Here is a 121,946-nt window from a genome sequence, read left to right on the forward strand (position 1 = left end):
TGGTTATCCGTTGCAACAGAGCACAGCATGGGATCCAGGGCCCACTTCCTTGGATGGCGACTCTTCTTTGTTTAAGGTACGCCTCGAATCTGGGCTAGTCCCCGAATCGAGAGGTATCTCACTTTACATCGCCGCTCATGCTGTGAGGGGCACTCTTTCGAGAGTTCCTTGGTGGGGCTCTCCTTCACGTGGACGATCTAGAGAGACTCGCGCGGGGGCCCGTCCTCCACGCCCGTCCCGGATCGGGGTCCACAGTTACTGAAGCCTGCTTTGATCTTTTACATTTGTTTCATTAAGATTATATAATAAGGTTTGGGATCACTAAGGCAATCCGAATTCCACACGAAAGAGACTGACAGAGTCGCCACCTAGATGTGGGATCTAGGACCCATAATTAACCAGAAATCTAGACTCGCTACCTGGTTACGAGAATGGAAGGTATGGGGAGTTATCCACCACATGCACCATTCTTGTCCGATAATCGGTCTTCGATTCCAAAAGCTAACTCTTTTAAATTTATTTTAAATGGCTCATTCAACTCTATGTTAATGTGCGAACTAAGTGACATGCATCCTAGAATCTAATTTCAATGTGAATCCTAAATGTGTATCTTGATTTCTTAATTTGTCTGGATTCAATCTAGGTGAAAGTTCTCCTAAAATTCTAATTTCATGAAAAATCCTAAGTGATTTGATTAAGCATTTACAAGAAAATTAATATACAAAACACCACAATTTGTTGTGGTGCCGACTCGCGGGTGGTATGCCATCAGACATCCAAGCTGCCTACGTACCCAAGCCTCACTGGGATCAGAGTCGACGTAGTTCGGTGCACCTAAGCTAAGCTACATATGCCTAACTCAACTAGGACACCGACTTAGACGGATTTGACTGTTTCAACAGTTTTAAGAGGAATTATTTAATTCAAGTTGAGGATTTTATTATCTTAGGATTTCATCTAAGATGCTATATGATTCTTATCTGAATGCAAGTTGTCCCTTAGACTAATGCAGGTTTTGCCTACATCCTAGTTTACTAGGCTTGTCCTAGGGAAAGACCGGGTGACTAGTGTAACTAGACCTATGGTACGGTTGCTATTCATAGCAAGCGTCCGTGATGAGGCTGGACTCCTAACTCTAGGACTCCCTAAAACCTAGGACACGGCACGACACCAGTGTTCCTAAATTGGGCTCTAATGGTTCTTATATTGGAAACCATAATCCAATGGTTCCGAAAGACACAAGATAAATCGATTTAAGTTCTCGAGGTTAATGAGTTTCAGATTTCGAAGATTTTCAGTTTCTAGACATTTAAGGATTACCAATGGTTCTAGGGTTCACCAATTTCGGCCTTGAATGGCATCCAAAGGAGGGAATCGTGCGCTCTTTCCTTGTGCAATTTAATACTTAGGTTATAGCATCTTATTGCCTGGCAGAATCTCAGGATTTCCGTGGACAATAACCTCGGAGCCAACAACATGCTATAACTTAAATATTCAAATTGTCAAAGATCAAGTTGCAATTGGGATACGATTATGGATGCACTGGCCATTTTTCCAGGAAAATCTAAAGATCCTAAAATTTCTGTTTTAATGGATTAAGGAGTGAACATGTGACAGAATTTTAAAGTTCTTTAGGAATTTTTATATGATTTTCAATTAATTTCGAATTTTCCATGGATTTTATCAATTTTAAGCATACGAGCGGTTTTACAAGTGAAATTGTTGCAAATAAATTCGAAATGATTTGAAATTTCTACAGCAGCAAGATGAAAATGTATGTAGCTTACAGGATGAGTTTTGCATATTTTTACATTAAATTCACATTTAATCTTGATTAATCCATTAAATGTCCAGATTGCACAATTAACACATAAACTAGTAGAAATACAACTCTAAATTCTATGAAATTTCTACAGAAATACTATATGAATCAAACTAGCATGCAGTGAGATTTGCATGAATTTTAGAAATTATTTACTACCAATTTCGGATTTTACAATTTCCAGACCAGATTATAAATTAACACTACATCCCATATTAAAACAGATCCAAATAACACGAAAATTTTACAGTAACAAGTAATATGGAAGATAAGACTACTGTAAAAATTTTATGAATTTTAATGATGATCTGATGTTAGTAAAAATTCTCCTAAAATCTGATAAGTTTCAAAGAAAATATTAAATAATATACCAAATAAACTCCAAAAATCTTTATAAATTCATGGTAAAATGAATCAGTAACATATTATTTTCCCACGAAATTTCATTAATTTTAGAATCTGTTTGGTATATAATTTAATTTTTCTTCGTCAAAAGATGTTTTTTGAAGAGTTTTCCATTTTTAAAACACAATTTGCGGAAAAAATCAGAAAAATTCGGAAAAATACAGAAATATTTTGAGAACAATGCACCTACCTGTGGTGAAGATCTCCGCCCAATCCAAAAAAATATAAAAAATCTTGCCGCCGCCGATCCGCTCCGCCGTCTTTCGCTTTCTCTGGAGTGTTTAGAGGGAGTGATTGAGGGAGTGAAGAGATAATGGAAGAAGAATATTAGGGAGAGGGATGGAAGAACATATTGAGGAAAGGGATTGGAGGGAGTGATTAGAAGAGATAATGGAAGAGAAAGAGATAATGGAAGATAAATTTCTCTCCTTTTTTTATGGATGGGAAGGAAGATATATATAGGGAGAGAAAGAGAGAGAGAGAGATATGTTGGTGGAGAGCTCATCATGTTGTCCCTCTTAGTGGAGAATCCATCATTATTGTTCTTAGTGGAGGGCCCATCATGTTTCTTAGTGGAGAATCCATCATTATTGTTCTTAGTGGAGGGCCCATCATGTTTCTTAGTGGAGAATCCATCATTATTGTTCTTAGTGGAGGGCCCATCATGTTTCTTAGTGGAGAATCCATCATTATTGTTCTTAGTGGAGGGCCCATCATGTTGTCTTAGTGGAGAGCTACCATCATTGCTCTTCATAAGAGGCCTCACAAGAGGCCCCATTGAGGCCCCACAACGCGGGCCCCACAACGCGGGCCCCACAACGTGGGCCCCACAACGCGGGCCCCACAACGTGGGCCCCACACTGTGGGCCCCCGGTTGATTCAATTTTAAACAAATGTTCAATGCGGGCCCACCAAACGGGTACAAATTCTCCCTTGCTCGGATTCTCACGAATAACCCTTCTCCGCACTTTAGCGGAAAAAATCAGAACAATGCAGAAATGACCAGAAAGATTTGAGAAAGCGTAAGGGACGAACACCGGAATAGAAAACATTGAAAAATTGATAGCGAAACCCTAATTTCTTTTTTAATCAAAGCAGAGCAAAATGGGGTGTCTACAGATGCCCCTCTTTGGTAGAGATGACGTAGTCATCGAATACCAAAGTCAAAATGACAGAACCATTTTGCGTAGCTTTAATCGACAAAAGACTTTACGGAACCTAGACGCAAGCATTTACTACCTAATGTAAAACCCAAAACGAAGTCCTAGAATTGGAATGTAGTAAAAAAATCCCGCTGCGGTGCCGCTCGACATCACATTTATATGATGTTCAAAGAGAAAAGACCATTTTTGAATGGACTCAGAATGAAATACCATATTTTTACGGCTTCCAAGGAAATGAGACATCACATTTGTATGATGCTCAAAGAGAGTAAGAGACCATAGTTGTATGGACCTGAAGAGAATGGAACACCGTATTTTTACGGAGTTCCAAGGAAATGAGGTATCATATTTGTATGATGCTCAAAGAGAATAAGAGAACATTTTTGAATGGACTCAGAAGAGAATGGAATACCGTATTTTTACGGAGTTCCAAAGAAATGAGGTATCATATTTGTATGATGCTCAAAGAGAATAAGAGAACATTTTTGAATGGACTCAGAAGAGAATGGAATACCGTATTTTTTACGGAGTTCCAAGGAAATGAGGTATCATATTTGTATGATGCTCAAAGAGAATAAGAGAACATTTTTGAATGGACTTAGAAGAGAATGGAATACCGTATTTTTACGGAGTTCCAAGGAAATGAGGTATCATATTTGTATGATGCTCAAAGGGAATAAGAGAACATTTTTGAATGGACTCAGAATGAAATACCGTATTTTTACGGCTTCAATCTTCGGTTGAGATTAATGAATTTGGAGGTTTTTTTATGAATTTGAATTTGACGTAGAATTGGATTTGATGAATTTGGGGAATTTGAATTTGACGTAGGATTGGAGTTGATGAATTTTGGGATTTTGAATTTTGACGTAGAATTGGACTTGATGAATTTTGGGAATTTGATTTTAACGTAGAATTGGATTTGATGAATTACGGAATTCCAAGGAAATGAGGTATCATATTTGTATGATGCTCAAAGAGAATAAGAGAACATTTTTGAATGGACTTAGAAGAAAATGGAATACCGTATTTTTACGGAGTTCCAAGGAAATGAGATATCATATTTGTATGATGTTCAAAGAAAGAAGACCACTTTCAAATGGACTCAGAGAGTATATGATAACAGAGATTATCAGGAAAGGGGGAACTGGAATCTCCAATTAACAATTTTGGAAGCAAATGATTCAATACCACCATGCAGCAAAGGTCTTTCAAGGCTTGAATATGAGATGCCACTTTATTAGCAACCTGCCCCAGTTTAAGGCCTTCTAACCTTCTTCTATTCATTGACCAGAGATCATTCTTGCAACGATTTTTCACCATTCGTGACAGTCGCACCTTTTCCAAGTTTCTCGGAATCCGTTAATGAACCTGCCTTCAGAGTGATTGCACCCTACAACAATTCTTTAAAATAGCATTTGTAAATTTTTCTAAAAATAGAACCACAGACATTGGTAATAAAAAGACAAAATAAGAAAGATTACTCAAGTGATCTCGTGATGCTTCTGACTTATCAGTATTTTCTTTTGGGTTAGGTTAGCCTCTTTTAAAGAATGTTTCTCCACTGATAAACATCTTCACTTATTTTTTAAGACAGTGATACTTCATATATCCTTCTATCAACTTTCGGATTGTTTTGAAATTAATGCCCTTAGTTTCGGGAATCATTGTTATTTTTGCCTGACCTACTGAGAGTTCAGAGGTCGATGTAATTCTTCTGGCGTGAACCCCATCTTACCACGACCAAGTATTCCTTTTTAGATTTTCAACTTGGCGGACCGTTCAACCTTAACTTTTGCCTGAATCGCCTTTTAGGTTTTCAACTCAGCAGGCTACCCCCTTAACTTTTGCCTAAGCTGCCTTTTCAGGTTTTCAACTTAGCAGAGGAATGATCCTGAATTTTGCCTAGATCGCCTTTTCAGGTTTTCAATCTAGCGGATTTTCAAGCTCCATTTTTTTTTTTTTTTTTTTTTTTTTTTTTTTTTTGAACACCAAAAGGACTTTACAGGTGAGGTAGAGCTTTTCAAAGAATGGCTTAAGGTTTTGCAAGAGTTTCGACCGAACCTGTGAACAGGTTGCCTACGTATCCCAGTGTAGGAATCAGGTCATGCGTAGTTCAGGGGAATGCCCCTAGTACATTGGGTTTTGAAGGAAAATTTTATGTAGGCTCGAAAGGGTTTGCAAAAGGTTATATATTTTTTGATTTTGGGTTATGAATTTGGGTTTTATTCGGCCAAAAGACGGCCTTCTGGTGTTCAAGCATAGAACCTCTTGAGTTGATCAAGATTTGTTGGTTCCGGCAATATTTCTCCATTTAAATTACGGAGCTTGACGGCTTTTCCGGGTAAGATTTGGTCCACGATGTATGGCCCTGACCAATTAGGCTTGAATTTGCCTCTTGGGTCAAGCACTGGTGCTCGATTTTCTTTTAGAACAAGATTGCCTTCTTCGAGATCTCTGATTTTAACCTTTTTATTAAAAGCCCGGGCTATTCTGCGCTGATAACCCTGCACATGGTAAAGTGCTTTTAACCTCTTTTCATCTAGCATGTTCAGCTCTTTATATCTGGCGTCTGCCCATTCATTTTCTGGCAACTTGACTTCAGTCAATACTCGGAGCGAAGGTACACGGATCTCCACAGGTAGCACTGCTTCCATACCATAAACAAGAGAGTAAGGGGTTGCCCCAGTTGAAGCTCTAATTGATGTTCTGTAAGCCCACAATGCGTACGGCAACTTATTCGACCAATCCTTATAAGTTTCTGACATCTTGCTAATGATAGTCTTGACATTTTTGTTTGCAGCTTCCACCGCTCCATTTGTCTGCGGCCGATAAGGTGAAGATTTATGATGCTTAATCTTGAACTCTTCGCAAAGAGTGATAACTTCTTTCTTGAAATGAGATCCGTTATCTGAGATAAGTTCATGGGGAATTCCATATCTGCATATGATGTTGGTTCGTATGAATTTAGCAACTGATGCGGATGTAAGCTTTGCATAAGAAGCGGCCTCAACCCACTTAGTGAAGTAGTCAATTGCAACGAGTATGTACTCGTGACCACTAGATGACTTAGGGGAAATTTTGCCAATAATGTCAATTCCCCAAACCGAAAACGGCCAAGGAGAAGTAAGAGAATGCAATTCGGTAGGTGGTACATGGATGAGATTCGCATGTATCTGACATTTATAGCATTTCTTCACAAATGTGTGACAATCTGCTTCCAATGTTGGCCAATAGTACCCCAGACGTAGGATCTTCTTTGACAACATCTTCCCATTCATATGAGGTCCACACACCCCTTCATGAACATCTGTGAGAATTTCTTCTGCCTGATCTTCAGTGACACATAAGAGTTGAATTCCGTCGAAGGACCGTCGATACAGCTCTCCTCCACAAATGACAAAGTTAGCCGCCAATCTCTGCAAAGTCCTTATCTCCTTATTCGACGCCTCATTGGGATGCCCCTGGCCCGAGATGTAGTTCTTTATGTCCGTATACCATGGTTTACCATCGGGACATCTTGCAGCTATCTCTATAGCATCAACATATGCAGGAGCCCATTGCTCTTGAACCGTGATGGGCCTCATTTTCATATTGTGAGGTATGTCAATCATAGAAGCTAACGTCGCTAAGGCATCGGCGAATCTATTCTTCAACCTTGGCAAATAACTGAAAGTGATGTGCTGGAATTGCTTAGCGAGAATATCCAAGTATTCATGATATGGCAGCAACTTTTCTTCTTTGGTTCTCCATTCTCCTTGGGTTTGGCAAATGATTAACATTGAATCTCCATATACGTCAAGATTCTCTATGCCTAAGGCCAATGCTGCCTCAAGCCCAACAATGCATGCTTCATACTCTGCCATATTGTTGGTGCAATTGAATTGTAACTTAACTGCAAGGGGAACATGCTCATTTCGGGGTGACACAAGCAATGCCCCTACTCCTTGCCCTGTTTGGTTTGCTGCTCCATCAAAATAGAGGGTCCAACCAGTTTCTGGATATTCATCTTCTACCATCATGATCTCTTCATCTGGGAACATCGTCTTGAAAGGCTGATTTTCTTCTCGGGGTGCTTCTGCCAATTGTTCAGCAATGACTCGGCCCTTTACTGATTTTTGGGTTACATGGGTGATGTCAAACTCAGACAACAACAATAACCATCTGGCAGTCCTGCCTGTCAAGGCTGGTTTTTCAAAGAGATATTTCAGAGGATCCATCCTTGACAGGAGCAAGACCTTATGTGATAAAATGTAATGCCTGAGTCGCTGAGTAGCCCAAACCAAGGCTAAGCAGGTTTTTTCTAGGACAGTATACTTCTGTTCATACTCCAACATCTTCTTGCTAAGATAATACACAGCCTTTTCATGCTTGGTTTCTGGATCTTGCTGCGCTAACATACAACCCATTGTGGTTTCTGTTACTGACAAATAAAGCAGCAATGGATGTCCCGGTATCACTGGTGCTACTATCGGTGGTTCAGACAAACTTTGCTTTATCTTTTCAAAGGCCTGCTGACATTCCTCTGTCCATTCTTTGGAAGAGTTCTTCTTTAAGAGCTTAAAGATAGGTTCACAAGTTGATGTCAGATGAGCGATGAATCGCCTTAGGAACTGTATCCTTCCTAGGAATCCCCGAATTTCCTTCTCGGTTCTAGGCGGCGGCATCTCCTGGATAGCCTTAATCTTCTGAGGATCTACCTCTATACCCCTTTGACTCACCATGAATCCTAACAACTTACCAGAGGTAACCCCGAATACACACTTGCTAGGATTCAGGCGAAGCTGGTATTTGAGTATTCTTTCAAAGAACTTCTTGAGGTTCGGGATGTGATCCCTCCTTTCCCTAGCTTTTACAATCATATCATCGACATAAACTTCGACTTCTCTATGTATCATGTCATGGAGTAAGGCTGTAGCTGCTCTTTGATACGTCGCACCAGCATTCTTAAGACCAAATGGCATTACCCGATAGCAATATGTCCCCCATTGTGTAATGAACGAGGTCTTAGCCATGTCCTCGGGTGCCATCTTAATTTGATTGTAGCCCGAGAAACCATCCATGAAAGATAGTAATTCATGCCCGGCCGTATTGTCCACCAAGATATCGATATGTGGTAGAGGGAAATCATCTTTTGGACTTGCCTTGTTCAAATCCCTAAAATCTACACACATTCTCACCTTTCCATCTTTCTTTGGTACAGGTACTATATTTGCGAGCCATTCTGGATATTCCACCACTTGCAGAAATCCAGCATTCAACTGCTTAGTAACCTCTTCTTCTACTTTCAGGACCCACTCAGGCTTCATTCTCCTTAGCTTCTGCTTTTTAGGTTTAATCCCAGGCAACAAAGGTAGCTTGTGTTGAACAATGTCTTCGCTCAACCCGGGCATATCTTTGTAGGACCAGGCAAAAACTTCTTTATATTCCTTAAGTAGGTTTATTAATTCATCGCGCTCTTCAGATGATAGAGTATTTCCAATTCGTATTTCCTGTATTAAATCTTCTGTTCCGATGTTTATAATTTCGATTTCATCTTTAAGAGGCTGGGCTCGGCGCTCCTCCTCTTGTTTGAGCATATGCTGTAATTCAAAGGGAGTTTCGTCGATCCCCTCTTCCTCGTCTGAGGAGGGAGTGTTATCATTATTATTAAAGTCAGAAGCAAACACAGAGACATACTGAGAATCAGATTTCATTGAATTGAAAGAAGTTACATCATTATCATTGGACTCATCCTGAACAGGCTCAGGATTCACATAGTAAATAAACTCAGAAAATGACTCGCCTGGACTAGGCACTGACACCGATTCACTCGACTTGACTAGACTTGACTTAGCAATATAATAAGGTGGAAAAACATCAGAACTCCAGTTTGAAAGATTTTCTGTTGCAGGTGCAATCTGACTCTGAGGTTCAGTAAAGGTATCATTACTCTGAATAACTGCCACCAGCACATCTTCACAGTCAGTCTCTTCTTGCTTTTTAGAATGATCTAAAACGGGCAACTCCTGACAAACAACATCAGGCACATCTTCTTCGAACAAAGACCCCAACATATCTGGCTCAAGGCAGACTATCCAATCCTCAACAGTTTTTTCAACACAATATACCGGCGGTTCTGTTTCTGGGAGAGCAAGGCCACTGAATATTTCAAAACCTGGTATCATGATCCCTGTTACTGAGTCATACCATGGTTCAGAAAACCCATAGTATGGAGAAGTCTCACCTTCTTTGATAAAGTGACCATTCATTGATAAGGAATATGGAGTCATCGGGAGTATCCTTCCAGTGCGGCGGATTTCTTCCTTCAATTTCAACAATTCTTTCATGGATTCCTCCTCCTCCTCAGTAGGTATATACCCAAGACCGAAAGCTCCAGAGTTTGCTTTGATTGGGCGCCAGTGAGACGCTTTGCTTGGATCACGGCCTAAATTCATACCCGGAAAGTAGTTCATTTTTCTCATCATCTTGGCAACCACAGGACTGATGGCAAAAGGCAAATACAACTCCTCCCGAGAGGCATCTTCATAGGAAATAGCAGTAACATCGAATGCGAAACCATTCAAGTTGTAATCATCTGCTTTTGTAACTGGAAGAATCCGAGTTTCTCCTGTTATCTGCCCTATTTCTGGCTCTTCGTCGCCTCTGACAGTGATCAATTTTCCTTCTTTAATGAACTTCAGTTTTTGATGAAGGGTTGAGGCAACAACACCTTCCTTATGCAACCAGGGTCGTCCCAGAAGTATATTGAACGAGGCCTTGATATCAATAACTTGAAATTCCACCTCAAATTCTTGACCGCCTATAACGATCCTGGTGGTAAGGACTCCGACCACATTTCTGCGGGTATTGTCATATGCGAGGATACCAAGGGTTGATTCGGCAAAATCAGTGGGACCGAAACCCAAGGTAATGGCAGTTCTTAATGGACATACATTCAACGCGGATCCATTATCTACCAGCACAGACGGTACTTTCTTGCCTTCGCAAACAACAGTGACATGAAGAGCTCTAGCATGATTCCGACCTTGAGGAGGCAGCTCCTGGTCTGAGAAACTAATGGCCCTGGTGGCATGTGTCAGAGCGACAACTTCAGCTAGTTGCTCTGGAGATATTTCTGAGGACACCTGTGTGGTATTCAGTTCTTTCAACACAGCCTCTCTGTGTTTCTTCGATGCTATCAACAACCCCCAAACAGATATGACAGCCTGAGTTTTCTTCAACTGCTGAACAACTTCATCATCTGGGTCCTTCACGTATTGCGGCTCCTCTCCTCGAGCCAATGCCCCTGGATTTTCGACTCTTAATTCAGCAGGTTTGAAAATTCTTCCACCCCTTGTCACATGTCTGACTTCATCCAATTCTGGCTCACCATAGGTGATAATTTGAGGGACTTGTGGCTCATAGGTGATTACCAAGGGAGGTACAGACTCCCTCAGGTATGATTCATCACAGAAGATGATTTCGGGTTCAGAAATGGGTTCTAAAGCACATATGAGGGTGAGAGGGTCAAACTCAGGATCTCCTATGGTTATGGCATTAACGGCAGCGGGAGGATTAGCATGACCAGGTAGCGGGTTTTGGGTAACATTGGGTCTTGGTTGGAATGCAATGACTTTCTCATCAATAAGTTTCTGGATTCTGAATTTCAAGGCGATGCAATTGTCTGTAAGATGACCAGGACCCCTGTGATACTCACAGTGTAGGTCGGCTCGCCAATTGGCAGGTAAAGGATTGGGGGGAGGCCGGGTGGCAGGTAGGGTTATGCGACCTGAAGCCAGACACTGCTTAAGCACCTCCGAAGATGGAATGGGAAGAGGAGTAAATTCTACCCGGGCTTGTTGCCGAGGTGCGGTCGCAGGTTGAGCATAGTCCATTACTAGAGGTTCCTGGGATTTAGAGGATTGAGCATTGGAATGGGAGATACTACTGACTTGGGCTGGTGGGGATTTTTTGAAATCTCTAGGATTTGGGTTGCTACGGTTGAATACACCTTGAGCCATAGCCTCCTCTATCTGGGTGCCAGCCACAATGAAGTGTTTGAAGTCTGGATAGTATTGCAATGACATGTGATACTGGAGCTGGGGGGAAATATTTTTCATGATTATCTGGACTTGCTCCTCCTCAGACGGGCGCTCCATCATCTGAGCTGCTATTCTCCTCCATCTTTTCACAAAAATCAGAAAGGATTCTCTCGAGTCTTGTTTTGTTCTCTCTAAATCCTTTCTGGTGATTTCTGTCCCATCATCATATTTGAACTGCCTGATGAATTGCTCGCCGATATCCTTCCATGTCCTGTAACGAGTCTTGTCCAAGACCATGAACCATCTCCTAGCAACCTTGGTTAGGGAAACTGGGAACAATTGAGCCATTTGCTCAGGAGATAAGCCTTGAGGCTGACACATGATGGTGAACATTTGTAAATGTGTGATTGGACAACCCACACCATCATATTTGTCGAAATCGGGCATTTGAAAATTAGCAGGAAGGCGGATTTCGGGAAATAGAGTAAGATCACTGGGATTGAAACTACCCTGGTCTTGAAACTGAATGTCTTGAACTTTTCTGGTAAGACTTTCTAATTTTTCCATAACAGACTTATCAACCATGGACTGAGAAGGGTTACTGTGGTCCTGACTGTACTGCTCTTTTTCCAGATCTTCTTCAATTTTATCAGTAATGGGGATAAACGCCGGCTGGGCAGGTGCGACTGAAGTAGCTGTATGGTGCATGGGCCTTTTATCTTTGGACAACGATTGTCCGAACTTCTCAGAAAGTTGAGCCTTGATAACTTGGTTCTCTTCCTTGAGTTCTTGAAGCTGCCGGAGAATCAAGGTAAGAGTATCGGTGATAGCAGCGAGTGGAGGACTGTCCTGGTTTTCTGCCATTGGTGAGGATGAGGACGGGAAAGAATGAGATGCTGGGGTTCTCAGAGAAGGTGGCGGGGATACAGATTTCCTCTGTAATCGAGAAGAGACCCGAACCCAAGGAGTATTAGGGTTAGCTATGGTGTCTACGGCCCTGTAATATTTGAAAGACATATTTAAAATCAGAAAGAAGTAGACACTGATGTATGCATAGACGAAGATACTGAAAGAAAAAGGTGAACTTTTATTGATAGATCATTAAAGCTTGAGTACATGGTTCGATCTTTCAAAGATAGACTGATAAGAGAAAACATGACATTAAGCACTCTTTCTAGACTTCTTCTTTGGACGACTATCTTCCTCAACTGACTCCTTGAAAGATTTGATGACTCGAACATCCCAAGCAGATGAAACGGCTTTGACAATCTTGGGCTTGAGATCCTCAGGCGGATAGAAATGACGAAGGGGAGGCACAATGGATTGCTCCCTTCCATACTGACGCTGAATCCTGGCAGGAATATAAAAGGAAGTCTTTTTGAGGCCAAGAAGGCGAACGTAGTTAGCTTCTCCAGTATTGAAGACAGCTTCTTGGATTCCAGGGATTTGCCAATAAATCTGATCTTCATGGCGAGAACTCAACCACTCAGCCCAATCGCCTTTATGATTGAAAGAAACATCATGACGCCATTCACTGAAGGTGTATAACGTATGATCAAAATGCACAGGAGCTGCAATTTTTAGCTTGTGGCATAACCACACGTGAAGTAATGCAGGACATCCTGAGAAGGACCCAACAAAAGATCGAACATAAGAGCCTGGACCTGAGCTGGCACGAAGACGAGCCATCTCATCCAATCCATTGAAGGTTTCTGCAAGCATAGTAGGAATTGGATTGGCGCCACGATCCATCTGATCAACGAGGTCCAAGAGAACAGCTGACGCACAGCGAGAAGGCTGGACAGTGAGGAACCTAGCAAAGGAGCAGAATCTCAGAGCGCGACCTCGGGCTTTTTGAATATCAACAGCACCAATATGCCCAACAGGAGGGTAAATGTCAATCAGTTGTTGCATGGACACTTCCTGGTCTTTGATGAAAGAGTTCATGGATTCATCTGGATTATTCATCAAGCGAAGGAACAAAGGACGATAATCCGACACGTAAGATGGCTTCACCAGAGGGCCATCTACAGGATATTCCAATAAGGCACACCATTCTTCAAAGGTGGGACACATTTCTTGGTTGCCAAAACGGAAGACATGATGATCGGGATCCCAACACTCTGATGCAGCATAGAGTAATCCCCAATCGAGCTTGATGGTGGCCACGTAACCGAAGAGATTTTTCTCTTGCTCACTTATGGCATAGATATGGGATTCTCTTAATGTACCACGGATCCAATCAAGAATTGTACGAGTAGACATGGTGTCTGTAAGCCAGGAGAAAGGATACAGGGATAATCAGGATTACATGAACATGAGATTAGGATGAGTTCCTACCAATATAAAGGAAGTATGGATACTCGATCGAATCAGATAATATAAGATTAAAAATCGTACGATCGAGATGAGATGAGATAGCATAAGATTGCTTTCAACGGATGGATCATGAATGACTAATCCTATGAGATCTTTGGAAATGAATGGGATTTAAATCCTAACCCCAAAGGGAAAGTTTTTTAATCTTTGCACATTTTATCAGTGTTACCTGAAGGCATCAACCCTAATCCTAATCTAGCGGAGTGGAGAGAGGATCTCGACTCATGACTTTGTTTGTGTACCTATGACCGATCGTAGCCATTAGAAGATGGTCTACGGCCTAATCTAGACACAAATAGGTAGGATATCCTAAACTAGGCTCACACACGTGATGCACATGTGTTCGTATACTACATGCATGTGTGGGTTAATCTAGGGGTAAGGCCAAGAGTTCCCTTAGCGCGAATCCCTGTTCGATATACTGTACCAGTGTCCGGCGTATCAGTACGTGAACAAGAGATCCGTTTACGTACCATAAAGGTACTAGGCTAAGGGTGGAATGCTTCTCTAGCACAGAGGCACCAGGTGATGAAATCCCAGTCAACCATGCTAGATAACACTCCGGGTTCCTAAAATAGGACGTGTGTGCATGTGAGATGCAGGGGTTTAGATGAAAGTGATGTAAGTGTGTGCAATAAGTTCGCGCAATCTATGATGCCTTCAGGTTTTGTTAGATTAAGTTTGAGTATATGTGATGAGAAAATAAAGCATACAAACTAATCTAACAAGCATAAAAGAGATAGAGTTTTCATGAGCCAGTTAAAATAGATTCAAATGAGTTATCCTTTGGAATTGTAATGAAGTTAGGTGGTCCCCAGCAGAGTCGCCAGACTGTGGGACATGATCCCGCGAGAGGGGCGTGGGGCGCGAGCCGCCGCGCACTCTCTTGGTCTCTCGTACCCACGCGATTGGCGTGTGCTTTTTATTTGTTGATTTGAATTCGTCTTTCCTGTGAACTTGGGATCACTAAGGCAATCCGAATTCCACACGAAAGAGACTGACAGAGTCGCCACCTAGATGTGGGATCTAGGACCCATAATTAACCAGAAATCTAGACTCGCTACCTGGTTACGAGAATGGAAGGTATGGGGAGTTATCCACCACATGCACCATTCTTGTCCGATAATCGGTCTTCGATTCCAAAAGCTAACTCTTTTAAATTTATTTTAAATGGCTCATTCAACTCTATGTTAATGTGCGAACTAAGTGACATGCATCCTAGAATCTAATTTCAATGTGAATCCTAAATGTGTATCTTGATTTCTTAATTTGTCTGGATTCAATCTAGGTGAAAGTTCTCCTAAAATTCTAATTTCATGAAAAATCCTAAGTGATTTGATTAAGCATTTACAAGAAAATTAATATACAAAACACCACAATTTGTTGTGGTGCCGACTCGCGGGTGGTATGCCATCAGACATCCAAGCTGCCTACGTACCCAAGCCTCACTGGGATCAGAGTCGACGTAGTTCGGTGCACCTAAGCTAAGCTACATATGCCTAACTCAACTAGGACACCGACTTAGACGGATTTGACTGTTTCAACAGTTTTAAGAGGAATTATTTAATTCAAGTTGAGGATTTTATTATCTTAGGATTTCATCTAAGATGCTATATGATTCTTATCTGAATGCAAGTTGTCCCTTAGACTAATGCAGGTTTTGCCTACATCCTAGTTTACTAGGCTTGTCCTAGGGAAAGACCGGGTGACTAGTGTAACTAGACCTATGGTACGGTTGCTATTCATAGCAAGCGTCCGTGATGAGGCTGGACTCCTAACTCTAGGACTCCCTAAAACCTAGGACACGGCACGACACCAGTGTTCCTAAATTGGGCTCTAATGGTTCTTATATTGGAAACCATAATCCAATGGTTCCGAAAGACACAAGATAAATCGATTTAAGTTCTCGAGGTTAATGAGTTTCAGATTTCGAAGATTTTCAGTTTCTAGACATTTAAGGATTACCAATGGTTCTAGGGTTCACCAATTTCGGCCTTGAATGGCATCCAAAGGAGGGAATCGTGCGCTCTTTCCTTGTGCAATTTAATACTTAGGTTATAGCATCTTATTGCCTGGCAGAATCTCAGGATTTCCGTGGACAATAACCTCGGAGCCAACAACATGCTATAACTTAAATATTCAAATTGTCAAAGATCAAGTTGCAATTGGGATACGATTATGGATGCACTGGCCATTTTTCCAGGAAAATCTAAAGATCCTAAAATTTCTGTTTTAATGGATTAAGGAGTGAACATGTGACAGAATTTTAAAGTTCTTTAGGAATTTTTATATGATTTTCAATTAATTTCGAATTTTCCATGGATTTTATCAATTTTAAGCATACGAGCGGTTTTACAAGTGAAATTGTTGCAAATAAATTCGAAATGATTTGAAATTTCTACAGCAGCAAGATGAAAATGTATGTAGCTTGCAGGATGAGTTTTGCATATTTTTACATTAAATTCACATTTAATCTTGATTAATCCATTAAATGTCCAGATTGCACAATTAACACATAAACTAGTAGAAATACAACTCTAAATTCTATGAAATTTCTACAGAAATACTATATGAATCAAACTAGCATGCAGTGAGATTTTCATGAATTTTAGAAATTATTTACTACCAATTTCGGATTTTACAATTTCCAGACCAGATTATAAATTAACACTACATCCCATATTAAAACAGATCCAAATAACACGAAAATTTTACAGTAACAAGTAATATGGAAGATAAGACTACTGTAAAAATTTTATGAATTTTAATGATGATCTGATGTTAGTAAAAATTCTCCTAAAATCTGATAAGTTTCAAAGAAAATATTAAATAATATACCAAATAAACTCCAAAAATCTTTATAAATTCATGGTAAAATGAATCAGTAACATATTATTTTCCCACGAAATTTCATTAATTTTAGAATCTGTTTGGTATATAATTTAATTTTTCTTCGTCAAAAGATGTTTTTTGAAGAGTTTTCCATTTTTAAAACACAATTTGCGGAAAAAATCAGAAAAATTCGGAAAAATACAGAAATATTTTGAGAACAATGCACCTACCTGTGGTGAAGATCTCCGCCCAATCCAAAAAAATATAAAAAATCTTGCCGCCGCCGATCCGCTCCGCCGTCTTTCGCTTTCTCTGGAGTGTTTAGAGGGAGTGATTGAGGGAGTGAAGAGATAATGGAAGAAGAATATTAGGGAGAGGGATGGAAGAACATATTGAGGAAAGGGATTGGAGGGAGTGATTAGAAGAGATAATGGAAGAGAAAGAGATAATGGAAGATAAATTTCTCTCCTTTTTTTATGGATGGGAAGGAAGATATATATAGGGAGAGAAAGAGAGAGAGAGAGATATGTTGGTGGAGAGCTCATCATGTTGTCCCTCTTAGTGGAGAATCCATCATTATTGTTCTTAGTGGAGAGCCCATCATGTTTCTTAGTGGAGAATCCATCATTATTGTTCTTAGTGGAGGGCCCATCATGTTTCTTAGTGGAGAATCCATCATTATTGTTCTTAGTGGAGGGCCCATCATGTTTCTTAGTGGAGAATCCATCATTATTGTTCTTAGTGGAGGGCCCATCATGTTGTCTTAGTGGAGAGCTACCATCATTGCTCTTCATAAGAGGCCTCACAAGAGGCCCCATTGAGGCCCCACAACGCGGGCCCCACAACGCGGGCCCCACAACGTGGGCCCCACAACGCGGGCCCCACAACGTGGGCCCCACACTGTGGGCCCCCGGTTGATTCAATTTTAAACAAATGTTCAATGCGGGCCCACCAAACGGGTACAAATTCTCCCTTGCTCGGATTCTCACGAATAACCCTTCTCCGCACTTTAGCGGAAAAAATCAGAACAATGCAGAAATGACCAGAAAGATTTGAGAAAGCGTAAGGGACGAACACCGGAATAGAAAACATTGAAAAATTGATAGCGAAACCCTAATTTCTTTTTTAATCAAAGCAGAGCAAAATGGGGTGTCTACAATCCCAAGTCCAGCCAAACTTTTTTATAAATAAACGTTTTAAACCTTCTTCAAAAACCTTTAAAATCTTGTTTTCAAAAGATCTTCCTCTAGAGTTAGGAGTTTCTCCTAGATAGAGTTTTAGAGTTAGGGTTTTTGTTTTGATAGGTTGTTTGATTGTTTGTTTGCTGTGTGCTTGTTTTAGAGTTAGGGGTCTGTCCTAGAGTTATAGGAGCGCCTCCGTCCGGTCAGTCGGCGATCCACATCGCCGAGTGATGAGTAGAGTAGGATACGCTAGTCCACCTTTGGTTTTCCTTAGGAAATACAGCCTAGTTACACATAGGTTGTAGGAACCACCTGCATTAGCCTAGGGCTAATCTGCATTTAGTTAGGGCATATAGGGTGTCCTAAAATCCACAATTCACTGGAATTTAAATAATCATATAATAAACTTTAATAACTAGTCCGGTCTTTTAGATCGAGTCTAGGATAGAGGTCTAGGTGTCTTAGGCATCATAGCTTAGAATAGGCGCGAAGAACTACGTTGCCTTGATTCTCGTGGAGGCGGGGATACGTAGGCTTCTTTGGATGAATACCAGACCATCCGAGGACTCAGGCTAATAATTTAGAGTCTTAGGATTTGTTGTGTAGTTATTGTATGATTTGATATGTTTTCTCATTTTTTGTACTGATCTCATACATTTAGCTATAGCTTGCATGTGTTTGCACATCAGAACTTAGACACCCATTAGGCTTGTCACTCATAACCTAGCTATGCTTAGGTGGCACATCTTTCATTTTATTTTATATGTGTTTATTATTTTTATCCTCAGGAAATGCATGCTTAGGTAGACGAGTCCTGAGGATTGTTCCCATTTCACATGATTTTTATTCAAACTTCTTTGGAGTTACTAAAAATGGCATAAGAGACCAAGTGCTTGCACTCGGACGAATTGGGGGTGCTCTCAGACCTTCCCCATTCGTAACCAGGCACGAACCCATATATATTTCTGGTTATCCATTGCACAGAGGATTTGATTTTAGGGTTCCATGGCATATCCATGGATGGCGACTCTGAGTTTATTTCAGGTATGTCTTGGTTTCGAGCCTTGGCTCCGGATCGAGACATATCTCTTTCTTTTTATATCGCCACTCGTGCTATGCTATGAGGGTGGCATCCGTTTTGAGAGTTCCTTGGTAGAGCTCTCCTTCACACGTGGATGATCCAGAGGATGGTGTTAGGGACCCGTTCCCTCGCCGCCTATCTCGGATCGGGGTCCACAGAAAAGAACCCTAAACTAGGGATTTGATGTGAAAAGAGAGATGATTGTGGCCTTATGTTTAATCTATTGTAAATTCTGTATTAGATCTTAGTTTTCTTGGGATTCGTTTCGTGTTGAATCCCCAAAGAACTCAAGACCAATTGTTTGTACCCATAGAAACCTTGGATGTCACCTAGAATTGGGTTTAAAACCTTAATAAGTAATCATGGTGATCCATAGTGTGAAATTGAATCCGTTGGATTCCTCTGGATTATACGATCTCAACGGTTTTGACCTCATGTAATTCGGAGTTCGAATGGAAAAGATATGGATCAATAAAGTTATGAGAAAATCGGAAAGAAGGTAAGTTTCTCCAGGGGCAGCCGATTGGCACGACCAGTAGACTGGCTCGCCCGGGGTTTGGCTTCTGTTTTAAAATAGTTGTTTCGGGACAGTCGACTGGCCCCGACCAGTCGACTGGTTTACCCCAAAATTTGGTACTGTTTTAAGACTGTAGTAATGGGGAGTCGACTGGAGATGGATCCGCCGAAAAAAATTATCGTTGCGGACTAGCCGATTGGGGACACCAGTCGGCTGGCTCACCAAAGAGAGCTTTTTCTAGAGGAACATAAGCCTTTGGCCAGTCAACTGGGGTACCTCAGTCGACTGCCAATGACCTGGAAATCGTAATTCATTTTTGGAAATTCCCAATTTAGTTTGTGCGTACTTTGCTTTAACTTAGGCCCTTATGTGAAGTGAATGAACCATTTGAAATATGTATTTGACCTCTAAGGAAAGGGATAAAGAAAGTGATTCGTTATTGAGGTACATAATTTCCTACTACTTTAGTGTTGTGATTTACCTTTTTGAATAGTATATCGTTATTGGATTGTGAACCCTAAACTCTTTGACTTGTGAAGCCATTAATAAATTTTGATCTCTGTTTGGATCTTGCATGCTCAACTCCTTTTTGCTGTTCTTGAACATACAAATCTTCGGAATACTGATTTATTGCTATTGTGAAACTATTTTGAAACCAAGTTAAAATACTTACTCTGAACTCTATACGCCTTCTTGTGACTTTTGAACACCTATTGAGAGGCTTAGATTATGTGAACTCAGAAAAAGACCCCGTCAGAGGGGCACAGGCTTTGGCTTATATATGAACATAAGAACTGTGATCCCGCCATTGGGGGATAAACGTTGGCCCTGTCGACAGGTATGTGAACCTAGTAACTAGTTTCGATACCATGGGCGATCGGTGTAAGCAATAACATGCTTTTTGGACCCGTTAGCAGTCAGGGTGAAAATAACTTGCTTTTTGGACTAAGCCGATGATCTCAAGGTGGTTACGAACCCATATTGATCTCCTCCAGTGATCCCTTGAACATTGTGACCTTTGATGTGACATTTGACCTATGCTCCTTTGACCTTTGTTGTTCCTTATTGAACTTGTGATAATTGCTTCATTTGTGACTGATACCTTTCACCCTATTGTGAACTTTTCCATTGTAGCATGTAATGATCCCACTCGTGTAGTACGTTATTATATACTGAGCTTTTCAGTTGACTGTGGTTATATTAACATTTTCAGAGTTTGATCCTCGTGGAACCAGCGAGGAGGCGCAAGAGTGACCCTGATTTCTGATTATTCTTCTCTTTCCGTACTTTTCATTCTTTATACAGTGAGTATTGTTTAGGACTATTGAGACTATGTTATTTGATTAAGTACTAGATTTATTATAGGATTATGGGTTAGCTGAACGGATTTGAGATTTAATAATATATTGATGTAAGACATTTGAATTTAGTTCTTTAGATTATTGTATATGGTTTTGATTATTGCTTTGCTAGCCTTGTATGCTTGTGAAGCTTGCTTTGCAGGTGTACGGCACTGTCGCACCCCTAAGCCTTGTGTTGTGAATATGTATATGAATGTGTGTGTGGCTTGGGGGCATGACAAAGACAAACCCCAAGAAATCGAAGATCACCAATTGGCCAAACACAAAATATGAACAAAGGACATCTTTTCCATCGATCAAGTCATCTTTTTAGGGTTATAAGAATTAAGAAATAATCTTAGGACGGAGATCTTACCTTGAATCATGATCTCCAGCCTCTAAGGTTGTCTTTTCTCCTGCCTCCACATAAAATTGGCTTCCTTGGGCCGTTTACATGTTTAGGTTTAGGTTTAGGTTTAGGTTAGAGTATGAAGAAATCTCTCAAAAGTGATATTTATACTTGTGCTAAAAAGCCCTAATCCAAATTTCAACAAGGGGACAAAAAAGCCCTCCTAAATTAAAGGGAGGTACGAACTCTGTGGGGGTATTTGGGGTATTTCATCTACACCTTTTTAGGTCTGGAAAATACTTAATTTCCCTTCTAATTGTGTATACACAAATAGTTTCTTTAGATTGTTTTGAACAAAGGCATTTTATCTGTGTTTCAAGTAATATGGGCCAAGAGATGGTAGATTTAACTGGAGTTTTCTTGACTATAATAGCTATGAAATTTTTCGTAGGAATTCTCTAAAAATAAGGAAGTTGAAAGTTACAGTTAATTCGCCTCAATCATCTCTGGCGAGCTCTTCTTACCGCCAATCAATCTCTAGCAAAGGTACCTCTCGCTCCCTCCTCTCTCTCTCTCTCTCTCTCTCTCTCTCTCTCTCTCTCTCTCTCTCCCTCTCTTGCAAATAGGGTTTTCTCACTGTTGTTTTTCCATCTCAATTGGTTGCTTTTCATATGCACATAACGTTGTCTTGCTGAAATTAACTCGTTGAAACATGCATCTGCCTAGGAAGTTGGCATTGCAGCTTGACAACCAACTTTAGTAAGAGCGTTGTGAGGACTGGCATGAAGATAGCAAAGAAGACCACCACACTCATGTGGATGGCAAAGCTACAAGATGGAGTTGCCCATGGTTTTTTATATTAGCGATTATTATTGTGGTTATTGATATGTTTATTATATTTTTAACTCATGATTAACAAACTTAATTTGAGCCCACTTGTGAGCCACAACTTATATTTGTATCTAGCGCTGCAAATGAACCGAGCCGGATCACGAACATGTTTGGGTTTGGCTTATTAAAAGCTCGGCTCGGGCTCGTTTGTTTACTAAACGAGCCGAACCCGAGCCCAAAAATCAGGCTCGTCAAATAAACGAGCCTAACTCGAGCTTTGTACAGTTCGGCTTGGACAAGCTCCTGAACTTTTTAGGCTCGGTTCATAAAGTCGAACCGAACTTTAAAGCTCGGATTATGTTCGTTATATATATATGAGAAAAGGTTTCCTACACACTTGTGTAGATAAGTTACCTACACACTAGTTTAAAATACAGTGGGGGCCCACATTGTTTGGGTGATCCAAACCATTCATTTGAAAGATCCTCACATAGATAGGGTGTCCACAAAAAATCAGATCCATAGGATCATCCCAACCCTACGATTTGTAAAGGTAAAATGGACGTGTATAAACCTTCACAAATTAGTCCATTTTTTGCCTCCATAGTTTGAATGGTTAGGATGATCCTATGGATCTGATTTTTTGTGGACACCCTATCTATGTGAGGATCTTTCAAATGAATGGTTTGGATCACCCATACAATGTGGGCCCCCACTGTATTTTAAGCTAGTGTGTAGGTAACTTATCTACACAAGTGTGTAGGAAACCTTCTCTCTCTCTCTCTCTCTCTCTCTCTCTCTCTCTCTCTCTATATATATATATATATATATATATATATATATTAATGGGATTTATTTGATGTGTTTACTAAACGAGCTAAGCTTGAACCCAACCAAGGTCGAGCCTGGCTCGGCTTGGCTCATTAAAAGCTTGGCTCGGGCTCGTTCATTTACTAAACGAGCCGAGCCGAGCCGAGCTCGAGCTTTGTTGAATTTTGGCGAGCCGAACACGAGCCCAAAGTATAAAGCTCGTCACAAACATGAGCCGAACACGAGCCGACCCTCAAACTAAGCGAGCCGAGCACGACCACCCCAATGTTCAGCTCGGCTTGGCTTGTTTGTAGCCCTATTTGTATCCCTTAGACAAATCTGGTTCAGGATGTGGATATGTATCTGTGGGTTTCTTTGCAACTAAACAGCTTAGTTTCCTTTTTCCTACTTAATTTCTTTGGGTTTCTGGGCAACTAAACGACCACTGGACAGGTTTTTCATCACAATTTTTTTGTCTTTTCCATTTTTCAACGCCAGATTCTTTTCCTTTCTTTTCTTTTCTTTCGTGGGAAAACAAGTGAACAGACCCTAAAAGAAGATGAGTTAGTAGACTCCCTAAACTTCCTGCTAGTCTATCATCCAAGGCGATTCTGAAATCCATTAAAGGCCTGTTTGGATGCCGAGAAGATTTTGATTTGAATTTCTCACATTTGCAGCCCTTTTTGCATTGTAATTTGGTTCAGATCAAATTCATGGATTTCTAATTTAGCAGCTGACAATGAAAAAAAATCAGATTTCTAAATTTGCTGTTGAAATAAGAAATTAAAAATCCATATATCTAGCAGTTTCCTTCACCCTCTTTGCTCCTCAACCTCACCCCTCCACTAGAAGGTACCCCCTTCTCTCTCTCTCTCTCTCTCTCTCTCTCTCTCTCTCTCTCTCAACATGAGCTGGCAGATCTATTAATTTTGTACTAAAAACTCAATTCCAAATCCAAATACAAAATCTGAGGTATCCAAACAGGCCCTAAGTGCCTTGTGGGGTCAATGTAGTTATTTGAAAAAAGGAGAACTAAGTCATTTAACAATGTCCAACCCTTAGTATTTTCATCATTTTAAAAATTAAGTCATTTCTGGTACAAGGCAATCAAAAGGAGATGGAAATAGATCTATTTTTTGGAAAAGAAAAACAAAAAGGGCTGGAAATGATGAAAATGTGTGGAAATATCTTTTACCATAGTCAAATTCCCATACACTTTGAAAGAACAGAACCTATTCCTATTAGTTTAGGTGACTGAAGTTGATTGATTAGATTATCAAAGTTCAGTTGAGTTTTAAAAAGGAGAAGAGACGGGTTCAAGGTTACTTGAACTTTAAACAATAGACAAAATAGATAAGGCATTGAGGATTTGAACGTTATACAAACAAAAGAGGCGGATAAGTATAAAGAAGAGAAGCCAAAGAGAGGCAGAAAATAGATAAGCCATTGAGGATTTCAACTACTACAACTGCCAGTTTTTTACTTTTTTTTTTGTCACTCTCGTCCTAACTTCTCAAGTATACGACAAACATGCAAGCAAAAAACAAAGAGAAAAAGACATAATTCTCTTAAATATAGGGAACTTTTATCCGTTCCCTTATTTTGATAATGGCACTCTTCACTTAAAATACTTGTTGATGAAAAATGTTAAAATAACCTACTGCTAGACTTATTCATAAGAATACAAAAATCTCCTGAGGGCTGTTTGGATACTATGATTTTATAGTCCAGGTTTTTATTTACAAGCAAAAGCTGGATTTTAAGAGCTAAAATATGGATTTTATAAGCTAAAACCTAATGTTTCTGCTATTGTAACTCTTCCCATGTTCAAACAAGGTATGGACGGAGATAATTAAAAAATGGTTTCTCTAATTTGGTTCTTTGAGTCTGATTTCAATGCTTTACATCAGGATCCGGTTATAAATCCAACAATCTTTGGAAACAATTGCATAATCCAACTACTCGAAAAATCACTGGATTTTTCTTGCAAATCCTCAAACACTCTTAAGGCTATAAATCACACTTTAAGGCTATAAATCTTAGATTAGAAGTGAACTTCCAGATGATGAATCCAAAGATACAGCTTCTCGGATGAGTATGTAAACTTGAGCAATACATTTTGAACAAAAGCACACAAAATTCAACAAGTTATGTAGATTAACTCCAGAAATCTAAAGGTTCTCTGGAAAAACAAACTAAAAGAAATACAAACTACCAATCAGTTGCAATCAAGCCTATCAAGCTTGATCTGGAAAGAACTTGAAATCTCCTTAGCACGCTGCTAAGGAAATTCAAAGAGAGTGAACTTACTATCCAACCCACAATCAAGGGAGACATTATCGCATGTGTAGTTCATTAACTTACACACGGGATATTCAATTGGTCAGTGACCAATTCCTTATGGGTTGCCTCATGATGTAGTACAAGATCAACAGCCTTGATTACACACACGTATTCTTATGTTGGATCAAAAAATTGCATGTTGGTATTGATCAAGACAATGACGGCCTGCCTATTTGTTCTATTTGTTAAAAAATGCTAAAAAAATAGGCATATAGCCTATCTTACATGAGGGGTGGAGGTATCATTTATTATCTCACATAAAAACCATATGCCGTTGTCCCTAGTTTATGTTTATATCTTACACGAGGGATATCTTTCTTTTTGGCCACATACATTTACAAGACCAACAATTTCAATTACACGCACATACATGTACCCATGTGGGATCCAAAAATTGATCGTTATGGTGAGTCTCTATCTAGTCGTTCTCATAATAAATAGGGAAAATAATAATCTCTCTCCCTTGCCCACCATTTTCACCCCTAGTGCTACTCTTTTTAGGGAAATGACTTCATTTTCATCAAAGGACAAACAATAGAGATGAAAATACAGTCATTTCTTGGTAAAATCAAACAAAGGTGCAAATACTGGAAACATTGGCTGAGATATCACTTCCTATGATCAAATAAAGAAATGATACCTCCACCCCATTTCCTCTGCATTACTACCCCTTTTGTTAGTTTTCACGAAAAATGACTTCATTTTCATGAAGGCTCCATTTCTTTCAATGTGAAATGGATGCAAAATAAAATTTTACCCAGTTGAACACCCATTTTGCATTGAAAGAAACATAGCCTAAAAGACACATAAAATGCTGTCGTTGATAGGAAAAGAGAAGCAAAGAGATGGAAAGGAAAAAATATTTCTAAAAGCTCCTACTTTTTTCACACACAAAAAATGATAACTTGGACCAACCCTTTTGAATATATAATTAGAGGGACCTTCAATTTATGAAATGGTAGTGATAAATCTCCTTCGCCACGTTTACTCGGGACAGCCCCCTCTAGTATATTTATGACTCCTCTTGTACACTAGAGGGGGCTGTCCCAACTAAAAAAGGGCTAATATATCAATTCCCTTTACATAAATATATCCTTCTAAATTAACTACAACAATAACATTTCCCACTAAATAATGGAAAGAAGAAAAAATTCAAGAAAATAATTTCTGTCAGAAATAGTTTTCATATAGTCCAAACAGCAGGGATATAATCAACCAAATAAACAAATTCAGCAAAAGGTGGCGAGAAAAGGAGGTTACGGTCTCCTTCTCGAATACGAAGTTGTCATATTATAAAGACTATGGCCCTCTCATTTTCCAAGAAAGGTCAGATCCTTCTCATTCCATTAAATGCTCTCTCTCTCTTCTCCCTTCTCTCTCTCAAGTTTCTTACACCTTTATTTTTTCAAAAAGGTCTTTTATCAGATGAGACATCTGCCATTGGAACCCTGCCATAGCTGCTCAGGAGCATTCTAATAAGGGAAACTAACCTTCTAACATCTTAAAAGCATCATAAATTCAAACCTTCTTATTCACACCCCATGCAACCGGTTAAAAAAACCCTAAAATCCGGTAACCGTGACATTCACTTCTTTTCTTGTTAAAATATATGGCATCTCCATTCACTATTATTGCACCACATGTCATTGGCATTCAATGCCTTAAATGAACCTTCATGCCAAATCCATGAAACAAAACAAAAAAAATTTAATAAGGGAGTTACATTTCTTCCATGGATGCTTGGCTAGGTAGTTCAAAACAAAGAAACATTGATTGGGGAGTTACATTTCTTCCATGGCTGGATGGTTAGCTAGTTCAAAACGCTCAGCCCATTGAGTACCCTTACTTTTTACCCCTCTTATTTTCTTTTTCTTTTTCTTTTTTTTTGGCAGAATCAGTAACCATTTACATCAAAAGAATTTGATTGAGTTTCTGTTTTTTGTGCACAACTGTGGGTGATTTAGAATACCCTTTTCTGGGATAGTGGTTAAGTACTCATTTACATAAAAAAAAAAAAAAAACAATTGAATTTACAATATCTATAGTTTTCCATGGCTAAGTAAGACATGAAGCTGAAGAATTTGACTGCCCTTTTCCTTTCATTCCTTTTGGAGCAGTAGGAGTGTGCCTTTACATCAAAATATCTCAAAATATAAAAAATTAATGGGTAAGTAAGAAGATTTATATGGACAAGAAATTAGTGAATTACGCTCCATATAACATTAAAAATGGCATATGGGCTTCTCATGATATTTTCTTTGGCAAAATAAAATGAAGAGGTTCTTTTTTTTTTGTATTGAATGAGTATCGATTTACATCAAAAGAAACTAATTCAGTTTCCATTCACTCTACATTTCCATTTATAGCAAGGACAAGAATCTGAGGAAGTTGAGTAGCCCTGTCTTTTCTTTCACTTTGGAGCTGAAGAAATCACCCATTTACCTCAGAAAATAGATCAAGATATCAAAGAAATGATGGTTAAGTAAGAAAATTTACAAGGATAAGAGGTTACTTACAAGAAGTTGAGCAAGTTGAGTGCCCTTGTCTTTTCTCTTTTTTTTTTGAAATAGTTGTCTTTTCTCTTTTTGGAGCTGAAGGAGCCCCCCATTTACATTAAAATAGATCAAGAAATCAAAAACATATATGATGGGTAAGTAGCAAAATTTACAAGGATATGAGGTTACTTAAATATAATTAGATAAATGGGTTTCTCCTGAAATAGTCATACATCAAGGTTTCCATTTACATATTCACAAAAAACAGATGAAGAAGTAAATAAAATCATGGTAACTAAGCAAACTTGCAAAGGCTGAAAAGATTACCGAAGTAACTTACTACATTTAGATAAATGTGATTCTAATGAAAGAAAACACCCTTAAAAGTTTGTCTGTAAATTGCATTTCTCTCCTACACCCATTACTAGAAAGATTAGTAGGTTAGCTTTCTTAATATTTATGTTTTTGAGTGAAATAAGTCAGGCAGAAAAAAGTTTATTCTAACCTGGGTCTGAAAAAGCTGATGCCAAACAGCCTAGAAAGATAGGGTTGTTCCTTGAGGATACAGATGCCCAGACCTAACCAAATATGAACTGGGTCCTCTTTGTAAACAAGAAAAACCAAACCAACAACATTCAAAAATGCAAATATCTAACATTAGCAAAACAAATCAACATATCCTTTCAAATTGTAAGAGAAATATGTAGGTTCTTGGAAAGAAGAAAAGCATAGACAAAAAAGATCTACTCTGAAAGATGTATGTCAATAAAAAGTCAATGACCACTAATATAGCCAAAAGAAAGAGGAATAGGAAGAGAAGATTATCTTTACCATTAATTTATGGGGATTTTTTCCTTCAATTACCTGTGTAGAGAGAAAAGGAGATATATAAAAGAAGAGGAAGAAGTATTAGTGGTGAACTTTGGTTGAGGGGAATGAAGCCTGGTCCGAGGTCATTTAGGGTTTGAATCCATGGCTCCAAAACTCATCAGAACTCAAGGTTACAAATCTTCTACATGACCTCGAGCCAGACAACATTCCCCACAACCTAACCTTCACAAAACAAAACAACCCACATAACCACATAGAGAGAGAGAGAGAGAGAGAGAGAGAGAGAGAGAGAGAGAGAGAGATTTGAGGGGAATGAAGCCTGGTCCGATGCCTTCACCTAATTATCAATAGAAAGAAGGCCTCGAGCCAGCCAACATTCCCCTCAAAATACCATTCCCATGTCAACAAAAGAGAGACAGACAGAAAGGAAATGAAAGAAAGAGAAGGACTTAGGCCTGTTTTGAAGCCTCCCCCATCACTCTAATTACCCTTTTATTAACTTTCCCCACTCCTTTTTCCTATCCAAAACTCCCAAAACTAAACCAACTTTTCCCCACCCAAAAAAATAGTAAAACAAAGAGAGACAGGGCTATAAAACCCTAAGGGTGGTGATATTTGCACTACCATGTTTTTATAATTGCACTAGCACATCTTGTCTTTTATTATTTAAAGAGCTGTCAACAGTTTTACATTTCCCAAAAAGATCACAGAACCCAATTAAGAAAGAAAAAGACAAGTTAAGTTCGTGCAACTATAAAAACATGGCACTGCCACTAGCCCACTATCAGTAGCCAACCCTAATTATCTCCACCCGTAACCCCCACTCACCTGAATGTCCTTTTCTTTCATTTCCCAGGTCATCTTCCACCGGCTATATCCGGTCAACAAGTCAACCCCACTACAAGACAAACTTTCTTTTTTAATTTCAATCCCATTCTTCATCATTACCCTATTATTTTCCCTACCCTCTTTACTACCCTTTTGTACGGACCACCTCTCCTCTCTTTTTCATTTGGATGGGTATTCCGAAAAACACGTCCAGAAAAATCCGGATGAATGGGGTAAGAAGCAATCTTGACCGTTGGATGAGAAAGTACGGACGGTCGGATGATGGATTACCGGAGACCGGCTATGTCGGTGTCAGCGGAAGCGGGGGATCGGGAAACGAGGAAGCCCGAGTAACGAGGGATAAAAAAGAAAAGCGTATATATTCACCCCCCTTTTTATCCACGGGACAGCCCACTGTAGTGCATTTATGACTACTTTTTTAAACTAAAAGGGGCGAATATAAAATTTCCCTAATTAAATCGATGACGTGGACGCTTCGAACACTTGTCACTGCCACTGAATTTATGACAGCTGACTCTGTGTCTTGAGTCAACCCAGCATTGGACTGGGTGTCAACTAGATCGACGGTCAAGATTCTCCCACATCGTACGATTCAGGCTCAGCCACGTGCTCGAATTTAATGCTTAGTGTACGGTCAGAACCGACCTCTTGAAGGGAGCCCTTTCGAGGAGGTCACGTGTGGGCCCCCTTTTGGGAAGAAGGAGACAGGCCCACGTGGATTGAGGTGTACTGGACGGAGTGGTACACGTGGCGTTAGTGGAGTGGTTGGAGGGGTTTAGGTGGGTCCCACAAAAATGCAATTATATGTTAATGATGATGAAGATGATGATGGTGGATTAGGACCGCGAGATTTTGACCGGTTTATCGGATACGCGATATATCGTAGGTTATTTTAACGATAGTCAGTTTCTCGTTTCTTGTGTGTTTTTTTACAGGAAACGAGGAAGGACGAGAATAATAAAACCATAAAAACATGGCTACTGATATTTCCATTACTGTGTTTAATAACGACACTAACACACCTTGTCTTTTAATATTTGATTAGCTGTAAAGGTTATCACAGTTCCGAAAAAGCTCTTACAAGCTATTTTAAAAGAAAACGATGTGAATTAGTGCAATTATAAAAACATGGTAGTGCGGATATCAATATCCTAAAACAATTAAAAAGGGCTACTTATTAGAAGCCTATTAAAAAGAGAGAAAGAAGAAAAAAAGACAAGCTGAGTTTGTGCAATTATTAAAACTTGGCAGTGTTTGCCAATATCAGGATCCTTAAAAAAGTTACTGATATTTACACTTCCATGTTTTCATAATGAGAATAAATCTCCCTCTCCTTTATTATCTAATGACTAATGAGTTGTCAAAAGCTATTATAATGAGATTGGGCTGTAGCTCAATTGTTGAGGCTTTGTTTCTCAACCTTGAGGTCTTGGGTTCGATCTCAGCTTACCTACAAAAAAAATGTGCTATTATAGTCACCAAAAAGCTTTCATTAGCCAACATTTTAAAAAGAAAAACAAGGTGACTTTGTCGCAATATCAAAACACTATCTCCAAAATATCATTAGCCTTAGAAAGGGAAATGATATCAGCACAACCATGTTTTAATAATTGCGGAGGCCCACTTGTCTTTTCTTTTTTAAATGCTTTTTGAGAGCTTTTTGGGAACTGAGATAACCTTTTGACAACTCTTTAAATACTAAAAGACAAGATGTTTAAGTGAAAATATCAAAACATGATTTTGCTGATATCATTTCCCCTTAAAAAAGAGATGCTTTTTTTTTTCTTGGTAACTGATATCAGCAATACCATATTGTGATAATGGCACTATTCACTTAATTTTACACTTTTTTTATTAGCTTTTTCCGTAGTATCTCATTTCTTGGATGTTATACAGGAGAATGAGTGAATGACAAAACTATAAAACAATTTAAAAATAGAAAAGCTTTTTGTGTTTTCCTTTGGCAACTAATGTCCATGCTACCAAATTTTGATAATGGCACTAGTCAGTCGATTTTAGACTTTTTTTAATTTACTTTTTCACGGCTGTTACAATCATCCCAAGATGCTATCGACTTTCAATAAGAAAGTGTAAGACAAAGTGAGCAGTGCCATTAATTATCAAAGTCTAATAGTGCGAATATCATTCCCTTTTCCTAGTTCTTTTCTTTTGGACAATGATAAATTCACACCCCCTGTGGGATAATTTGCACCACTTTAAAGGAGGGTATGTGACAGACTCTTAACGCTTGTGCAAATTATCCTACTGGGGGTGCGAATTTATAATCACCCTTTCATTTTTCTATCTTTTAAAACAGGGTTGTAAACTTGTAGGGAGTATACATAAATGCTTACGCACATTTATTCAGATACAGTTTAATGTGCTCATGGGTAGGGCTGCAAATGAACCGAGCCGGATCACGAACATGTTTGGGTTCGGCTCATTAAAAGCTCGGCTCGAGCTCATTTGTTTACTAAACGAGCCGAATCCGAACCCAAAAATTAGGCTCTTCAAATAAACGAGCCGAACTCGAGCTTTGTATAGTTCGGCTTGGACAAGGTCGTGAACTTTTTAGGCTCGGTTCATAAAGCCGAGCCGAGCTTTAAAGCTCGGATTATGTTCGTTATATATAGATATTTATTATATATAGAGAAAAGTGTTTCTGCGCACGTGCGCAGGGAAGGGTGCTCCCTGTGCACGTGCACAGAAACACCTTTCTCATTATATATATGAGGAAATGGTTTGTGTGCAGCTGCACAGATAAGTTATCTGTGCATGGCTCACAAACCATAGGGGGGGCACATTTTTTGGGGGATCCAAAGCATTCATTTGGAAGGCCCTTCCATGGATAGGGTGTGTACCAAAAATCAACCCAATAGGATCATCCTGACCCAATCAAAGGTGGAGGGGAAAATGGACAGACACTGTTTCTGCCCATTTTTTCCCTCCACAAATGGCAGGATTAGGATGATCTTATAGGGCTGATTTTTGGTACACACCCTATCCATAGAAGGGCCTTCCAAATGAATGCTTTGGATCCCCCAAAAAATGTGGCCCCCCCTATGGTTTTTGAGCCGTGCACAGATAAGATTATCTGTGCAGCTGCACACAAACCATTTCCTATATATATATATATATATCTATATATATATATATATATATATATATATATATATATATACACATATGAGGAAACTGTTAAGCTCACCAAACTTATGGTGAGCTAGCTTTCCCAATCACATGGGTCCCACATTTTGGGGAGTGATCCAAACCATTCATTTGCAAGGCCTTATCATAGATAGGGGGTGTACCAAAAATCAGCTCCATAGGATCATCCTAACCCCTCCATTTGTGGAGGACAAAAATGGGGCAGATTTGTGTCTGTCCATTTTTGTCCTCCACAAATGGAGGGGTTAGGATGATCCTATGGAGCTGATTTTTAGTACACCCCCATCTATGTAAGGGACTTTCAAATGAATGCTTTGGATCATCCTAACAAAGTGGGCCCCCATGTGATTGGGCAAGCTAGCTCACCATAAGTTTGGTGAGCTTAAGCTCACCAACAGTTTCCTCTATATATATATATATATATATATATATATATATATATATATATATATATATATATATATATATATATATTACTTAATGGTATTTATTTGATGTGTTTATTAAACGAGCTGAACCTGAACCCAACCAAGCTCGAGCCTGGTTCGACTCGGCTTATTAAAAGCTTGGCTCGGGCTCATTCGTTTACTAAACGAGCCGAGCCGAACCGAGCTCGAGCTTTGCTGAATTTTGACGAGCCGAGCACGAACACGGCTCGTTTGCAGCCCTACTCATTGGTGGATTCATATAGGTGGGCCCTACTAACTGATTGACACAAATTGTATTGCTGTTTCTTTGAACCTAAAATGAAATTTTAGGTATTTTGGTAAAAAAAAATTATTTTAAGTTTGATTTTTTTATTATAAAAATCACTTAACTTTTACAGAAAAATTAGGCATAAGTTTTGTCAATGTAAAATTATAGTTGTGGGCATCCCATTTTTTTTTAACATCAACTAACTAACGTTAATCAAACCAATTTTCTAAAATGCCTATGTATTTGACTTAAAATGATTTCTTAAAATACTATTTGTAAAAAAAAATTCCAAATCTTTTCACTCTAGAATATTTTTGATGCGTTTTACGAGTTTCACTAGAAAATATTAAAAAAATAATAATAATTTGAAAATTTATTATAGGGAAAATTATTGAAAAAATGTGAACATTTGCTGAAATTATGAATCAAGGGCAAAGTTCTCAAATCATGAGAAAGGGGTGTCAAGTACTCTCAGAGGTGTTTTAGGACAAGAACACCCTTCTCTTTCTTTTCCCTCCACCTTTTAGGAATGGATCCCAATGCACTTCACCAACCCTTTTCACCTTTTCATCTTCTTCTTCCCCAAGCCAGTGTCATTTCCGAACGGTAAAACTCCATTGCCATTGGCATTGCCATTAGAAAAAAAACTCCATTAGTTCTCTCTATTTTGCTTTGGGTAATAAACCTATGCTCTGGTAGGTCCATTGTCCTCCATTTGCTTAGGTTTTACATGTTCTTTGCATGTTTTCTGTTTACAATGATATGGTTTATTTTCATCCTCTTTATAGTGCTCTCTTTATTTGCTTACATGTTTGTTTTGACCTCTCTCGCTATGTCGCTCGCTCCAGAGGAAAACCCGAATGGAACTCCTATCTATACAATCAGAACCACTACTTAAAAGGGCTCACAACCAATTTTTAATCTCGGAACCACTATTTATACCCCAGCACCACTATTTATTCCTCGAAACCAATCAATAGTGGTTCCTAGAGTATACATAGTTGTTCTCAGTGTGTAAATACACTCATGACCTTATCTAATCATTAAGAGGCACTATTTAAACACTCAAAACATCTATTTATACACTTGAAACCATTATTTAGACCTCTGAACCACTAAATTATGGTTCCAAGAGTGTAAATAGTGGTTCATACATTATAATAGTATTTCAAGGGTTCTAAACATTATCAAAAAATCAGATGCACTATTTAAACACTCAGAACATCCATGTATACACTTGGAACCTTTATTTAGACCTCGGAACCACTAAATATTTAGTGGTTCCGATAGATTAAATAGTGGTTCATCCATTCTAATAGTATTTCATTGGTTCTAAAAGTGATCATGAGTGTATCAACAATGGTTTAAATACTCATATCACTATTTGAACACTTGGAACCACTATTTATACGCCGGACCACTAAATAGTGGTTCCAAGAGTGTAATAGTGGTTTATAGCTTATTAATAGTGGTTCTAACATTCTAAAGTGTGCCTATTTTGTCCTTGGATCCACTATTTTGGTATTGGAACCACTAATTTAAACCTAGGAACCACTATTTAATGGGATGTGGATTTTGACTTTCGGACGTCCGAAGAAGTTCTTCGGACTTCTAATAGGATTCCAGTAGTTTTGTTAAAAACTCCTACACATTCAGGAGTCTGAAGGAAACAGTCGGACGTCCGAACGTCCCCTTCGGAAGTCCGATAGGATTCCAGTATTTTTATTACAAACTCCTTCACATTCGGGGCGTGCTTTCCGACAAGAGAGACGTGCTTTCCGGCGAGGGACGTTACTTTCCGACGCGAGACGTTACTTTCCTGTGCAAGGGAAGAAGAAGATAAAAAGGTAAAAAGGGTTGGTAGTGGAGAGAGACGTGCTTTCTAAGGGTTTATTACCCAAAGCAAAATAAAGATAACCAATGGAGTTTTTTTTCTAATGGCAATGGCAATGGCAGGGAGTTTTACAGTGTGGAAATGACAATGGCTTGGGGAAGAAGAAGATAAAAATGTGAAAAGCGTTGGTGAAGTGCATTGGGATCTGTGCCTAAAAAGGTGGAGGGAAAAGAAAGAGATGGGTATTCTTGTCCTAAAACAGCTCCTGACGTACCTGATACCCCTCTCTCATAGTTTTGAGAACTTTGCTCTTGATTCAAAATTTTAGCAAATGTTCACATTTTTTTAATAATTTTCCCTTTATTATAAGAATTTGGTCTAGATACCCTCAACTCCTCAAGTCCGATAGGACACTTTTATATCCTACCGGACATTCCCAGTTCCCACAAATTTTTTTTAAAATAGGGATAATTACATTTACACCCCCTCTAGTTTCCCATCAAATGAACGCTTTGGATCATCCAAATAATGTGGGCCCATACCCGAAGTTACGAACCTTCAGCTGAGGGGGCAAACCTTATACAAAACAAAACTAGAGGGGATGTCTTTGTCACTTTTTAAACTATAGGGGTTGAAGTGGATGTGTCAGAAACTAGAGGCGATGTAAATGTAATTATCCCTTAAAAATAATACTATGTATTTAATGCAGTTTGACTTTCAGCCACCACAAATGCACAGCTGCTCCTTGCAGCCAATGGAGGAGCGCTTTCACACCATTTCTACACGGGCGCCCTTCGGTTTAGAATAACTCTACTAGTATTTATACAGGTTACATAATTTTTTGGATTTTTTTTAATAATGGGTTTAGTCCCACATCAATTTAGAACGAGTTTTTCCTGATTTTTAGCTCACATGTATCAGGTTCAATCCAAAGGGAGAGGATATACAAAATTCTCCTAAAACACTTAAAGAGACAACTTTAGAAATTTTTAAATTTTAAAAATTTGATCTTGAACTCCAAGTGAAAAAAATTTAAATCTTTTTATTCTAGGAAGTGATATATCCACCCTTTTTTTTACTTGGGACAGCCATCTTTGGTGTATCTATTGTTAAAAGGGTTTTCACCCGGGGGAAAGATTGCTATGCGCAGCAGAACTAGAAATTGTATAGAACAAAACTTTTTGATCAATCTTGCCCATTAACCCAGGATCCTATGGTCTAAATGATCTGATGGTGATATAAATAACATAGGAAAGAAAACAATACCTTACTTACAGCTATAATTTAAATTGTCTTCTTGATATACTCCCCAAACGATGTGAACTTGCAAGTCGAATTGATGGATTCCTTCCGATTGCTCAAAGGGAAATAAAATAACTCTTGTTCTAATATAGGTACTGACCTATATCAAAACCTTAAAAGGGAGAATTCGAAAACTCTAATGGTGCTTTGTTATTTTTGTAGGGACTAGAAACTAGAAATAGAAAAACACAAGAGAAAGAGAGAGATGGTGGTGGACAATTTTTTCTCAATGGGTAGGAGAAGAAATTTTCAAGTTAAAGTCCTAGAAAAATCATCCCATGTGGTATATTGTGTAGTGTTCTAGCTTTTCAAAATTCCTACAATCCCTCACTTAATTCTTTATCACTTTTGAAAACTAGTTTCAAAAAAAGACTAGATACATTGAATCTTCTAGATGGAATGTGTTGGACGAAAATCCCATGTAGGGTCCTGGTGCTACTCAGCTTAGTATGCTTAAATTCTGAGATGCAATGCATGTGTTATAAATTAATATCCCTTCTCAGGTGAGGACTCTAGACGGCATGTAGATATCTCTAGAACTATGTAGAGAATTCTAGAATCTTCTAACACCTCTAGAATTATGTAGAGTATTCTAGAACTAAGGTCTATAATTATGTAGAGAATTCTAGACCTAAGCATGCTTAAATTCAAAGTTTTGATGGGATCCAATGCACTTGTGACCCTATATTAAGCATTATAGGGTGATTAATCTCTAACCTGCTTTTTACATGGATTAAAATATGGGTTATATCAACAAATCAAGTCCTGTAGAGTGCACTTTGTTACAGGGAGAAGTCTTGAAGCATGATTTATAGAGAATTCTAAAATCTTCCAGACACCTAGAATTATGTCGAGAATTTGTCTACTTACTTCTAGACTTCTTCCCGTGATCAGGAGATTGCAAATGGATGCAATATTATTTGAAAATATGACAAGTGACAACTCGACTTTTGTGAAGACAAAGCATTACAAAACTATCAGTTGAGTACAAATGTCAATAACACAGCAAACATTTGTGAACCCCGCCCATTACAATACTACAATAATTATGAATGTCAAAAAGACAGTAAAAATAAAAAATCTGCTATTAGAAAATGGGGCTGCAAAACTTATATGCTCAACAATCACAGAGACCTCTCCTACAACAAACAACACTCAAAATACAGTCAGCACCTGCCTGAAAGAACCAATTTTTCTACATCTACAACATGCTATTCAACCAGCAATAACATAAATAGAAAACACATCTTCCCAAATCCGCGCCAATCCAAGCAACCCAACAGCACCAAAGCATCTTGACAAGTCAGCATTTGGGTTCTTCGCATAAAGATTTAGTAATGGCCTTCCAGGAGAGAGACATGCATTGTGGTAGCAATAATATATGATTCACAAATGTCACTTTTGGATCTTGATTCTTACACTGCCAGCTGATGCTTCTCGAGAGATTGTTCGCCATGGAGAAAATATCCAGAGAAACATTCTGACTGATTGTTCTTCAGTACCCTGCTATTCTAATTTAGAACAAAGCACTCCAAACAGCTCCATCTCCTTCACCACACCTTGCATGAACATCCTTGATCTTCTCTACAGATTTGCAGATCCCACTACAACTCCAATCAAATGATGCAATGCACACATTCCCTGCCTGTGCCTTCCACTCGCAATCTGGAGAATGAGATGGAATGAACAATTTTAAGTTGGGGATTAAAATATTTTAGGAAGGTCATGTGCATCAGTATGGGTACGTGTCGGAATCCGACACGGGTATCGAGTGTCGGATTCGGCAAACTCAAAAAGAAAGATTGGTGGATTCGCCAAAATATTTTAATTAATTATGAAATTTTAATTATAATAATAAATTTTAATTATAATAAATAATATATTAAATTTTTAAGTAAGTTGAGAAAATATAATGTTTTATTTTCATATAAAAATATAAAAAAATTATTATTAAGATGGATAAAACTTAAAACGTGCAGTAATTGTGAGGTTGAAGTAGCAGTATTCAGAAAAAAAAAAGAAAAAAAAAGAGACCTAGAAGTGTCTGAGAATCCTGAAGTATTGGAATCCAAGACAAGTTCGACACGGATTCTTCGCCAAATCAGAAGAATATATGTAACATAGAGGGTTATTCCTCTTACCTGGTGGGGTCCCACAGCACATGTTACGCTCATCTATGTGCTCAACTTCAAGCCCAATAAACCAAGCACCAAGTGTGACATCTTCATTGGCATATTTGTGCAATATACGCCTGCACCCAGCATCAGCACCCCATTGTTTCAGCTTGTTTTTCAGAAGAAAATATTGTTTAGTTCATTAAAGAGAAAGCCGTGACTATTTTCTTACTGGTTGATTGAAATGTAGGTGGCCAGATCCTTTGAGATAGCATAAATCTGCCCAGTTGCATGCCGGAAGTATTTGTTCCCTTCCTCTCCAAATTTCCAGTATTCAGGCTCATGATACTTCACATTCCTACCAAAAAAAACGTCAATATGTATATCAGAACCCGTGCATGGAAGAGAACTTTTTTCATGCAAAAAAAAAAGCTACAAGGGGGTTTACTTTTGTGCCAGAACTGGTCCAGATTTCATACACCCTATGTAGATTCTTGGTTTTGATCTATGACGGGCAAGAGTTGCCGCTAGCATACCTGAATATGCAAAAGATGTCAATGGAATCTACTAATCATGAATACCAGAAGAGGCCAAATCATGAAAAGAACTAAATATCCAATGCCATATACCTAAATTGACATGAACATCATCATCGACCTTGACATAGAACTCTGCATCCCATTTGGCAACTGCAGTAGAAAAGAAGGTCTTGGTTTTTGCAGATAATTCATGATACCCTTCAACATGCTCCTACAACATAGACAATAAAGGAATTATAAGTAAAATTTAGAACATGACTTTGATAAGCAGTCTCACATTTTGAATCAAGACATGAAATGACATTAGCTTTACCAGCCTAAGAAAGTCATTATGCTGTCCATCTTCTGAATCAATAGCTCGATCTAAAATGCTGTTGGATGTAGCACTGCGTCAAAAAATGCAATTATCATTCAGTTGCAAACTATCATTTAGGAGAGAAACATATGTAAATGAGATGTATGTAATTACTCATTAGAAAATAAACCATAAATAGAAGGATACCACAAATTACACATAATGTCGAGAAAAAATAATTATCCAGAAAGAATAGTTTTTGAGGCCTGGCTTCATAAAACTGGCAACCCTAACAAAAAACAAAAATTAAAACTAGGAGCATTTTGAGTCATCTGTTGTTGGATAATCAGCCAACAATTTTAAAACAATAGTCTGGGGTCTAGTTAGGATGCGTTCCGCAACCCTTCACGGAAGGGATTCTAATTCGATAGATTATCCAGGGTGGGGAATGAAAAGAACAAAAGAATTAGAGGAATTGCACATTCGGAAAACCCGACCAGCAACACCCGATTCTGAAGTTCTGCGGATGAAGAATGGGATTTTCTGAAGTTCTGCGGAGTCACTTCTTTGAGATTCTCATTCTCCCATTTCGGTCCAATTCTTCGGTGGAAAATGATAATGGTTTCTGAACATACCCTTAGCCTCCCACGACCCATGAGTTTGATAGTCTCCCTCCTATTTTTTGTCTCTTTTCGGTTTAAAAAAAATCTTGACTACATGCTTCTTTATGTTTTATTTTTCATCTTCAATAGGTAACACAGATCCAAGACAAATTATGAACTAAATAAAAATCAAAACACTTAGCAGTCACAAAATATAGCAAATCACCTTCTCCCAACTGTGGTGCCAGTTATATTCGGATCAGCGCAGGACAATTTTAGATGGGTGTGTTTGAATGTTTATGGCCAAAAACGATCCAAATCTGTGGTTAAATTTTTGGGTGGAAATTGAGGACACGAGGTGAGGAGATTGTTCATGTTGTATAGGAGGAAACTTTAATAGAATCCGATTTGCAGAGGAAAATTTGGGGCTAGATCAAATATTACTACGAGCATGAGGAGTCTTAACATGTTGAGTAATAATTAGTGCCTTCTAGATTTGACTATTGACGAATTAAAGTTCACATGGGCGAGTAAAAAACAAAGATTGGTTTTGGCTAGGCCAGACCATTTCTTTTTTATCTTCAGAATTGGAGGATTATTGGACAAATCGGTTTCAGAAGACAGACTGGTTTTGGCTCGGCCAGACCAATTCTTTTTATCTTCAAAATTGGAAGATTATTGGACAAATATGTTTCAGAAGACTCCCTACACCAATTTCCAACCATTCCCCGACTTGGTCGGGGAAAACCCTAGAGAGGGGTCTCTTGTCCTACCAGTTAAAATGAGGAGGACCTTTGTCCCTTTCCGATTTTGACAACATTTGGCTATGGGTTCTAGGATTTAGTAATCTAACTATCCAGTTGTGGAAAGAGAAACAGATGGAGGGATGGAAAGGATTTAGAATTTGTAAGCAGTTGTAGTACGTCAAAGGACAGATTACCTTTCCATTGAATAGGTTAAGAAGAAGTAGAGGAGGAACTTGGTGCTGGCCTATGGCGATGAATGAGCAAGTTGAAAGGAATCAAAGTGATGATGAGTTCAATAGTAACATATCAACATTAAGCTTGGACTATGAGATAAATTTTCTTTAAGAGGAGACCGGATGGAGACAATGGTCAAAAGTCAAAACCATTGTGGCAATAAGGGGAGAGGAATAGTTCTTTCCAAAAAATGGCATCCGCAAGACATCGCAAAAACTCCATCAATGGCATCATGGTGGATGGTCGTTTGGTCGAAGATAAGTAGTTAACTGAGAGTGCAATTATTATTTATTACAGTAAACTTTATCATAGCGAGAGGATGGTGGCCCAAATTGGACGGCATATTTTTTCGTTGCATATCTTGGGTAGTTCACACATGGTAAGAAAGGAGCTATGATGAAGAGGTGATAAGAAAGGTAGTTTTCTCAATGAATCATGATAAGGCTACAGGTCCAAATGGGTTTCTGACGATGCTATTCCAGGATGGGATTGTATCGAGAACTTTTTTTGTTGGGTGTGTATCAAGAACGTGATGAAGGTCAAGAATGAATTCCATAGGAGGGAAAGGATAAATAGGAATGTCGAGGAGAATTTCATTGCTTTCATCTAAAATGAGGGATCAGACGAATAAACCCTAACCCTAGCTCCAAATCATCTCCTCCTAACCATATCCACGGAGTTCAAGTTCCGAGCAAGAGATCCTCGAGCTTCTACTTATCCCCATCCCCCCTCTGCAACAACATGCGATGACTTTTTTTGCTACACAGGCATTGTGAGCGGCTTATAACGGCAGCAACTTTCCACAGAGCGAGTTCAAGAAAGAAAAGATCAAAGAGGGGATCACTGTAAGGGAGGGAGCTTGACGAGGAAGTCAGAAGGGAATTCGAATTGGAGCAAGAAATCTTCCTCCAGAGTCGGAATCTTCAGCGTCGCTGTCATCGAAACATATGGTGGGAGAACAATTATCTATTCTGTCTAATTGCCCGGGAATTGGTGCTTTTGAGAGATTGTTTGTGGAGCACTGTTTAGAGCAGAGGCTCATGTTGCATGGGCCAGGGGAAGGTAGGTCAGGGGAAAGGTTTTCTTTTCCCACTCGTCCAGTCGAAGTCTATGTGTTTAAGAGATTACCTGTGGAGCCTTTTTTGGAGCCCATGGAGAGCAAACTTAAGCCCCTTCCAGAAGTTAGCAAGGGGAAATTTGCGTTCTTGACTATGTCCACAATGCGACCTAATCTTATTGTGATTAATAGAAAAGCAAGGGCAAAAGAAGCAAGCAGCGTATTTGGACAGTTAGCTAGTGCAGAAAAATCCGAAAATGAGTGATTTTGTGATCTCTGTCAGGTGAAGGCAACCTGCAAGGATGATATAAGCAAACACCTTCAGGGGAAGAAGCACAAGGCCAAGGAGGAGGAACTGAAAGCATATATGCTCCAATTGCAATGTCAAAGCAGCCCCAACACGCTACATCTTCCACACACCAGCTCTGTTGGCTGGGATGGCTCCAACTCGTTGCATCTTCCACACACCAGCTCTGTTTGCTGGACAGTCCCAGCACCTTCTTTCAGTTCATACACCTTGGCCATTTACTTCTTCACTTGACAGTGGTCAGCCATCACAATCTCGATGAATCACCTTATGTTACAATGTTAACACCATATATCACGTGCTTTCTTCATTTTGTCTCCTGTCTTCTGCATCATGTCAGGCTCACCAGTGGTTTCATCTGTGCTGCAAGCGTGGGTTTATCTGCTTGCATTGGCATTAGAGCAGATGTACCTAGGTTTATACCTCCAGTTTCATCTGCTTTCAATTCCTCCTCTTTGGCCTTGTGCTTCTTCCCCTATTGCTTGCTCATATCTTCCTTGCAGGTCGTCTTCACCTGACAGAGATCACAAAACCAGTCATTTTAGAATTTCTCTGCACTAGCTAACTGCGCAAATACGTTGCTTGCTTCTTATGTCCTTGCTTTCTTATTCATCCAGTAAGATTACGTCGCATTGTGGACTTAGTTATGAACACAAATTGCCCCTTGCTAACCTCTGGAAGAGGCTTAAATTCGCTCTCCATCTGCTCCGAAGAAGGCTCCATGGGTTATATCTTAAACATATCAACTTCGGCAGCACGGGTGGGAAAATAAAACCCTTCCCCAGACCTACCTTCCACTAGCCCATGCAACATGAGCCTCCGCCCAGAACAGTGCTCCACAGGCAATCTATCAAAAGCACCAATTCTCAGGCAATTAGTTAAAATAGACAATTGTTCTCCCAAACTGTTTGGATGACATCAACGCCGAAGATTCCGACTCCTGTGGGAGATTTCCCGCTCAAAGCCATTTCACGGCTGACTTTTGCATGTGAGAACAGCCACACAGGTTGACTTTTTAGCAAATTTTGTCTTGTTCATTTGGCAGATTTTATCTTATTCATTTAATACATCTGACTTACCTTCGTCATGAATTTTTTCTAAAGGATTCATTTAGCCGACCCCAACTAGTTTGGGAAAAAAGGCTTTGTTGAGTTGTTGAGAATTTAATACATCTGACGTGGCTGTTCTCACATACAAAAGCCAGCCACGAAATGGCTTTCCATGAAATTGCCTTGCAAATCCCATTATAATAATATATACTCTACTTTTTGCATGCAATTGATATAAATATAATTTTGCATACTGGTATAGTATACCATTAATGCACATAACGGTTTTGGTTTTGATGTGTTGGGGTTCGGTATGTATTTCGGTGGGGATGAAATGAAAACATATCGGTTGTTTCTGGTCGGTTTTGATGGAAAGTTAAAACCATGAAATGTGGCTACTTGGGTGACAACTAGGAAAGAGTTTTGAAGCTATTCTATAGATCAAATTGGAAGACAATCATGATTGGAAGATGGCAAGCTCCTCCATTAAACTCGTTTAAGTTGAATATCGATCGTTGCTTTCTTGGTAACCTCGATTCAGCTGGTATAGGTGGATTTTTCGTGATATTGGTAACCTTCGTCATTCGTTCTTGGACCCGATTGGTCCTGCAGATTCATCGGAGATGGATATCAGAACTATGCTCGTAGTTCACATTTACATCACCCAAATGGAAGGAAGATTGGTGGTTGACTGTGATTCATCATTCATCCAATATCGTTCGTCATGCAAAAGGGCCTTTACGTTTTGCGAAATATATTGAAGATATTCATGACAAACAAGGGTAGTGAGATCTCTTTTTTGCGCATCCCAAGGAGTATGAATGCTTTAGCTGATAGGTTAGCTTAGGTTGGAGTATGCAGACCTTCTTCGTATTCTAAGCATTTTTGCACGTTGATGTGCAAATATAATCTCTTTCTATAAAAAAAAATTATCTTCCTCAAAAAAGATCCAATAAAGATTATGAACTAAATAAAAGTCAAACATTTGCAGCGTAGATGCTGTCACAAAATGTTGCAACCTTTCCAAAACAATAAATAAGGCCACCAAGGATTCCCCTTTGATCCCAGATAGTTGGAATGCATGTACTTCAAGAACCTTTCCCAAGCTTGGAGAAAAATGAGGTTCAAACATAAGGACCACTGGAATTTCTCTACCTATGCAAGGATTAGAAAAAACATAAACCATGTGTTTCCTTCATTCACTCTCACATAGGATAGCGGTCCAATTCCCATCAATCAACCACCATATAACTGTTTAAGATCTAATGACAGCCATACAATTTTGTAGCATGATGTACCAACTAGGCCACTATTTCAGGGTTTTACCAAACCACTAGCAAAGAATCATTTTCGCCATTTTTTTCCATTTTATGCATTAGGGTTTCAACATTTAAAGCAACAATAGTTAATCAAAAACATATGACAGCTAAGAATTTTTGCCATTTGAAAATTATAAAATATTTTTCAAGAGAAGAAGCACTTGATCAAGTGACAAGAAAAAGAAGTTATCGAATCACTTGGTCATGCAGTTTCCGAAGCAAACTTTTAACAAGAGAATAAAGAGAATTTCTGGCCACTTGGTTATGTTGGAAAGTTCTCTATCTTGACGTCCTATTCATGACAATGGTAGAACTACCTGTACCCAACAACTGACAACATGACCTCCATAATCAAGAATAGCGTATAATATATTCTGCACTCTTTAGTGGTACATAATATATAAATATGAATTTACAAAATTGTAAACATATATAGCTTAGAATAAACAAAATATATAAAATATATAATTTTACTAAATGCAGCAACAGTCTGTTCTATATTATTCACTAGTACTAAATATTATGGATGCTAATTTGCTACATCATTTATATTGATGTCAAATGCAGGATACTGCAAAAAATGCTTATTTTTATATTTTATTCTTCATTTGCCCCAACGTTTCAAAGAGTATTCCCGTATGTGGTATCAAATGCTTCTGGATGCTTCTTGTCTGCATGCAACCCCAATTTTACAGTATACTTCAAACACCAATACACGAACATATGTCCAGAAAAGATTAGACATAAGGAACTTCAGAATTTCCCTAGTTTGCCTGTCATTTAGGCATGGACTTACCATGTGTAAGCCACACCAAATAACTATTTCCATGCCCATGGAACAAAGACTAGAACAAATATATTAAAATGAATGAAAAGAGAATTTAAACCAATCAGGGTTATAACACAAGAAGGATTATTTTCCTTAGGAAGAATGATGCCACATAACAACATTTACTCCAGCAAACAGGAAAAAAATCTAGTTCAAATTTTACCAGATTATAACTTGATTACAAAATGATGTCCATTCACAAGTGAAATTGAAATCCTGATAATTAAAGGGTAATTATTCTATTTCCTTCTTATATTTTCAGTGTATCTGTAGTTTTTACTTACAGATGCCATGGTAGAAGTTCAAAAATGGAATCTGTTATATTTCTAAGTTGGATAGTGCACATGTTTCGAATTATTGATTTTGTGGTGAAACAAATATAAAAATTCCTTGCAGCAAATTTGAGTCAGAGTGTATAAACTAAATCAAAGACATAGCAGAAAATTTTATGGCTTAAAAATGCAAATATTTGTTTGGATTGGGGGAAAAAAAAGAATTTACAAATACCAATACACAGTCATTAAAATGCAGAATATAATATTGAGCAGGCCGCTTATGAACCATTCAAAAAAAAAAAAGCAGGCCGCTTATGATGCAAATCAGATAAAAAGGGACAAAGACCACATGCCGATATAGGATAGGTTTATAAGATGCACTCGCAAACAATGTGTATCCATGCACCACAAAAAGAAAAAAAATATGAAAGAATATAGATAATTCAACACATGTAATGACTTGAAGTCTCAAACATGGCCTTAATTTATGATACCTGTGACCAATCATGAATCTGATGACAATTCCCTTCTCTCGCTCTAGTTGTTGGAGTTTTTCTCCTAATAGAACACAGTAAGAAGAGACTCCAAATGTTACTATGATGAATTAAATGCTCTTAAAAAAGAATATGAAATTGCAAGCCTTCTAATTTCTATGCAGAAAATTTGAAATAATTAGTGTCATAAGACAATAGTATCTTCTCACTAAAGTCAGGGGAGTAACAAAAATCTCTATTTAAAACCACCTCGAGTCAATCACTGACTAGCCTGAGTTGACTCGGTTTTGACCCCCGAATCAATCAACACATCTTTAACTTTCCCAAGTCAAATAAAAACTCACTGACTCATTATTGGCTTGCCCTTTTTATCTCTATTACGTGTATGCCATTGCCTGCTTTCTATGTATGAGAAGCTGTGTCCAAAATCCTAATATCTAATATCAATACTGTGCCATTTCCATATATATATATATATATATATATATAGGGAAATGATATCACCACAACCATGTTTGGGTAGTTTCAGTAACGCATCTTGTCTAGTAGTATTAAAGAGCTCTCAAAAGGTTATTACAGTTCCCAAAAAGCTCTCAAAAGGCAATTAAAAAAGAAAAGACAAGCTGAGTCGGTGCAATTATTAAAACATGGTTGTGCAGATATCATTTCCCTTATGACTTGGAACTCATTAGTATAATATTGAATAGAACTCAGGTTAGACTCTCATCCAAAATTGCATTCTCTCCTCTTACCTATCTTTTCATATTCACCATATCTTGCTAGCTTTTACAGTGGTATCATATTACATATCCCTATACATGGTGGATGGGAGATTTAAACGTAAGCTTGATGGTATCGTGCTTGATGTCTTTTCCACGGGGATCCAAGAAGAACTTGAGGCAGAGTTCACAATGAAGGAGATTGAAAATTCAATATTTTCTATGGAAGCAGGTAGGGCTTTGGGAGAAAATGGTTTTTGACAGGGGATAGGACTTCTTGGACTATATGCTTGGAATAGGAGATTGGTTCCGGTGTGAAGTGGGAGATGTGGATGAAAGCATATAATACTCATCCTCATTATTGGTTCTTATTGTTTTTTATGAACAAGTGACTCATTGTAAGGGAAAAAAAAGGTAGCTAAGCATAAACATATATAAGAAAAACAAAAAGTAAAGGGAAACAAGTATACAAGCCCTGGTTTTCGATTCTCTTTAATGGGGCACCAAAAAGCTTTTCCACAAGCTCTAGTGCGTTAACACGGTGTGATTTCTTTATTTCCTTTCATAGCTACCAGGATGATAGGGTTGAGTATAAGGAAGGCTATAAGTTGGATGGCTGATCCCTCTAACAAAGAAACAGGGTTTAGACAGTATCAGATTTTGAGATGGATAGATGATGGTTGATTCCTGATTCAAAAAGAGGCATGAGGTGCAACCTGTACACCGTCACTCCGCAATAAGTTCTTTACAACGAACACTTGCCTCCGTAGCAAGGTTAATTCCAATGCTAGAGAACACTTATTTGATGAAAAAAGAATCAAGGCAGCAGGCTGTGGAACTGGTGAGCTAAGGGTGTTTCTCAGTCATCTCTCTACTTGAGCTTAGTAAGAGAGTGAGGCAACAACTCCATGCTATAGTCCTTTCCGGGGCTACTTGCTTAGAAAAATTGTGATAGTGGGCCACTTAATTGATCATAAGTGGAGTATCCCCAACCAATATGTTATGTGATATTGGAGGCTTGGGTCTATTCTACTAGGCCGATGAGAAGTAGAACGCTATGAATGCTGAATTTTATGGCTATGCTCAATAAGGAAAGAAGTGAAATTTTTAATTTAGTTACTAAATTATTTAACGGGTTAGATGATACGGAGGAATTCATAGGTAAATAACCGCATTGCATATATTAGTGCGAAGGTGAGGAGAATAACCTTGAGGCATCCAAGTCTCTCTGATGGAGTCCCTTCTCTTCCTGCTGCTAAAAGCAGTATTTATTCCAATGACTACAAAGGCCTTTTTCCTCTGCAGAACCTCACGAGAAGACTTTGATATCATGGGCGAAGCATCGAGGCTTGTCATCTCCTGAACACTCCGAGTGGCAGCTAGCTCCATCTGAAGAGTGGAAATTGTCTTATCCAAGGATCTGAAGTCCAGTGCCAAACCAGATTATTTTCAAAATTAAATATCAAATACCAATTAAATCCTAATAAATTGCTCAAATATTGTACTTACTGAATAGCTTCATGGGTCTTGTAAACCTCCCCCATTATATCCTTATCTTGAGCAAGCTTCTGATGGACATAAAATAAAAGGAAAACAAACTATAATTATATAATTTCAATACGGCTACGTTTCTTTTACCATAAAACGGCATTAAAACGAATATTACGCCCAAATTTACACTCCATTTTACATTGAAAGAAATGGAACCTAGGTGAAAATAATTACTGATGAAAAGTCGAAATTAGATCTTTTCTAACCCGATTTGTTCCGCAATCCTCAGACACAACTTGTAGCTCTTGTTCATGCCGTTGCCGCGAAATGATCTGATGATTTGATTCAGGAGCAACCCACAATCTGCAATATCATTGAATGGAATTCAAAAATAATTGGAAAAAGCTCAATTTTTGGTATCCAATAATTAAAAATAAATAAACAAAAAGGGGAAATACAAAAAACCCTAAAAGAAAATGAGCTTAGGGAAAAAACCTCAACCCCAACCCTGAATTCTCTGTGTGAGTAATTGCAAAAAGCTTGATTCGTTGGTATGATCAGAAAATGAGATTAGGGAAACCCTAACCCTAATTTTGGCAGGAAATGGAATAAAAGCTAGAAACGTGTGAGTAATCGAAAAAAGCTGGATTCTTTGGTGTGATCAAAAAACATATATAAAAGGGGGAAGAGAAAAAAAAAAAACCCAAAATAAAATTGAGATTAGTGAAACCCTAACCCTAATTTTGGCAGGAAAAAGAGGAGTTTTAAGACTGGAATAAAAGCTAGAAACGTGAATCTCGTGTTGAATTTAAAAATTAAGCATAAAAAACACAAAATAGAGACTGGAGAGATAAATCTAATAAAAAGTAAAGATTGAAATAGACAGAGAAAGAACAAGAAAACAAAAAATTACATAGAAGAAAAAATTCAAAAAAAAATGAAGAAAAATTAAGGAAAAAAAATACCGATTTGTGAAAAGCATTCCAAGGACGAAGCTGGAGATACAGAGGATGAGAATCCATTTTGTAGAAACCCTTTCGTTATTTCGCCCTTTCATCTCTCTCTCTCTCTCTCTCTCTCTCTCTTTCTCTCTCTCTGTGATTTATTACAGGCAAGGAGATGGTCTGAATAGGTTTTGAAAGGAAGGAAATCTTTTGGGAGCTTATTTTTTCGCCCCTGCTCTAGGATAATACGCCCCCTTGTAAAGTGAATTGTTATTAGCACAATCGCACCCTTATAACGTGATTGGATGTCAAAAAGTGTTAAAAGCCCGCCACAAAGGACCACAATTCATGTTAAAATGGTGCGAATCATCCTACAGGCGGGTGCGAATTTATCATCTCCAAGACTTTATTTGACGTCAAATCACACTACCTGAGGGGCGCATTATCCTACGGGGGGCGAAAAAATCATCTTATGCTCGCGTTGAGCCGTCAAAGTTGACGATGATAACGGGAAAACCAACGGCTTGAAGCTAACGCCGTTAGTCAAGCTACCCGTTACCTCTCTTGCCACGTGTACGGTGATCTATTATTCAATCAATCTTGTCACCCATCAGAAGACTTTCTCTTACAGGACATTCATTCCTTTGTCGGCTTCATTTTGAAAAAAAATCATGTGGATGGAATATTCCTATGTGAAATCAAGACCGTTGATCTTGTAAAGCCATCATTAGGGGACCCACATGGTTTATCTCCCATCTGACCCTACATCATTAAAAAAATCAACGGTTTAACTTTTCTTACGGGAACAATGAACAAAGTTCTATCAAAATAATTTAGAACTTTTATTTATGGTTTCCGTTCAAATCAATGGGTTAAAAAACTGGTGAAGTGGGGCCTAACAAGTGTCTTTTAGGAAGAAACTAAAAATGGCTTTCACATTCCAAAAAGATACTTATTAAGCCCACCTCTACCCATGGTTTTAAATTTCTGCCGACTATGAATTTCGGTTCAAGAAATTGATTTTTTTTTTTAGAAAATATATAATTATTCTGAAATTTCGGTAAATTTGGTGCATAATTAAATAATAAATTTTTTAATTACCCGATTTCGGCCGAAATTTCGGTTTCGGTCAAGACCGAAATTATAACCGAAACCGAAATTTAAAACCATGCTTCTACCTCGTTATTAGATCGATTGATCTGAACTGGCCGAAATTTCGATTTCGGTCATGTCCGAAATTATAACCGAAACTGAAATTTAAAACCATGCTTTTACTACGTTATTAGATCGATTGATCTGAACGGGTGAAATTACACGGTGTTCTCGCGAAGGTAAATGGGTAGGGCATAGGTGCCGCACTTGATATTTGATCCAACGACTGCCTCTTATAAAGACAGCTACATTTGGTTCAAATATCAATTGTTCTAACCACTAAAAAAATATCAATTGTTCAAAAATCAATTTCATTTATTCGTTAGGCCCAGCATAAATAGGACTTGGGTGCTCTAAAAATTATCTACATAGGATAATCTCAACCGCATGATGTGTAAAATCAAAAAAAAAAAAACTTCCAGAGACCTTGGATATTGAGGGCGTGTTCTGTAACCACTCTCAGGAAGGCTTCTCTTAGGCCTGTTTGGATTGCATGAAATTTTTTTGGAAAAGTTTGGAAAGAAAATTATTTCTAATAATTTTGACTTTTATAACACTGGGAAATTTTGTTCCTCAACCAACCTTGTTCAATTGCTACTTCTAGGGACCTTAAGTTTATGATGATATTCTTCTAGGAAATGACATCAGCTGTTTTAATAATTGCAGTAACTCAGCTTGTCTTTTCTTTTGTAATAAGGCTTGTGAGAGCTTCTCGGGAACTGAATAATCTTTGACAGCTCTTTAAACAATAAAAGACAAGATGAGTTAGTGCAATTATTAAAACATGGTTGTGCTGATATCCCTATTTATATCATTTCCTCCTCAATCATGGAAAGAAAAAAATTTCCAAAGAAGACATTTCCGTCCCAAATGTTTTCCTTGCAATCTACAGAGGGTCTTAGTCGTGTGACACGGGACCGGAGACTCCCTGTCTCTATTTGTTGGACTTGGGAGAAGACAAGGTGTAGAACTTTGACTAGAAAATTATTTTTCTACCAAATATGCCCAACTTACATTGAAATTAAGAAGAATGAGCCAAAATCTAATCTAATCTAATCTAATCTAATCTAACTGCTATATATATATATATATAAAGGCAAAATGATGGGTTAATGGCTTCCACCCTTTGCCAAAAATTCCATCTATATCTCAGTTGTATTATGACTATGCTCTTCAATAAAACGTTATGATATTGCCTACTTTCTTTATGGTAAAATGGTAATCTACATCTACATATATCAATGCAAAATCTTGTGATTACCTACTTTCTTTAGGGTATAATAGTAATCTATATATGAAAGTACCGACACAGGGTACCTGTCTATGACAATTACGGAAAAAAGTACCAAGAAGAGGTAAAGACATGACAATGACGAAAGAACTACTTGATATTATTCATGCAGGACACTAGCAAAATATTGACGGATTCCGGGCACCTTAAGAGGAACAACAATTATGGAAACCTCTATCGATTGGAGGGCTAGGATCAGCCTATATCGATTGGAGGGCTAGGATCAACCTATGGAAATGATTTTATGGGCACAACCGATTGATGTTGTATTTCATCACATGGACGGTCTGGATCAACCTATAATCCTCTATAGATTGGAGGGTTCGGATCAACCGATGAAAATTATTTTTCTGGCACCACCTATGTAGGCAGTGGCCCATCTAATGGACGGTTTGGATCATCCTATGGTACGGGCCATACCGTACATTTTCATAAAGTGAGGAGTGCGATCATCAAAATACGGTGAGTAGTGCCATTACAAAATATGGTAGTGAGGACATTAGCACTATATATAATTTGAAATCATCGTTGTTACTTGGATGTTCCCATGCGGGTCGGGTTCAACCCGAACCTAACGGGTTCAACATTGAAATAGTCTCCACAGTCCACAATAGACGGTTTGGATAATCCTATGGTGCGGGCCATATCGTGCTTTAATAAAGTGAGGAGTGTGATCATCAAGATATAGTAGTGTGGATAACATTTCCCTTTGTTAATTGTTAGTCCCTGTTTGGTTTGGATTTTGAGAACCGATTGTGAGTTACAAACTGATTATTGGTGACTCACTATTGCTTCTCAAAATCCAAAACAACCCGGCTTGAGTTGAGGTGGTCAACAATTGGTACCATATCTCACATACATTCATTGACATAGATGCAGTCCAGTCTCTGCCAAAGAGGATAAAAAATCGGTCAATGCATTGGCAATAAATGATTGTGAAACTCTACTTTCTGGCAAAACTAAGAAGGTATATTTTATAGTTTATTTTATAGTTTACATTTACTTTCTTCTTAATTTGTCATCTTCATATTAACACATCATTTAGTTATTTAGTGACTTGCCAATGTATGTCTCTCATACCTCTTCATTTTTTCTTTTGAAAATTTTACTTTTATTTATTTATACGCCAATACTTACATTTTCTCTTCGATTTATTTCTTTTTCTTTTATTTATATGCATCCATCTAAGAAATAAGCACTCAACTTTGTTGTAGGTTAATTAATATAAATTTCGTTTGTGAAGTCTTCTTAATCACATTGTCTTAGGGTTTACTTATGCTAAATGTTTGTACCAATTCACATGCCAAATGGTCTTTATCATAAAAAATTTCATTTGTGCTTACGCCTATCTAAATGCATAGAGTTCACTTTGTAGGTTTTACGGCTATTTTAAGTAGGGCTGCAACTCGGGTCGGGCGGGTCGGGTTTTGGAGAACCCAACCCTACCCGAGAAATATCTCGGGTCGGGTCGGGTCGAGTTTTTTTTTCGGAAAACCCACGATTCCCAAACCCGGCCCTACCCATGATAAATCTCGGGTCGGTTCGGGTCGGGTCGGGTTTTTTCACGTTGACGCAATTTTTTAAGGAAATTTCTTGTTTGGCAAGGCAACTCAACTCGTAGAAGCAGAAATTACACTCACATTACACTTGAATCAAACAATGATGTAATTACACTCACATTACACTTGAATCAAACAATGCTGTAATCAAACAATGTTGTAATTACAATCAAACAATGCTGAATCAAACACTTGAATCAATTCAACTCATAGAAGCAGAAATTACACTCACATACAGTAACAGTGGATGCATGGGTTTTCACTTTTAACTTTTAACCAACAATAGAAAAAAATGTACATACTATAACTTATGTAACTCGGGTCGGGTCGGGTCGGGCCCCTTCAAACCCGGCTCGACCCAAGATTCATGCGGGCTTTTGAATGCTAAACCCGGCTCGACCCGAAACCCATGAAACCTGAACCCAACCCAGGGTATTTTCGGGTCGGGTCGATGCGGGTCGGGTAAAACCCGGCTCGAGTTGCAGCCCTAATTTTAAGGCCATTACTTAATTTGTGGTTATTCTTACGCGAAATTTATTGCACCTGCATTTTTACTAGTATATATAAACGAGGGAAAAGAAACTGAGATTAGGGAAACCCTAACCCTAATTTTGGCAGGAACAGGAAATGAAGTAAAAGCTAGAAACGTGAGTAATCGAAAAAAGATTGCTTCTTTGGTGCAATCGAAAAAAACTGGATTCTTTGGTGTGAATTTTTACTAGTATATATTCTTTGAGAAACTGAATTCGGTTGCCGTTAATGACTTTAAAAATGACGTGGATCTATTCAGGGGCCCTTCTTTAGCCTTGCATAAAGAGGGCCCTTGCATCTATCATTCCTCTATATATAAAGGGGGGAAGAGAAAAATAACCCAAAACAAAAATGAGATTAGTGAAACCCTAACCCTAATTTTGGAAGGAAAAAAGGGGGAGTTTTATGTCTGGAATAAAAGCTAGAAACGCGAATCTCGTGTTGAATTTAAAAATTAAGCACAAAAATCACAAAATAGAGATAGGAGAGAAAAATCTAATAAAAAAGATAGATTGAAATAAACAGAGAAAGAACAATAAAACAATAATTACATAGAAGAAAAAATTCAAAAAAAATGAAGAAAGATTAAGGAAAAAAAAATACCGATTTATGAAAAGCATTCCAAGTACGAAGCTTGAGATGCAGAGAATGGGAATCCATTTTGCAGAAACCCTTTTGTTATTTCGCCCTCTCATCTCTCTCTCTCTCTCTCTCTCTCTCTCTCTCTCTCTCTCTCTCTCTCTCTCTCTGTTGGACAAGTGTATTATTCTTCTACCAAATATGCCCAATTTATATTGAAATTCAGAAGAATGACTGAATGAGCAAAGAAGAGTCCACGGGGACAAAATTGCCTAATTTTTGTTGACTAGTTGAGGACTTCTGTGTTGCATGAACTACACGTTTCTAGGTAGCATATTAGGCCTTCTTTGGCTTAGGCCATGTTTGGTTGCAAAAACACGTTTCTAGGTATCATTTCCCAAAAATATTTCTAAAAGCCCTAACTTTTTCTACACCCACAAAAAGAAACTATAACTTGAACCAACCCTATTCAATTTTTATCAGGGACTTCATTTCATTATATTATCCCACTAACTTGTGAGAAGACATTTTTTCCTTAGAAATAATTTTCTATCATAAATGTTTTTCTTGCAATCCAAAGCCAGAATAATTTTCTATCATAAATGTTTTTCTTGCAATCCAAAGCCAGCCTTATTGAATGATATTGGCCGGCATAAACAGTTGTATACAATTAAGGGCCTTATTTGGGTCATGTCCAAATTGAATCCCACAGTTCAGGATTTTAATTGTTTGATTTATACATGAAAAAAGGATACAAATATCATTGAATTTACTTGAATTGTCCCAGATTAAGACGTGCGGTTTTTGACACTTTAGCGGTCTTAATCTGGGTCAGGTCCAAATTGAATGATATTTTCCTTAGAAATTTTTTTTCTTTTGTATCCATTATTTAGATGGAAATGATTTGGTTATTGATAATTTAGAAAAGGATACTCAACTCAACTCAACAAAGCATTTGTCCCAAACTAGTTTAGGTCGGCTAAATGAATCCTTTAGAAAAAAATTCATAAAGAAGGTAAAAGGAATCTACCCGGCTCTAATCCCGGTTCAAGTTGAGTTCTTCTACGTGGATCATTTTCTGTCATTCTATCAAATCCAGGGTCATGCTCTCTGTTATGTTCCTAGCTATCAAGTCTTTCCTCATTGTTTCTACCCAAGTTGTTTTTGGTCTCCCCCTACCTCTTTTTACTCCATCAATTTTGTACGAGTCACCTCTTCTCACCGGAGCATCCAAAGGCCAATATTGGATATGTCCAAACCATCTTAAGCCGTGCTCTCTCATCTTCTCCTCAATTGGTATTTGGTGACACCCCCACCTTTTTATGAATGTCTTCATTTTTAATTCTATATAATCTTGTGTGGCCGCACATCCATCTAATCATTCGCATCTCCTCTATACCCATCTACAGAAATTGAAGGATATCATTTATGATGATATCATGTAGATAATCCCTGGTAATCAATCAATAGAGGTTTCCATGATGTGCAGTTCCTCTACAGATAAGAAGGCTAGGATCATCCCAAGGAAATGACTTTTGGGTACAGTCTATTTATGCCATGGCCCAACAAATAGACTGTTTTGATCATCCTATAGAGTGGTCGTACTGTAATTATTGAAAAAAAAAAAAAAAAAAAAAAAAAAAAAAAAAAAAAAAAAAACCTGGACTGCATACTAAACAAAACCCAATTTGAGGACATTTTTGGCTACCATGAAACATACTCCATAGAATATTGGTGGGGCCAATCGCTAGAGATTGGTAGAGCTAGACATGGAGGGTGGGAGATGAAAAGCTCCTGAAAAATAGGGTGAGAAACTACATTTGCAGAATTGCAGTAGCGTATTTTGTCACTGTTTTAAAGGGATTTCTTATGCATTAATTCACTGTTTTAAAGGGACCTCTTATGCTCTCTAAACTCGTGCCATCTAAAATCTGTCCCCATCCGTCTATCTCGGCTCATCTTACATAATTTGGACCCACAAATATTCCATCAAATAGTTTTTCATGGCTTGCCAAAGATATCCTAAGCATGGTTTTAAATTTCGACCGAAATCGGAAATTTCGGACCGAAATCAAAATTTGACCCAAAAAATCTGTTTTTTTTAAATTAAATTAAAATTTCACCGAAATTTCGGTAATTTCAATAGAAATTTAATATTGAATAAAATATTGTTTCGGTTTTTGTACCAGATTTCGACCGAAATTTCAAAATTTCGATCGAAATTTCAAAATTTCATGGGTCCGAAACCGGTTTAGAGACCGAAATTTTAGACCTTGGATCCTAAGTACTCATTTTTTTTAGCTTTATTTGGAATTTCTCATTCTCCCCTCTCCAACCCTCTGAAATCTCTCATCTACCCCCTCGGCCCATCTCTCACAGTTACCTCTCTTGCCACGTGTACGGTGATCCATATGTCAATCAATCTTGTCACCCATCACAAGACTTTTTTTTTTTTTTTTTACTTGTGCTCTTACAGGACATTCATTCTTTGTGGGCTTCATTTGAAAAATAAATAACTAATATTCCTTGGAGAAAAATCTGAGGCAGAATTTTTTTTGCTCTGTTATGTGAAATCAAGACCGTTGATCTTGTAAAGCATCATCAGGGGACCCACATGGTTTATCTCGCATCTGACCCTACATCCTTATGAGTAAGATAAAGAACTACAAAAATCAACGGTTTAACTTTTTCTTACTGGAACAATGAACAAGGTTCTATCAAAATAATTTAGAACTTTTATTTATGGTTTCCGTTCAAATCAATGGGTCAAAAAAACTGCTGAAGTGAGGCCTAACAAGTGTCTTTTAGGAAGAAACTAAAAAGAACAAGTTAATGATGGTAAAAATGTAAGTAGATTTTGCTTGGAAATATTATAGTTCCTCATCAGCTTCATTACTGCTAAGACTTTATTTTTACATTGTATTTATACAATGTGTGAGGTTGGTTTTGGTAGCATTGTTTCCTGTGCTTGTGAATTTGCATGGGCATGTATTTCTTATACTAAATTACTTTTAATTTTGATTTTTATCTCTTTTTGGATATGATAATTGAATTTTATATTGAGATTTATGTTGCAGGTTAATGGAGAATGGGGATTGTTCCTTCTTGAGTGATGAGAATGGGGAGTGTCGTCGTGAACCTATGCGCGAATCACCTTCGAAACCCCATGATTTCACTGGAGACATTGGGAATATAATTGGAGAACCACAAATTGGGATGGAATTTTGTTCCGACGAGAGTGCATTCAAATTCTATACTAATTATGGTGGGAAAATTGGTTTCAATGTTAGAAAACGCCATGTGCATAAATCAAAAAATGGATTTGTGAAGAGAAGATGTTTTGTTTGTTCAAAAGAAGGCCATCGACAAGAGGAAAAAAGGCGTGAAAAGGTTTTGTATCGTCAGCCGGTTTCAAGAGTTGGTTGTAAGGCACACATGACTTGCCTACTTCAACAAAATGGTAAATATCGAATCGTATCATTTGAGTCAAAGCATAATCATGAATTGGTTAGAACACCAATGAAATATATGCTTGAAATCAACCGGAGTATAACTGGGGCTCAAAAAGCACATGCAAATGATGCAGATAAGTCAGGGATCCCAATTAAAGCAACTGTAGAAATGATGAGCAGAGAAATTGGTGGGCGTGAACACCTTGGGTTTTCATATGTGGATTACCAAAATTACATACATAGGAAACGATAGGTAATAATGGAAAAAGGAGATGGTGGAGCTATATTACAATATTTTCAAAAAATGCAATTAGAGAACGCATCTTACTTTTATTCAATACAACTTGATGAAGATGATATGATTACGAACATTTTTTGGGCTGGTGCACAATCAATGACTGACTATGGTCTTTTTGGAGATGTTGTATGTTTTGATACAACCTACCGAACAAATGATTATGGTCGGCCGTTTGCACCATTTATCGGTGTTAATCATCATAAGCAAACAATGATATTTGGTGCAGCTTTACTTTATGATGAAACCATAGATTCATTTAAGTGGTTGTTTGAAACTTTCCTGCGTGCGATTTCTGGAAAGCATTCAAAGACGATTCTTACAGATCAGTCTGTTGCAATGGCTAGAGCAATATCTGAGGTGTTCCCCCAAACATGTCATCGACTATGTGTGTGGTACATTTACCATAATGCCAAAGAAATTAAGCCATGTGTTTAATAGATCAAACCAATTTGTGCGTGATCTAAGTAATTGCATATATGATCATGAGGATGAAGATGAGTGGCTTTCAGCATGGAATAATATGCTTGAGAAGTACAATCTTACAGATAATAAGTGGTTAAAAGCATTGTTTGAAGAGAGGAAAAAAATGGGCTAGGGTGTATGGGCGACATACTTTTACCGCAGATATGAAAAGCACACAAAGAAGTGAAAGTATGAACAATGTGTTAAAGAAATACCTTAAGCCTAAGCATGGAATTGAGATACATGATAATCCTAAAGAGTCTATCGGAAAGCGTTATGGCCATTTGTGTCGCAATTTTCGTGAGATTGCATCCTTTGCAGCAGATCATGAAAATTTATCTACTCATGCACATAAACGTTCGGCTGAGTTGTTAAAGGAACTACAGGATATGAAGCAAAGTACTTGTCCCAATTCACAAGGTGAAACCTTATTTTCTGACAGTGAACATGTTGAAAAAGTGGCTCACACTGATGATCCTTTGACAACTACAATACGTGGGGTTAAAAGAAAAGCCACAATCGGACGTGCGCGTGGTCGGTTGAAAGATCCACTTGAGCGACAAAGGCATAAATCCACAAGAACTCCAAGGCGCCAACTATGCTGTTACATTTTGAAAAATCTTATATAAATATTAAACAAGTGTTACACTTATGTTTTTTTTTCTTGAAAGGTAAAGCATTAAGCTTATGTTAACATAATGATCTCTCTCTCTCTCTCTATAGGAGATCTCCCTCACTGATTGCAATACTCAAAATGAGCATTTCACTCAGGTAAGACACGCTTACCTAGTTTATAGGAGTTATCCTTCAATAAAAACACATATTTACATACACATATTGTAGGAATCTTTCATCGTTGGTTGCAATTCACAGTAAGATAGGGGTGTAAACGAGCCGAGCCGAGCCGAGCTGAGCTTGGCCAGGCTCGGCTCGGCTCGTTAAGCTCAAAAGCTCGGCTCGGTCAGGCTCGGCTCGGTCAGGCTCGCGAGCCCTACCAAGCTCGGGTTATATTATGTTCACACCCCTCATCTTCCCTGGACAGCCCTACTAGTGTAATTTGACTACTTTTTTTACACTATGGGGGGTGGTCCTAGTAGCAAATGGGGTTCCAAAAATGAAGTGACATATTCTCCCCCCCCCCCCCCCCTTTCACTCCCTGGACAACCCTTTTAATGTATAAATTAATATATAATATATATATTTAAATATATTAAATTCTTAACGAGCCTTAACGAGCCGAGCCGAGCGAGCCTGGCCTAAATTAGGCTCGGCTAGTTAAGCTTAACGAGCCTGGTGAGCCGGCTCGGCTCGGCTCGTTAAGGATTCGAGCCGAGCTTTTTTCGAGCCGAGCTCGAGCGAGCCTCCGAGCCCGAGCCAAAATTGACACCCTTCCGGTAAGAGCAACATGTTGCTAATGAAGGAGTTCAGTACATTAATGTTTCGAGCCTCATTGATTCCAATACCCAGAATAATCAATTCGCTCAGGTAAGACACTATTACCTAGTTGTCGGTTTTCATCGTATGCTACTAATGAATTATATTGTGCTTCTTCTGCCATTGCAATGTCATTTTAGCATGAGAATTTTGCTAGTGTAAAAAGTTGGCCGGGCAATATGTCTTTCAATCAATTTCAAAGGATTTTGAAGTATATAATTTATACCTATGAAGGTGGATGCTAGCTAAAAGAATTTGGCATCCATCATTTGCAATTATGAATGTCAATTTTAACGTTTCTTACCTTGTAATTTGGAAAAAAAATTGTTCTTATATCTTGAATGGAAATGCAAATGGAAATATGGTGGTAATTCTAGTATGGCTTACCTAACGTTTCTTACCTTGTGCAACATGGCTCAGGATTGAACCCAAAAGCCCACGATAGAAGGCAATACACTAAAATCTAGTGTGGCTAGCATAATTGTTTGATGAGCATAGAAAGATATGGGCAAAGGCAAGGCATGTGGTCATGTTTGATAGACAGACTAATGGAAAGGGTAGGCATCTTGCTTGTGAATATCCTAAAAGTGGGTTCTCTGTACATAGTTTATAACAAGTAGAAATTCACAAGGGTAAATTTTGGGTTCTGCAAAAAAGTTACCATTTAGTTAACAGCAGAGGATGTTTACATTCTTTCATAATGCAACCCTATTCTCTTGTCCTTATTTATTTTGAGTGTCAGGAAGAACAAGGTGAAACACTGACAATAGAACAATGTGTCCGTTGAGAAAAGACAAGATGGGTTAGTGCAATTATTAAAACAATAAAAGACAGCTTTTTAAAGTTTAAACAATAAAAGACAAGATGGGTTAGTGCAATTATTAAAACATGATTGTGCTGATATCATTTCCTCCTTAAATCATGCAAAGAAAAAAATTTCCAAAATAGACATTTCCGTCCCAAATGTTTTTCTTGCAATCTAAAGAGGGTCTTAGTCGTGTTGTGACAAGGGACCGTACTCTCTCTCTCTCTCTCTCTCTCTCTCTCACAGTTGGACTTGGGAGAAGACAAGGTGTGGAACTTTGACAAGTAAATTCTTCTTCTACCAAGTATGCCCAACTTACATTGAAATTGAGAAGAAAGAGCCAAGAAGAGAGTCCATGGGGACAAAATTGCCTAATTTTTGTTGACTAAGTAAATATGCACGTGCAATCCATTTAAAATTTAAATGAATAAGAGGGTAGTTGTTGCTAGGGTAGGAATTTCATCAATTTTCATATAATGTAGGAGAATAGTATCATAAAAGATTAATTCATTAGATGCCTTTGCAGACTCTCCACAATTGGCATATTTTAGTGAGCCCTGTATAAATCTCATTTTGGTCGGTAGAAGTCCATGTCCAGAATCATAGCAATGTAAAGAAGGGCTGTTTTTTTGGGTCGTTGTTTCAAGACCCTCCAATTCCTTGATATTAAAAATCCTCATGTACAACCAACCCAAAAAAGATGGGCCACATGAGAGGGGGAGTGTTGAAGTATAAATGATTAAATAACTGACTCTAAGAGCTTAAAGTTTTGGAGTAATTGGTTGTTTCTCAGGATTGAACCTCTGACCTCAGGGGTGAAGAACAAAGGAGGGGTTATTTGAGGCTCCACTTAGCAACATCACCCGAAAATCCATGATTACCTCTCTCTTTCTTTTTTTCCTTCTTCTTCTTAGCAGAGTTGTTAGATGGGTAATAGCAGAATGAAGAAGAGAAGGAGAGGGTAAGGGAAAGAAAAAGAATTATTTCTACTATGGACACGTGTAGGGAGTAAAGCCACGTAGGGTTTGCATTTGACATCTGTGTAGGTGAGTTCGGAAAAAAATCGGTAAGATTTGGCTTTATCTCGAGGGGCAAAATAGGATTGTAGTGGCAAGATAGCCTTAGGGAAAGAAAGTATTCGCATGGATGAGAATAGCAACAGAAAAAAAGAATGGCTCTGATAAAAGGAGGTTGTAGGATATAGATGGAATTTAGGCTATAGTATGGAAGAAAAAGTTAACGGGGCATCTGTTTGGTAAGCTGCTTTTTTAGCATGATAGAAAACAAATATCAAATTTGTTATGGTGGATTTTATTATAATAGATAATGAGGTAGGAAAAAATGTTAGTGATTAACATAACAAATTTCTCAAACTCCCCTATATTTTTAAATTTTATGTCAATTTTCAAGAACTTGAGTAATCAGATAACACGCTGGTCCAAAGTGAAGAATTTTGGAGATTTTCGCTAATTCTTGGATGATTTACTATAGAGCTCAAGGTGTGCTTATATTGACCACATACATGATAAACATAGAAAGAGATCAAGCAAACTATGGAAAGAGATAATGATGAAATATTCTAATCTAATATACTTACTAATTAAATCTAGTTGCCTATTCTAATGGGTTGCCTCATTAACCAACTTGCCTAATCTCCCACAAGAAAAATCTAACGGTGAGATCTACACCTAATCCAACGGTGGATCTCAGATATTCTAACATGCCCCTTCAAACATATATAGATTGAAAATCGATATACGTTTGATTACAATAAAAGTCTCCAATACAAAATGTAATTTTTTTTTATGCACAATCCTACGATTGATGTCCCTGTTGTTGATATTGCTGAAGATGAATTGCCGCCTGTTGTTGAAGAATGTGTCACATGAAAGATGAGCCGCACAAAGCCTCAAAGAACTGAATTGGACTCAAGCCGGAATGGGCGAGTCTTTAGGCCGGTTTTGAATACCGAACCGTCTCAAAATGGGTCACTATGGACCAAAGCCTCGATGTGCAAGAATGGGCTTCAATGGGCCAGACACATGGGTCGGCAAGTACCAATCCTCATGGAATTTGGCTCTCTCAGGCACGAACCTCAAAGAATCGAGGCCCCTCAACTGAGTAGAGCGATCAATTTCAGGCACGCACCTCGAAGAGAAGAGGTACCTCAACTGAAATAAACGAAAGATAAGAAAAGTTTTAAGATGGAAAAAGAGAAATTGAGAGAGAACGAAAAATGGAGTGCGACACTAGCGATTGAGAATAATGACGGAAACAAAAATAAGAATCATCGAAACTTTGGAAAGGGAGTAAAAAAAGAGAGTGCATGTAACAAATATGGGGAGGGTTATCAAATTTGGAATGGGGTGCATGTTACCTAAGATTGAGATGGGTAAAGGAGGGTGCCTTTATCAAGTACAAAGGTATTCAATATTAGACTAATGAAAGGAGTTTTTGAAACATAAGAGAGGTATAGTTTTCACATAATGTGACTTGTCTTGGAAAGATCATCATTGCTAGACTTGATGCTACCTCATTTTGAAATACAAACACCTTTGCCCTTTGGAATGGAAAATCGTGCAAGATGCCAAGATCATCTGAGTGAGATAGTCAAAGAAGGTTATTCTCCTTTTCAAATGGCCGTGGGATGTCAACAAAATGGTCTTGGGTATGGTTGGCAAGAGGGAAGTCTTGTTTGTGACCCGAAGGCAATAGGACGAGTATAGCCTCCGGCAATGGTGGCAAGACCAAACATGGTGATGAGACAAACAATCCAAACATGGCCAACGGCATTGGGAAGAAAATCCTCCATACGAGATTCTGATATGTAAGCAGAAGCCATCATACATGATTTTGGATATAAAAAAAGAGAGAACAAATCGAGAGGGACAATGGAGGAAAAATCCGAATCAGAGTTGCAGGCGGATGGCTAGCTTGTGATGGAGATTGATGGCTGTAGTGCCCAGCGGACGGCCGATGTAGCCGTCCGCCGGAAATCAAAATTGCAGAAATTTTAATCAAGGCCGGATCGGCTTCTTTGATACCATGAAGAATTTTGGAGATTTTCACTAATTCTTGGATGATTTACAATAGAGCTCAAGGTGTGCTTATATTGAGCACATACATGATAAACATAGAAAGAGATCAAGCAAACTATGGAAAGAGATAATGATGAAATATTCTAATCTAATATACTTACTAATTAAATCTAGCTGCCTATTCTAGTGGGTTGCCTCATTAACCAACTTGCCTAATCTCCCACAAGAAGATCTAACGGTGAGATCTACACCTAATCCAACGGTGGATCGCACATATTCTAACACAAAGTAGGATGATTGGCTTTTAAAGAGATAGTAGGTTATGTGCTTTAGAACTTACATGGTATACTTTCGCCACTGTTCAAGGTGGTCCTCATATGGTTGTCTTAATTTACAAATGATGCTATGAAATGGAAAATGCGCACAGAAGACAATAATTCTAAAAACAATACTATTAAATAGACAGTAATTCTAAATCGAATCCAGTTTTCGTAGCGACCCTTGGTAACGGATGCAACTTTTCAAGCCCCTAATCGTCTAACCATACCAGTTCATCTATAATCCAAAAGCAAAGAATTATGGTTGAACTTTCTAGGGAATGATGCTCTCTCTCATGTACTTTTTCTTCTACTCTCCCATTATTTGCCGCGCAACCCTACACTACTACACAATTTTCCGAGGTAATTCTAGGCAACTCAAAATTCTTGTCTCTTCCCTTTGACTTCCTATTCCACTATTCTCCGAGCCGGTCCAAGCAACCAAACGTAGCAAAGGAACCTGGAAATTTCATAAAGCTTTATCTTAAAGGACATGCAGAATACAAATGGGATATAGTTGGGATTTAGGGTAAAGTGGGGAAGAAAATAACCCATGATTCTCGCTTTATATATAGTATAAGGATGTAGATAGAGTACAGGCAGAAGAAGGGAGGAAGAAAATGTTAACAATTCCCGCTTTATATAAGAGTATATATGGTAAAAGGATTAGTTGAGGACTTCGGTGTAGCGTGAACTACACGTTACTCGGTAGCATATTATTTGCTTGAAGGATTTTTCTTCAAAACTTTGGGAAGGAAAAATATTTCTAAAAGTTCTAACTTTGTTTACACAAAACTTGAACCAACCCTATTCAATTTTTATCCGGAGGGGACTTCATTTTATGATATAATCCCACTAAATTGTGGGAAGAAAATTTTTCCTCAGAAATCATTTTCTATCAGAATTGAATGATATTTTCCTCAGAAATATTTTTTTTTCCTTTTGTATGTATTATTTAGAGGGAAATGATCTGGTTATTGATAATTTGGAAAGGAAATCATCATAAATTGAAGGTCCTTAATAATCCCTGGTAATAGATCAATAGAGGTTTCCATAATGTGCAGTTCCTCTACAGATAAGAAGACTAGGATCATCCCAAGAAAATGACTAAACAAAACAAGAAACATACTCCATAGAATATTGGTGGGGCCAATTGCTAGAGCTTGGCAGAGCTAGACTTGGAGGGTGGGAGACAGGGATCATGAAAAGCTGCTGAAAAATAGGATGAGAAACTACATTTGCAGTAGCGTATTTGTTCCCTGTTTTAAAGGGACTTCTTATGCACTCTAAACTCGTGCCATCTAAAATCTGTCCCCCTCCGTCTATCTCTACAGCTCTACTCATCTTACAAATATTCCATGAAATAGTTTTTCATGGTTGCCAAAGATATCCCAAGTACATATGTTTTTTTTAGCTTTATTTGGAATTTCTCCCCACTCCAACCCTCTGAAGTATCTCATCTCCCCCCTCGGCCCATCTCTCACCATTAGGTCATGTTTGTCAACCATGAAAAATTATTCCAAATAATATTAGTTGGCCCAATTGGGAGAGAAGGGTTGAAGTGTTAGGGAGACTCGACAGAGCACGAGAAATCTCTTAAAACAGTGAAAAATTTACCCTCTTATCAAATTCGGTTTTTTTTCCCATAATTTCAGGGGCATTTCATCCACTCCCTCTGCCCATCTCTCACAACTGGCCCCACTATATATATTCTACGTAGTAAGTTTTCCTTTTTTTCAGAGGCTTTTCATGCTCCCCTCACTTCCACCACCCTCCCAGGTGTCTCCCACTCCACCCTTCTCTCACAAATGGCAGCATACTAATATTCCATGGAATAGTTTTTCATGGTTTTCAAACATGCTATGGCTGGGTTCGAGGAGAGCTTGAAAGCCCTCTAAAAACACTGGAAAATTATCCATTTGTTTTCACTTGTTTTTTTAAATTAATTTCTTGTGCTCTCTGGTCTCTACTACCCTATCAAGCCACTCCCCTCTCGCTCGGCTCATTTCTTACAATTGGGCTCATGATATTTCCATGGAACAATTTTTCAGGGCTGCCAAACATGCCCTTGGACACACAAACATTCCATGGAAAGGTATTGAGCCTCTAGCTCAATGGTAAACGATTTGGCCGTCCACCTTAAATTCGGAGGTTCAACCCAGCTTACCTACCGCAAATATAAAAAAAACATTCCATGTAAAATTCTTCCTAGTTGTTCATCATGCCCTAAGAAAAGTGATAAAATAGGGATAGAACTCAGTCAAGCAGAAAACCGCATAAAACCTCTCGAAAATAATGAAAGGAAAAATTGCCAATGGGGGGACATCAAAATACAAGAATTGCCAACAGGTACACACTTCTGAGAAATTGTTTAAGAGGGTTGATAACCCCCTTATGAGAGTTCGATAACCCCGTTTAGAGGGTTAATAACGCCCTTTTAGAGACTTGATAACCCCCATTTCGTCCCTCTAACAATTTTTCAAAAGTGTGTCCCCCGTTGGCTATTCTCGTATTTTGATGTCCCTAATTGGCAATTTTTACATAATAAATACTTTTCTCCAAAGGCCATATGCTCTAATAAAATCCCTTACATCTACACAACCTCAACAAATTCAAAGAAAGAAAAATAGGAAGACAAGATCCACCCAGCTAACCAAAAGATGACTGAAATGCATGGCAAAAACAGCTTAAGAAACCATTTGAAACGTGGAAGTTTTTCCAGTAATCAAAAAGTTTATAAAGCGTTCCGACAAAAACAAAAACCGCTCGGAAAACCAGATAGGAATTAGATACAAATCAGCACAAGAAAAAATCTGAATGACAAACTTCCCCTTCCAATTTCCATTACTCCTTCTCACTCAACTAAAGAGTTCAAATGGCACAAGCATACAATTTCATATGAAACTGCGTAAAATTTTAGGCGCATAAATTCAACACACGACCACAGCAACCCACTAGACGGGTCTCAAAGCAAGTTTTTAGGCCTCCTGAGGTGGATATGAATTTAACATTTCCAGCTCTCTGTATAGATCCAAAACATTTAACATTTTTTCATGAATTCTATTTTGTATCAATGCATGGGACTTTCAGGACACACGTATTCACTCAATGGTAGAATGTTTCTTTCAGGACACATGGGACTTTTGGAAGCTTATGGGTATATATGTCTGAGCATTGAGATATTGAGTAAATTCAGATGGGTGCAGGTATAAAAACTTATCAACAGTGAGGTTTATATCTGGATGCCTTTCTCTTTTTGTATTTCCTTTTTAATTAGTATTTGAGTTCAATTTTGCAGGTAGACATGCAGCACTAAATTAGAAAACAAAAGGACAAAGTATTATGTTACCAAGGAAAGCAGAACCTACCACTTCAGAAGAATTCCAGAAAAGTTCCCCATTGTGACAAAGAAATGGTTCATTGCCCAAAAGGGATACCTAGGCTTTCCATGTAACAAAAGCATGTAATGTTAAGAAATCATAGCTTCTACTGTACAGAAAATCATGGAGAAATGAATCAGAAGTACATGCATGTCAAATAGGAGCAAACAGCCAAACAGTAACCAAATACCGAAGTAGGACAAATATGGAACTGCAAACAGCCTCACCTTCAGATGCAACAATGTTCCAAACCCTACTCACTTCAATCAATGCCCTCCCGAGACATTACCGCCAAATTTGGGAAAAGCTAACCAGTATCACCACCTGCCACATAATGTTTTAGTCTTCACTTTCTAACAAATAAAAAATGAGAGCATTAAAACATAACCAACATACCTTACCATATGTGCTATATGGCCTCCTACATGCAACCCTTCTCTGCATAGAAAAATTGAAATACATCGCGAATTACACGAGAAATAAAGTTGTTATTCATGACAAAATAAACAGAATTAAGTGATGAAAAATACCAACCAAGTCAGTGTTCCACTATTCTCATTTTTTAGCCCTTTGAAAAATGAGCAGGGGACGTCAGCAAAACGATTCATGTGACCGGTGCCCAGAATGGGGAAGCTGAAGTTTTTAATAAAGATTGTCCACTACTCCACACTCCATATATAGCACTGTCCCTGTACATATCAGCTAGCCAGGTAAACAATAACCACATCGTGTAATGAAAACGACGAATGAAAAGTTGGAATGTCAACGATGATTAGGCGTATCTCTACGTTAAAAATTAGCCAACAAGGTACCGCAAAAATCCAATTGAAGAAGCTACGTGGCCCTTGTTTGATATTGCCACCTAGTATTTGACAGTCGCAATGATATGAATATACAACAATAACTTTCAACCTGCAACATGAAAGATACCTTCTATTTCCTCAATATATAGTTACAGGGATCGGGCGACTCGGGCCTACCACATACAGCGATGGGGACTAACTCACACCCTTTGTACAATTGCTCTCAGAGGGCATATACAATGCTGCCATAAAAATTTCTGAATCACGACAGCATCCCTATGGGGTATGGATACAATGGCCACAAGTCTTACACTCGTTCTTACACTCATTTGCACTTAACAATCGTGCAAACAATTGCCAACTTGTCAAACCTCGTGCCAGAAAATATATGTTCCGGGTAGAGGTAGGCCTCAAGAAGTGTAATCAAAGACACCATCAAGGATTTTCCTCCTACCCATCAGGATCTAATGGTTCGTTAGTGTCATGGATGGCCAATTTCTCCTTTGGAAGAGACCCAATAGGAACGTAAGCAAACCCTTTAGGCAACCGTTGATTCTGCATTGATGCTTGGTCCGACGTCATTATCAGCTCTTTCTGAAACGTCTGTGTGTGCTGCAGAAGCAATCTCAGACTATGAGAACATCTCCCAGAAAGCTCCTAGCTATGTCACAAATACCATTCTCTGGAATTTCTTGGCAAGGGAAAATCTTAGGGATATTTATTTTTTATTTTATTTTTTCAGGCTTATATCGGGAAAAACGGTAAAACTAAATTAATGTACAAATATTAAATATCAAATATACATACTTTTTTAACTCAGAATTAGGGTTAGGTAAGGTTTTTTAAACTCAAGTGGATGGGAAGTTCAAGATACTTTTTAAACTCAACTCCCCAATTCAACGCGATAATTCACAATAAAACAGCGAGAAATTCAATTCTTCGCGGTAAAAACGTGTTTTTATCGTTTAATCAAAATATCATGAATTTCTCACTGATATTTGTGACATAGGCTCCTAGTATAATATAAAACGCAAACCAATCCATGATTTACCTTTTTAAACTTTGACCTCTTTTCCCCATCATCTGCTGGGTTCTGGGAAGCAAAATCTGTGGGTCTATTATGCACAAGTTGCTTTCCGGAAAATGACCCCCTGTCTGTTGGCTTTCGTCTTTGCGATGTGGAGCTATCATCGGTCTTTCTGTCAATATTCATATGCACCGGAAGTGTAGGGCGGCGTTCGCCGGAAATTGTGCTGTCCACAGTGATATCATCTGATCTTTGGATAGCTCCTCCACTAAAGGAGGCATGCCCTCCTTTCAAGGAGGTAGTGACAGACTCGGAGCTAACATCACTACGGACAAGAACTGAGAAAGCAGCATAGTCCCTTTTCGAAGCTAGTATGTCATGTGAGCAAACAACCAACTCCCGCTGCAAACCTTTACCAAGTTAGCAAAGGATGTCCAACGTAAACTAGGGCACATTAGGATCCATGAATGAGGCAAACTTAAACCACAAATGCAGATCAGATTGAAGTTCGAACAATAATTAATCAATAACGAAAGGAAAATCATGGCTTTCAAAGCAAGCATCCAATTGAAACTGAGTATATTGATATTTTGTAAACATCACCAGAGAAAAAGAAAACCACAACGTTACACCGACAATATACTTGCATTCTCTATAAGAGCCTTCATCATTAACTGAGTAATTATAAACTTAGGGTGTGTTTGGCAAGGCCTCTCATTCTTCCCTAAATAAATGCGCAGAAACGGATTGATGAGAATCTGTGGAGTGACTCGGAGTCGCTCCGCAGAATCCTATCCTTTAGCTGAACGAGATTTTAGAGATTCTTTATCATTTTCCATTCTCCGCCCCTAAAAAAGAGGCTGAAGTCATTTCTATAATGATTGCTGAACACAACCTTAATGTTTGATATAGATGCTTCACTATTCAGAAATAGAAATGGCAATCATATAAAACAATATCGTAAGTTACATTGATCATGTAAGCGAGACCTTGAGATATTTATAGGGAACAATGGACCTCCAGACTCAAGAAAAATGTAAGCAATCTCTTTTTAAAGAAGAAAAATGTAAGCAATCATGCTATAGATGTTTGAGGGGCACCATAATTGGACAAAAGCACAAAAAACTTCCTTGTAGAACTAATTCAAAACAAACCAAAGCACACACTGCACAGTTTCCTCTTAAACTCTTTCCCATCGACAAGCTTAACTCATACACAACAATACTAGAAAAATTTTGTATCGGTGTGGTAGTATTCTGTATAGGCAGGAAACAAAAATCAAGACCAAATACGAGAAAATAAGTAGTAACCCATAAGCCCAAAACCTTTAGACAAACTTTTTACGGACAACCCCCGACGTGCACACACTCGGACGCACCCAACTAAGAACCAAGGAGACACATTATAAACAAAAATTGCAAAATCTCAAAATGGAAATCTTGGAAAGAAAGCATTTGGTAAAATCACAAGACATAATTAGTCATAAGAAGAAGCATTGTTCCCCAACATGAATCAACTAGCTCCCACCCAAACACAACCAATTGTTTGGTCAGTATTAAGTATTTCTTCCAAGGCCAGGCCAGTATAATAATGCTTACTTCTATGTTAATTTTTCATTTTCTAAGATTCATTTTCTATTCTAAAATCATTCGATGTTCTAATGCCCTAAAAAGATAAATAAATACACCAACGAGACAGATCAAGTTATGCCTAAGATTCAACTCTTGCAACAAGAATAAGCTGGGGTCATGCTGCCGAACATCATTAGGGCAAGTGGATGTCAAGGGAGGGGATCATAGACTTTCAACCCATCTGGAATATCACAGAGCAGCTGTGTGCCCCTGTTCTGGTCCCCGATGCAGCCCCGTCATCAGTAGCTAAAACCAAGGTGGGCCCTTCCTCATTCCCGGTCCAATATTGGTTCTCGACAGTCTTCGTTTCCGTGTAGAAGCAAACTCTCCTTTAATCTCCAAACCTCGACAACACTTCAAAAAATTCTAGCAATAAACCAGTACGTGTCTAAGGTGAAACTCAAGCCCCAACGCAAGGTTCGATTTGATGAAAATCAGCATCAAAGAGTTTCAAGGAACCAAACTGAACGAACAAGTCAAAATTGAGGACAAAGACTTTGAGGAAGAGGAGGAATTCAATTTTATCCAACAAGCTACATAAGATGGAGAAATTTTTAAAAAAATTGTCAAAAGGAATTATAGATCAGAGTTCTCTCTTGCATATAAGAGGTGGAATTTATGAGTCGGAATCTTGCATTAGAACAAGAAATTGAATCAGAGGAAAGGGAGAAAAGATTAGAAAAACCTAATCTTTAATTTCCAATTCCTAAAAAAAACCATGATAAAGGAGAAGAGCAAAGATCTCTCCCTCAAGTTCTCTCCAAAAGAGAATATCTACAAGTTTCGAGTGTGGTGAACAGGGTCACAGGTCGTTTGATTGTCCCCTTAGGACATTCAATCCTCAGACCACTTTAGTAGTGCCTGTAGATGATGAGGGTAGGAATGACCCTGAAGAAGAACATGCTCTCCACGATAAGAGTGTGATTCACCGTGATGTGGTACATCCTAAAACTCCAAGGATGAATGAAGGGTTGATATATCATATTAGCCACACCAATTGCACGGCAATTGGAAAGATATGCACTATTATTAGCAACAATGGAAAAACTCAGAGCTTGACCTCGACCATGATGATAGAAAACTTGAATTCCCACCCATGATGGTAAGAATATATATTCCTTCATTAAGGATTGCAAAAACTATAAGGTAATTCCCGTAAGGGATGCTCTTAGGTTGTCGAAAAACATGTCCACATCTTTTAACGACAATGAGCGTCAATACTAGACTCCTAGGTGAAAGGCTAACAACAATTTTGAGTCAGCATAAGTTTGAGAAGGCTTGTAAGAGGTTTACTTTTAGATCTCTTGAGGAACCCGCAATCTATGTGCCATTATTTGGTCCCGTCGCTTTTCACGTCAGTCAGAGGTAATATTAGTCACGGTTAGAATATGGTGTAATCCAGGACAGGGCAAGACAGTTTGTTTGTAGATTAAAGTTCATTGTAACCTCTTTCCTCGGGATTGCTAGGAGGGTCAAGTCCTCCATTTTTATTGTTGTTAGGGTCTCCGAAACGTCTTATTTTATGAAGATTAGTGTGGCTAGGGCATTCTTGAGTCATTTCTGGAGGATTTTATGGAGCAAAATAGGGTTTGTATTTCAATTTGACAGCAAATACTACTCCCGATCAGATAGACAGGCGGCAAGTTAGCAATCACGGCCTAGGGCAATTGTTGAAATGCTTAGCTAGTGAGGAACAACATCAATGAGAGCTAGATCTCGACCATGATGGTAGAAAAGTTGAATTCCCACCCCTGATGATGAGACCAAGTATTCTTTCATTGAGGAATGCAAAAAAAATTTAGTTCATTTCCATAAGGGATGCTACTAGGTTGTCGAAGAAGGTGTCGGCATCTTTAATGATGACGAACATGGTTACTAGGATTCTAGGTGAAGGGCTACAACCAATTTTGAGTCAGTATAAATTTAAGATAGCATGTAAGAAGTCTACTTTTAGATCTCTTCGGAACCCGTACCCTATAGTTCCATTATCGGGTCATGTCGCTTTACATGTCCGTCAAAGGTACCGCTGGTCCTAGTTAGAATGTGATGTGATCCAGGGCAGGGGAAGTCAGTCTGTTAATAGATTTGAGTTCATTTTTACATCGTTCCTCAGGACTGCTAGGAGGGCCCAATCCGTCATTTCTATTGTCGTTGGGGTCTCAAAAAAAAACCAATAAAAAAATTGTTGTTAGGGTCCACGAAATGTCTCATTTTATGTAGATTTGTGTAGCTAGGGCCTTCTTGAGTCATTTGTGGAGAATTTTATGGAGTAAGTAGGGTTTGTATTTCAATTTGATAGCACATACTACTCCCGATCAGATAGGTAAACAGAAGTTAGCAATCACGGCTTACGGCATTTGTTGAAAATGAAACTTCATCGCAGAGTTTACATACTACATTCCCACTACCCATCGCTTTAAGATTCTTTGTGGCCATCTCATTCTACACTTCATACAACGTACTTTTAAATTATGTCATGTGAAGTACAGTGCTCAGGCCAACACCTTTGTCCATTACATGTTGATTTCGACACTTCAAGGATTCAATGTGACATTTTTTTCTCTTTTATCCACTTTAGTGAATATTTACTAACACAAATTTATAGTTACCTCAAGGTTTTGAGTTTTATTCATTCCAATAGCAAGCTTGTACTATATAAATAAAACATTAGAATTAAACTAATAAATTATTGAATATATTTACTTGCATAAGCATATTACGAAGTAAATGTATTGCAAAGCTAATAATGTGCATGCTAACTTGTGCGTCTGCACTCGAGATACACCAACCATAGTCGTGACCTTCATCACAACCATGCAAGATACCGACACATTCGAAACCAACACTCCATGCACTAAGGTGCCCAACTCCACCATCGATAGTCTCCGTTATTACGTATTAGGCCATGCCAACACCCGACTGTGCATGCACCGTTCAGATACTATCAGAGGGCAATCAAAGCTCAGATACCAACTATCACAGGCCATCACTTTTTCCTTGACAACAATCCTATGAGGCAGGAGTAACATACCATATGCTAAGGCCAACCTAAAATTTTTAGAACAGATTAAAATATATTGTAGAATCCATGAATCATTTTCTTGAGGTTTTCTTAATTTGACATGTGGTACCTATGGTGCATTCTGAAACTTTCACTGGTACCCATGCAACATAGATCTGATATCTTTCAAGCATCCTAATTATGGTTCCAACTTCCTCTAGAGGCTACTAGGGCCAATGGGCAAGTAGTTCTCGTATGCATGGCCTCCCACGTGATAAATGATGGCCTCCAATGTTTACAACACTTAACTCAGTAACAAATCAAGGGGGGAGAAGATCTTTTCAATGAAATAAGATGGGAATATGTCAGATGAGCTGTTGCAAGTAGCTACATGTGTTCTTGATTTAACTGTTAAGACCTTGCAAATTGAAACATCTTTTAGAACCAACCTTCATATCAAGAAATGAACTAAAGTAATGGGCTGCAAAACTAGCATATCCTTGCAAAGCACTTATGACAGGGTTTCACATATCTTTTAGCTTTTAATGTAACTTTTCGCACATGTTTCACACTTTCAACTTCTTTTTTTGAATGGTAAAGTATAATTAAAGAAGGGAAGACCGAGATGATCCGCCCAAAAGAATTACAGAAAAGCAGAGCAATACAACAGGATCTAAAGAAAGAATACAAAGATAAAAAAATAAAATAAACAATCAAGGGGGCACATCTCTAGACCCAATCTTTCAACCCCATCACGCACTAGTTTATCAGCTTTGCTATTAGCAGATCACCTAACATGGTTGACGATGGAAGATCCTTCTACCGGATCCTGGATCCCGTCAAAAAGCCGCAAGAATCTCCAAGGAGGCACAACCAACCCTCTAAGCCAACGAATCACATTCAGAGAATCTCCTTCAACAATCGTGGAGTTCAATAAAGAACAATCTAGAATTTTTATTCCTTGATAGGCCGCTGTAACTTCTGCTTCACTTGCATCCGAGGGTCCAAACGGACCAGAAAAGCCCAAATGACTGTACCATAAGAATCCCTCATGAGTCCTCCAATACCTGCAGGTCCTGGGTTGCCTAAGCTAGAACCATCAAAATTTAATTTAACCAATCCTTCCAAAGGTACCTTCCACATTTGGTTAACTTTTGGACGGTTTTCCCTACTGAAACACACCTCCTTCCACCCCTCCCAAAGATCATACGCCGAGACAAATTGGAACAAAGGGGGATCCGAGCCCAAGCAATGATAGAGGCAATGACTTTGATATAAAGAAAATAGGGAGATTTAGCTTTCCCCTCAAAAATTCTTGAATCTCTCTTTCCATAGGAACCAAGTGGTTGCTAGTAAGCAAAGGTGCCATAGAACTTTTCCTTTCTTTTTCCAAGGAGTTCCCTCACAACTAAGCACCAATTCAAAAAAAATTTATGGAAAGACCCAAAAATACCAAACCTGGATAAAATGCAACCCCAAACCACACTGGCTACCTCGCAATGCATAAAATGTGGTCTATGGATTCACCAACGCACATAGAACAATGGTCTATCAACCACATACCCTCTTTGCGTAAGAAGTCAATCATCTGAATCCGGCCTCTACAAATTGCCCAACAAAAGAGGCACACTCAAGGAGGAGCCTGGATACACTTTTGCTTCAATGGAGGAGACGCTGAAGGCACTAGATGGAAGTACAAGGATTTGAGAGAAAAGGCCCTGTAGAGTCCCAGATCCAAATCCATACCCTCAATGGAGGAGACAGGTGAAGGCACTAGATGGAATTAGAAGGATTTGACAGAAAAGGCCCCAGTAGAGTCCCAGATCCATACCAGATCCATACCCTTTTGTCAGACCAGGGCGCTTGATGTAACAAGATTCTAACACCTCGAACAGCCTTTCCAGATATTCCAACTCCCAATCAAAGAAATTTCTTCTAAACCTCGGTTTCCAAAACACATTATTGCCAATTCTTTCGACGCAGTCCCTCACCAATATATCCTTAGGCTCTCCCACAATAAATAAATCCAAAAATAATACCATCAAAGGAGATACCAAACACCAAGCCTCGTGCCAAAAACGTATGCGGTCACCCGAATACACTTTGAAACACGTACCCAACTTAAAACGATCAGCAACTATCAGGATATCTCTCCAAACCGTGGCCCCTTGCTTCCTATAAAGGTCTTCAGATACCCAATGGCCAATCTTTGCCACGTATATGCTGCCAGTGACTTTGGACTAGAGATGAGAATGCTCTGGAGGGCTTTGTTGGGCAAATGGTAGTGGACTTTCAACTCAAAAATTCATTTTTTTTGTTAGAGGAAAAAAAAAACCAATTAACCAAATTACATAATAAAAAAAAAATGTTGAATGGTCACATAATCAATATTAGATTGTACTTTAATAAAAGGGCCTTGGAGCATGCATGCACATAGACATACAATGTTTAAAATTTTGCAAATACATTATCAATCAGGAGACCCTGCACAAAGATTAAATACCTCATATAAACATGTGTTATGCAGCGAGCAAAGAATGTACTGTTACAAGACACTATTAAGAAGGTTAAAAGGGATGAATCCATGTCAATGTGTCCCATAAAGATACCAACTACGTCTCACTTAAACAACAAACATTCACTGGAAAATAAATGCATTAGCTATAAACTATCTCCTTTTGCATTAACATGCAAATCACAACTTACTTTAAGCTTTTCTCTTTTGATAATTCGTTCGCAGAGTAGTCGCACTCTCTCTAGTTCAACCTGTAGAAAGAAATTTCAACAATAGATGCTATCAGATCAATCATTTGTCTTGATGTTACTACCCGTAAAAAAGTAACGCAAAATTGTATTGATAAAATCTAAAAGCTGATACAAACAAAAATTTCAGATCTCTCAAAAGTTGTTAGTGAAAATAGGGGGTAACAATATGGGAGTATGTGAGAATATATTGCATAAGAAAGCGATTCCCACGCCATTCGGGGAAAAAAAAAAGCAATTTCCATAGTGCATTTAAATTAAAAGCAAAGTTATACAAAGGATATCAAACAAAGCTGGAAGATAGATCTCAACGGGTACTAGTTATTACTGATAGGATTGGTAGTGCATCAAATAGCAAGTATCCCCACTTCCAACTATCAGCTAAAGGATATGTAAGAAATGCATAATCGTGTGAAAGAAGAAATAAATCTCGCCCGTAATTTGACACACATTCAAGCATTCTCCCTTCCAAGTCTGCAACAATTTAAACCTTAAACTAATCTATCAAGTTGAAAGAAATGACCTAAAAGCACAAACTAACATCCCACTTTACTAAGCATGACTTCCAAGTTCCAAAAGGTTTAAGCTGACGTAGCATGCACATGGTTATTCAAATTAGGCACGTGCCTCTTGGTCATCATAAATAGATATCTTCATGGCCCCATCATTTCTGAACAATTAAGAGAACAAAAATACCCTTTCTTTATCAGCTCATTCAATAGAAGGTGAATTAGAAGGGGTCTTTATCATTCAGTGGAGCTTCAACCTGATGATTACCAGTCTATAGTATGATGAAGAGTGTCCTTTAGCAGGGCAGGGCAAGCTCCCAAGCAATTTTAGTCCACGATTGTTTTGAAGATGTAATGAGGTAAAATAGAAAATCATTGAATGAGCCAATTTAGCAATTTAAGTTCTAATGAAGAAAAGGTGAAAGGGATTGATAATGTTTAGGATTTCCACATATGGAGAAGATGAGAAGAATGGATAATGTTTCAGATTGTCACAAAGCTGATCTATCCTTTCATCATGCAAGGCTTCCATTGCCAGAGATATCGAAATTTATGAGTGAAGAAAGCATTGAGAATGAATGAGAGAAATATTGCCATTATCAATCTATGGAAAAGTAAGATTCCCTCTTCTTTCATTTTTCTGTTTCTTTATTCTTTTTCTCTTGCACAGATCATTGCTTTTGTTACTAACAAAATTTTACGACAATTGAGGTTATTGTTTAGGATAGAGAGGACATTATTCCCAATTGTTGAGAAAATGCAAAGGATGTTTTTATAAGGTGTGAGGCCAAATAAGAAAAGAACCAATTTTGAGCTTTGAGCAAGTGCACAAATCCTATAAAAAAAAAGTAGGTGATTCCATGACCTTCGCTTGAATCGGCTTTATTAAGCGATCCTGGTGGATTGAAGGTTGTAACAAGCTGTCAACTATATCGCTGCTACTAAAGTACTAAGCATGGGAATGCACCAATTCGGTCAACATTAGGGCCTACAGAGGAGATGGATATTATATTTTTATCGGTGAATATTTTGGTTAATGAATTTGAGAATAGATAGTACTCTGAAACTGAAAGTCATAAATAAGAAAGCCATGTTTTGGGTGTATTCCGGTTATCTTGTTACAATCAGTCAATCAAAACTAGATTTAGCTTTGGATGCTATGGTATCAACAAGAAGATAACTTGATCGTATGGGCCTATCAAGTTATAGTCCCCCAAATGTCAAGATGCTTTAATAGAGAGGTTCAACAGAGCAAGAAAACTTCGTAAACAAACCCATAATTCAGCAATGATGATTCAAGAGAAAAGGTTCGACCAAGACCCAAAAGTAGGCTCAACGGGAGTGAAACATCACACTAACATCAATAATGACTCCAATAGAGTTATGTTCATTACGAAAATTGCCAAACTAGGTCATTATAATCCATAGAGATGTTTAGACATTTTTACTTTATTTTTGGATAGAGTATGGTTGGTTTTGGTGGACCATATGAAAAGAAAACATGTAGGGGCCGTTTGGATAAGCGGATTTTAGAATCTGGGATTTCTTCAAAATTGTAGCTAAGAAGCGGACCAGCCGTCGTTTTTTACTCGGTTTTTACTTCTCGCCCTTCTTCCCATCAGCAAGAGAGTAGCAGCAGGACAGCATATAGCAGCTGGATCATGAACCCTCTTTTACACTATTCTCAAACCAAAAACCTGGATTCTAAAATCCGCGTATCCAAACGGCCCTGTAGTCTTTCTATGTTCGAACTTGGAAAATCTTTGAGTCGAGAAAGAGGTCTGTTTGAGATCAGAGCCTCAAATAAGTCAATTGCAATTGGGGGAGGGGCCTCAATGAAATTTATAAAGAAACTGATTTTGAAAGTTTTAAATTTTAGAAATTGTTTTTTTTGTTCCCTCAACAACACAACTGAAACAAAGCCTTTGTCCCCAACTAGTTGGCGTCGGTTAAATGAATCCTTTAGAAGAAAAAAAATCATGAAGAAGGTAAAAGGAATCTACCCGGCTCTAATCCTGGTTCTAGTTGAGTTCTTCTATGTGGATCATTTTCTTCCATTCTATCCTATCCAAGGTCATGTTCTTTGTTATGTTCTTAGCTATCAAGTCTTTCCTCACTGTTTCTACCCAAGTTGTTTTCGGCCGCCCCTACCTCTTTTTACTCTATCAATTTGGCACGAGTTGCCTCTTCTCACCGGAGCATCCAAAGGCCTACGTTGGATATGTGCAAACCATCTTAAGCGGTGCTCTCTCATCTTTTCCTCAATTGGTGCCACCCCCACCGTTTTACGAATGTCTTCATTTTTAATTCTATCTAACCTTGTGTGGCCGCACATCCATCTAAGCATTCGCATCTCCGCTACACTCATCTTATGCACATGCTGCTTCTTGGTGACCCAACATGCTGAGCCGTACAGCATGACTGGCCTCACAGCTGTCGTATAAAACTTTCCCTTCAACTTGGTAGGGATTTTACGGTCGCATAGAACTCCTAAGGCAAGCTTCCATTTCAACCAACATGCTCTTATTCTCTGGTGAACATCCTCTTCAATCTCTCCTTCCTTATGTAGAATTGAACCAAGATAGCGACAGATATCCCCCTTAGGTACCTCCTGTCCAGTCATATTTACTACATCCCCATCCTGCCTCCTTACATTACTAAAGTTGCATTCCATATATTCTGTCTTAGTCCTACTCAGTCTAAAACCCTTGGATTCCAAAGTAGTTCTCCATAACTCTAATTTAGCATTTGCTCCTGCTTTTTTTTTGTCAAATTAAGACTATGTCATCTGCAAATTGTTTTTTTTTGTTCCCTGGACATATAATAATAATACACTTCTTATTTAATCTTAGACGGCTCTAAAAATAAAATTAGGCTTCATTTAGATTTATTCAAGGACAGAAATAAATCATACACCAATGGTTGGGATTGGACTAGGGTTTTGAAGGTGTTTTGGATCCATACATGAAGTTTTAATGTACATTTCAAGAGGCAGATGAATAGTTACGAGATTTTTCTTTACCGACGTTAATTGTATCATAATTTAATCAAATCCATCGTTATTTTAACCGCCAGCATTGTTTGTGAGGGTATCAGATTTTTGTGTGATTGTTCGGTTGTCTAGCATTTTGTTTTAGTTTTTTTTTAAAAAAAATTTGATGGTTCCAAGGAATTCTGCTTGTGTTAAATTGATATCTGAGCAAGTTTGATTTAAAAAAATCATTCAACGGATCCTAGATGGCATCGAAGAAGGCTATTGATCCACATGAAAGGATTTGTCGAAGGGAATTTATTCTCCTAAAGGAGTTGCAACTTGTAAAGGCTACGTCGCCTGACATTGGTAAGAGATTCATCCCGTAGAGGGAAATCAAGGAACAAACATGTTAATGAGGAGTTGAATGATGGAGGACGCACAAACATCGGCCCTTTCACTGACATGCGTTTTTTATATTGTGAAGTTCGAGGTTGAGATCGTGATGATTGAGATCAAGGACGATGTTGTTATGAGCAACAATTCGTGTCCAAGTATAAATCCATAATAGAGACTAAGAACTAAAGGTAAGAATACTCGAATTCATAATTCCATGTAGAATTTTATCTGCACGGGGATTGCAGACAACATATAAATCTATTGGTATTAAATAACATGATGAAATAGGAGAGTTTTTTTATTCAAAAAAGACTCTTGTCGCCTCTAATTATAAAGGCATGATAACAATATAACCACTTTTAAAAATGATGTACTTCAGAAGAAAAACTGTGCAACCTCACTATCCATAGAGAATTAATCCAATGAAAACATCATTTCAATGGAAACAGTTGCAAATTACATTTGGAAGAAGAAAATAACCATGAATCATATAAGACAGATAGTTCACAAAGGGACGTGAGGTACTTATAACCAAGGTTTAAAATTTCGGTTTCGGTACCTATTTTGGACCCCGCCGAAATTTCAGCGAAATCCGAAATTTCGGTCAGAAATTTGGTAAAGCTTCGAAATTTGGGTTTGAAATTCCGAAATTTCGGCCAAAATTTTGTAACAATTTCTTTAAATAAAAAAAATGCCATTAAAACGAAATTTCGGACGGAAATTCCAGAAACTTCGGCCGACATTTGGTAACTTGCGAAATTTGGAATTTCGGCGAATTTCAGTTTCGGTCCCCACCGAGTCGAAATTTAAAACCATGCTTATAACCAAGGATTTAAACTTTGGTTTCAGTTTCAGACATAGAAAACTGAAATTCTGTAAAAAAAAAAAACAAATTTCATTACGGTACCGAAATTCGGCAAAAACTTTGTATGATCTTGGCTGAAATTTTGGAAAAAAATTTAAAAATCACATTTTACCGAAATTTCAGACGAAATTACCGAAATTTTGGACACTGGCCGAAATTTTGGATGTTGGTGATTTCAGTTTCAGTCCAATCCGAAATCTGAAATTTCGTTATTTCAACCGAAATTTAAAACCATGCTTGTAAGTTGTAACTACTCATTTCTCAGTTTCTTTTTTCTATTGGGCCCAAGTAAAAAATAGGAGTGTGGAGTGACAAAATCCCAATGGAAGCAACTCATATATTGCCCAAGTGATCATGGCAATATGACCAGGACAAAACCCATTGGGAAAAGAAATCCATATTCCCTTGTGAAGCACAAAGAGAAAATTACGTCATTGCCTAGTAAATGAGAATTCCACCTGTCTTTTAAAGAGGAGGGCCCTTGTCTTTCTAATTTGTAAAATCTCGGGAAAGAATGTATAGTATGAGTTGAGCATAGATCAGATGGTAAGGTTGATGTCCAATCAACATTGATTCTAAGGCCTACAGTGTCCTTCGCCAAGGAATATGAAGATTTGGTCCTAAAAAGTAATGGAAAACGTGAAGATGAGCTACGTAAAATCCAAGGTGATCCCATTTATGATAGTGAACATAGAAATGAAATGGATGTGAACGAAAAACATGACTAACCTCGATTTGAAAAGCTATTTTTGAAAAGATCTCTTGAAATAAAATCTGTGACAAAATCAAAATAAATTCTTTGGTAAATCAAATTCAAATAATCGGAGTCCTTTCCCCAGAATGATAGAAATATTTTTCACTATTGGAATGCAAGCTTCATGGAAATTTTAAGATGCAAACAAAAGGGTAAAATCAAATTCAAACAATTGGAATCAAGTTCTCTTGAAATAAAAGGAGTGACAAAATCAAGTAGGATTAATAAAAGTTCGTGCCTTTCATGAACTTTGAAATTTCAAGATTAGAGTTTGACTCAATCTCAAAATAAATTCTTTGGTAAATCAAATTCAAACAATCGGAGTCTTTTTCCAAGAATGATAGGACATATTTCAAATAGTTTGAAAGAGGCAAGGAGGAGAAATAATTTTTCACTGTTGGAATGCAAGCTTCGTAGAAATTTTAAGATGCAAACAAAAGGGTAAAATCAAATTCAAACAATTGGAGTCCCTTTTCCCAAGAATGCTAGGAGATTGTTGAAAGAGTTTGAAAAAGGCAAGGAGGGGAAGTAACTTTTCACTACTGGATGGCAAGCTTCATAGAAAATTTAAGATCAATAGCATCCAAGTTATGCTCGGTCTATGCAAACTTAAGAGATATGTAAGATCATTGTTTAAACTTTTCCCATAAGAGCTGATTATCATGAAACATAGAAGACCAAGCCTATCAAACGGATATGGTTTTCAAAAGAGAACTTTTGAATGATGAATTACTAATAGATGTCGGCATTTGAAAATGCAAACAAGAGGGCGAGTTTTTCACAAACCAAACGGCACTCATGCCAACAAAGCTCATGAACGAACCCATAATTCAGCAACAGTGATCAAGAAAAAAAGATGGTCGCCTAAGATCCAAAAGTAGTCATGAAGGTGACCAAAAGATTATGCTAACGTCAATAATGGGGCCTACAGAGCTCTGTTCATCATGAAAATGGGCGAATTGAGTCATTATATATGGAGAAATTTAGTAACTTTTATTCAATTTATGGGAAAGGTTTAAGCAGGTTTGGAGAGCCAAATGAAATGAGAATGTAATAATATTAGGTTGGAAATTGGAATTTTTTTTTTTCATGCTCAAAAAAATTTCAAGTTAGGAAAATGGTTTGATTGGGCTGGGATATGTAACTTGTAACACGGGAAGGAGTCTTAATGGAGTTTCTCAAGTAGAGAATCTAACTTTAGAAGTTCAATTGTTTTAGTAGTTTTTTTTTTGGGGCCAAGGTTTTAAATTTTGGTTTTTGTTTCAGTTTTGGTCACCAGCGAAACAGAAACATATTGGTTTCGTTAAGAAATTTCATCCGAAATCATGCAAAATCACAGAAACATTTTGGTAAGAAATCACGGCCGAAATCCATATAAGATCCTACATCAATGATTTTTCATTTTATTTTTTGTCATTTTTTTTAAATATCTTTAAGAAATCCCGTTGTTCTTCTCCTTTTTGCAAGTGGAGTTGATTTTTTGTTAGAGTTTCTATCGAAATATCAACATTTCAACATAAACTTTGTTTTTTATCTGAAAAGTTGCATGGTTCGCATATTTCAACCCAAAAATTAAATAAAATTTGAAATTACAGGGGAAATATATCATTTTTCAGGATCCAATTAGATTTCGTTTTGGTAGCAGCCGAAATTAAAATCTTTCGACCGAACCAAAATGTTTAGGACAAAATTTAAAACCATGTTTTGGGCTTTCTTTCTTTCTTTTTTCTGAAATGGTAATATAATTTGATAGAGAGAGAACCGAGGAGGTCCTCAAAAGTACAACAAAGAAAAGAAGAGCTCAAAATACAAAGGTCTTAGGGATGGAAAAAGTCGAACCACTGATTAACTCCATACGCACTCGAGTTAGGTTCAGGACCCCTTTGGATGCGCTAGGACTATCCTTCTCAACAGAACAAGCCTCCACGGAAGATCTTGCGACACTAAATTTATCGCCCCGAGTCTTCTTGACCAGAAATTGAGATGAACCATCTTCATGGTTAACTACCAACCCTGCATCACGGATAACCAACAAGTTCATAGTTTCATCTTGCTGTAGCCTAACCCCCTTTCCTCCATAAGAAATTGTGCCATCTTCCTGAGAATAGAAATCCAAATGCACCGCAACATCCATAATACTGGCCCGATCGAATCGTCCTGATCCGCACTTACCCGTGGAAAAATCAACACTGGTTTGGCTGACAGAATTCAAAACTTGGTTCCCCTGTTCCACCCCTAAATCAGAGTTCCCACACTCGAGAGCCAGCCCAAAGATACAAGGAGAGGAGTATAAACGCTATCAAGGTTTTAAATTTCAACCGAAATCCGAAATTTCGGGTTTCGGTCAACCCCGAAACCGAAACTGGGTAAAACTCGAAACGTCACAAATTTCGACCGAAATTTCGTTATCCCTGAAATTTCGGTCCGAAATTTATGGGAAATCTCCAAAAAATCTGGAATTTATTCTTTATTTAATATTTCCCCGAAATTTCGGTAATTTCAATCGAAATTGTGTACGAGATAAAATATTATTTAATATGATTTCGTTAGATTTTGTCCGAAATTTCAAAATTTCGGCGGAAATTTTGGCTTCGGTGAGGATCGAAACGCATTCCGAAACAGAAATTTAAAACTTTGCACGCAATAGTGGTGTATGTACCCTGATGGGAACACAATCATCCACCCTCAACTGATGACAAAGAGATATTTAAGTCCTGGGCCAGGCCTTCCATATGCATTCCACAAGGCCCGTCACTAATAAATGGGCTAATCGGGCTTTCCACCAGAGACCTGGACCCAAAAAGATAAGAATCTGACATGTGGCCCGCAAGACACCCATGCCGTTGCTCCCTCGGAGAGATGGCCTCCAAAATGTCTTCAAAGCAATTAATAGCCGATTGGGGGCCCACCACGTCAGTGTGCGAATACAGTAAACCACAAACACTTCTCCACATGTATCCCACTGGCGATCTAGAATTTTGATTTTCAAAATGACCATCCGCGCTCAAAAGGCTAACATGCCCCAAAGTCAGTTTACAATAGTTAAATCGGCAATCGTGCTCTGCCCCGTCTTCACCGACAACCTTCGCCCCAACATCCGTCAACGAGCTTACCTCCTCCATCGAACACCCCTCAGAAACATCATTCAAATTCTCCATATTATCTTCAAGACCTTGAGACCCAAAAGAACCGTCCACATCCTGAGAAGAATAATCATCTACCGACGGAAGATTCGAGAGAGGATCCACCAGTTCCAAACGAATCCATCTAACAGAGCCATCGATAGTCACTTGCAGAGATATCTCTCGGCCAATATCCCCAGCCAAGGATATAAGAATTAACGCCGAATCATATCCTACTCCAGATGAACACGATGCATCGAGATCCCGCACCCTACCGATGTGATCCCCAAACCTTCTAAAATTATCAAAACAACAGGCTTCTGGTGGAATACCAGTAACCCTCCACCAACACAACAACCCAGATTTTCGAAATTTTTCATCCCGAGGTAGCAGCTCCTTAAAGGGAGAGTTTGTGGCCGACAGCCATGAAGATTTAGCCGGCAAAATGTTTACCCCCACTGGTGGAAAGACCATAATCTCAAGAGGGGCAATTTTATACACCACAACTGATTTCAGTCAAGATTTCCGATACAGCCACCCCTCCATAGCTGGAAGATCACCAGACCAGCCACTTCTTATTCTTCCCCAAAAACTTAAATCAGCATTGCATATCAATTTCAATGGAATTGATTCCAGATTGAATGGAATCCCATCAGAAACCTGATGAAATATTTCAGTAATCAATGAATCAGACCCCATCGTCTCCAAACACCCGCCACCTCCAGACCCCATCACCTCACAGTACCCGCCACCACCTCCATCGGAATTCCGAGCCATCGATGCCACCGGAAAGTTGAAGTCTAAGCTGGACCTATCTTCTCACAAACTCGGCTGGAGGCATTCCAGCCTCCTACGAAAATTTCTGAATCCACACTATATGCATTTCCAATCACCCAGATCCACATCTCTTCTCCTATGACTAATTCGCTCTCGCTTGGAAAGTCTCCTAAACCAGTTACCATCTGGATCTTGCCCAAATCCAACTTCCTCCGTCGGTATATGTCCCCCAGTCACAGGAAGAGCTCCATCGATATATGTTCCACCACCACAACCTAACGGTACTAAGTTGGCACCGCTCGCCACCCGAATCTCGCCACTCGCACCACCATCACCATTCGCCGCTCACACCACGATATGTCCCCCAACTTGGATTTTTTTCGTTTCTTTCTCGTTTTGGGCTTTTCTTAGACAACATGCAATACACTTCCAATTTTAGCACCGCTCGCACCGCCATATATCCCCCAACTTGGAGTTTTTTCGTTTCTTTCTCGTTTTGGGCTTTTCTTAGACAACATGCAATACACTTCCAATTTTATTTGGGCTGCTTTAAAATAGAAATTTTGCTTTGTTAGGTTGATTTCTTTTTTTTATATGGATTTCTTAGTTTGATTTAAAAGGCAGACATTGATCACATACTAATGCATAGGATCGAACAAGGGTTTTAAGATGTTCGGAGTTATATATATATATATATATATATATATATATATATATATATATATATATATATAGAGAGAGAGAGAGAGAGAGAGAGAAGTTTTGTTGTACATTTCATAAAGTTAATAAATAGTTGCAAGATCTCACTCTTGCATTTTGGATTTTACCATACTTCGGTCATGTCTTGAATAAATTTGGTGCTGTGATGTCTCCCTATCTGTGTTTTTTGTGAAGAAATATTGGATATATTGTTCGAGTTCAGTTCTCTGGAATGTTTTCAACGTTTGCTGGATTTCTAGAAATTTACTTGAATCAAGATCCCATAAAAGAGCCCCTATTGACAACTTATCATTCAAGTTTTACACTTGATGGCATGTATCTAAGGAAGTATCGTGTTTACATATTCTACTCCCGTTACATCCATAAGGGGAAGAGGTGGCAACAATTCAAGCTCTCATCTTAACAACAGCCCAACTAATGCAAGATTGATTAGATGAAAAGACGTGAATGATCAGTTGTGTCTGTGCATACTTAAAGCCTTGAGAAATGTTTCAACGTGTTAAGGAAAAATGTAATGTCTCACGATGATTAATTTCCCTACAAAATGTTGAATGATGAACCTATAGTTTCAAAAGTCTCCAGTCTGCGATTTTTTCTACTAAGTCAATCAAAACTCCTTTGACTCTCTTCAGTTATGACCGCGTCAACCGATTACTCGACCACGTTGTGCCGAGTCAACTAAGATTTGCTTTGGCCGCATTTTTACCAGCAATGAACCTGAAGATACACTAATATAAATGAATGGGTTAGTCGTGAATTTTTCACATCTCTCTCAGCCCAGGGAAGTTGGCAATCAACTTAGTTTCCACTTCATCAACCCATTCATATGTTAATTATTTGTAATTAAACGTTTCTGAAATTTCCATGTCTATTAAGAATGAATGGTGCATTCTTCGTTGTCAACCTTTCACGTCTCAGCTTCCCTCCCTGTCTAATAACTATTTACACACACATACTCTTCTAGTTTCAAGAAAGAGGGATATCGAAACTCAATAGCTAAAATGATAAAAAGACTAAATGAATAAGAAGACAAAAGACTATAAGTGAATACAAACACATAGACTACATGACCAAGAGCCATTCTCACTGACCCGTATCTGTTTAATGCTTTGTAACTCCTCAGCTCCATGTTTCTGAGTTTCAGCCTGTAGAAAAATATCAGCCAAGTTAAAAAGACATTGTGCATAAAATATCACATCACTACATAAGATCCACATTTTACATAATAATTGGTTTGACCTTCTCTCTCTGCTCCAGGCTATGCTTTTCACAATAAGCCTTGCGCTGGAACTTGCCTCCAATAGTCTTTAAATTCATGTACAAGCCAGCATTCTTAGCACAAGTGGGATGAAATGTGCTTTGGCAGTGACCATAACTACACTGCAGAACAAGTAAAAAGTATGGTTGGAAACTGAATAAATGGTGTCATGAGCATGGTTTTAAATTTCGGCCGAAATCCAAAATTTGGCGAAATACGAAATATCGAGTTTTACCAAATTTTGGACTAAATTTCGAGAAATTGATTTTTTTAATAAAATATATATAAATATTCCGATATTTCGGCCGAAATTTGGTAAATAATTAAATAATATTTTTTATTATTACCGGATTTCGGCCGAAATTTCGGTGGATGCCGAAACCAAAATTTAAAAACCATGGTCATGAGCTCTAGGCTTTTGAAGTCAGGCTGGCATAAATAAAAGGAAGAAAAGAGAAAATGACTGAGAAAGCCTAACCTTTATGCACAGACCAACTTTGCGATCGCAAATACAACAAACTAGCAGGTCTCTTTCCTTCAAATTAGCCTCCTGATAAAAGAAATGTGCAATACAGTAAGGAATAGTTATATTAGAATGTTCGAGTATAATAATTACAAGTAAACACTTATGTCATGTGAAACATTTCACAGGATAAAGAATATAGGCTGTAATAAATAAAATTACTTTGAAAACATCAATCAGTTTAAACATTCACATACCATTCCTTCAACGGGATTTGGTTGTCCCTTTCGAAACGTTGTTTCTAAAACCCACTTCAAGAGAAGAAAGAAAGAAAAAGAAAAAGAAAATTTAAGTGAAACATTTAGAGGACATCCAATGAGTAAAGAAAAAGTAATGATATTCTATCAAACTGGGAATAGAAAACCATGGACAAAACAAAAGATAAAAATTTCCACTACCTCAGCACAAATGGCATGAACCCATTGTCCATCAGTCGCCTTTCTAAAAGCTCCACTTGCACCACCACATAAACCACATTGTGCAGCGAAACAAGACCTATCCCGAGTACTTACAGGGGAAATTCCAGGGCTTCTAGCTTGCAATAATAACTCTTCACACAGTTCGCAGTACCATGGACCAATAGGATCCTTAACGCTACGATAACAACCCAAGTGAACAGCAACCTGTCACAGAGAAAAGACCCATAAAGGGTAGAGAGAAAAGATTCTTTTTAGACTTTAAAACATTTCTTGTTAGACTTTGAAACAAAAGGTTCCATAAATAATAATGTCAAAGAGAAAAGACCCATAAAGGGTAGAGAACCTTGCAGTTGCAACAGACAAAGACCCGGTTAATTATCGTCTCGCTTCGTCTGCAAATGTCACATGATCGCGGATGCTCTTTTGAAAAATCAGAGGTGAGTTGGAAAAACTCAGACTGGTCTGATGACACCTTTGCAAGAGCCGATCTTGAAAGCGTATCCTTCGCCCTAGGCGGCATCATTTGAGAGTAAGGCCCGGCCCTCCCACCAACAGAATTCACTTTCGTAGGGCTCTGAAGGCAAGTAACAGAATAAAGAGTAGTCAGATCATTTTTACATGAGCACACGTATGACCATGGTTTTAAATTTCGGCCGAAATACTGAGATTTCAGGAAAATCCCTAATTTCGGCCGAAATTTAGGATATTTCAGGGGAAAAAAAAATTTCCAAAATTTTATAAAATTTCGGTAATTTCGGCTGAAATTTGGAATTGAATATAAATTCTTTTTTCCCCTGAATTTCGGCCGAAAAGCAAACACTGAAATTTAAAACCTTGCGCAAGACACGAGGAGATAAAACCTAATTTCGGCCGAAAACCGAAATTTAAAACCTAATCGAATTTCGGAAAAATCCCTAATTTCAGCCGAAATTTCCAGAAAAATGAAATGTTTTTTTCAAAATTGCACGAATTTTGCGAAATTTCAGTAATTTCAACTGAAATTTCAGTAATTTCAACTGAAATTTCAAATTGAATGTAAATTTTTTTTTCCACGAATTTCGGCCGAAATTTAAAACCTTGCATAAGACAATAGGAGATAAAAATAATAACCTCATGATGAGCAGCGACAGTCTCGTCAAGCACATCTTTCCGGGAAGATGAAATCCTTGAAGAAGCTGCAGCAGCAGCAGTTGCAGCAGCAAGCACAGCCTGAGCTTCTTTGTGCCTTCTCTCTTTTCTTCCCTGTTTTTTCGCTTCCCTAACTTCACAAAGAAACTGGTTCACAAGTACTGCATCCCATCTCTGTTTCCTCAGAGCATTCAGCTCATGAGGAAGATTAGCGACCACCTTAAATATCAAACCCTCTGCAGGGAGAAATTTGAACAAAAAACGGATAGTATAAGAGGCTGCGGTTATATTTTTGTGAAAGCATATGATTATAATGCAACCATATATAGCCGTAACAATAAAAGAAACTTCTACTGAAGAAACAACAACTTCTAGATAGTACAATGAGGGTGTTTCACTACATTAGAATAATGACTCATGTTGCATCTGTACGGATACATACCGGTGTCGAAATCCGACACGGGTATCAAGTGTCGGATTCGCCAAACCTCAAAAAGAAGGATTCATGGATTCGCCAAAGTATTTTAATCAAGAGCAATGATAGATACAAGGGAGCCCTTGCATAAAGAGCCGCAAAAGGGCTATTCATTGGATCCACGTCATTTTCAGTTACATTTTAAAATCGGTTGAAAAAATAAAATCAGTTACATTTGATGACGTGGATCCAATGAAGAGCCCTTTTGTGGCTCTTTATGCAAGGACTCCCTTGTATCTATCATTCCTCTTTAATCAATTCTCAAGTTTTACTTTTTTACATAATAATATGATTATAAAGTAATATATTGAAAATATTAATAGACATATATTTTATTTCCATTTAAAAAACTTACTATTAGGATGGGTAAAACTCAAAACATGCGTTAATTGTAAATTTGTGGTATTGGTATTTAGAAAAATAATGGATAAAAGAGATCTAGAAGTGTCTCAAAGAATCCTGAAGTATTGGAATACGAGACGTGTCCGACACGGATTGTTCACCCATTTAGAAGAATCCATGTAACATGGATAATGACTAACGTGATTAATTAAGAGGAAAATAACAGACATAAAAGCAAAAAGAGGATAAAAGAAATCAATGAAGAAGGATGAGGGGAAAGGTGTTTGACCACAATGGCGCTTGCTTGTAACTGCATTTTCAAGCAGCCTATTCTGAAAATAAAGAATTTCTCCTTCGACTTCATCTTCAGGAGAAAGCTCCAAAATTCCCATATTTCTGGCTTTAAGCAACTGTTTTCCGGAATCCGTTACACAATTCGTGCAAGTTGAAGGCATACCTTTCTCCTCCTGACCTGCCAAGCAAAAAATAGGATCATTCAAACTCTATCAAGACCCAACATATATTGACCCACGAGAAAGATTTTACCATCACTCTCCAGAGATGTGCTTTTATGCTTCAAAAACATGCAGTTCTGTGTTTGCATCAACCTCTTGCTGATAAATGGGTGAACATATGAACAAGAAACTGATTCCCCAATTCTGCACAAAACATCAGACACATTCAGAAAATTGACATACTATTCATTGAATGAGGAAGTCTAAACTGAAGGACACCCTTGCATATATAAGGTAAAAAAGCACCCCAATTGGTTGAAAGTTGTCAGAGTGCATTTAATGCCTTTGACTTTTACATTTTCAGTGTTATCATAAATGCGATTTGGTGAATTTCAACCAAGTCTGCGTCCTTTCACCTAATTTACGCAAGGGTGCCCTTCAGTTTAGATTACCTCCCATTGAATTTTACCTATCGTACATTATTTGGTATCTAGATTAACTACGGCACAGATACACTCTGAGGATCATCCAACAAGAGGCGCATTAAAGGACTTTCTACATAAAAAAACTCGCATCTCGTAAATCTTACTTGAGATTGAATGGACCCGAGAGCAAGAGCACTGGATATTCCCCATTGGACTTTACACAAGTATCGAGTGTGGCAGAACCAGCCTCACCAGGTTGACCATTCCCAGGTCCCAGTCGCTCTACCTCAGATATGTTGGAGTTTGCAATGTCGGCTGAACCTGTCCAAAACATGTTATAAGTATCAGAAGAAACACTTTCAATTGCCTCAGAAAATTGTAAACAATTATAACAAAGATGAACGCTGGTATCACTATCGCCATCAACTTCACCCTAAACTCTCAAATCTGAAATTTTCAAAAAGAAACCTAGAAGAGGGAAGATAATTAACATTATCATTTGCCTATAAAACTAGCCGTAGACATGTCACGTGACACAGTCCTGAGGATTCATCCGGAAACAAGGCGTCAACGCAAAAAGACCCACACCACACATAGAAAAACCCAGTTATAACTTTTAATTCCCTATATGAATCTATGAATCACAACAAAACTGCAATTTTCATAAGAACAACTCATTCACAAATTGTACAGCTAGCATACAATGGTCATTGATGTCACATTGACCTGAGTACGGTGTCAGAATGGTTATTATTATGAATCTACACCTAAGTTGTAAAATTTGTTTAGTTCTGTCCGGAATGGACAAAAAATTTCGTTCTGGGACGGATTGGCGATATATTCCATTTTGTTCGGTATTTCCGTCAATTCCGGATGAAATGGGGCCGAAATTCATAAGGTCTGAATAGTCAATCGTAAGAGGTACAAACCAATGTAAACAGTAAACACGATACCCAGGAAGTAAAATGCAACTCATCCCAAAATAACATGGACAAATAGAAAAAGACAATTTTAGCAACATCACAATAAAACCAGCTCAAACATCAAGAAAGAGGCGGAAAAAACATGAGAAAAAAGGCTTTCATTGCACATGAATTGCTAGTTACTCCAAAAAGCAGCAAATGCTGCTATAGATAAATTTTAATGCAGACTGCAACAACTACTTTAGCAATACTCTTTCCAAAAAAAACTTAGCAATACGTCTCAAAAGAGAGTGACGATTGACAACAGAAGGCCGGCTTTATGCCAATGAAAGACACTGAATTTGCGGTATTCTTTCACAAAATTGATTAAATGAATCCAAATATAAACAAAAGTGACTAACTCTACGAGAAAACTTGGGCATTTACAGAATTTGTGGTACTCTTTCACAAAATTGACCACAAACTTCCTGGGTGTAATGAATTGAACAGAAACTCTCATCACTGACCGAACATCCCTTGTCTTGCTTTTCAAAAAGCCCACAATGGTTGAAAAGTAGAGCAAGAATAACAGAAAAGATCCTTTTAAATCAGAAACAAGGACAAATTTCCCTAAATTTGCTTGGTCAACAATCACTTCAAAACTACGACACACCAAAGATCATGACCCTGATTAAAAGCTTACAGTGAATTGCATTAACAGTAGCCAGTACAAACAAAAACTAATTCCAGATAAAACCAGTAGAGCATACCTTCATTTCTGGGAAAATGACTCAAGGTAGAAGGATGAAACTCCAGATCCCCTGAAGCCTCTGCCAAATTCTGCCCAAAAAGGAAAGTAAAATTACATTCAAATGGAACTAGGGTTCAAAAATAAAAATAAAAATTTTTAAATGCTGAATGAATGCAACAATGGTGAGTACAGGGTAAGCGCTTGTAAGCTAAGAAAAGATTTCAGAAAGTATAAATATATCTGAAATGAGAGTAAGAAGAAGAAATGCAAATCTTGATTCAATTTTGTAACATATATGCAAAGTAACTTTGCAACACAATAATGATAGCAAAAAAAAAAACACAAAACAGTAAACTTGGAGATGAAATTTATCGTGCAGTAAGCCCTTTTCTTCTTTCCACTGCAAAAGACTGAAGAAGGTATAATCAGATTCTAAGTCGAGTTGTCAATGTAATAGTTCCCATAGTGGCAAAGAGACAACCAATAAATATTCTTTCAGTTCCTTGAAAGATAATATATAAAGTTTGCCAATAAGTAGAAACAGTTAGTATAATATAAGATATCAGACCCTATATTAAGAGGAACACATCTCCTATACGAAGCTCAAACCAATCAATCCACCCCTTCTCTTTACCATAAATCAACCGTCATTTCCACTCGAATAGCTTTAACTATGAGAACCACTAGAATTAGTAAAGCAAGTTTTGATTTGATTTTAATACTCCTCATTTCAACTGCTTCACGGTGATTGCACTAATGGCCCCCTCTATATGCTTCACTTTCTTACAGAACTTCTTAACTGTCTCCGAGCAGGCCTTTTCACAATTCTAAAAGCTTCATCACCAAACCCCGAAGCACTCAAAACAATAAAACATTGAAATATGCTTTCCCAATCACGTGAGCTGATTTGAAATTTAAAAATAGTTTTTTTAATGGTAAATTAAATTTAAAAATAGGTTATTTTGGGATTTCGGGATTTCCTCCATTCAAAAAGAAACATATCTAATTTCTAGCCGGAATTCGGTCATCAAAAAACTTGCAAGTACTGAGTCTCCATTTTACTAATATCCGACAAAAAAAATTTGGTTTCTTTGATACTTTGCCTTCGACATACCTGGGGTTGCCTCTAGGAGCTGGCAGATCAAAGAAACCATCTTGGGATCATATTGTGGAGGGGGTAGAAAAAAGACTGGATACTTGGAAGCGCAATTTAGTATCAAGAGGTGGTAGAATCACTCTTATTAAGTATGTTCTATTCAATATGCCAATTTATCAAATGTCAATCTTTAAAGTTCTTATAAGCATTACTAAGAGGTTGGAACAAATCCAGAGAAGATTTATTTGGAGAGGATCTGATGAGAAGAGAGGAATCCCTTTGGTGAATCGGGAAGTGGTGTGCAATTCTAGGAAAGGAGAGGGGCATTCGCGGAGGAACAGATGAAAAGAGAGGAATCCCTTTGGTGAATTGGGAAGTGGTGTGCAATTCTAGAAAAGGAGGAGGCTTGGTATAAGAAAGATAAAGGAGGTGAAAATGGCTCTGTTGGGAAAATGGCTATGGAGATTTGGCTGTGAAGGAAATCAGCTATGGGTAAAAGTTATCAAAAGCAAATATGGTTCGACTTCGGGTAACTGGGAATCAGGTGATACCTTCAGACATAAAGGCCTAACTACTTGGAGAGATATAGTAATGTTACGGCATTTGTTCACTGAAGAGATAATTTTTAGAGTTTATACTGGAGACAGAATCAGATTTTGGCTTGACAAGTGGTGCTCTCATCTTCCCCTCAGAAATCTTTTTCCTGATCTATTTTCTATGGTCGCATCTAAAGAAGCGTTTGTGAAGGAGTACACGGATAGAAACGCTAATGGTTTTGTTTGGAAGTCGATTTTGAGGAGAAATTTCTTTAAATGAGAAATTCCGTCAATATCAAGACTGCTAGAATTGCTTGGAGAAGGCTATGTAAAACAGTTTGGATAAAGGGTATTTAGAAATCATCAGGGCAATTGAAATCATTTTACACCCATCTTGCTTCTAGTCCTTATTCCTCTAGAGTAGCTAGAGTATGGACAATCTAGGCACCCCCAGGTTGGCGACTTTTGGGTGGGCGGTCCTTCTGGAGCGGGACTGTTCATTTTTTGAGGAAGCGGCAAATTTTCATAGTTGATAACAGTGCTTTATGTGTGGAAGATGGAGAATATGTAGATCATATTCATAATTCATCCATTGCAAGGTCGCGGGGGAAGTTTCGAGTAAGATCTTGTCTAGATTTGGCATTGCTTGGGTATTTCCTCACAATCTATTGGATCTCTTTCTTAGCTGGCCTCTGGCCCCTTGGAAGGAAAAAAGGAAAGATACGATGGAGTTCGTCCTTTTTAACTACTATTTGCGTATTATGGAAAGAGAGGAATGTTAGAGTTTTTAAAGGCTTCTCTAAGGGATCCCTTTTCCTTTATTCGAAAGTGGTTGCTTTGGTGGTCTCTTAGGCTAAAACCATCCCTACCTTTAAATTTGTATCTACGTATGATCTTTGGAATGGTTGGAGGGAGGTGTGTTGCAATGGGGAGGTGCAGACGAAGTATGTTCAGGAATGGGAGCCTCCACCATTGGGATTTTGGAAACTCAACTTTAATGGATCTAGTTTGGGGAACGTTGGCCCGTCTTGGGTGGGGGGAGTTCTAAGAAATGATCTAGGGGATGGATGTGATATGGGCCTTTGTTAGTCCCATTGGTATTACAGATCCCAATGAAGCTAATGTTAGGGCGGTGCACCAAGGCTTTAAATTGCTTGCCTCGATAAAGTGATTGTCGAAGGGGATTCTTTGAATGTGAACTGCTTGTTGAAAAATCTCCATCCTTGTCCTTGGAGATTTGCGAGGTACTTCATGAAATTCAAGATTTGGTGGGCACCTCAAGTATTGTATTTCAGCATGTGCGTCATTCTGCAAACGAAGTGGCTGATAAACTCGTTAGAGGAGTAGAGAAGGAAGAGTTGGAGCTTTATGATTTTCTGCCCCCTTGATTCTTTGTATGTTTTTTCCTTTTTACCTTCAGCGTTGTATTATAGTTTTGATGTATCTCTTCCTTGACCATCTCGGTCTCTTTTAATAAGTACATTTTACTGTTCAAAAAAAAATATCCGACAAAATGCATAAGCTCGTTGTAGTACTGGTGCTCCACAAACAAAATTGCATGGAGAAGTCGGTTCATTTGTGCTAAAAGAGAATAAAGATTTTAACTCAAATTGACTATGAGGATCATGAATCCAGATTTTCTTAGTAGGTTATGACGACACAGAGACACTTTCTACATCCTAATAAAGAAAAGAAAGCATGCCAATCAGACTCTTCTTGTTTGAAATTCTTCCTAAAACCAAGTCCAAAACCACACTCACGTCCCTCTGAAGTAGCACTCTCAGATACTGTGCAAAAGGACTACCAGTCTACCACACATCACTGTCTCTAGGTCCTTACACCCCACCCTCCACAACCCCACATATTTGTCCTCAATAACCTACGCCAGATGGATTATTTTTCTTCATTAAATTTTCATAGCCATTGTCCTCGATAAACAACACTGAACAGATTATTTTTCTTCATTAAATTATCATTGCCATATCTCTTGAAGGTTCTTGTTCCTTAGCTTTAAGTAACCCAATACTAAGTTCTTCTTCCCTCCGCAGTTTGCAAATTGCCTTCCAATCCACTGGATATTTTAATCTTTTCCTTTGGCCACTCCCTTCCCATAGAAATTATTTGTAATTTTGCAATTTTGTTGCAGTCAATGTGGGGAACAAAATGGGTAGAAATATTGGAGTCATCATCATATTATCAAGAGAACTTTTCATGATTAAAAATATTTGGACGCCAAAGGACAGAGTGCTTTCAGAGGCAGAGGCATAAAGCAAGACAATTCAGTCTCAAGAATTTTTTGAATTTATAAATAAAAAATTTAAAAAAATAGAAAAATAACAAAAAAATACTACAAAAAATGTAGGGTGTGTTCTGGTGCATTCCATGGGTCGGAATTCCTCGGAAATGACGTGCCCAAAATTGAAAAGAAATGAAAAAGAAAATTTAAAAAAAATAACAGAAAGTGTGTTCTATTGTCACCAGAAAATTGAGGGGCTTCATCTTCCATCATCGCTTGTCAGGGTTTCTGCACAGAAAGGGTTTCATTGTCCGCTTTAGGGAAAGGGTTTCATTGTGAAGGGGAGATATGACATAGAGAGAGGGAAGATGTGACATAGAGAGGGTTTTACTGCCCGCATGTTAGGGTTTCTGCACAGAAATAGTTTCCGCTACAGCGTCTGAGGAGTTTTAATTTTCCATTGATTCTTTGTGTAGGATATTAAATTTCAATTCATGAATTTGATTAGGGTTTTACAATTTTGGAGAGGTTTTACGAGGACGATGTGACAAGCAACTGGGGCAGCAAAAATGAGAATTATCGGTAGAAAATGACCAAAATCCTTTCCTGGGAGATGGATTTTCATGGGCGGAAATGTTGTGGCCACAGCACCCGACAGGAAATCTAGGTCATTTCCTTTTCCAATTTTAATGTCAACAGCACAACCAGATTTTGGTCTTTTAGCGAGAAAGGGGTATTTTCCTTTTCCTTTCCCACCGAAGTAACGCAACAAAACTTTGCCCTAGGGAAAGTATGTGCTCTATCTATGTCTCAAATTCTATCCCACACGCACTCTTATTGCTACCTATGATTACAGAAACTGGAAGAGCCCCCATCTGTGACGGTGGCTTCCATAGAAAGGGCATTTTCAATATGAAAACCGAATAGTTTTTGTGTTTGTATGAAACTTCTACAGTGGGAAAAAAGTCCCTACAACTACAAAAGTCTCTAAAATTTTAGAATATGACACCCCCCCCCCCCCCCCCCCGAACACCCCCTGAACACTAATGAGGGTTTAAGTTTAAAAAAATAAAAAACAAAAAAATCAATTAATCAAAAATTTTAAGGTTCAAGTGGCAAAATACAACTCTACGTTGAGGCATATGCCCAAGCGCCTTTGAAGACCACTGAGTACAACTATACTGATGGGGATCTAAACAAGATTTCGAGCGTCCCAGCGACGGAGGAGACATAGAGATGAGAAGATGACTTCGATCTTGATGGACGACTAGATTCTTTGACTCAGATGTTTCAGATCGACGATACGACAGAACAAATGATTCACAAATATTGCAAACATATTTCATATGACAAACGAGTTCACATACACTTTCAAAATGGGTAGCCCAGTGCACGAGGCTCCCGCCATTGCGGGTCTGGGGAGGGCTAGATGTACGCAGCCTTACCCCTGCTGCTATGCAGGCCCTCTTGGATTTCATATATTCTTTAGAGTATTTTTTTTTAGTTATAGGGTTTTAAAAGAATCTTATATGAGTCCTTTTAAGTTATAGGGGCAATAGGGTCTTTTTACATCAAAATAACTTAAGTTATTTGAGTTATGGCTGTTTTAAATAGGCCCCAAATGTGTATTGCGAGATTTTAAGTGGGAGCAAATATTTAAGTCCTTAGAAGGGGGTAGTTTAGTCCTAACGGTTTTTTTATTTGTTTGATATAAATACTTTATGTTGGGTTTGAGAGAAAATAACACTATATTCATTTGCTAATTGATATTTGGAGTTTCTTGGATAATCATAGTGTGAAGCCTTCATATAAGTAGCACACTTTTTATTACTTGTCATTTATTATTTTACTATTCTTCTCTCTTCGTTTTTGGTTTCCCACCTATAAATAACCTTCCCAAGACTCCGAAACCCCCATTAATCTCACTCAAAACCTCTCTTGCATTATTTTTTCACCTATCTTCTACACAAAACTCATAAAATACCCATATTAAATTGCCCAACTCACCATTCAAAAAAAAATTGTCTAAACTTATAATCACCATTCAAAACTATCTATGCCATGTGCCCCGCTCATTTTGTCCAAAAACTAATTTAACCCCTTCCCGGCATATGTACGCATCCCTCCAAGCCTATCTAAACCTCGTAGAAATATTTTCCCAATCTAATCACCTATTTTATTACCCAAATCCTAAATTTGCACACATCCATTTTATACATATTCCCGACCACCATAGTCTGCAGACTGCACCATCCCAGCATCATTTGACAACTTCATGGCTTGTATATGCATACCACTAAACCTACGCCAAAAGTCATCTTTGAGGTCCAGAATCTTCCTCATAGGCAAATTGCTATTATATTGGGACATGAGCACTGCTACGAAAACAGGATTTTGTTTTGGGAAAAAAAACGGGCATCAACCATTTGAGCCACGTCCACTAAAAGACAAATGGAGGGAGCTCAAATCCACATAAAAGCAATAAATACGCATTAAAAGGGTCATTTCAATCCCCTTTTATATTCCAAACGGAATCTCATTTTCAAAGTGTTGAACATTGTGAGAATGTGGGGTTGCTGAAATTTCCTGATTGTGAAAACCAAGGAAGCATGAATCTCTACTCAGAATGGGGAATCACGATTCCCCGGAAATCGATTCGGAAACGGAAATCGTCTCGATTCCTCAATTTTTGGGAATCTCGTTTCGGAAACGTGGGAAATGCGATTCCCACTCTATGGGAAACGTGTATCCCACTCTCTTAGAAGCGCGTATCCTATCTACCCTCCTTGTCTCTGGCCAGTCCCTTCCCTTCCTTTTCTTAGTATTTACATGTAAAGTCATTTAAGTACTTAAGATTTACAAGTAAGTAAGGGAATAAACCCATTTGGATCTATTACAAATAGTTTCAAGACCCAAATCTAAAAGGATAAAAAGTCAACTTTCCAGTTCTAGTACAAAATTCGAAAAAAACGAGTCGGTCAAAATCTTAACTTCCAACCGATGGGGTATTTTAAAAATTCATAAATTCTATCATGTCCAAACATTATTAAATCTCAAAAGTCCGGTAAAAAAAATCTTATAACTTGGTTTCTAAAAAATTTTCTTCCTGTCAGGCACTGGTCAACGCACTGGTCACACAGGCATTTCAGCTGATAGTGATTTTTCCTTTAAGTAAATGTTGGATCTTTTAATAAAAAGTATTTTTTTAAAGAGAAAACGGTTTCTACACGCAAGTGTAGATAAGTTGTCTACACAGTAACTTAAAATACGGTGGAGGGCATATTGTTTGGGTGATCCAAACCATTCATTTGATTGGTCCTCACATAGATAGGGTTTCCACAAAAAATCAGCTCCATACGATCATCCCAACCCTATGATTTGTGGAGGTAAAATGGACATGTTTAAACATTCACAAATCTGTCCATTTTTTGCCTCCACGGTTCGAAGGGTTAGGATGATGCTATGAAGCTGATTTTTTAGGCACACCCTATCTACGTGAGGGCCCATCAAATGAATGCTTTGGATCACCCAAACAATGTGAGCCCCCACTGTATTTTAAGCTAGTGTAGATAACTTATCTACACTTGTGTGTAGAAACCGTTTTCTCTTTTTTAAAATACTTGGTTCATATAATTATTTCTTATATTTATTTAGTAATTTTTTTATTCTTTTAAATTTTTTAAATATTTAACTATTAAAAAATTTCTCCAACCCTTCACGCTTCCCTCTTTCCTGAGAGCCTTCGCTTCCCGCTCCGGCAACCTTGGTGAGAACTATGACTTCTTGGAAATCTTGTTATTTACGTGCATGTGTAAATGGATGATATAATTATTTTACTCATGGATAATCTTAAAATCTCTACCGATTAATCACATTTCGAGGTCGGATCATAGAAGTTGAACGCAGTCCTGATTTATGGCACTTTTGTTTCTATCATTTTCATATTCCTGGACGTCCAAAACTTGATAGTTAAACTGGATAGTTTGTCACCCTCGTTCCAGTTTTTAGATAACCTCATACAAGTGTGATCTGCCCACTGCCATATGCAAAAAAGCTTCAATACTAATCCGAAGGAATAAAAATATTGGCATCTCAGTTATTCATAATACTATTACAAGCAAACCAAAAAAACTTCACATGATAAAAGTAAAAAGGTTCAAATAAGCAACTAGATAGAAACGTGTATCAAGTCCTTGATCTAGCAAAACAGTTGTTGCACATATCTTCCAGGAGGGGGGGATAAAGTTCTTAATTTGATGGTCATAAGCAAAGTCGAAAGTTGTTTTGCAGCATAATTAGAAATTCTTCTATACTTCACTAAGTAACAAAATTTGGAAATGTGTTTGCTGTCTAACAATTTTGATCTCCTGTGAAAACTCTTGCATCAATGCTAAAGGTAATAATCATATGGTGATGCAGGTAGGGTTGGCAATTACACCCGCGAAATGGAGGACCCCCCCCCCCCCCCCCCCCCCCAGATAGAAACATGTATCAAGTCCTTGATCTAGCAAAACAGTTGTTGCACATATGTTCCAGGAGGGCGATAAAGTTCTTAATTTGATGGTCATCAGCAAAGTCGAAAGTTGTTTTGCAGCATAATTAGAATTCTTCTACACTTCACTAAGTAACAAAATTTGGAAATGTGTTTGCAGTCTAACAATTTTGATCTCCTGTGAAAACTCTTGCATCAATGCTAAAGGTAATAATCATATAGTGATGCAGGTAGGGCTGGCAATTAAACCCGCGAAATGGAGGATCCCCCCCCCCCCCCCCGAGGGGACGGGAACAATCCCCGAAACGGAGACGGGGCGGGGATGGGGATAGCTCTGGACCCAACCTGCCCGCCCCGTAATCCTCATCTATAAACTTAAATAAATATCCTTATAAGTGGCTGTCTTTCCATAAATTGTAATATTTTAGATTCGAAATTTAATTCTTATTTAGTATGTGTTTAATTAGATTTTAAAAAGGTAAATTTTTTTATTATAGAAAGGCAGGGATGGGGCGGGGAATTTTTCCCCATAGTGTGCGGGGCAGGGATGGGGATTAAATTTTCCTCGCAGGTGTAGAAAAGGTTATGAAAAGGGCTCTCAAATCAAGTTATTTGTGATGAAAGGCCAAGGCAAAAGGTGAAATTACACATAATGCAAAATGCTGAAAAAAGGTTCCTCTTGATGTTCAAAGATCTTACTCAAAAATATAAAATAATTAAACCAATAAACGTGTAGAAAAGGTTATGAAGTAACGATGAAACACCAATACCTCTCTCAGGACATGTGGCTCCGTAAGATCCTGATCCATAAACTTAGATTCATTACTGGGGCCATCTCTTTGTGCATCTTCATTGGGAACAAGCGGGTTTTCGTTAATCTCTTTGATCACTATTCCATTTCCATTTTGCTGTGCAAATGTTTCCCCAGAAGTGCACACTGTTTTCTTATCTTTCAAAACCCTAATGTTGGTTTTCATTCTTCTCCTTGCTGGTAATGACTTAATGAGAACACAATCTGAGCCTGCAGCCTGAGCCCCTGATGATTTTGAACAGTCGCTTTTAAGTTTCAAACATTGTCCTGAGGTGGCCATGTGAGCAGAATTTCGAAGCCATTTTATTATTTTAGATCTGAATTCAGGGAGAGAAGAGACATCCCCACCCTGTAGAAAGAAATTGAGGCAACCAAAGAAAGAAGAAACAGAAACTAAAACATATTAACTTCTACGATTTTTCTGAGATAAAAAATGTAAAAGGATTGTGCGAATTTCGAGAATACCGCAAGTGCCGTTGCTAAAGAATCAGAAGAAAAACCCATCTCTGATGCTACATCACTCACATTGACTTTTCCTTGAGCAATTAACTGCACAGCTAACACAACAAAACCTTGAGAATAAAGTTGTAGTAATATCAGTACACAAGAAGAACTAAAGAACTGTTGGACCCCAAATATTGTCCATTTTTTAAGAACGAGCCCCCAATGGTTTATCATAGATGATTTATAATCTTGCAAGTACCTTTTTCAGAATTTGAACAAGGTCAGGTGAATCAGATGGAATATCATTCCCAAAGTTGTTCCTCTCGACAACTCCAGGCAACTCCTTGTCAACAATTACCTGCGCATCACAGATCTGTCCTAAGACACACATATGGCCTTAATAGAAAATAAATCCACTTCCAAAAGGATATCCGTATTACCCATTTTTCACAAAATAAATCTAGTTCCAAAAGGATATCCGTATTACCAATTTATCACAATTAGCATCTGGGGTCTTATCATCCACCGTGTCTTTATCTCTCGTCTTGCGTCCAAGCTTTAATTTGGGTAGTCTAGTTCCAGGTGAAGCCACAGGCAAAAGCTTAGATACTGAGGAATCACCAACAACAGCCACAGATGAAAGTTTTTCCAAATGTTGAGTGCCACTATTATCCGGAGAAGCTGAGTGCTTTGAGCAAAATGCCCGCAATTCAACCTATAGGAAGTGTTAAAAGAAGCCATATCAGACACCATGACCGCTATAACATACAAGCAGACAAATCCAAAAAAAATGCACTCGGGTGAAAATAAAAGGCTTACATTATCGCATCCGAACTTTCCCCATATCTCCATTCTATGTTTTGCCTCCCTGGCACATATAGGATGGAAAGCTGTTCTGCATGTTCCTGAAATATCATTCAAAGAACCAACTAATATAAACAAAAGCATCAAGAGGTAGAAGTAAATTCATATGAAACGAGACAATGTCATTATTTTGGCATCATCACTACGTTCCTAGTGGCATAACACATAACAGACAAACTGAGTGATTTAAATCTATAAAGAAAGTGTGAAATAGTACCGACATCAAAAAAGTACTGAGACATCTAATTAAGTAAGAAATAATTGACACACCTAATTAAGCAAAAAAGATTGACACACCCAAGTAAATATTTATTAGTATCAATAGCTGTTCTTGAACTTGTGCTCACCCATGAAAATGGATGGGTATTTTCCCTTAGTTACCTTAACTCAACTCAAAATATTCTTCTTTTCTGAAAGTTTAAATCGAAATAGTGAACAACTGAAACCATAACTTCCAAAAGAGATTTGATTGTGTTCTCACATTTTCGCTGTGGGCCAAACTATAGAAGCAAGAAATCAGAACTTTTCTAATAGGTTTGGATCTGAAAGGACCTTCCTGCGTCCGAAGTGTATAGCTGGGTGTCATTAACTTGTCTTGAAAACCAATGCCTTTGAAATTCATCAACTTTCTGAGGTTTTTTTGGTGATGTTTCCACTCTTTTGGGGCTGTTTGCGATGAATTTTAGCAATTCCTATCTATCGAGACTTGAAAAAAAACAGCAATCAGCTTCTGATGATCTTTTTAAGCAGAGCAAGCCTGAATGATATCGGTGGATTGAGATCAGTACAGGTTATTGAATAACTATGAGAGAAATTACGTTAAAGTGGGCATCATTTTAATCAAACCAATAATAGATTTTTTATTTTTATGATTTTAGTGATGCATAGCCCCAACCACCACCAACTTATTTTTTGTTCACAAATATCAAGTTAACCATCTATTGACGATGAGAATTGCTGCATTTAGAAAACAGAATCCCCTCAAATTGATGCAGAAACTTCCAAGAGGCATAATATTTCACCCAAATATCAATTTCTGGGTTTGAAGTTCGAACCAAGGAAGCAGGAATCGTTACGTGGACTTGGGAATCGAGATACGCCAGTTCGCGATTCAGAATCGGGAATCTTCTCGATTCCCCAAAATTGGGAATCCCGAATTGGAATCGTGGAAACACGATTCCCACTATATGGATAACACGATTCCCACTTTTGGGAACCGCGGTTTAATTTTATGTGAAACACGATTTACCGGAGATTCCTTGGCGATTCCCAACTCCCCAGCGACTTCTCGACGACTCTCCGGCGACTTCACGATTCCCGCTTCCGACCATCCCGGGAGCCTTCGAAGACTTTCGATTCCCGCTCTGGAAACCTTGATTTGAACCAGAGTTGGATCTAGAGATCACTTAAAGAAATTGGGTGTCCATTAGCTCCGTTTGGTTGCCAGTTAAATTTTTGTCCCAGGAAGTTTTAGTAAAATTTTGGTCCCATCCCATGTTTGGTTGCCTTTTAGCACTAGGTTTTTTTTAATCCCACTCTTGTAATGATTGCTTGTGTGGTGAATTTTTTAATCCCACTTTTGTAATGATTGCCTTTTCATCCCATCCCAAAATAATCCCATGAACAAAAATAAACCCAGGAACTTGAGAAGAATTTTTTTCTTCCCAACATTTCAAGCAACCAAACAAAGTTTTTTTTTTTCCCACCATAGTCCGGCCAACCAAACATGGGATTTTTATTTTACCGGGATACTTCTAGGACTTTTTTTTTCCCACCAATCTCCTGAGATTTTTGTTCTCCCACATAAATCCCAAGAACAAAAAAAAACCCGGCAACCAAATATCAAGGTACATGTTTTTTTTTTTGAATGATTAAATTTCATTAAAAAGGGGAAGACCGAGATGGTCCACCCAAAAGAAGTGCAGATGAAGAGTAATAAAGAGGAAATAAAAAGAAAATACAGAGATAAAATAGAAAGCAATCAAGGGGGCAAGAAGTCAAACATATCTAAGCCCAATCTTTCAACCCCGTCACGTGCTAGTTTATTATTGGCTTTGCTAATAGCGGATCTCCTAACATGGTTAAAGACGATGGAAGATCCTTCTATCTGATCCTAAATCTCGTTAAAAAGGCGAGCGAATCTCCAAGAAGGCACAACCTCCCCTCTAAGCCAGCGAATGGTATTGAGAGTCTCCTTCAACAATTGTAGAGTTCAATAAAGATTGATTTAGAGTTATTATTCCTTGATAGGCCGCTCTAACTTCGGGACCTTTAGGTACATGCTATTTGACTATTCCTATGGCAGAAGATAGAATTTCTTCTTCTTCTTCTTCTTTTGAATGGTCTGAAGATAGAATTTATGTTACCTATGATTTAGCTGACACTCCGAATTTTCAACAGACATGCATGGCGACACGTGCCAACACCGACAAGCGTGTCAACACATGTCGACACTCATTTCAGCTCTTGTAAATGTACTGCTAGAACTATCAGACTTCATGTCAAGTGAAATACTATTTGTTGTGAAGAGACTTGTGGGGATACCAATGCTCGAATCCACAAAGTAAAGGTCAAGTGAAGACCTTTTTTACCAACAAGGCAGCCAAGAGCTTGGAAGAGAAATATTATTTGTAATCGAATAATGCGTTTCACTTTTTTATCATTAACTCTTATTTTATTATTAACTCTTCTTTAACTAACATTTGTTGCCCCATTTCAAAAAAAAAAAAATTGTTGTTATCCCCCTCTATTAAACCTAAAACACTAAACAAAAACTCTTCCAATATTTTATTCATTGTATCATAATGGTCTCTATTTCTTGATGCATATTGGAGACTAAAGAAAACTAGATTAGATTGATGAATGCACTGTTATTTGATTATCTCATGTTTCTTTGACTTATAATTGCTTAATCATAAGATTTATTAGTTTGTTAAATGAATACCATATTTATTCTGCTGTAAATTATGAACGGTAGTGAGTAATTTTATATGTAAGTACAAGTACGGGCATGTCCCCGTTTCTAGATGGAAATTATGACGAATTTAAAATTGTGGCGTCAGCAAAAGGACCACAACGGTCCTGTTGATTCAAAATATTGAAGTTTTCGTTTTGAAATTTTATGACTGCTATTAGCTTTTGTGTAATTTCTAAAAGCTGCTAGGTAGAATTCCTAATCAGCACTTATGTCGTTTTCTTTTTTGATAAATTACTTTGCTTGTATTAGTCTATTAGACTGACAGCAGCTTTTTTGTTTTAGTTCCATTTACTCTTGATGGCGTAGGAGAAGCTGGTACAGGGTCCGAAAAGAAGTTTCCGACGCATATTTGTCTTTAGTCTTTTTTTGGAGAAGCATAACTACTTGTATCAGTAAATAAACTTCTCCAACAATGAAGACAAAACTCAGTCCTTTAAAGCATCTGTCTAAAGAATAAAAGGACTTGTAATAGCCAGCGTTGAAACATGGTAATGGAGAGCTATTCCAGATCAATGTGTGCGAATATAACCAACATACACAATCAGTAGCACCACTTGAACCATCAAAGTTCAACTTCAACTTCTCAGGAGGTTGAAGGGTCCATATGGGCTTAAGAAATAATAGGATATTAAGCGATAAGAAGCGTCATAACTCATAAGTATGCAATTTTTTTATTTGTTTCGAAGGATGATGAATTTTTATTACTGGAAGGGGTGAAGCCAATGACTGAGGTGGTCAAAAACAGAATAGCTAAAAGAGAAAAATAAAGGCAAAAAAGAAGATACAAAGGAAAGTCTGATGGATGTGTCAGGAATAAACAAAAAGTAACACAACTACTGAAAGAAACTGTGACTCATATGGCATGATCAATCAACTCCATCGACTCCGTGGTCACCCCTAAATGTGCAAGAGTATCAGCCTCATAATTAGCTGACCACCAAATGTGAGTGAGCTCAACTCGATGACCCTCCAAAATGTCTAGGGAAACTGCAAATCTCCATGGGTAGCTAGCGTCTTATCTCAGGCACCTAATCACATTGAGAGTCTCCCTAATGGCCATCCAATCTTTTTTTTGAAAATTGACATATTTCATTAATATTCAGATAGCATTCGGGACCAGGAGTCCCAGCCTGCAAAACAAAATATTAATATATATTGGCACGGGTATACCCGAGACCAATGCAAAAATAACCAAAAACTGAAGTATAGCGTAAACCATCCTTTCCTCTATTCCGTAGCATGCCTTCTATACAATTCCCATGGCATTCTTACAAAGCTGCCATCTGTACTTTTCTGAAAGTGCACATGCTAGTTCACCTAACAAGTACCTCTAAAGCTATAGAAGGACTACCTATCTTGCACCTCCACTTCATTTGAGTCTTTTATTCTGATTAGGCCAAAGAAATCTCAAATCATAGAACCTTCGTCCTTTCTAAGGAGAACCCAATGCATACTCGTTCAGGATTGCCGAAATTTGATCTATCAAAATTTGGCTTCAACTTCCCTTAAGGGAGTGGTCAAGGATTTAAGTGTCGGTTTCGGTGTCAGTTTCAACGATAAGGTTGCTCCGTTGTGACCAGGTGGTCACGGGTTTGAGACACTGAAACAGACTCTCTGCATAGCAGGGGTAAGGCTGCGTACACCTAACCCTCCCAGACCCCGCAATGGCGGGAGCCTCGTGCACTGGGCTGCCCCCTTTTTCTCGGTGTCGGTTTCAGCCATAACTGAAACCGATTTTATTTTATTTTTGGCCAAAATCATGTAAAATTTTCTATTAAATTTTGATTTTCAAATTTGTTCTACCGAGATTTCTAAAATTTCGATGCAAATTTCATTGCTTTTGGAGGAAATAATAACATTTCAGTTGAAATTTTACAAATTTCCGTAGAATTTTGTAAAATTTCGGTAGAATTTTGTAAAATTTCGGTAGAATTTTGTAAAATTTCGGTGCAAATTTTGTAAAAAGGAATAATCACCTAAATATTGTAAAAAGGAAATTTCGTCGAAATCTTGTACGAAATCAATTACATGTTCTTTCGGTGTCGGTCCAAACCGAAACAACATGGTATTAAATTTTCACTGAAACCGACAAGAAATAGCCGAAATGTTTATGTTTCCATTCTCCCCCGGAATGCATAATGAAGTGTACATACTACTCTCAATCGAAACCAACAAGAACATGAAGTGTACATACAACATTATTTCGGTCAAAAACTTGGAAACATGTCGGTTTGAAATGGAAGTTTTAGTGAGAGTCGTATAAATTATAAAATCACGAAAACGTATGCACATAATGGAAATTTAAGATGAAATTTCAGGAAATAATAAAAAATTATTTATTTATTTAATAATCGAAGGTGGTATGTAGCTGTAGAGAGGTGAGGCGAAATGAAGCCATTCGGCTCATTGAGCCTTGTTCAAATGGGCTTGCATCAATATCATTTGAAGCCCAAATTTCGATTGATAGCCTTGATATACCAGCGGGACCTTTTTCCCACACTTGACATTCGGATCTCTACCCTACACCTCCGACCCCTCTTTTTATTCTCCGCCTCGTATTCCTATGCCGACATGGGATGAAGCATCTTTCGATGCTTTGAGGATGTCTGAGCCAGCCGCTAGCTTCAACCCTGCTGAGGTTCTTGACCATGGAGACCTAATCTCTCTTTCGCCTACATCTGTAGATGTGCGAGGGAGTGGCGGAGGTTTTGAGTGGCCGATTTTTCTGTTGCAGCCTCAGTTGCAGGATGATGCGGTCTGACCACTCTAATGATGAAGGTGACTTTTCGTCGGACATTGGTTCTAAGGACATCTGCTCCGGTTTGTTTCTTTTATTGGAAAGTGATTGCTTTGGTTATTTCTAGGGTTAAAACCCTTCCCAACTTTAGCTTTGTTTCCGCGTATGACTAATGGAACGGATGGAGGGAGGCATGTTGCAGTGTGGAGGTGCAGACGAAGTTTGTTCAGGAGTGGGATCCACCGCCTCGGGGTCTCTTGAAATTCAACTTTGATGGATCAAGCTTGGGGAATCCCGGCCCCGCCGGGGTTGGGGGGTTCTAAGAAACGATTTAGGGTGATTTGGGCCTTCTCCAGTCCCATCGGTGTATCAGACTCGAATGAAGCTGAGGTTCGAACGGTGCATCAAGGTTTTAAGTTGCTCGATAAAAATTGTCTTGATAAGGTGATTTATTTATTTATTTTGAACGGCACCTTGATAAAGTGATTGTTGAAGAGGATTCTTCGAATGTGATCCAATTGCTTAAAGGCATTCACCCTTGCCCGTGGAGAATTGCTAGATTCTTTGACGAAATACAAGATTGGGTGGGGGCGTCATCTATGATCTTCCAGCATGTGCGCCGCTCCACTAATAGGGTGGTCGATAGACTTGCTAAAGAAGGGGTTGAGAAGGAAGATCTGGAGTTTTTTATTTTTTGCCTCCTTGAATCTTTGTTATGTTTTCTTTGTCGCATTTTATTTTTTTCTTGCTTTCTCTGTATTTGACCACCGCCGTCTTTCTTTAATGAAATCAGCTGCCATTCAAAAAAATTATTTAATAAAAAAAAAAATTTGTTTCTTGTAGTAAAACTATTAGAAAATAATAAATAATATTTAGAAATAAATAAAAATTGAAAAAAAAATTATAAATAACGCAATTTATAATACTGTAGTGGGACATGTTACAGTTTGTAATATTATAACCAAGTTTTTGTATTTTATTAAAAATTAAAAAACAACAAATTTTTATATGAATAGCATGTGAAATAGGGTGTATGTCACTAGGTGTTCAATGCGTATAAACCATCATGGGCATTTTTATTCTTTATGCGGTGGTTTTTTTAGTGTGTAATTATGCTTATTCCAGCACTTCATGAAGTTTCATCTTAAATGTCCATCATTTGCACATGTTTCCGAATGTTACTGTGATTTTATAGGATTTTCACCTAAATTTCCATCCAAAGCCAACATGTCTTCATTTCCGTCATGGAAAAAACATATAAAGAAACTAAAACATGAAACCTTCGTCAAGCATTCAAGAAAGGTGAAAACTTTGTTTGTGGGAGATCACTGCCTTTATGTGCTTTATTATCTAGAAGAAATGAGAGAGTTAGACAATATATGAATCACAAATTATGTGTCATCCTCTTGTGATCCGCTTTTACTCCCTCAGCGTTTGGGCACCTAGGCAAGGGCCTGATATAATTAGGCAAACATATTAAGTTGCTAAGTTTTGGGGATACTGTTGACAAATCGTTAAAAAAAAGACGTCAAAAGGAACTCACGAGAGGTATTCCAGGTCGACTCAACTAAATCGAACAAGTTGATAAACATGTGAGATTGTTTATTTATAATTATTAAACGCATACCCCATAATAACAAGCGAATATAAACAATAACCTCCTTTCCAATGCCTTCTAGTATTTTAATATAAATTGTAATAAGTTACTAAAATAAAATGAAAATCATCATAGGGGTTGTGTAAGCCCTCTCTCCCTGTCATTCTCTCTGTATCTCTTTTAAAGGTTTTATAATTCTAATATAAATCTCATTCATTATTGTTCAAAAAAGATATAAATATACATCCATCGTATGAAAGAGGGCATCTTCTTATTCCCAGTAATCTTGGAATTAAGCAACATAAGTCATGAAACTTGAGGCCTCCGCATGTCACAATCTACATCTCATCTTTAAAGAGAAAGTAACCCCCCCCCCCCCAAAAAAAAAAAAAAAACAATTCCCCAAGTGCATAGCTTTCTCGATTATGACATTTCCATCCCATTATCTGCTCAATATACTTTTTGTGGTTCATTTTTTAGTTTGGCAGTGAAAGAGAAAACATAATTTGGAATAGGGGCATGCATAATTTATCTAAAATTGTTTTCAAGGAAAGCACACAATTTGTAGGAATGTGTAACTAACCTCAATAACACATAACTACTGAATCCTTAAAATGTACAAAAAGAAATAAATCAGCAATGAATAAAAGACATCCATCATACCCATGGCTACTTCACAATCTAGTCACACTTAATAAATAATGTATAATTTTAAAAGTGAAGCTGAGTGTCATACAAGAAACAATAAAACGTACCGTGACTACAGCGAATACATACACCGTGCTTAACCTTGCATAAATTACAGACTAATCTTCTCCGTGTCTCCTTTATTTCTTCAATATTCACAATTGGCTCCATTGTTTCCACGTTCTCTACATATACCTCGGGCATCCATTGACAACAAAACAAATGAGCAAACTTTGTACCACTGCCACTTTCGCCTCTGCCAGCATCTCTAAACATGGGTTTGAGAGCTCCACCTTCTTTTGGGCATAGCAAACAAGGCTTCTCTGAAGAACCCAAGCCATCATTTTCAGGTAGTTTTCCTACTGACCCAGTTCTAATACGTTCATTGTCATTGCACCAATCACACAACCATCTCCCAACGGGAACTTGTTCTACTCCATAACATCTCTGATGCACTGCAACATTACAAGACTCACAAACTAGAAAACGGTTTGATTGTTCACCACGATCACCTGAACAACATACATGGCAGGTAGCAGATTCTCCTCCTTGCGAAGGGCTGACAACAAGTAGTCTTTCTAACCCAGCGTCTTCACCCAAAAACTTCCTTTTCTTAGATGGGCGCTCCGAGGTCAGAAGTATCTTATGCTTAGAACCCAACAACCAATGCAATCCCCCCGACACCAATGGCAATGTTGGTGACAATAACCCCGAATTCTCCTCCTTCTCCTTCTCCTTCTCCTTCTCCTTCTCCCCTTCTTTCTGTGGCAAAACTTCGTCAATTTCCCTTTCTTCCACCTCCTCCTTCTCCAACTCTTTCCCAACAGTATTCCCTGACTCCGAACCTCCAAATTCCGCTACATTTGTGCAAGCCTCAGTATCATTAACAACAGTAGTCTTCCCCAACTCCGAAACGCCAAATTCCACTACATTTCTACAAGCCTCAGTGTCACTCAAAACCCCAAATTCAGTAGAAACCACGGCTTTTTCTTCAACACTTTTCTCTATCAAAGGAATAGAATAACAAGAATCAGAATCAGAAACAGAACCAAACTGCGTCTTCAAGAACAATATCTCCATATCCGCCAACGTGACCGGGCGAAAAAACTCCTCTGTCTCAGACCAGACATTCGTAACCCCAGTCTGTGCCGCAGAGACCTTAGAGCCGGATTCCAAATTCGTAGATTTCTTGTGTTTTCTCCGGCCATTGGAATATTTGGATAAGAACGCGGACAAACCTACAGGAAGAGTACAAACCCTAGAAGCAGCCTCCTCTGTCTCATACGGGGAGCGCTCGCAGAGAACTTTCGCAGCCTGGGAATAGAAATCTATAGATGATTCATCTTCTTGTATTCGAATATTGTTTTCTAAAACCCTAACCCTAACCCTAGAAATTGGGCATGGCTTCTGTTCTGTTCCGCATCCACCCTCCGCACCCCTACCCATCATCTTCTGCCGATTGCATCTGTCGCTCATCGCCTTGAACAACCGGCCATGGCGAGAACACTTCAAACCCTAACCCTAACCCCAACCCCAACCCCAACCCTAGCCCTAGCCCTAGCCCTAGCTGGTCCGGCCTTCGCATGCAAGGGAGGAAAGACGGTATCTCAACATGAAAGAAAGAGAGTTGTAGCGATAGTTTCAAACCCTAACCCTAGCCCTAGCCCTAGCCGTAGCCCTAGCCGTAGCCCTAGCCCTAGCCCTAACCCTACCTGGTCCGGCCTTCACATGCGAGGGAGAGAAGAATCGGTCGCAAAACTCCTCCAAGAAAAACGACCGGCCATGGCAAGAACGCTTCAAACCCTAACCCTAACCCTAAACCTAACCCTAACTGGTCCAGATTTTGCATGCGAGGGAGAGAAGATTGATTTCTGAAGAGGAAATGAGAGAGAGCGAGAGAGTGAGTGGTAGCTAGGGTTTCCTTTTCTGATCTTATGGTTTTATTTCGGTTTGAGATCTGAAAAATGAGGATTTTTGTTCTTCGTTTTGATTTGCCGAGAGAGAGAGGGGGAGGTTTCGCGTTTTTTGCAGGCAAAAAAAAAGGATTTTTTAAAAAAAATTCTAATATTTCTGTTCTTTAAATAAAATAATACTAGGACACGCTCCTGTCAGGTATTCGTCCCTCCTAGTCTGTCACTTGTTGAGAGATGGGGTGTACTTGCTAGTTTGTTAAAAACGAGAGGTATTCTTATTGGGGGAATACAATACTTTAAACGTGGCACGGGATGGAAGGCGGTTAGGGAGATTAGTGACCTGCGTGTGTCTTTCTTGTTATATCTACTTTATGAAAGAAAGGTGGGGACCGGGAAATGTTGCGATCGCGTATGCGATTTTAATGAGTGGGGAAAAAAAAAAAAGGAGGCGGAAAAGAAGAGAGGGAAAGCTAACGAAAATTATTAAAAAACACAGAGGGGCTTTTGAGAGAGCGGGGAAAACCTAATGAAAAAGGGGCCACTTGGGATCGGATCCACCTGGGTCTTAGACTCTTAGTCATGATCCATTCAAAATTCTTATCGAATCGGATTCTGAGTGTTCTTCGGATCTATTTCTTATGTCTTGGTCATGATCCATTTCAAAATCAAACTGTCCATTAGTGAGTCCAATTAGGTCATGCTTACACAGTATAGGGTTAAATTTCTCAAAAGAGGGTTAATGCAAACATGACTAGTGGCTGAGAGGGTGAGCGAATGGGCTTAGGACTTATGGTCAATGGTTAGAAGAGTGAGAGGAGAGGGTTGACTAGAAAGAGATGAATGAAAAAATACTAAAAATATGAATTGTTGGGGGGAAAATGTATGACTTATTTTTACTAAAATACCCTTAAAATATTACTTGTAGTTACAAATTATTAGAAAGTATATTTGTAAAATCAGATTTAGGATTGTCCCGCGGATTTTGTTGGTTGTCTAGACGGATCGGAGATAATTTCGAATCCTATGATAGGGTCCTGAAATGTATTTATGTATTTTAGTAATGTGTCTAGATCCTATCCATTTAAGTTCCGATTCAGATTGTCCACCAAACCGTATGAGTCCATTGACACCCCTAGGTAAAGGGGGATGATAAATTCGTCCTGCTATTTTCCACATTCACCCCCTTTTGACAGGGTTCACTTCACAACTAGTAAAAGGTCTCTCTCTCTCTCTCTCTCTCTCTCTCTCTCTCTCTCTCTCTCTCTCACACACACACACATTGTGTGCTCCACATTCATTGTTCACCGTGTAATAGTAGTTCATTAATATGTCTTAAATCCTAACCTCCATTCTTTACAAATACAATAAAAAATGGAAAGTTGATTCGACGATATATCCTCTGGGAAGCCATTTTTCAACCGATATTCCGACCAAAATGACAACAGACAAATGCTCGACACCTCAAGACGTAGCTCCCATCGTCTCGCCCATTTCAAGACCTTCTTCCAGCTCCCCTGCAACATCCTCTTTAATGTTGATGCCAATTTTGATTTGCATGCCATCGGTATCCCATTGCTCACATTGTCACACAGGAATGACTCCGCCAAAAATGGGGTTTTCCGTTACCCATGGTTACTATCAAATCGAAGGATTTGAATGGAACAATGGAGAAAGGGATGCTCGCTAGGAATACCCACTTTTAGAGCTTGTTGATCGATGTGGCATTCTTTGATGATTCAGGGTTTCAACCTCTAAAAAGTGAGTAGTGGAGAATTCAAGAGAAGAGGATGTACAGGCACGGTAATTCGATGGATGTGTGTCGTCACCATTCATAGTATAATCTAGCAATGTTATGCTATGAACCCAAAATAGTTCACTATGGGAATGACCTTCTTAGAGGGAAGATCAACCCCTGACCTACTTTTGGGGAAGAGTCAGTCGTGCAAAGACACAATTTTTGGGATAAATTTCTTTGATAATGGATTACTTGCATATTATTTATACCAGATTGAAAACCCACAAGACAGCTACTTAACCACTTCCTCTAAAACTCCTGTATGTAGTATTCCTTACCCGTAAGACTCGTACCCATGCCAAACAACTAGAGAACAAGCTCCACGGGCTACAAAAATTAAATTAATTTATTCCACCCTAAGCATGACCCGTAACACTCCATCTGCTTTAAAATTAACATTGTCATCGAGGTTGGAGATTAAGCACTGCCCAGTTGTGAACGAGCTCCATGACCCTTTTGTTGAGAACAAATATCAAAGCAAGAAGCAAAAACCCACAAACACAACCCACAAAAGAGCTGGAGAGAGTACATTCTCTTATAATATTTTATTCAACATCACAAACCGTACACCACTTCTTTATGTGCATTTTCTCTACACTAATGTTTTGCACATATTACCTTCTATAAATATGAAAGGGAACAAACACTTACTAAAACACAAACCCCATTGAAACTCTAATTCCATTATAGCTAAAACTAGTAACTAAATCATACCAAAACAACTTACCTTGATAGCCGCACATCCCACTTCCTCCACTTAAGAAAAAAACGATAGACTAATAAACAAGATAAATTACCTATATGTGAACGATTCCCTTTCAAAACTCAATACCACGCCATAATAGTAACTTACTTTAAACACCAGATTAGCAAGTCTTGGTTTTCCTAGGAATCACCCTTGTGGGTCCGCATCGCCCCACGCACCCACCCGCATCAGGCCGGCCCCTCTGACTCACGTGTAGAGTCGGTGATGTTCTCAACACCCCCCAATGTTGGCTCTCTACTAGTCATGCTAAGTTCATTTATAAATTCACAAACTTCTTGTAGTTCAACCCTTTGTTAATATGTCAATAGTTCGATCATCTAAATGAACTGACATGAGAGAAATTATCCACGAGCACCTTTTCTCTGACGAAGTTATGATCTACTGTCACGTGCTTCGTTCCAGCATGAAACACCGGAATTTCTATGAGCTTGATCGCACTATCATTATCACAATACAACCCCACCATACAATCGGTATCTTGATGTAGGTCTTCCATCAACTGCATTAACCACACATTCTCATGCGACGCCATAGCCGCAACATAATACTCTGCTCCAGTTGTGGATAGAGAACCAGTTGGTTGTCATTTACTATACCATGAAACGACTCATGGTCCTAGGAAAAAAACATATAATGTAATAGACCTCTATGTGGAAAAATCTCCAGCGTATTCAGCATCACAAAATCCCAAAACTTCACAATCACCATCTTTTCCATAGAAAACACTAAAATGCGTCGTACCTTTTACATACCTTCGTATTCGACGAACTGCATCAAGGTGTGATTTGCTCGGCTGCTGCATGAATTGGCTTGCTACACCAAACAACTGTGCTATGTCGGGTCTAGCGAGAGTTGGATAAGTAAGACTTTCCACTAGTTGGCGGTACATACTCCGACATTCAAGTTATTCTGATTCCTCTACTCGAAACTTTGCATTAAATTCTATCAGAGTATCAATTGGATTGCACTCGACATTCCGAACCGCTTCAGTAGATCTCCAACATATTTTTGCTTATAAATATCCCTTTCTCTATTCGAACCATCTCAAGACCAAGAAAGTGATCGAGCTCTCTCAGTTCCTTCATCTGACAACATATTCCAAGATTGACTTGGAATCTTGTGCCCTCTTCATAAGCGTCTCAAGTAATTATTAGATCATCAACATACACAACCACCACTGAAATTTTAGTGCGTATAAACTTCATTAACATAATAGAATCTGACAATGGTATTGAATATCCACTTGTAGTGAGAAACTTTGCTATCTCAACGTACCATGTTATCGGAGCCTGTTTCAACCATATAGAGGCTTCCGCAATTTACACGTGTATTGCGGATATCTGGTACTCTTGAACCCAGTCTTGGTTGCTCCATGAAAATTGCTCGATCCAATTCGCCAGCAATAAGGCATTCTTCACATCTATCTGCCACAACTTCAACCTTTACAAGTAGCAAAGGCAATGAGCACACGTGCCATCGTAATTTTAGCTACAGAAATATCTCACCACAGTCATGCCTGTACTTATGAGAGAATACTAAAAAATCAGTCTGGCCTTTAACATTTATAATGATCCATCCTCTTTGGTCTCTACATTGTACACCCACTTAGATGGAATAAGTGATATTCTAACCAATAGTGAAATCAGATCACACGTTTCAGTCCGATTCAAGTGGAGGAAGATACGAGTAAGGATCAGAGGAAAATACAAAATATAGACACCCAACTCAAGCACTTTCAGGAGGATGAGAGAGTTCGCGATCTGTGGTCTCCTCTTCCACTGAGGAGCACCTTGGGCTTCTTCAAAAAGACAATGGTTCGATAACACTGTTCTTCGACTGATGTCACTACATATGCCATATCTCCGGACTCTGGACTTTTTAAGCCTTATTCCATAGGCATACCTCCTTGTGAGGTTTTGGATGATTTGACATCAACTCCGCTAGAATCAATGTCGAATGGAATGCCTGTCATGTGATTCAAACATTCCGAATTAACTACCCAATCGCTACAATAATCTATTCAGTCACCTTTGTTCGTGTCAGTAGAACTAGCGACAGCCACAACCTCTGTAGTCGTAAGAGCAACTATGCACGCATCGGATTGCTCTTCTTTGACGGAGAGAAAAGAAGTCCACTACCCATCACTAGCAACCTTATAGGGATCTTTAGATGTTGCAGGGTTACCTTCCCCATTATTTTTCTTTGGTGCACGATAATCTATAGCAAAGGGACCACGCTTACCACAATCGTAGCACGTCAATCTTTTACCCAAGTTCCGAGTTTGTTTCTCATAACTACGATTACATGAGGCTCTCTCTCTATCATAACTTTCTTGCGTATGATTTGATCTGGCTTCGGCTTACCTTTATGATTCTTTCTTGAATTAGATCTATGAAACTTCCTTCCCTAGCCAGTGAAGATAACATCCATGTTCTCCTATATCGTAGATCCAACCATCTGCTTGGATAGACTCTCTTGATCCGCAAAGAGACTTTCCAATTCAATTAATGGTGATTGAGTTGGCCATCTTTGGATTGTTGTATTGAAACCACTAGACCTTGATTTCAATCCTTGGATTATAATACCCTGCATCCGCATTTTTTAAATCTTGAACTCTTAGTCGAGATGCGATATTTCATGAGAAATCTTTTCCACCTCTGTGAAATATCCGAGAATCATCATATTCCGTGGGACATGGATCATGTCTTGTTTTCGAGCATACGTAGTTGCAGATCCTCTGTTTTTTTTTAAGCAAAGTAGCAAAGACATCTCATGCTTCCTTCGAAGTCTTGGCCTCCCAAATATATTTGAGAGAATCCCTCTGAATGGTAGCCTTCGGCACGTACATGTCTTTACCGCCTTTGATCATCCACTCCCTCAAAACCTTTGCAATTTTGGCACCTCCCCTAGGAGAAGTGGTTTCCGAACTATTCATTATCTCCCATAAATCTTTTTCTTGGAGATACGATTCTATTCAATATTTCCAATGTTCATAGTCTGTGTTGTTTAGCTTTTCAATCCCGGTGATAGAACTGGCAAAATCCATCACCTTGATCGAGCTTTGCATGAGAGGCAAACTTGAAGTTGGATCCTGGATCTACAAGGATGTGTCATGTCTCATCCTTTGAGGCATGATCAACCTTCATTTGACTACGTACACCAGTCCCTGACCGGTGGCTCTGATACTAATTGTTGAGAACAAAAAATCAAATCAAGAAGCAAAAACCCACAAACACAAACCACAAAAGAGACGGATATAGAAAATTTTCTCTTTGAATATTTTATTCAAAATCACAAACTGTACACCACTTCTCTATGTGCGTCTTCTCTACACTTACGTTTTGCACGTACTTCCTTTTATAGAGAGGAAGGAAACAGACACTTACTAAAACACAAACTCTATTTAAACTCTAATTCAAGTATAGTTAAAACTAGTAACTAAATCTTACCAAAATAACCTACATAGATAGCCACACGTCCAACCTCCACTTTCTAAAAAAGCAAAAACTATAAACTAATAGATACGAGGAACTTACCTATATACGAACATTTCCTTTTCCAAAACTCAATACCGCACCAAAATAGTAACTTATTCTAAACACCAAATTAGCAAGTCCTGGTTTAATCAGGAATCACCCATGACTACCCGCGTCGGCTCGACCCCTACGACCCGCATGTAGAGGGCATGACTCTTAATACCTTTTTTCTTGGTTAAGATCTTCATCGGTGTCACTGACATCCCAATTCATATGCCATGCAATGATCCTAAAATCATCTTGACTCTGGCTAGAGGAGATATCCTTGGGCAAAACTTTCCAGATTTCTTCTATCTTCTCATTTTTCTTTTACTTCTTCTCCCTCCCTTTATTCTTTTCCTTGGATCGGATCCAAGAGGAGGAGCTCCGGATCAATCTCGGCCTCTCACCCTATGATGGATACTCGTTAGTCACTGCAGATGCAACAGTAAAGAGAGATCGACAAGCGAGAATTCACTTTATCAAGAGATTGAATGACTCCTCAAACTGCATAGTAACAAGAAATATTGCATTTATCTTCTCTTTTTTCATATCCACATATTTCTCTAACTCGAAAATCCGTTGCAAGTAGAGGAAACTGTTCCTGAGCTAGAGCTCATATAAGCTTATCTGAGCTCTATCTCAAAAACACACGTGGCCCCCCATTTTTTGGGGCATCTAAAGCATTCATTTGGAAGGCCCTTCCATGGATAGGGTGGGTACCAAAAATCAGATTGATAGGATCATCCTAACACAGTTAAGGGTGGAGGGGAAAATAGATAGACACTGTGTGTCCATGTTCTTGCCCATTTTTCCCCTCCACAAGTGGCAGGGTTAGGATGATCCTACGGGGCTGATTTGTTGTACACACCCTATCCATGGAAGGGCCTCTCAGATGAATGCTTTGGATCATCCAAAAAATGTGGGGCCACATGTGTTTTTGAGCTCTAGCTCATATAAGCTCATTCGAGCTAGAGCTCAGGAACACTTTCCTCTTGCAAGTAAATGATGAAGCTTATCAAAAAATGAAGAAATTTTTGAAAAAAATCTCCCAGCAAAAAAGATTAACTAGTTTTTTTTTTTTTTTTCCATTCTAGTATCTATGAAACTTAATTCTAACATGGTCGTATAGAGAATAAAATTTCCCATGGTAAAAATACTGCAAGAAAATTAAAATTCAAGGATGAAGTAGTTCTGCAATTTTCATTGAAATTAAAGAAAATTTTCATCATTGGGAAAATTACGTGGAAAACGAGTGAACCAAACACTGGAAAATTCACTTTCCAAGGAAAAAAGGGAAATGATATCAGCACAACCATTTGTTAGTAATCGCAAAAACTCAGGTTGTCTTTTTTAATTGGTTTGTAAGAGCTCCCTGAGACATGTAATAACTCTTGACAACTCTTTAAATAATAAACAGGGAGTGAGTCGGTGCAGTTATTAAAACATGGTTGTGCTGATATACTTTACCCGAAAAAATTTCCAATGAAATTTCATTCGCATCCACATGCAAACTTGTTGTCTTAGTAAGGGAAATGATATAAGCACAACCATGTTTTAATAATTGCACAAATCGAGCTTGTCTTTTCTTTTTAAATTGGCTTGTGAGAGCTTTTTGGGAATTGTAATAACCTTTGATAGCACTTTAAATACTAAAAGACAAAATGGGCCAGTGTAAATATCAGAACATGGTTGCGGTGGTATCATTTCTGTCAAAATAACCCATACAATGTGCAACTATCTAGAAAGCAAATATTTTATGTTTTCTAGGGATGCAACTCAGGTCGGGTTGGTTCAACTTGGAAAAAAAGTGGCGTCAGGTCGGGGTTGAGCTCGGTTCCGGTCCGGTTCGGGTTTGGGTTGAGTTTTTCCCAACCCGGGTTGAGTTCGGGCTGA

At 38.3% G+C, this 121,946-nt stretch overlaps 2 protein-coding genes and 1 pseudogene across 8 annotated transcripts; 1 reads left to right on the plus strand and 2 right to left on the minus strand.

Annotated features, from left to right (window-relative positions):
* Nucleotides 1-37,218: 37,218 nt before the first annotated feature.
* LOC143857523 (Galactosyltransferase family protein) lies at nucleotides 37,219-54,538 on the minus strand. 2 transcript variants are annotated; one of them, XM_077367966.1, is made up of 11 exons: nucleotides 54,403-54,538; nucleotides 48,589-48,685; nucleotides 48,341-48,399; nucleotides 48,040-48,251; nucleotides 46,113-46,176; nucleotides 39,219-39,291; nucleotides 38,996-39,116; nucleotides 38,815-38,902; nucleotides 38,599-38,724; nucleotides 38,394-38,503; nucleotides 37,219-37,917 (listed from the first exon to the last, which is right to left on the minus strand). In XM_077367966.1, the coding sequence occupies exons 1-11, from the start codon at nucleotides 54,492-54,494 to the stop codon at nucleotides 37,769-37,771; spliced, it is 1,191 nt and encodes a 396-aa protein (XP_077224081.1). In that variant the 5' UTR covers nucleotides 54,495-54,538; the 3' UTR covers nucleotides 37,219-37,768. The 2 variants fall into 2 exon arrangements, with proteins under 2 accessions (XP_077224081.1, XP_077224080.1); XM_077367965.1 differs by lacking the exon at nucleotides 54,403-54,538 and adding an exon at nucleotides 49,288-49,441.
* A 2,921-nt stretch (nucleotides 54,539-57,459) lies between these two features.
* LOC143857599 (protein FAR1-RELATED SEQUENCE 5-like) lies at nucleotides 57,460-59,219 on the plus strand (annotated as a pseudogene).
* An 8,364-nt stretch (nucleotides 59,220-67,583) lies between these two features.
* LOC143857520 (PHD finger family protein) lies at nucleotides 67,584-114,194 on the minus strand. Of its 6 annotated transcripts, none has more exons than XR_013238685.1 (23): nucleotides 112,130-114,185; nucleotides 104,019-104,104; nucleotides 103,687-103,914; nucleotides 103,459-103,557; nucleotides 103,221-103,304; nucleotides 102,715-103,104; nucleotides 93,604-93,673; nucleotides 92,096-92,246; nucleotides 91,598-91,710; nucleotides 91,341-91,523; nucleotides 90,217-90,470; nucleotides 89,450-89,680; nucleotides 89,086-89,310; nucleotides 88,885-88,938; nucleotides 88,643-88,714; nucleotides 88,146-88,286; nucleotides 87,998-88,051; nucleotides 76,733-76,792; nucleotides 69,419-69,796; nucleotides 68,495-68,979; nucleotides 68,099-68,253; nucleotides 67,961-68,002; nucleotides 67,584-67,888 (listed from the first exon to the last, which is right to left on the minus strand). XR_013238685.1 is itself a non-coding variant. In XM_077367961.1 (20 exons), the coding sequence occupies exons 1-20, from the start codon at nucleotides 113,535-113,537 to the stop codon at nucleotides 68,818-68,820; spliced, it is 4,449 nt and encodes a 1,482-aa protein (XP_077224076.1). In that variant the 5' UTR covers nucleotides 113,538-114,184; the 3' UTR covers nucleotides 68,374-68,817. The 6 variants fall into 6 exon arrangements, 1 of the variants encoding a protein (XP_077224076.1); XR_013238684.1 differs by having other exon boundaries at nucleotides 67,966-68,002; nucleotides 92,096-92,252; nucleotides 112,130-114,184; XR_013238683.1 differs by having other exon boundaries at nucleotides 92,096-92,252; nucleotides 112,130-114,184.
* Between the last annotated feature and the right edge of the window lie 7,752 nt (nucleotides 114,195-121,946).

This window comes from Tasmannia lanceolata, unplaced genomic scaffold (assembly GCF_043159265.1).
Source record: "Tasmannia lanceolata isolate RefF3 unplaced genomic scaffold, GAP_Taslan_0.1 ptg000025l, whole genome shotgun sequence".
NCBI lineage: Eukaryota > Viridiplantae > Streptophyta > Magnoliopsida > Canellales > Winteraceae > Tasmannia > Tasmannia lanceolata.

Bases quoted from the DNA above. Each gene is read 5' to 3' on its own strand.
- LOC143857523 (XM_077367966.1), bottom strand. From the start codon at position 54,494: ATGAGAGGGCGAAATAACAAAAGGGTTTCTGCAAAATGGATTCCCATT. The intron at 46,177-48,039 runs GTTATTCTCCTC...GTGTTCTATTAG, and splicing joins AGAGACTTGGATGCCTCAAG to GAGAAAAACTCCAACAACTA. The intron at 39,292-46,112 runs GTATCATAAATT...TTTTTGACGCAG, and splicing joins AGATTCATGATTGGTCACAG to TGCTACATCCAACAGCATTT.
- LOC143857520 (XM_077367961.1), bottom strand. From the start codon at position 113,537: ATGAGCGACAGATGCAATCGGCAGAAGATGATGGGTAGGGGTGCGGAG. The intron at 103,305-103,458 runs GTACTTGCAAGA...TTAGCTGTGCAG, and splicing joins TTGTTCAAATTCTGAAAAAG to TTAATTGCTCAAGGAAAAGT. The intron at 88,939-89,085 runs GTAGTGGAAATT...CTTCTCTTGAAG, and splicing joins TTCATGCCATTTGTGCTGAG to TGGGTTTTAGAAACAACGTT.